The sequence below is a fragment of the Lithobates pipiens genome, unplaced genomic scaffold, assembly GCF_037356315.1.
Source record: "Lithobates pipiens isolate NorthernLeopardFrog02 unplaced genomic scaffold, aLitPip1_a1.2 Scaffold_4, whole genome shotgun sequence".
In the NCBI taxonomy this organism is placed as follows: domain Eukaryota; kingdom Metazoa; phylum Chordata; class Amphibia; order Anura; family Ranidae; genus Lithobates; species Lithobates pipiens.
The window spans coordinates 924,297-1,068,475 of NW_027507852.1; the positions used below are offsets into that span (position 1 = coordinate 924,297).

A 144,179-nucleotide genomic window follows, 5' to 3' on the forward strand; every position below is an offset into this window, starting at 1 on the left:
CATCTCTGCAGTCTCTGATCATCTCCTGTACCATGTCCCCAGTCGCTGACCATCTCCTGTATAAAAATATTTTTTAAAACAGTCACTTTCGGTATCGGTGTTGTTTCGGTTTTCGGGATCAAGGAAGATTTATTTTCGGTATCGTTTTCGACACCAAAAAACCCATTCGGTGAATCCCTAGTTACATAAAAGGAATTTATTTAATTGCTACTTTTCAAAAGCAACTCAGTGGATGCTCATTAAAAAAGTACCAGTGATGTTTGAATATTTTTTTTTGGTTTTAATGCAAGAGCTGCATTTTTTTCTATACTTGCAATATTGATTTACATTGATTTATGCAAAAAAATACTCTTCACTATTTCTAGCAAAAAAAAAAGGTAACAAAAATTCTCTTGTGTAATGTCCATTATAAATACTGATATCATGCCTATAAATAAATAAATAAATGGCCAGCTCGCTTGTAAACACAAATTTACTTTTGTTTCTGTGTCAGCAGTGGTTACTGAATATTTAGTTAGCAGGTTTAACATACAGAGTAAAACAAAACTAGTAATAGGTAGCCAAGAACTACAAAAAAACAACAGATGCAAAATATTTGGATCTTCAAATAATATATAACCCCCCCCCCCCCACATCTTCTGGGTGTGTTCCAGGGTTTCCATTCACTTTACCATACCTGAGATTATGACAGTGAAGTCCATCTAGGGCATTTGTAATGCAATATGCAAACCACCTCAGATGGTTACATTTGAATCTCTATATGCAGAAAAGTTGGAAAGGGTTGAACACCCCAAAGACGTAAATCTAGTGGAAAAAAACATTCCGCCTTAATGGAACTTTAATAGCCCTGGAGATTGAAGAGTCAATCAGGATATTCAATAAAAAAGTATGATTGGAAAAAGTTATAGAAAAAAATTATTTTATTTAATACATAAAATATAAAAAAAGAATGTATACATGTAGACAAAATAAGTGGCTGAACAACATGGAAGTCAACATGGCATAGCAATGACTATGTTATGGCAGAGTCCATGGGCCACACCCAACACTTTTCAGAATCCCTGCTTTCTTCCGGGGTGTATTTGTAGATGGAGAGTATATATATCGCTATATTGTAAATAAGTAGAATTTTTTAAAATGGTACAGAGTATACAGTATATCACATAGACGTATAGAACAACCACGCTCCTTACATGGCCCCGCGGCTGAGTGGGCACCCATGACGGCGTGCTTCCACCATAATGGGATGTTGTGCATTCCACCCGTTCCCGGGAGTGTGGCACATGGACCTGCACAGGAAAGGACGGGACGGTGTCTGTGCCATACTCCCACCGACGCATGAATGGGCGAGACCACGGCCTGAGGACCACATGCCCACAGGCTGCATGGCAGCCAAAAAGGGAGGAGATCATGGTCGGGTACATATCACCCAAGATGGAAGAAAATGCCACCCTCTGCAGCCGCATTGGGTGGCCTATGTGCACCGGGTGGGTATCATGGAGAAAAAACTGGCGAAAATGGAATGGCACCCAGGCACTGCCAAATGGAGAAAGCTGGAATGTGCAAATACATAATTAATAAACACTATTCATGACAAAAGTATGTACATATAGAGAAATTGCCATAATACAGTACACAAAATAGTTACACAGCACATATGACACAGATGTAATATTAAGGCTAGAGTCATCCTAGCAAATAGCAGTGACATAATCAACCAATTGGAACACTAATAGTTCACACAAATATCAATTATGGTTGCAGATGGTGTAGCCTGGCTAAAGAGGAAGAAAGGTATGATGGAACATGAGACATCACAGAAGTAAAAGTAAACTGGCAACAAAGAAAGTAACAAAACTAATATTATAAAATTTATTATAAAATTATTAGTGTGTTGTAGTTGCAATCATGGGATTGAATCTGAATTTTTTTTATAACTCATTTCCCCCAACCGCCCGAGGTGAAACCCTCTAGAAAAGGTTTGAAGTTGGTAGCTTCATTCATACCCGGGGGGAGATGTAGCACCCAAATGATAGATCCAATGTAATTCACATTGGAGTAGCTTCTTATTCCAGTCACCTCCTGGAGGTGTATTTTATCTAGAATAAGAAATTGAATATGAGGAAAACTGCCATTGCGTACAGCCCCCATGGCAAAACGGGATTGGAGGATTTCATGCTCAAAATTTGTCTATATGCTCATTTCCAGAATTCCTGAATCCTTTTTTCCACGTAAAAGCAACCATATTCAAAAGTCAGAAGGTACACAACACCCGCCGTTTTGCAATTAGCATAGTGGCGATGCTTGAAAGTAGTGCCATTAGGTAAGTATACTCACTTTTCCATCCGCATGAATTGGCAATAGTTGCAACCACCACAGCAGAAAGTGCCAGGGTATTTGCATGGATCCTTTCTTGCTCCCCCTTGAATTCACTATGGACCAAATGATCCCTCAGTGGTTTTGCCCTTCTATACGTAATGGCTGGTTTGTCCGAAACAAGGGAACAAATCTCAGGGTCCATGCTTAAAAGGTGCCAAGATTTGTCCATAATCCTGATCTGTGTATTATAATTTGTTACTGTGGCCAACATTCACAGATCAAAAGGATTATAATAATAATTTTCTGAAATTTTCCAGCTACATCCGTTCATGGTACAGGTATATTGATGATGTCCTGTTAGTGTGGGGTGGACCAGTTGAGACCCTCCATCGTTGCTCACAAGCAATGAACTCTAATGAATTGAATCTGTCTTTTGCAATGAATTTCAGTCCAACTTCAATATCTTTTTTGGACATTACTATGTCAAAAGGACCTGGTCGGGGGGCCTCTCGAGTAGCCTTTTCCAGAAACCTACGGCAGGAAATAATATTCTACATTTTTCCAGTTTTCACCTCAGACCTTTAGTAAAATTCCATTCCCTAGAGTCAATATCTACGGATCCATAAAAATGTCTCCTTTAAAATGTAAGTGGATATTTTACGTGATAGACTCTTCGACCTCATACACACTATAAAACTTTTGTTGTCTGATGTCCTTTAGATTTACCAAAACCATGTAGTGCAAGGGTCTGCCTGATTGCATATAAATTAAAACTCTTAAGGTTTGACCTCATATCATATGGTTATCATCTCATTTCATGTACAGAAAATTGTATAGTGTGTATCCAGCTTTAGCCAGAGGATATTCAAAAACTTGTCTCAAAAAAAAAACGTGCTACTACCCCTAACAGACTTTGCTATATGCCCCCAAAAAATCTAAAGCCAATACTACCATGCGTATTATAACTCCTTACTATAGCCAACATTTACAGAGCAGAAGAATTTTAGGCAAATATTGGCACCTTTTAAGCATGGACTCTGAGATCGGTCCTGAAAGGTTATGTTAAGCATCCATCTTGTTTCTGTCAGCCATCTTAATATTCACAAACTTCCATTTCACAATATGTACAGTTTGAACACCCCTTTAACTTCTCAGATAACTGTCTCAACATGAGATTCTTCTAACCCGTGTGTTCTCACACACTTATCTATAACCTTCACACTGTTTCTCAGCATTGCTTTAGCTACAGAAGGAATTATGTATCTTTTTCTTATATTAATTCAGCTAGCTTAGAACAAAGAACAATAGCGATTTGTCTTGACCAGCTGTAATCGTCTTGATGTCTACTGCGCATGTCTTATTCTGTATGACGTAAAATACACTATATCATTTGCTTTGTAAAATCTCAATACAATTAGTTCTCGAAGGACGCCATGGTGTGTGTGTGATTTTATTTGTCCTTTGAGAATTGATTCCAGAGCGCTCTGAATTTATACAATACATTGGATCTAAGGTCTGAGAGGTTGAAGGGACCCCCCTAGACACAGAATTAACCCTAACAGAACTGGGGGCTCGTCTCGGGATGGATGTTAACCCTTAATAGACTTGGAAAGCTACTAACGGCTCGGTAAGTGAATTCTATTCTTATTGAGTGAAATTGACTTGCCGCAGTCCAGGTGTCAGGTGTGTGACTTGGCTTCCATCCCACAGAGATTGCTGTTGGGTTATAGAACCTCTCATAAGTATACATAAGTTGACCGGTCATGACCTTGGAGGTCATATAGTGTTTTGGGGACACTTGTAAAGGTTTTGGTGACCTTAAAAGAAAAGGTTTTGGTAATCTTAGAAGAATAGGTTTTGGGGACCTAGAAAAATTTACAGAGTACTCTAGAGTTTTCGTTCTGTTCGGCACAGAACTGGTGACTGACGATCAATGTATTGTGTAAACTTTGTGTATGATTGTATAACTGCTTTGCTTTAAAAGTATCACGCTGAATGAATTGCGCTGAGTGTGTATATGTGAACTGCTATTTTGTTTCCAGAACCAAAAGGCATACTTGGTGAGTAGTATTCCTGGAGGTTAAAAAGTTACAATTTGGGTAAAGCTATTTTGTGAAAGGTAAACAGATCCATGTACATTGCAAGTTAAATTCATCTGTGGTTTAAATTTGTCTGAAACAAAACAGCAGCTCCATGAGCAAGATTGTGTGTTTATTGTATCTGAAATACTCTTGAACTTGTTCCAAATTTATTCTGTTACAGTCTTGAAGTGATTGTAGCTGTATTAGTACAAAAAAGTGTCACGGACAGTACTGATTTCTTTTTGGTAAAGGAATCTAGGTTGAGGTATTGTCTAATTGTCTGATTCACACCGTTGTCTGATTGTCTGCACCGCTAGGTGGCAGTCAAGCAAGTAAATTGTTTTGTTTTCATAGGAACACTAAATGTACGGAGCGATACCTAGTTAACTCTTAGGTGGTTCATATGGCAGGATGGACAGAAAGCCGGTTTGGGCATTCTGACAACTTTGGATCCATTATTGATCCAGACTTTCCTGAGTAATCTCAAACCCCATTTAGTGGTCCCAGTCAAACAAATGATTACTGAATGGTCAACACTTTCTAGAACTGACTTTGGCAAAGCTCTTTCACAGAAAGATGTCTCCACACAACATTTCCAAGGGAATACGAAGGGGAACTTTAGAGGCAGAGGAAATTTTAGAGGCAGATTTAGAGGCAGAAATGGAAGAGGGATGAGTCGCTCTAGAAACAATGGATGTTTCAATTGCGGTGCTGAGGACCACTGGGTAAGTCAGTGTCCTCACCCCACCCCTTCTCAGACTCCCGATTCCAGCTCTGACCCTAACCAGACACAACAACCACAGGCATCCATCCAACAAGGTCCAACATTTCCAATCAAATGGGGAAATCAACAACAATGATGGGGCCCGGAGGGTAGTGTCCCAGCTTTTCCTTTTGTCTCAGATGATTTCACTGACAGTCCAATGGTTGCTATTTCAATAAATGGGAGACTCCTCCCCTATCTTGTTGATAGCGGGGCCACTAGGAGTACTATTTGTGAAGATCATTTCAGAGGAAAATGGGAACCAGCGGAACCCTCTTTGGGAATTAATGGGATACTGACAAAAACATAGGACTCCACCCCTACCAATAGAAGATGATGAAGGGTACACCATATGCACACATTCTTTCAGGATAATACCAAGGTGTCCTGTAAATTTGTTGGGAAGAGACTTGTTTGGGCCACTAGGAATCACAATTAGAACCAACTCAGAAGGAGGTCTAGACATTTCCTCAGATAAAATCACTATAGTAGCATGCAAACCAGGTTCATTGATGCTGTCACAACAAAATAGTGAAGAAGATTTTGAGGATATAGACCCCCAGGTCTGGTCTACATCAGATCTGGATGTAGGACTTATTTCATGCACACCATACAAGGCCACTCTCAAAGAAGGTGCATTTCCTATCTATCACAAACAGTATCCACTCTCTAAAGAAAAGATGGATGGCATAGTGCCAATGGTGAAAAAGTTTCTGCAGGATGGAATCCTGGAGGAAATTATTTCTCCATACAACACACCTGTTAACCCTGTAAAGAAGCCGGATGGCTCCTTCAGATTTGTACAGGACTTGAGGGCCATAAATGACCTCATAGTCCCAATAGCACCCATTGTACCTGATGTTCCATCTCTGCTGTCCTCCATTCCAGCAACAGCCAAATGTTTTACTGTGATTGATTTAAAGAATGCTTTTTTCTCTGTCCTTGTAGACAAGGAGACAAGGCCACTCTTTGCTTTTACTGTGTCGATTGACCAACACAATCGCCAGTTTACCTGGTGTAGAATGCCCCAGGGATATATAGACTCACCTGTGGTCTATTCTATAGTACTCCAAGCCACCCTCAGGCCTTGGACTGCCCCTCATGGTTCTGTACTGTTGCAATATGTTGATGATCTTTTGATTTGTAGTTCTTCAGAGGAGGACTGCCGAGCTGATAGCCTATCCTTATTGAAATGGTTTACATACGTGTGGTCACAAAGTGTCTAAGAAAAAATTACAATGGTGTAAACAGGAGGTTGAGTACCTAGGGTTTGTGCTGTCTCCGGGAGTTAGGAAAGTCAGTCACAAAAGAACTGTTGCTATAGTGGGTCTGCCCCGCCCACTTACCAAGAAAGACCTGCTAACCTTTCTTGGAATGATTGGTTACTGCCGCCAATGGATACCTGACTGCTCTTTCTATGACAATATATTGAGACAAGCAACCCTCTCTGAAATGTCTGATATTGTAAAATGGTCTGATGAAATGTTAAATGCTTTTACCATGTTGAAAAGTGCAATGGTTACCAGCCCGAGCCTCGGCCTCCCTGATTTTAGCAAAATGTTTCACTTGTTTGCTAGGGAAAATTGCAGAACCATGGCAGGAGTACTGGCCCAGGAACATGGTGGGAGACTGCGCCCTGTAGCTTTTTTTTTCAAAGGTGGTTCCAGTACAGGTGCAAGGCATGCCTGCTTGCCTCAGAGCGTTGGCTTCTTGTTCTATGGTCGCAGAGTTGGCAGCACCATTTACTTTGGGCCATAACACTACTTTATACACCTCACACAGCGTTACCACACTCCTCAAAACTTTACATACTCAGCATATGTCAGCACAAAGATTGAGTGGGTATGAAGTCATCCTCCTGTCCAATCCAAACCTGAAAATAAAAAGTTCAAACATAAACTCTGGCCCAGCTCCAATTTTGAATGCCTTATTAGGTCTTAAAGGAGAACAGGATGACTTACCACCACCTCATGACTGTACACAATCAATACATCAGGACACTTCACCTAGAGCAGATATGCTTTCAGTACCAATTCCTACTGCACAAACAGTTTTTGTTGATGGCTCTTGCAGCAGACCGAGTGATAATGTCTATCATGCAGGATATGCTGTTGTCCAACTGCCGGATACTGTCCTCGAGGCCAATCCAATACCCTATCAGTCTGCACAAGCTGCTGAATTGATAGCATTAACCCGTGCATGCCAGCTGTTTGCAGGAAAAGAGGTAAACATTTACACTGATTCCAGGTATGCTCATGGTGTGGTTTGGGACCATGGTGTAATATGGCTTCGCAGAGGATATGTGGCAGCAGATGGAAAGAGCATCTCACACTCTGACCTAGTCACAGCATTACTAGATGCAATTCAGTTGCCTTCAAAACTAGCTATCATGCACTGTAAGGCACATACAGGCCAAATGACTGATATAGCCAAAGGTAATGCACTAGCTGACAGAATAGCTAAAGAAGCTGCATCTACACAAAAGGCAAACATTCAAATGCCCATGCTGACACCTCAGCCATGTTCCCTGAAAGAGACACATTGGCTCACGGAACTACAGGCTTTTGCCACCCCTGATGATATTGCGCAATGGAACTGTGATGGGATGATACAAAAGGATCCTAAAACAGGATTAATCTTCAAAGAGGGGAAGCCGTGTATTCCTGTTGCTAGCGCCCCCCTGTTCATTGCACAATACCATGGACTGGGTCACAAGGGATAGCATGCCACATGTGAACTTCTAGATGCAGATTTTTTCATTGCAGGATTACCTAATCTAGTCAAAGCTTTTGTAAGGAGATGTGTCACTTGCATTAGGAACAATCCAACAAACCCAAAGAAATCAAAGCATGAACATCTTGAATACCCAACAACACCGTTTACCCATTTACAGATAGACTTTACACATATGCCCAAAGAAGGAAAGAAACAACAATATCTTTTGGTTATCGTGGACATAATGTCACGCTGGCCCGAAATTTTTGTCACCAACAATGAAAACGCACAAACTGTAGTGAAGATCCTCACACAGGAAATTATTCCTAGATGGGGGTGTCCATTGCAAATAAATTCAGACAATGGCCCAGCGTTCACAGCTAAAATATGCCAAGATCTTGTAAAAGTACTAAAAATAGACTGGAAATTTCACCTCCCCTACCATCCACAGAGTTCAGGAATTGTAGAAAGAATGAATAGAACAATTAAAGACAGGATAAGGAAAGCTACAGGTGGGAATTTTGGCAAGTGGAAAAAAGTTCTCCCAGCTGTATTAGCTGAAATCAGAATGACCCCTCACAGTGTGACGGGTTATTCCCCCTTTGAGGTACTCATGGGTAGGCCATTCCCCACACCGTGGGCTAATCATCCCTTGATGGTAGAGAAAGGTGATTTGGAACAAATACAGGAGGAATATGTAAAAAAACTGATTGAAACTCTTGATATTGTCGAAAGAAGAGTTGCTCGCACCTCTCCTTCTTCTTCACAGATACCAACCCACCCGTTCCAGGTCGGTGATCAAGTTGTGGTCCAAAGGCTTCAGAAAGGTCGAAAGCCGCAAGAGGTTCCATTCGGACCAGTGACCAAAGTGGTAGCCGTCACCAGGACTGCCATCCTTACAGAGGAAAGTCCTACTTGGATCCATGCCAGCAGAGTAAAGAAGGTTGATCTAAGCCCAGGAATTCAAGAAAAGCTGAAAAGAGGTGAAGCAGGTGTTTTAAGTCCTCAAAAGACAAGCACAGACATAAAGGACAGTGATGTCACTCATTGCACCACAGACTTCTGGGAAGGCCTTTTGCCTTCTGGTGATGTTTCTACTTCTGATCTTTGTCCCAGTGTGGATAATAACTAACTGTATTTTTCATCCTGAAGACTTAGGTGCCTTGAAACTCATATGTGGTAAAAGCGAAATACACACCAACCATACTGACTTTCACCTCAGAAATCGCAGTAAAAGAGATGTCTCTAATGAATTGATCAAAGAAACAAGTTTTTCTGGAAAAATGTTACTGTTAAAATTTAAATATGCTTACGCTAGAAAGTCAGGATATGAAAAATGCTGGATTTGTAGTAAGTTGCACCCAGAAACTGCTAAAATCCCACTCTTAGCTGTCCCTCTGAACCTCAAGTCATTATTGGAAAATACTCTAGTCTTAAGTATTAAGAATGTCTCGGAAGGGTACCGCAATCAGAGTATTATGTTTTACACTTTAGGAAAGACACATGAACCTGAGTGGTGTGTTCAGTTAGGCAATACATCCAACGGAATAGGTATGTGTTCCAAGTCTGTATTTAACATTTCAAAGGGTATTCCCTTCCACACCAGTAACATTATCATAGGTCATATGTGTAGTTACAAAAATCAATCCCTTAACAACACCATTAGTGAACTTACTACATACAGGAACACAACCTCTGGGATACTTGTGAGTAAACTTGTTAGTGCTGCATTTGAGGCTGGAACTGAGCCCCAACGTAGTTCTCTAAGAAGTTTTTCATTGGGAAACAATACATACGTATGCTGTGCTAAAATTTGTTACCCATGGATCCCCGCAGGAGTGAAAGGATGGTGTTATTTAGCACAGTTGGTACAAGTCATGTCAGCCCTAGGCCAGAATCAGGAACATCACATACAAGTTACTTCAAGTCCAGTACATAGGTTAACTTATAAATACAAGAGAGAAGCCCCACCTATGTTTTCTACTTCAGATAAGTCATGGACATGGTTTCCATCCTGGACAGGATGGGGCATAACCATGATGGACAAATTAAATAACTACACTAGTTTAATAAATGATGTTATGGAAAAAAACTCCCAAGATATAGGACTACTCAATGTCGAGCTCAAAGCAATTAGAAGACAACTAGAGTTACACGAATTGGCTATTGAAAGCATGAGTGCAGCTCTGACAGGTTTATGCGAAATGACCCAAGATTATGAATGTTGTACATGGTTTCACAATACCAGCCTGGAAATCCCAGACTACTATGATGTTATTAATCAACACCGAACACAGGTAAATGAATTAATGAAACAAGCAAGGGACATAGGTAATTATGGATGGAACCCCTTTTCTAGTTTGGGTTTAGGTGGAATGTTTTCATGGTTAAAGGACATAGTGATTATGATTATCATAGTACTATTGTTAGGATTGATAGGCTACTTGATTTTCAAGCTTATTCTACTTTGTATTAGCAAGTGTACTACACCAGACCAACCTTCTCACGCATATACACAATATCTGCAGCTTTATGTAAAAGAATATAACAAACGTAGCAAGAACCGTAGATTTCAGGAGGCTGCGGATCTGTAGAAGTCATTTCATGACTTAAAGAGGGGGTTGAAAGGTTATGTTAAGCATCCATCTTGTTTCTGTCAGCCATCTTAATATTCACAAACTTCCATTTCACAATATGTACAGTTTGAACACCCCTTTAACTTCTCAGATAACTGTCTCAACATGAGATTCTTCTAACCCGTGTGTTCTCACACACTTATCTATAACCTTCACACTGTTTCTCAGCATTGCTTTAGCTACAGAAGGAATTATGTATCTTTTTCTTATATTAATTCAGCTAGCTTAGAACAAAGAACAATAGCGATTTGTCTTGACCAGCTGTAATCGTCTTGATGTCTACTGCGCATGTCTTATTCTGTATGACGTAAAATACACTATATCATTTGCTTTGTAAAATCTCAATACAATTAGTTCTCGAAGGACGCCATGGTGTGTGTGTGATTTTATTTGTCCTTTGAGAATTGATTCCAGAGCGCTCTGAATTTATACAATACATTGGATCTAAGGTCTGAGAGGTTGAAAGGACCACCCTAGACACAGGATTAACCCTAACAGGTCCCCTTGTTTTGGACAAACCGGCCATTATGTAGAGAAGGGCAAAATCACAGAGGGACCGGTTGGTCCATAGTGAATTTAAAGGGGGGAGCAAGAAAGGATCCATGCAAATACCCTGGCACTTTCCACTGTGGTGGTTGCAACTATTGCCAATTCATGCGGACAGAAAAGCGAGTATACCTACCTAATGGCACTACTTTCAAGCATTACCACTATGCTAATTGAAAAACGACGGGTGTTGTTTACCTTCTGACCCATGAATGTGGTTGCTTTTATGTGGGAAAAATGATTCAGGAATTCTGGAAACTAGCATATAGACACATTTTGAGTATGAAATCCTGCAATCTCGATTTGCCGTAGGGGCGGCATGTTAAGGCTGTACACAATGGCAGTTTTCCTTATATTCAATTTCTTATTCTAGATAGAATACACCCCCCTTCTTGGGGAGGTGGCTGGAATAAGAAGCCACTCCAATGTAAATTACGCTGGATCTATCATTTGGGTACTACATCTCCCTCAGTTATGAATGAAGCTACCAACTTCAAACCTTTCCTAGAGGGTTTCACCTTGGGCGGTTGGGAGAAATGAGTTATAAAAAATTTCTGATTAATCCCCTGATTGCAACTACAACACTGTATATAGTTTCTGTTTTGTTACTTTCTTCATTGGCAATTTACTTTTTTAAATTTTTTTAATCAAAACTATTTTTTATTGCCGACTGACCAGAATACAATACGTGCATTGGTCATATCAGTGTATACAACATTGCAAAGTCAGATTTCCAATAATACAGGTTGACACACATTGTAGAAATTCAATCAATGAGATACACATTGAGGATATCAGCATATAAAACATATCAAATAAATGCATTTTCCTTTCCTCTTCCCCCACCCCTGGGGCCAACTACGAAGAAGTTATAAGGTGGGTGAACCAGAAAGTCCACCTAAGTTTATAAGTGGGTTGTTAGGGTAACTTTCCTCAACGCACATATGCATCAAATGGTTGGCTGATGTCCTAAACTCAGGTAGCCATCTATAGTATTTCCCATTTTAGGGCTTAAAATAGCAGCAGTCTATCTCTAACCAGCTGCGTCGGGGCCAGAGAAGTATTATCCAACCAGCTCTGCCAAATAAGATCAAACTCCCTAGCCACATTGCGGTGACGATATGCTAGTTGTTTTCTGAGGAGGATGGTGATCTATTAGCCCCAACAGTCATAACAGCAGGGTAAAGGGGATAGGGAGCTGGGCTACCTTGGAAATGGTTTGGACAACCTCAGTCCAGTATCTCGCTAGATTGGGGCATCTCCAGGTCATATGAATGAAGTAACCTGTATGGACTGCACACTTTAGACACAGAAGGGAGTCTCGTCTGCCCCATGTGAACAATTTGGCTGGGGTAAGGTAGGACCTATGGAGAATAAAAAGCTGTGCGAGTTTCTGGGAGGCAGAAATCAAAATCACTGGGAGGGATTCCAATGCCATATCCCATTGGTCATCATCTATCTTCCCTATATCCGCAGCCCACGAGGACCTACTTTTAAGAAAATAGGCATTCTGGATGGTTGACATCAGCACAGAATATATGTTAGAGATCAATCGCCAGTGGGAATTGGCCTGGACGAGATCTTGTATCATTGGGGAAGAAGATATGGACAGAGGTGTCACTTGTTCCTGAGCCTGTAGGGCATGCCGAAGCTGGAGATACTGATAGAACTGGCCGTGGGAGAACATAAATTCATTACATAATTGCTCGAAAGCTTTCCTTTTCCATAGGGAGAACCACTGTAGTTAATCAATCTAGGCTCATAGGCTGATTCTGTTACATGGGGAGCTGGGCCTGGTTCCCCAATCCCATATCTATCCTAGATAGACCTCCATGTGAGGCTGAATGGCAGGATTAGCATTTTACATTAGCATTTCGTGCACGCCACACATCCTTCAGCTCCAACTCATTGACCAGAGTAAAAAAGGGTGCTGGAGAAAAGTCTTGCCAAAATTTAATAGAACAGTCAAAGTCCACTCCACCGAGCAGAAGGATATAGGCTAAACCAATGAAATTTATCAAAGATAGGTTTCTTCTCTCACATCAATCTGGTCTGCGCTCTTTGTCCAGCCATTGCATTGCAGCAGTAGGATTTTCAAAGAAGTGTGATGTTCCTTTAGCTATAACCTTTGCAGGGTACAGCATGAAAGATTTCACATCAAGTGCACGTAGCCTTTTTTAATATCCAGGAATTTTGCCCTCTGTCTCTGAATCTTCACTTTATGACACTCAGCTCTTCTGGCTTCCGATAGAATGGCATCCCTGTCTCTGAGTTAAGGAGGTGAAAAACAAAAAGGATCTAGGTGGGGCACCCTGCAGGGGCGGTCACGCAGGGACCCTATGTGCTCTTTCCACTGCAAACATATTTGAAAAAGCATCTTTGCCAAATGTGTCAGTCAGCCATGTCTCAATGAAAGCAATGGGTTCCTTGCACTCAGCTCTTTATGGGATGCCTACTGCACGGACATTATTGTGACAAAGACGGTTCTCCATATCTTCCAATCACGCAGCGGATGCAGATGCCATGGAGTGGAAGTATTTCACATCTCTTTGCAGGGGCTGCCATTCATCCTCCAATGTGCTTACCCTCCACTGTAGCCGTGTGCTCCCACAGCTTTTGCATGTCCTGTCTCATCAGAGCTATTTTCATTTTCACGCACGTTACTTCCCCTGTAAGATCAGCTATAGAGGTGTTACATTTAGTGACTGCTGCAAATATGTCTCTGAGTGTAGGCTCAGGATCTGTTCCAGCCGCCTCCATATTAGAGGGCTGGGATTGTGTGTTAAGGGTACTTACATGAGTAGAGGCCTCAGATGCTGCAAAAAAAGTGGAGTGTCATCCAAGTCTCCCCAATCCTTTGGTGGTTTGGGTTCCCACAAAAGTGAGTACACCCCTCACATTTTGGTAAATATTTTATTATATCTTTTCATGTGACAACACTGAAGAAATGACTCTTTACTACAATGTAAAGTAGTGAGTGTACAGCTTGTATTACAGTGTAAATTTGCTGTCCCTTCAAAACAACTCAACACACAGCCATTAATGTCTAAACCGCTGGCAACAAAAGTGAGTACACTCCTAAGGGAAAATGTCCAAATTGGGCCCAATTAGCCATTTTCCCTTCCTGGTGTCATGTGACTCGTTAGTGTTGCAAGGTCCCAGGTGTGAATGGGGAGCCGATATGTTAAATTGGGTGTTATTGCTCTCACTCTCTCATACTGGTCACTGGAAGCTCAACATGGCACCTCATGGTAAAGAACTCTGAGGTTATGAAAAAAAAGAATTGTTGCTCTACATAAAGATGGCCTAGGCTATAAGAAGATTGCCAAGACCCTGAAACTGAGCTGCAGCATGGTGGCCAAGACCCTACATCGGTTTAACAGGGCAGGTTCCACTCAGAACAGATCTCGCCATAGTCGACCAAAGAAGTTGAGTGCACTTGCTCAGTGTCATATCCAGAAGTTGTCTTTGGGAAATAGACGTATGAGCATTGTTGCAGAGGTTGAGGGGGTGGGGGGTCAGCCTGTCAGTGCTCAGACCATACGCCGCACACTGCATAAAATTGGTCTGCATGGCTGTCATTCCGAAAGGAAGCCTCTTCCAAAGATGAGGCACAAGAAAGCCCACAGTTTGCTGAAGACAAGCAGACTAGGGACATGGATTACTGGAACCATGTCCTGTGGTCTGATGAGACCAAGCTAAACTTATTTGGTTCAGATCGTGTCAAGCGTGTGTCGCAGCAACCAGGTGAGGAGTACAAAGACAAGTGTGTCTTGCCTACAGTCAAGCATGGTAGTGGGAGTGTCATGGTCTGGGACTGCATGAGTGCTGCCGGCACTGGGTTGCTTACATTGATTGAGGGAACCATGAATGCTAACATGTACTGTGACATACTGAAGGAGAGCATGATCCCCTCCCTTTGGAGTCTAGGCCGCAGGGCAGTGTCCCAACATGATAACGACCACAAACACACCTCCAAGATGACCACTGACTTGCTAATAAAGCTGAGGGTAAAAGTAATGGACTGACCAAGCATGTCTCCAGACCTAAACCCTATTGAGCATCTGTGGGGCATCCTCAAACGGAAGGTGAATGGTCTCTAACATCCATCTCTGTGATGTCGTCATGGAGGAGTGAAAGAGCACTCCATTGGCAACATGTGAAGCTCTGGTGAACTCCATGCCCAAGAGGCAGTGCTGGAAAATAATGGTGGCCACACAAAATATTGACACTTTGGGCCCAATTTGGACATTTTCTCTTAGGGGTGTACTCAGTTTTATTGCCAGCGGTTTAGACAATAATGGCTGCATGTTGAGTTATTTTGAGGGGGCAGCAAATTTACACTGTAATGCCGCATACACCTGATCAGAATTTTGGTCGGAAAAAGCTCTGATGGTTTTCCCAAAGGAATTCCGATGGGATTTCACTCAAGCTGTCTTGCATACACACAGTCACACCAAATTCCGACCGTCAAGAACGTGGTGACGTACAACATGTACGACGGGACTAGAAAAAGGAAGTTCAATAGCCAGTAGCTAATAGCTTCCATCTTGTAGTTGAATCTGAGCATCAGGGATGAGCTTTATGCTCGAATCGAACTCATGTTCGACTCGAACATTGGCTGTTCGCCAGTTCGCCCAACAGCCAACAATTTTGGGTGTTCGCGGCAAATTCGAAAGCCACGGAACACCCTTTAAAAGTCTATCGGAGGAATCAAAATTGCTAATTTTAAAGGCTTATATGCATGGTATCATCATAAAAAGTGTTTGTTGACCCGGGTCCTGCCCCAGGGGACATGTATCAATGCAAAAAAAAGTTTTAAAAATGGCCATTTTTTCAGCAGCAGTGATTTTAATAATGCTTAAAGTAAAACAATAAAAGTGTCTATAGTATGCCCGTAAAGGGACAGATGTTTCCCGTGTTTAGAACAGTCTGACAGCAAAATTACATTTCTAAAGGGAAAAAAAAGTCATTTAAAACTACCTGCGGCTACAATGAATTGTCAGTCCATAATACACATAAAAGTTCATTGATAAAAACGGCATGGGGATTTCCCCACAGGGGAACCCCGAACCAAAATTTAAAAAAAATATGGCGTGGGGGTCCTCCTAAATTCCATACCAGGCTGAATATTAAGGGGAATCCCACGCCAAAATAAAAAAAATGCATGGGGGTCCCCCACACCAAAATTTAAAAAGAAGAAATGGCATGGGGTCCCCCCAAAAATCCATACCGGACCCTTATCCGAGCACGCAACCTGGCAGGCCGCAGGAAAAGAGGGAGGACAAGAAAGCGCCCACCCCCCTCCTGAACCGTACCAGGCCACATGCCTTCAACATTGGGAGGGTGCTTTGAGGTAGCCCCTCAAAGCACCTTGTCCCCATGTTTATGGGGAGAAGGGCCTCATCCCTACAACCCTTGCCCGGTGGTTGTGGGGGTCTGCGGGTGGGGGGCTTATCGAAATCTGGAAGCCCCCTTTAACAAGGGGACCCCCAGATCCCACCCCCCCGTGTGAATTGGTAATGGGGTACAAATGCTCCAATGGAGCATACACATGATCGCATTTTCCGACCAAAAGCTCTCATCGGTCTACATTGTAAAAAAGTGTAATTTCTTTAGTGTTGTCACATAAAAAGATAGAATAAAATATTTACAAAAATGTGAGGAGTGTACTCACTTTTGTAAGGTACTAATATATATATATATATATATATATATACACACACACACACACACACACACACACACACACACACACACACACACACACACACACACACACACACTTCCCACACTTATACAGTCTGCTGTATTTATTTATCTACAGTTCCAATACATTATATACAATCTCTTCTTTTGCATAGTTCATAAGCCAGGCAAAATACATTCCCTCTGCCATATCCCGCCCTTATTGGGGGTGTTCCGTTACCTGGTCTTGCTGGGTTTTGTTGTGATCTTGCGGGTGCGGTAAGCGGTTTTGGTTTCAGTGACCTCTGGATGGACTTTGCTGAGTGCTTTTATGGTTTCTGTGGCTGATATTTTGGTTCTAAAAACCATTGTCAACATGTAAGTCTGTAAGATAAGCAATGGTTGTTCAGTACGTCTATGTGATATATACTCTTTACCATTTTTTAAATTCTACTTATTTACATTATAGCAATATATACTCACCATCTACAAATACACACCGAAAGAAAGAACAGCATTGGGTGTTGCCCTTGGACTCCGCCATGTTACTTGATCACAGCAATCCGGGACCTATGAGTATAACAGTCATTGCTTTCCCATGTTGACTTCTATGTTGTTCAGCCGCTTATTTTATCTAAATGTATACATTCTTTTTTATATTTTTTTTTAACATAAGATTTTATTAAATTTGTACAGTACATGTCAGAACAGTGGTACAATCTCAGCAGTGATTATCATGGCAGTTTACAGCGGTAGATCAAGAAGAGTGTTCAGAGAGAAAAGTCAAATCTGGGCTAAGCAGCATATAAACATATCAGATTACAACATACATTCAGGCAGTGTCTCTGTCAAGCCAGAATTGCATTCAGAGAGTAAGGTCCATGGATTACACATATCATCATGGGCGGGATACCATCGTCTATACCAAACACAAGTCATCTCCAGTTAACTTAAAAGGGCAGACAGATTCCCCAGCCCTCCTTACCACCGCCACCTTCCTACTTAGAGATTCTTATACCGTCTGGAGCTTAGTGACTAAGGAAGTGGTCTCTCTTTGGTCCAGGGGCCCCATATCTTATCACATTTTTTGGGACAGTTTCTCCCTAGGTACGTCAATTTATAGAGCGGTAAGGCCGCATCAATCAGGGCTCTCCATTGAGAAACCGTTGAGGGACTAGGGTCCTGCCATTTAATTAGGATAGCTTTCCTAGCATAGAAGGCTGAATAGAATACAAATTGTTTTTTAGCCTGCGATGCTGGGAGCGTATCTACAATTCCCAATAAGAGGGGTAGCGGATCACAGGGGACATCAAATTGGCCTATAGCTGATCTCCGATGCCACCCCCCTCCAGGAGGTCTGTAAGTAAACACAGGACCATGCAATATGTAAGAAAGTGCCAGAGGCCAAGCCGCATTTAGGGCACAACCCATTTCTGGGTAAATTCTGGCCAAACGATCCGGGGAGTAGTAAGCTCGGTGAATAAACCTAAGCTGGGTGTATCTGTCTCTAGAGGATATCATGAGGGGTAGATATTGTTGGACACCCTCCTCCCAATCCTCCTCCTCTAATTCTGGTATATCCCGCTGCCATCTGGAGAACAGACGGGAGACAACAGAGGTATCAATACTATTTAAAACAGCATATAGGGTCGACAGCGTTTCTTTTCATTCGAGAGGGCCAGAATGGTCTCCACAGGGGTCGCCTCCAGAGCGATAGCACATGTAAACTGCGCACGATAGGCATGCCGGAGCTGGATGTACCTAAAAAACATGGAGTTAGGCAGCTTGTGTCTATGTTTCAGTTCATCAAATGGAAGCAAGGGGAGGAGACATCCGCCAAAGTTTTGATACCACTCCGGGCCCACAACATCGGGTCCGGAATGGCTCGAAAGTGGGGCAGCCGCAGGTTCCCCCACAGCGGAGTATCAGGGGACCAACTGTGCGGTTTCCCTATCCTGACCCTGACTGCATCCCAAACCCTCAGCGTGGTCCACATCGAGGGAGTAACCCCGGGATTGGACTTAGGGCCTCTGTGGACCAAATTCCGGAGTTCGGAATAAGAGCCCAGGAGTGCCGCCTCAAGGGTAGCCGCAGGGTTTGCCGTTTCTGCCGACAACCACCACCGCACCGTTACCAAGACTGCGGCCCAGTAGTATTTAACAAAGCACGGTAAAGCTAAACCCCCTAAAGAGAGCGGAAGCTGAAGCGTGCTCTGTGCTATTCTCGGGGTGCCGCCGTTCCAGATAAAAGAAATAATAAAACTATTTGACTTCCGAAAGAAAGCCTGGGGAATATGCACTGGGGTTTGCCGAAACAAATAGGTGAACTTGGGCAGGAACGTCATCTTGATCAAGTTAACTCTGCCCACTGGCGAAAGAGGCAAAATCCTCCAACCTGAGCACTGTCGCGCCAGTGAAGACAAGACCGGGTCAAGATTAAGAAGTATGAATCGGATCAGGTCTCTGTGGATTATCAACCCCAAATATTTATTCTTTTTTATATTTGATGTATTAAATACAATTATATTTTTCTATAACTTTTTCAAATTATACTTTGTTTATCGCATATGGTGGTTGATTCTTCAGTCACTAGGGCTATTAAAGTCCTGTTAAGGTTGAATATTTTTCCAAGTTTGAATCTCTGAGCAGTGCATATCTTTATATCATTAGTAGCATAGCATTTTTGTATGTTATCGTTTTTAATTTATAAAGATTAACGGTGATGATGATTTGGTGGTCCTCTTCTCTCTATATACTGCCCGAGCTGCTTCTTTGGCCTCTATTATCACATGCAAAGATCCAATAGTTTGTCTGGGGTCTGATGCATCTATTACTGAAATAAAGACAAAATACATGTTTCAATAAAAAGTACTTTACTGGGAAAAAGCACTTTTACACCATCTGAAAACCTGACATGATCTAAATTTGTATAGAGGACTTTACGGTCACCAAAAAGACAATCTTGTGTGTAAGTAGTGAAAATGGACTCTCTTGGAGAAGTTCAAAATGAGAACACCTGAAATCAGAGAAGATCAAATTAGGATCTCATTGAAACATGGGGCCCTGCAGGTGGAATAATCCATATGACACTCTCCACAAAGGCTACAACTAAGGATTGAGGCATCATAAGTCTCTGAAATAGCACAGTCAAATCTGAGATCTGTCGCTTAATGGTACTCAAAGCCATAAACATCTCCACACCAGAACTGAGAAAAGCCAAAATGTGCCCCATATACTGTCGTGGAAGAAACTTACAAGTAGGGATGAGCCGAACACCCCCCCCCGGTTCGATTCGCACCAGAACTTTCAAACAGACCGAAAATTCGTGCAAACTTTAGAACCCCATTGAAGTCTATGGGACTCGAACGTTCGAAATAAAAAGTCCTAATTTTAATGGCTAATATGCAAGATATTGTCCTATAAAGGGTTTGGGGACCTGGCTCCTGCCCCAGGGGACATGGGTCAATGCTTAAAATGTTTTTAAAAACTGCCGTTTTTTCGGGAGCACTGATTTTAATGACGATTATAGTGGAAAAAAGTGAAATATTCCTTTAAATATCATGCCTGGGGGGTGTCTATAGTATGCCTGTGAACAGTCCCTGCACAAAATGACATTTAACAGAAAAAAAGTCATTTAAAACTGCTTGCGCTTTTAATGTAATATCTGGTTCCGGCAATATGGATGAAAATCATTGAGAAAAATGGCATAGGTAGCCCCCCCTGCCCATTACCAGCCCCTTTGGGTCTTGTGCGGATATTAAGGGGAACCCCGTACCCATATTAAAAAAAGGAAAGGCGTTGGGCCCCCAGATATACTCAGAACAGGAGTATACAGGCGGTGCAAACAAGACAGGTTTGTTGTGTTAAGTAGAATCTGTTTGTAATTTTGATCTGGTACATTTTTAAAGTTTAGCTCCAGTCAAAAAATCTATTTTTAAGCTTTTTGGAAAACATAGGGAAGGGTTATCCCCCCTGTATAATTTGTTTTGCCGTTCGTCTTTTTTCATCTCACTTCCCGTTGTCTCCTTCCGTTTGCAAGTAGGAGACATTTGTAAGTTGGATGTTTGAAAGTAGGGGCCTGCCCTATATGCAGAAATTTGCGCCTAAGGTGTTGGTGTTGCCACAACACTGTAAGCCCTTAAAGTGAATCTTGGTAGGCGCTGGAGAACCCTGCTGTGAACAATTAGATCAAGAATTGTAATAACATGCCATTGTTGAACAGTGGTAGAAAAATAGGGCCTTTGGTGGTTGTGGTGGTGGTAGTGGTGCTGGTGCCACAACACTGTAAGTCCTCACAGTTACTCTTGGTGGGAGCAGGAACGGTCCCTGCTGTGAAATAATATATCAAGAATTGTAATTACATGCCCCTGTTAAACAGGGGTTGAAAAATTGGGCCTTAGGCACTGCTTGCTGGTGCCACAAGACTGCAACCTCTCCCAGATACTCTAGTTGGAGTGCAGGAATGAGCCCTGCTGCAAAGCATTGCATCAAAAATTGTTTGTTTTTTTTGTTTTCCATGTATGTGGGTTGTATTATTTGTGGTCTTTTTTTTTTCTTTTTTTTTTGTTTACAACAATAAGTTGCTTGTTTGTGCATATACTATGTGTTCACTAATAAACAGGGGCTGAAAAATTGGGCCTATACACTGCAACCTCTACCATATACTCTAGTTGGAGTGCAGGAATGAGCCCTGCTGCCAAGCATTGCATCAAAAATTGTAATTACATGCCCCTGTTAAACAGGGGTTGAAAAATTGGGCTGGTGGCACTGGTGCTGGTGCCACGACACTGCAACCTCTCCCATATACTCTATTTGTAGTGCAGGAATGAGCCCTGCTGCAAATCATTGCATCAAAATTTGTAATTACACGCTCCTGTTAAACAGGGGCTGAAAAATTGGGCTGGTGGCACTGGTGCTGGTGCCACGACACTGCATCCTCTCCCATATACTCTATTTGTAGTGCAGGAATGAGCCCTGATGCAAAGCATTGCATCAAAAATTGTAATTTCACACCCCTGTTAAACAGGGGCTGAAGAATTGGGCTGGTGGCATCACCCAGAACCAAAAATGTTCTTCCAAGATATCAGCGGAGGAGGAAGAGGATAGACAGTCAACATAACAGGAAAGTCACTCAGCATCAGCATAGGCATCCATGAAGGGATGTGATATTTCCAAAAAAATTATTCGGTTACCTCAGCTTCAGGTGCTTGGTAGCTGGTGGCGATCCAAGACTGATTCATCTTTATGAAGGTCAGTCGATCAACCGGTGGATCAAGTCGGTGGACAGGCGCACCCTGTGATCGGTTACAAAGCCACCAGCAGCACTGAAGGTGCGTTCCGAAAGAACGCTGGATGCAGGACAGGCCAGTAGCTAAATTGCATACTGTGCAAGCTCTGGCCAGTGATCCATCCTCAAGACCCAGTAAGCCAGAGGATTTTCCGGGGGAAAGGTGTCCAAGTCTGACCTTGCCCCTAGGTATTCTTGCAAGATGTAAATCAGATGCTGCCGATGGTTGCTGGAACCGATCATACCTTGGGGCGGTGGACTAAAAAATTGTCTGAACGCATTGGTCAGACAGCCACCTTCTCCACCGCTCCTTCTGACCGATGCCTCAGCAACACGTTGTTTGTAACGCCCAGTCTCTGGGAACACGTTGCACAGACCTTTCTGCAAGGCCTCCCGAAGATGTCTCATCCTCTGCTCCCTCTGAGATGGCAAGATAAGGTCCGCAACCTTACCCTTGTACTGTGGATCAAGGAGAGTGGCCAGCCACTAATGGTCCCTCTCCTTGATCTGAAGAATACAAGGGTCCTTCCGCAGGCTTTGCAAGATCAGGGAGGCCATGCAGCGTAGGTTAGCTGAGGCATTTGGTCCGGAGTCCTCTGGGTCACTAAGGACAACATGACATAACATGTCACAGTGGCTTGTAGAACTGGAGGCAGTATGGTCTCGGGCATCAATCTGGCCATGGTTCTTATCCAGATTGTGCAGTGGGCTTCTCAAAAGGCAGGATGGTCTCATAGGTTCATGTTTATGGCTTTTGCTGGGTATTGCATCGGCAATTTGGCCTCATCTGCCAATTCTATGAAGTATCTATTAGGTGACCAGTTTTCAGGACCTACACACTCCTGTCAATCTGTCCATTTTTGCGGCTCACCCTCTCTATCCGTCAAGGGAGGGAAGTCGGGGATGTTCTCTTTGGCATGGCTACCAGTTACCGGCCAGGTTTATGTGGTGTTTCAGACTTCCTGTGTCCTTCCCTTGGCAGTTCCCAGTTAGTGCTCTAGGTAGTTTCTCTCTTACCGCTTACAACTTCCCCTTCAATGGTTTAGATGGGTAAGCTAGTGGTTTGTGGTTATATTTCTGTACCTTAGCCTTGGTGTCGGGTAAAGTAAGTTGGCCTTCTCTGCATCATTCCTTGGGTCTGCGCTTTCTCCATCCTCTCACTACAAACAGTTTGTTCTTACGTCCAGGTTACTTGCCAAACCAGGCTGGTATCCTAACCCCTTTCTGTTATTCATCGGGTTCCTGGGCAATCTTTTGTAGGTACCGCAGGGGGTCCTTTCTTTACATCAGGTTCATGGGGCGCTGGAGATCCTCCATGTTAGCAGCGACATACGTAACCCCCCTTTTCTGTAGTCAGCCGGGCATTCGTATTTTCCGGACTAAACGGTTGTTGCAGGTCTTCTTTATAGCTTTCACATCACACCTACTTTGTGTCTTTTTGCCCCCTTTTAGGCATACTGTCCAGCCAGGCCAAGGCACACCTCAGGCCTTGGCAGTTAGGGTCATCGTATTTCCGAATGAAGACTCTGACTATAAGTTGGAAGGCTGGCCGCAGGCTAGCCTGAATTTGTAGGAAGAGTCTGAGGGCTTTAAATCCCTCCTCCTCCATCAGAGCCTTCGTCGGCACATTTCTGGGTTCCCACCCACCCGTTCCCCCATTGCTTTCATCATTTCATTTACATTTCATACATCTTCATTCAGGGTATGCCCTCTTTTAGGCATACTGTCCAGCCAGGCCAAGGCACACCTCAGGCCTTGGTAGTTAGGGTCATCGTATTTCCGAATGAAGACTCTGACTACAAAGGTGTATTCTGTGGTGCAGGCACACAGACAACACCCAGTCGCCCACTAACTCCTGCAGATGGCAGATGGCTCAATTAGAGAACAGCAATGAAGGGTAGATACAGGTGTATTCTGCGGTGCAGGCCCACAGACAACACCCAGTCACCCACCAACTCCTGCAGATGGCAGATGGCTCAATTATAGAACTGCAACAAAGGGTAGATACAGGTGTATTCTGCGGTGTAGGCACACAGACAACACCCAGTTGCCCACTAACTCCTGCAGATGGCAGATGGTTCAATTAGAGAACAGCAACAATGGGTAGATACAGGTGTATTCTGCGGTGCAGGCACACAGACAACACCCAGTCGCCCACTAACTCCTGCAGATGGCAGATGGCTCAATTAGAGAACAGCAACAATGGGTAGATACAGGTGTATTCTGCGGTGCAGGCACACAGACAACACCCAGTCACCCACTAACTCCTGCAGATGGCATCTCCAGCAAATGCCAGAGAACCCCTGGTTCAGGACACAAACCTATGGTGTTTTATGTTGAGTTTGCAAGCCAAGAGATCTTCAGCTGGCATCCCCCCTGCAGACAAATCTCTGTGAACACCATTGGTATCAACTGCTGACAGCTGAGAAAAATCAATTGACAAATTTCCACTCTGGGAAAGTGCACAGTGAAAAAGGCCAGAACGTTAAGTTTTGCGCAAGGCAAGAGCAGGCCCCTTCCTGAGCAGCACAGCTTCTTCTCCCTTTATGATGCTTGGAATTGTCCAACTGCATCCTGACAAGGAGACCCTCAAGGAACACAGACCAGTGTAGGAGAGCCAGCTGAATCGCTAGAAAATCTCATACTTGTCCTGCCCCAACTTGGCCACTTCTGTCTACAACAGTTCACTGCCATCCGCCCTGGATACCTTTGCCACCCCTCACCACGCACAGAATCAGGCTCCAATCGCTACAACCCTGGCAGACAGACAATAACAGAAGCCTCCAAAAACATAGCCGCTCTAGCGTCTGTGGCGTAAGACTAATGCCACGTACACACGACCGGACTTTTCGAGGGACTAGGTCCGACAGACTTTCAACGGAGTTCTGACGGAGTTCTGACGGAGTTCTGACAGAGTTCTGATGGACTTTCCAAATGAACGGACTTGGCCACACACAATCACACCAAAGTCTGACGGATTCGAACGTGATGACGTACGACCACACTAGAATAAGGAAGTTCATAGCCAGTAGCCAATAGCTACCCTCGCGTCGGTTTTTGTCCATCGGACTAGCATACACACGATCGGATTTCTCAGTAGGAACTGGGTCCGGCGGAGTTCTGTCAGAAAAATTTGAAACATGTTCCATTTCTAAAGTCTGTCAGACTTTTGCAAATCAAAAGTCCTCTGCAGCCCACACACGATCGAATGGTCTGCCGGAATCATTCCGTCGGACTTTTGATGTTGAAAAGTCCGGTCGTGTGTACGCAGCATAAGTCACAGCAAGATTTCAGCCAATATAAATCTGCCCTCCAAAAATACCATTCCTGCCTCCACACTGCCAAACAGACCTACTTTATCACTCTCATTAACACCCTCTCACGCAGTCCCCGTTAACTCTTTTCTACCTTTACCACTCTACTTCGTCCTCCATTACCTCCACCCACTAACTTACTTGCTGCCCAGTATATTGCTAATCACTTCAAAAATAAGATTGACACAGTTCGTCTTGAGATCTCCGCTCTACAGATATCTTCCTCACTTTACACTCCTTATCCTCCTGCACAATCAATACTTCCCTCTTTTAACCCAGCTACTATAGAAGAAGTCACTAAACTTTTTTCTAACGCTCACCTAACCTCTTGCCCCCTGGACCCTGTTCCTTCTCAAATACTATGGTCACCATCTAACTCTATCCTATACTCTTTAGCTCATATCTTCAACCTCTCACTCTCTACTGGCATCTTCCCCAACTCTCTAAAACATGCACTAGTCACTCCCATACCAAAAAAGGCCTCACTAGACCCCACCAATCTTAACAACCTAAGACCCATCTCTTTACTCCCTTTTGCCTCCAAACTCCTCGTTCTACAACCGACTGAGCGACCACCTCATTGAGAATAACCTTCTTGATCCCCTTCAGTCTGGATTTCGCCCACAGCACTCCACAGAGACTGCCCTCCTAAAACTCTCAATCGACTTACTAACAGCCAAAACCAACAGTCATTATTCCGTACTCTTACTCTTGGACCTTTCCACTGCCTCTGATACAGTCGATCACCTCCTCCTCCTCAAAAAACTAAACTTGCTTGGTCTCCATGGCTGCACTTTCCGTTGGTTCGAATCTTACCTATCTCATCGCACCTTCAGTGTCACTTACAACTCTACTTCCTCCTCTCCAACTCCTCTTACTGTTGGGGTCCCCAAGGTTCTGTCCTTGGACCTCTACTATTCTCAATCTACACGTCCTCCCTGGGTCAGCTGATAGCCTCCCATGACTTCCACTACCATGTATATGCTGATGACACCTAAATCTATCTCTGTGCCCCTCAGCTCACCTCATCAATCTCCTCAGACATCACTGATTTACTAACAGACATATCAGCCTGACTGTCAAACCACTTCTTCAAACTGAATCTATCTAAAACTGAGCTCTTAATATTTCCTCTCCCAGGTGCCCCTTCCCCTGACTTCTCTGTCAAGATCAATGGCACATCTATCAGTCTGACTCCACATGCCAAGGTGCTAGGGGTAAACTTAGACTCTGAACTGTCCTTTCAGGCCCACATACAATCCCTGTCCAAATCATGCTACATTAGCCTCCGCAACATTTCCAGAATACGCCCCTTTTTAATTAATGACACCACCAAGCTTCCAATTCACTCCCTGGTTATCTCTTGCCTCAACTACTGCAACTCCCTCCTCATTGGATAACCTTTACATAGACATCCTCCCTTCAGTCCATAATGAATGTCGCTGCAAGACTCATCCACCTTACCAACCATTCTGTGTCCTCCACCCCTCTCTGCCAATCCCTCCACTGGCTTCCACTCACTTAACCAATAAAATTCAAATAAAAGTACTAACATTAATTTATAAAGCCATCCATAACTCTGTACCCAGCTACATCACTAATCTTGTCCCAAAATATCAAAAAAGCCGCTCTCTCCGGTCCTCCCAAGACCTCCTGCTCTCTAGCTCCCTTGTCACCTCATCCCATGCTCCCGTCCAGGATTTCTCCAGAGCTTCTCCTATCCTTTGGAACTCCCCACACCAAACTGTCCGACTGTCTCCTAATCTATCCATCTTTTGACAATCCCTGAAAACCCTTCTCTTTAAAGAAGTCTATCCTGCTTCTAACTAACATGGTTTTACTTCCTCCATCAGCTCATCCCCTACAGCTATTACCTTTTGTATCAATTGACCCTTCATTTTTAGATTGTGAGCTCTAATGAGCAGGGCCCTCTGATTCCTCTTGTACCAAATTGTAATGTAACTGTACTGTCTGCCTTTATTTTGTTAAGCGCTGTGCAAACTGTTGGCGCTATATATAACCTGTATAATGATAATAATAATAATAATAACAATAATAATAATAATAACTACCATAATAATATGGTAGATGGGGGAGGGAAATTCCTTTTTTTGGGGGGGGGGGGGGGAGAGGATGTGTCCTTGGAGGGGAAATTTGAGGGGTAGAGGGTTTGTGTTAGGAGGGGTGGGGATTTGTGCTGGGAGGATTTGAGCTTGGGGGGATAAGGAGGCAAAGATTTGTACTGTTCCCCATATTGCTTTTAACATTGTGATCACTATTTTTATTCCTTTTCCTATTTTTATTTTGTATGCTGGTTTTATGCCAATAAACAGCTAACTTGTTTTTTGACCTACACCATGAGAAGCTGTTGTCCCTTTTTGTTTTACATATGACCCGCTGTGAGCCTTTTTTACACCAATTGTTGACTCATTGTTTGGCGACTACTCCCTCGCCCTCAGATTCTATCGAGAGAGGACTGGAGCTCCTGATGACATCGCAGGCTGTTCCCTATTGGTTAAAGGATCATCTGTGACCCTCCGCATCGTTCCTGAAAGATCGAGGATTTATCTGTTCATGCTCGGTAGACCTGGTGTTGCCCACACGCGGGTCCATTGGCTCTGGTAAGAGTACCCATCTTCTATATATCTGTTTGATGTCACTGTCTTCAGACGCCCATCGGATCATCCTTTGTTTTTTTCCATATTATGAACCACTGTATCTGTGATTGATTCATCGATCTTTGGGACTGATTTAATCACCATCCGCATGAATTTTTGTATTTTCAGGAACTGGATGGGACCCTTAATGTCCGGAATAGGCCAAACGTCCCTGTTTGGCTTGGGAACCATTAACGGTTTGGAATTAAAGCCATGAGACCTCTTCATCAGCCTGCACAGCTGCAATGACCTCTTAAAACAGCAGTAAACTGCGAAGGCCAATGAACGCTGCCCCCCCCTCAACCCATACAAGTGGGGGCACACCTTCACTGTGAGGAGAATTTGCCTTAGGGGACTTAAGGGCTCAGTTCCTCTCATGGAACTGGGATGTAGACTTTTGCTTAGAGTTTGGGGCTGGTAGCTTACAAAAGGAATTCTTCTTGGATTCTAAAGACACTGTTTTTTGACCAGTCATCTTTGCCTTCTTCTCTAGGGGTAAGAGAGCACACTTTTACTCAGTGTTTTCTATGGGATGTAGGCACCCAAGAATTGTCCAAATAAGCATTCACCCTCAAAGGGCAGCCTCTTGGTTCTTGCAGAGAAGTTCCACCAACCAACACTTAATGTCTCATGTGGATAGGCCACTCATAAAAGCTGCCTTCAGAAGTCTTCCAATGCATCCACCTAGAAAAGCAACGTTCCCAGAAAGCCTACCAGGAGTTACAAAATGCCAGTATCTTTTGGGTCTGATTCTCTGAAATGGAACATATGCTTTGCCAAAACTTTAAGGGCCTGGCAAAATCCCACCTAGCAGAGAAAAGGACACCTTAAATAGGGCCTTTAACCTCTTATCCTTGGTGTCTTTAAATACCAGGACCTCATCCACCGAGACTGTCAGGGTCTTATTTAAGTAGGAAAAAGCAGGGTCCACCGCTGGAGAGCCTAATTTTTTTAGAATTCATCCTCAATGGGGTGCTGGTGAGCAAAATAGGCAATAAAAAGAACTTCTCCTGGGCAAGCTTAATTGGCTTACTTCTTGTAAGAGAAGGTGCACTGGGAGGAGCTTGGCAACTTTAGGCTGCTGCCATGACCCAAAACTAGTGACTTTAAGGGAAGAAATTTCCAACAGAGGTAATTTAAAGGCTAACTTCATCCATTTTTTTTTTTTTTAGAGCTGCACAATTAATTGTCAAGAATCGTTATTGCGATCTTGACTAAAGTGTTTCACAATTCGTTCTATGCAAAGAATTCTCCTTGCTCTTCTGAAGCCACAGCCTTTAAAAGAAAGGAAGAAATAAACTGGGGCAGTCTGCCAAGAATCAAAACATTCTTTATCAGTTGAACTTAAGTATAATAATTTGTCAACGAAATAGACTGCGTGTAAATTAAAAAAGTTTAACCGTTAAACACTAAACCTTTTTTCTGACATTTGTTGGTTTCAAGTTAAAATCATTTTTTTTTGCTAGAAAAATTACTTAGAACCCCCAAACATTATATATATTTTTCCTGGTGCCTCCATGGCAGCATACCTGTGATAAGCTCCGCCCCGGAGTCCTCCCCTCAGGATAGTTAAAGGGGTTGTAAAGCTTCTTTTTTTTATTTTCTAAATAGGTTCCTTTAAGCTAGTGCATTGTTGGTTCACTTACCTTTCCTTATTTCCCTTCTAAATGTTTTTTTTTCTTTGTCTGAATTTCTCACTTCCTGTTTCTCCTCAGTAAAGTTCACAACATCATCCGAGCGGTGTTTAGTCAGCCAGAACAGCTTACTGAACATCTTACTGAGGAGGAACAGGAAGTGAGAAATTCAGACAAAGAAAACAAAGAAATAAAACATTTAGAAGGGAAATCGAAGGAAAAGGTAAGTGAACCAACAATGCACTAGCTCAAAGGAACCTATATAGAAAATAAAAAAACGAACCTTTACAACCCCTTTAATACATTATAAAAGTAACAACCATACCCCCCTAGCATTTTCCTTTTTTTCCTCATACCTGATGGATAGTGTCAGTACATGTCTTTCCTCTGCCTTGTGCAGCTTCCGTCTGGGTTCAGGCCTCTCCCAGATGCAGTCCCCTGTCTTGGGCAGCTAACAGCGCTAATAAGAGGGGAGCCCCTTCTGAGGGTCTTTTGGGGCAGCAGCAGCTTCCTAAGTAGGGGCAACAGTTCTGCATTCGGGCTAATCTGACTTTCTATGGGGCAGGTAGGAGCTCTTTTCTGAGCCTTGTTTTTATATCTTTATTGTGTATGCTTGCTCTTTTTTCTCCCTTACTGTCTCTGCTTACTTCCCCCTGGGCGGCGAGCACAGAAGCACCGTGATAGGGGCGGCTTTCTTGATTCGGTCGGGTTCCGATTGGCTAGCGGTAGGTGTGGCCGTTCTGCGCATGTGCAGGTAGATGACGGCTTGGGTGCCATCTTGCTTGTGGGCAAATGCCTGGGTATGGCCGCTCTGATATCAGGGGGCAGAGTTGGGGAAGGGGCTCCCCCTTTCATATTTAAGTGTGCAAAGCTCATTTGATGGTAGGCTCTGTGGCTGGAAGGTCCTGCTTCTGCCCAAAAAAGTGAGTACTAAAAAAAAAAGGGGGGGGGGAGGAAATATAATTTTATATATATATATATATATATATATATAACTATATATATATATATACTAGGATTGGTGCTGATTTATTACTGTTTTCAAGGGGTTTCATTTTCAGCTATTTTCATGCTTTTATTTAATAAGTATATAATAAAAATATATGATATATATATATATATATATATATATATATATAAAAGCGTAGCTGGTCTGAGCGGGGGAAGTTCTTTATTTCCTATTATCTGGTTTTCCTTTTCTTGTTTGCTCTAGTATCCTATCCAGCTGCATTTCTGTCTTTGCCTGCCCCTACAGTTATAATTTAGCCGCCGTCAGACCAAGACCCTCATTTTCTTAGGTAAGGGCACGTACCTTAATAATAAAAAAAAACTTTTTGTATTTTTAAACAAAAAAGAGTGCCTTTACGCTGTTACTCTCGTTTCAGCCCTATAAGCCAAGGCATGTCTAATCAGACTTCAGTAAAACGTTCCTTTCCTGCTTGGGATCTGCCCTTTATACTGGACTGTCTGATGGCTCAGCCTTTCGTCCCGATCGAATCCACTTCCTTATGGAACCTGACATACAAAACAGTCTAATTGCAGTAACTTCGGGAAGGAGGGCCTCAGAATTACAAGCTTTAGGAGCAGAAGATGAACACGTATCTTTCTTCCCGGATAGGGTGGAACTACGGACAGTTCAGGGGTTTGTCCCAAAAGTCTCTTGTCGGTCCACTCTCTTGGAAGCCTGCACACTGCCTACCTTTGCGGACCCACTCTCGGGATCGCAGCTCTACAAGAATTAGACGTCTCCAGGGTGTTAAGATGCTACCTGCAATTCACAAGTCCCTTTAGAGCTTCAAACAAACTGTTCATACTGCCTTGGGGCAGGAATAAAGTGAAGGAAGCCATATCAAGAATGATTGCTTCCTGGATTTGTAAGCTGATCCAGAAAGTGTATAGGGTTAGAGAGATGGATCCTCCAGCAGGGAAAGCCCATTCAACGAGGGCAGTCTCTTCATTATGGGCAGCAAGGGCTAATATCTCTCTAGAAACCATTTGCAAAGTGGCCACGTGGTCATCTCCAAACACGTTCATGCGTCATTACAGAATTGATCCAGGAGCACTCACTTCAGTGGAGTTCGGGAGAAGGGCGATTCAGTCAGCTCTCACATTTCCTTAATAAAACTTTTCTTTATGAGAAATACCTACCCTGGTGTTAGCTATTTATTGTATCACAGGTATGCTGCCATGGAGGCATCAGAAAAATTGAAAATTGTTTCATACTTACCGTCATTTTCCTTTCCTGGTGCCTATCCATGGCAGCATACAGTGCCTTGCAAAAGTATTCGCCCCCCTTGAACTTTTCAACCTTTTGCCACATTTCAGGCTTCAAACATAAAGATATCACATATTATGAGTATCGCCTCTGGTCTAAATCTTTATAAGTATTGTATAATGTACCATCATCCAGAATTTGTAGTTAAAGGAAAGAGGGCTTAAATGGGAATACCGGGTAGTCGCTCACACCAACCCCATATGTAGTTCCATTCGGCCATATAATAAATTGGACTATACCGGTACTTGGTAATGGAAAAACACTAATAAAATTTAAAATCAATATAATGTTTAATAAAGATATAAAACAAAACAACACTGAAATATCACTTGAAGGAGTACAATAATATGCACATCACAGTTGAGGTATTCCTGACGGGTTCTCCATAGGGAATATTCAACCGTAGAGAGTGCACAATAAATTTCCTCGACTAGTTTCGCGGGAAAAGGCCCGCTTCTTCAGGAGGATATCTATATAAAAGTATCACAGTCATTAGACAATACACACATGTAAAGATATAAGCAATACAGTTATCATAATGTTATTGATTTTACATACACAAATTCCCTATATGTTTAAAAGAGGAGGTCAGCTCACCCTACTTCAAGGAACAGGCTGCAGGTAAGGAGATCCGCAAAGTCCCCCCACGGTGAACATGGGGGATTGGTAAACGCCGGCTCTGGATAAATAATATTATAATAATTTATCAATTAGGAGGGGTATATCTTGAATTAAGGAAGAAAGGGGAAGGGGGGGAGAGAGAAAGAAGAGGAAGAAAGACCTCGTGAGGGTGAAACCGTGATATTGGGTGGCTAGAAAAGTGAAGAGGGGGGGGGGAAAGAAGAGGGAAGGGGAAAAGGAAAGGGGAAGGAAGGGAAAAAGGGGGGGGGAGGGGAGGGGGGGGAGGGGGGGGGGGAAGGGGGTGGGAGGAGTGAGGTGAAATGCTCCAGGTGACTACATATAATTACCAGAGGTATAAGGTCAAAAGTGATTAAACCATACTATTTGATATAAATATGTGGAAATTATTAGCAAAGCAAACGTGAATAGTCAAGTGTATCCATATGGATTGAGCAGTGTAAAGGGAGGAAAAGAAGAGAAACCCTTCACCCCAATAAGGATCCTTAATTCCAGAGAGGGTTACAATAAGAACGAGTCGGCTTACCAACAAGCCAATCAAGAAATCGTATAAAGACAGGACATCAAGGTTGAGCTGGTTAAACAAGCTTGTAAGGATATTGTACCGTTCGCTGAGTATCAGATACCAGGTCCACTGTTAGATAGCTTAATGGCCATCAATACTGCAAAAGGTATATAAAACATTTGAATATAGACAAGGTAAAGGGCCGACGGGCATTATAAAGCCAAAACGTCAGAGAAAAAATTGGATAAATTCATAAGTAAGTAACATCATATAAAGTGGTTACCTGTCAGCGGGGACAATATTCGAATACAGCCCTGATGGAGTCCGTGCGAACCTGTCCATTCAGCGGTCAAACAGACCGTTAAATAGACTCCCCAACACACATAGCGTCTGACGTCCGCCGGAAATCGGCGGCGTCCGACGTCGTGTGGTCCGCCTCTCCGCACCGCGCAGGCGTACTAAACGGTCGCTACTGCGCAGGTGCGTCCGTTCGGCGGTCTGATAGAACGCCAGAACAGATTGCCTAGCAACCACTACGTCGGACGTACGTCAAATCCCGGCGGCGTCCGAACGTCATGTGGTCTGTTACCCCACACTGCGCAGGTGCAGTACTATACTGTTACTGCGCCAGTGCGCAAGGGAAACACTGACGGATCAATGATCCAGAGGTTAATCCTTGCAAGTCGGGCGAATAGTTCGTCCAGACCAGGGGGAACACATGTCCACCGGGGGGAAAAAATTAAGGACACTCCATATCACCCGCAAAACGTTGTCCCTCAACCCTAGGAGTCAAAGCACATCTCCCCACATACAAGGGAAATTATAACAAGGGAAACAAAAAACATATCCATAAAATATAACATAATATACATCATTTTTAATATACAGAGAAATATATATATATATAACCAGGGGATATAGTCCCCCAGAAAAAAGGAAGAAACGTACACCAGAGAATTACTTAGGTAACCATATTTACAGGTATAGGGAGGGGGGGAGGGGGGGAGGGAAAAAAGAAGGGAAAAAGAAAAGAAGGGGGGGGTTTTAGTTTTTTGGATGGTATGTTAAACATCATCTATTATAAAAACGGTTTGTAAGAAATTGTCTCGTTGAGACCTGGTGGTAGGGTGGCGTTGAGTCGTTCGATCCACAGAGTTTCCCTCTGTAGGATCGTTCGATCCCAATTTCCACCCCTAGGGTTTGGAGAGACTACTTCGAGGACAAAGAATTGGATCACTGTGGTGTCAAAACGATGGTAAAAGCCAATATGTCTACCGATTGTGGTAAGTTTCCCACTTTCTGAATAGTATAAGTGGTCACCAATCCTCTGTCTAAGCTCTCGGATAGTCTTTCCAACATAGAAAGCTCCACATCTACAAGTCATAAAATATATAACACCCTTCGTACTACAATCAGAGAATGTACGAGATAGAAAAACTTCTCCATTAGGTAGAGTAAATTGGTTACCCTCCAAGATCCATGGACAGCGGGAGCAGTTATTACATTTAAATGTACCTCTAGAATGATTATGCATGGAGCTAGTAGGTGTATAATGACTGTGCATTAAACGATCCCGAAGGGAACATGCTCTTCGAAAGACTAGTTCAGGAGTAGGCCGTACATATTTGGCTAGAACATGATGCTCCGTGAGTAAGTGCCAGTTTTTTGTGAGGATATTGCGAAGAGTTTTATGATGAGCAGAATATGTTGTAATGAATCTCAATGATTCATTACTTGGCGTCTTAGATCGTTTATGTAGTAATGTGTCTCTCGAATGAGACACGGCCTTATTAAAGGCTTTCCTCAAGTTAGTGGGGGAGTAACCCCTGGCTAATAGGCGATCACGTAAAGCATCAGCTTGAATTTTAAAGTCAACATCTCGGCTGCAGTTTCTGCGTAATCGCAGAAACTGTGCAAACGGAATGCTGCGCACCAGGGGTTCCGGGTGGGCACTGGTGGCAAACAATAGAGTATTGCCTGCGGTGGGTTTGCGATAGAGATCCGTATATAAAGTGCCATCAGGCTGCTTTATGATAACCAGATCCAGAAATGGAATCCGCTCGGTATCGAAAGTAAAAGTAAATTTCAAATTAAATTCATTGTCATCTAATTCTTGCATGAGTTGGAGGAATCTTTCCTTAGTTCCAGTCCATACCATAAATAAATCATCTAAATAGCGATACCATAGGAGGGCGTCTTCCAGGAATGGAGCAAGACTATCATCAGAGTGAATCTGTCTCTCCCAACCCCCCCAAAATAAATTTGCATAAGCTGGGGCACAGGAGGTCCCCATGGCAACGCCTTGAGTTTGCAAATAAAGCTGGTCATTAAAAGTAAAGTAGTTCTTTGTTAGTATAAATTCCAACAGTGCTAAAATAAATTCATTAAATGGCCATGTACTTATCTCCTGTTCATGTAGAAAGGATCCAGCCGTCTGGATGCCCTGCCCGTGGGGGATACTCGAGTAAAGAGCCTCGATATCAATCGCCACGAGCAGGGCATCCGGAGGGATCTGGATCCCCTCCAGATGTTGCAACAAGTCCGTCGTGTCCTTAATGTAAGAGGGGAGTCTTCGCACATGTGGCATTAGATAAGCGTCTACCAGTTTACTAGCATGATCTGTCAATGAATCAATCCCCGAGACAATTGGCCTACCAGGGGGTAATGGTAAATTTTTGTGCGTCTTCGGAAGGGCGTAAAAGGTAGGAACCATCGGAAATTTAGGGATCAGGAATTCTAATGTATCTCTGTCAATAAGGCCTGCCATAAATGCCTCAGTGCAGAGAAAACAGAGTTCCTGATGAAATGAAATAGGTACTGATTGGTCAATCGGACGATACCAGGTAGAGTTATTGAGAATAGTCATACACATGGTCTGGTACTGGTGGTGTGTCATAACGACAATATTCCCACCTTTGTCCGACTGTTTAATGATCAAGTCAGGATGTCTTTGTAAAGTTTTCAATGCTTGAATCTGTCGAACATCAAGGTTAGGGGTAACATCATGCCAATGCTGTCGTTTCAGATCTCTTATTGTAGTTTGGAGAAAAGTCCAGATGGTAGGACATATCATGAGGTCAGGGAATCTACCTATCTAAGTATCTATGGATACTTTAAATAAGGATTGGGGAGAATTTATGACAAATCTGAAAACTGCCTGCCTTAATGAACATAAAGTTGAGGATGATCTGAAAACCTATTTTTATAAGATTTATGGATTATTGAAACGTAAATCCCATCTACATTGGCATATCGAATACTTTAAGATATATGTTACTGATTGTATTTGTCCTATAGGTTTGCGAAACCAAATTTTTCCAACCCTAAAAGACCCTTCGCCGGATTTTAGGAAAACTTGGGAGAACATCTTGACTAATTGCAGTCTTGATCTTATGAAAACTCTGATTAACCAATATGGTTTGGATATGACTTTATTGGATAAAGAGATTGAACGACTGAATACTGATTATATGTATCTAAAGGACAACCCATCTTTTGATCCCAAATGGAAGGAATTAAGAGATCGGTTGGAAATTCTGAATAAATCTATTATCACAAAAAAACAGATCAAATTTAATAGAGATAAATCTGCCTTCACTGAAGGCTATGCATACCGTTGGTCAAATAGGAATTTGGGGAGAAAGCCTCCTCCTCGATTTAATACCTTCAGAAATCCAACAATGGAGACAGAATCTGACTCCTCTCTGACATCAACTTATTCATTACCAAGTAACCCCAGACCTTCGGTTACCCCAACAGTAAATTCTACCCGTAAAAGACTACGTTATGGTGGTAGCACTCCACCTGTGAATCCTAAAAAAGATAAAAAGGGTTCAAAACCCCCTAAACCGGCACGTACTCCTGCCACACAAATACCTATTGAGGCTACTCCCTCAATAGAGGGGACTATGGGCCATTCCACACTTCATGGTACTATTCCAAAGGTTTTGAATTCAACATTAATGACTAATAAACACACAAAAATAAATGAGGATATGATTTTTTTAGACCTAAAAAAACAACAAGGGAATCTGGATTCTTATATTCTCAAAACAGCACCAGCACCACCACATATTCCCAACCCGACACCAACCGTAATATCCTAAATCTGACCCCCTATCGGTTGTCAGACGAAGAAATGTCAGTACTTCACTTGGGCCTAGGGTTTTGCCCATTGGACAGATTAAAAGTTAATGAAACCATAAAAGATTTATATTTGTTTGCACGGAATCTCACATTTAAGTTTTTATTTGACAAAGATCGCACCAATTTGAATTTAGAACGTGAACTTACAGAGCGCACTAAACACTTTAGTATGGCGGAATTCCGGGCATTACGGGATCTCATGCTCCTCTATGACGAAGGAGCTATTGAAGACCCTATTTCACAAACCACACCTTCCAACACATCCTCACCCACCCACATAGAACATTTAGAGTCGGTTTCTAAGAAATTTAAATTACGCTCCTGTAGATTCCCTGACCTCATGATATGTCCTACCATCTGGACTTTTCTCCAAACTACAATAAGAGATCTGAAACGACAGCATTGGCATGATGTTACCCCTAACCTTGATGTTCGACAGATTCAAGCATTGAAAACTTTACAAAGACATCCTGACTTGATCATTAAACAGTCGGACAAAGGTGGGAATATTGTCGTTATGACACACCACCAGTACCAGACCATGTGTATGACTATTCTCAATAACTCTACCTGGTATCGTCCGATTGACCAATCAGTACCTATTTCATTTCATCAGGAACTCTGTTTTCTCTGCACTGAGGCATTTATGGCAGGCCTTATTGACAGAGATACATTAGAATTCCTGATCCCTAAATTTCCGATGGTTCCTACCTTTTACGCCCTTCCGAAGACGCACAAAAATTTACCATTACCCCCTGGTAGGCCAATTGTCTCGGGGATTGATTCATTGACAGATCATGCTAGTAAACTGGTAGACGCTTATCTAATGCCACATGTGCGAAGACTCCCCTCTTACATTAAGGACACGACGGACTTGTTGCAACATCTGGAGGGGATCCAGATCCCTCCGGATGCCCTGCTCGTGGCGATTGATATCGAGGCTCTTTACTCGAGTATCCCCCACGGGCAGGGCATCCGGACGGCTGGATCCTTTCTACATGAACAGGAGATAAGTACATGGCCATTTAATGAATTTATTTTAGCACTGTTGGAATTTATACTAACAAAGAACTACTTTACTTTTAATGACCAGCTTTATTTGCAAACTCAAGGCGTTGCCATGGGGACCTCCTGTGCCCCAGCTTATGCAAATTTATTTTTGGGGGGTTGGGAGAGACAGATTCACTCTGATGATAGTCTTGCTCCATTCCTGGAAGACGCCCTCCTATGGTATCGCTATTTAGATGATTTATTTATGGTATGGACTGGAACTAAGGAAAGATTCCTCCAACTCATGCAAGAATTAGATGACAATGAATTTAATTTGAAATTTACTTTTACTTTCGATACCGAGCGGATTCCATTTCTGGATCTGGTTATCATAAAGCAGCCTGATGGCACTTTATATACGGATCTCTATCGCAAACCCACCGCAGGCAATACTCTATTGTTTGCCACCAGTGCCCACCCGGAACCCCTGGTGCGCAGCATTCCGTTTGCACAGTTTCTGCGATTACGCAGAAACTGCAGCCGAGATGTTGACTTTAAAATTCAAGCTGATGCTTTACGTGATCGCCTATTAGCCAGGGGTTACTCCCCCACTAACTTGAGGAAAGCATTTAATAAGGCCGTGTCTCATTCGAGAGACACATTACTACATAAACGATCTAAGACGCCAAGTAATGAATCATTGAGATTCATTACAACATATTCTGCTCATCATAAAACTCTTCGCAATATCCTCACAAAAAACTGGCACTTACTCACGGAGCATCATGTTCTAGCCAAATATGTACGGCCTACTCCTGAACTAGTCTTTCGAAGAGCATGTTCCCTTCGGGATCGTTTAATGCACAGTCATTATACACCTACTAGCTCCATGCATAATCATTCTAGAGGTACATTTAAATGTAATAACTGCTCCCGCTGTCCATGGATCTTGGAGGGTAACCAATTTACTCTACCTAATGGAGAAGTTTTTCTATCTCGTACATTCTCTGATTGTAGTACGAAGGGTGTTATATATTTTATGACTTGTAGATGTGGAGCTTTCTATGTTGGAAAGACTATCCGAGAGCTTAGACAGAGGATTGGTGACCACTTATACTATTCAGAAAGTGGGAAACTTACCACAATCGGTAGACATATTGGCTTTTACCATCGTTTTGACACCACAGTGATCCAATTCTTTGTCCTCGAAGTAGTCTCTCCAAACCCTAGGGGTGGAAATTGGGATCGAACGATCCTACAGAGGGAAACTCTGTGGATCGAACGACTCAACGCCACCCTACCACCAGGTCTCAACGAGACAATTTCTTACAAACCGTTTTTATAATAGATGATGTTTAACATACCACCCAAAAAACTAAAACCCCCCCCTTCTTTTCTTTTTCCCTTCTTTTTCCCTCCCCCCCTCCCCCCCCCCCCTCCCTATACCTGTAAATATGGTTACCTAAGTAATTCTCTGGTGTACGTTTCTTCCTTTTTTCTGGGGGACTATATCCCCTGGTTATATATATATATATTTCTCTGTATATTAAAAATGATGTATATTATGTTATATTTTATGGATATGTTTTTTGTTTCCCTTGTTATAATTTCCCTTGTATGTGGGGAGATGTGCTTTGACTCCTAGGGTTGAGGGACAACGTTTTGCGGGTGATATGGAGTGTCCTTAATTTTTTCCCCCCGGTGGACATGTGTTCCCCCTGGTCTGGACGAACTATTCGCCCGACTTGCAAGGATTAACCTCTGGATCATTGATCCGTCAGTGTTTCCCTTGCGCACTGGCGCAGTAACAGTATAGTACTGCACCTGCGCAGTGTGGGGTAACAGACCACATGACGTTCGGACGCCGCCGGGATTTGACGTACGTCCGACGTAGTGGTTGCTAGGCAATCTGTTCTGGCGTTCTATCAGACCGCCGAACGGACGCACCTGCGCAGTAGCGACCGTTTAGTACGCCTGCGCGGTGCGGAGAGGCGGACCACACGACGTCGGACGCCGCCGATTTCCGGCGGACGTCAGACGCTATGTGTGTTGGGGAGTCTATTTAACGGTCTGTTTGACCGCTGAATGGACAGGTTCGCACGGACTCCATCAGGGCTGTATTCGAATATTGTCCCCGCTGACAGGTAACCACTTTATATGATGTTACTTACTTATGAATTTATCCAATTTTTTCTCTGACGTTTTGGCTTTATAATGCCCGTCGGCCCTTTACCTTGTCTATATTCAAATGTTTTATATACCTTTTGCAGTATTGATGGCCATTAAGCTATCTAACAGTGGACCTGGTATATGATACTCAGCGAACGGTACAATATCCTTACAAGCTTGTTTAACCAGCTCAACCTTGATGTCCTGTCTTTATACGATTTCTTGATTGGCTTGTTGGTAAGCCGACTCGTTCTTATTGTAACCCTCTCTGGAATTAAGGATCCTTATTGGGGTGAAGGGTTTCTCTTCTTTTCCTCCCTTTACACTGCTCAATCCATATGGATACACTTGACTATTCACGTTTGCTTTGCTAATAATTTCCACATATTTATATCAAATAGTATGGTTTAATCACTTTTGACCTTATACCTCTGGTAATTATATGTAGTCACCTGGAGCATTTCACCTCACTCCTCCCACCCCCTTCCCCCCCCCTTTTTCCCTTCCTTCCCCTTTCCTTTTCCCCTTCCCTCTTCTTTCCCCCCCCCCCCTCTTCACTTTTCTAGCCACCCAATATCACGGTTTCACCCTCACGAGGTCTTTCTTCCTCTTCTTTCTCTCTCCCCCCCTTCCCCTTTCTTCCTTAATTCAAGATATACCCCTCCTAATTGATAAATTATTATAATATTATTTATCCAGAGCCGGCGTTTACCAATCCCCCATGTTCACCGTGGGGGGACTTTGCGGATCTCCTTACCTGCAGCCTGTTCCTTGAAGTAGGGTGAGCTGACCTCCTCTTTTAAACATATAGGGAATTTGTGTATGTAAAATCAATAACATTATGATAACTGTATTGCTTATATCTTTACATGTGTGTATTGTCTAATGACTGTGATACTTTTATATAGATATCCTCCTGAAGAAGCGGGCCTTTTCCCGCGAAACTAGTCGAGGAAATTTATTGTGCACTCTCTACGGTTGAATGTTCCCTATGGAGAACCCGTCAGGAATACCTCAACTGTGATGTGCATATTATTGTACTCCTTCAAGTGATATTTCAGTGTTGTTTTGTTTTATATCTTTATTAAACATTATATTGATTTTAAATTTTATTAGTGTTTTTCCATTACCAAGTACCGGTATAGTCCAATTTATTATATGGCCGAATGGAACTACATATGGGGTTGGTGTGAGCGACTACCCGGTATTCCCATTTAAACATAAAGATATAAAATTTTTATTTTTTGTGAAGAATCACCAACAAGTGGGACACAATTGTGAAGTGGAACGAAATCTATTGGATTTTTGAAACTTTTTTAACTAATAAAAAAATGAAAAGTGGGGCGTGCAAAATTATTCGGCCCCCTTGCATTAATACTTTGTAGAGCCACCTTTTGCTGCGATTACAGCTGCAAGTCACTTGGGGTATGTCTCTATCAGTTTTGCACATCGAGAGACTGAAATTCTTGCCCATTCTTCCTTGCAAAACAGCTCAAGCTCAGTGAGGTTGGATGGAGAGCGTTTGTGAACAGCAGTTTTCAGCTCTTTCCACAGATTCTTGATTGGATTCAGGTCTGGACTTTGACTTGGCCATTCTAACACCTGGATACGTTTATTTGTGAACCATTCCTTTGTAGATTTTGCTGTATGTTTGGGATCATTGTCTTGTTGGAAGATAAATCTCTGTCCCAGTTTCAGGTCTTTTGCACACTCCAACAGGTTTTCATCCAGAATGGTCCTGTATTTGGCTGCATCCATCTTCCCCTCAATTTTAACCATCTTCCCTGTCCCTGCTGAAGAAAAGCAGGCCCAAACCATGATGCTGCCACCACCATGTTTGACAGTGGGGATGGTGTGTTGAGGGTGATGAGCTGTGTTGCTTTTACACCAAACATATCGTTTTGCATTGTGGGCAAAAAGTTTGATTTTGGTTTCATCTGACCAGAGCACCTTTTTCCACATGTTTGGTGTGTCTCCCAGGTGGCTTGTGGCAAACTTTAGACGAGACTTTTTATGGATATCTTTGAGAAATGGCTTTCTTCTTGCCACTCTTCCATAAAGGCCAGATTTGTGCAGTGTACGACTGATTGTTGTCCTATGGACAGACTCTCCCACCTCAGCTGTAGTTCTCTGCAGTTCATCCAGAGTGATCATGGGCCTCTTGTCTGCATCTCTGATCAGTCTTCTCCTTGTCTGAGCTGAAAGTTTAGAGGGACAGCCAGGTCTTGGTAGATTTGCAGTGGTCAGATACTCCTTCCATTTCAAAATCATCACTTGCACAGTGCTCCTTGGGATGTTTAAAGCTTGGGAAATATTTTTGTATCCAAATCTGGCTTTAAACTTCTCCACAACAGTATTAAGGAACCTGCCTGGTGTGTTCCTTGGTCTTCATGATGCTCTCTGCGCTTTCAACAGAACCCTGAGACTATCACAGAGCAGGTGCATTTATACAGAGACTTGATTACGCACAGGTGGATTCTATTTATCACCATCAGTCATTTAGGACAACATTGGATCATTCAGAGATCCTCGCTGAACTTCTGGAGTGAGTTTGCTGCACTGAAAGTAAAGGGCCCGAATAATTTTGCACGCACTTTTCAGTTTTTTATTTGCTAAAAAAGTTTAAAATATCCAATAGATTTCGTTCCACTTCACAATTGTGTCCCACTTGTTGGTGATTCTTCACAAAAAATAAAAATTTTATATCTTTATGTTTGAAGCCTGAAATGTGGCAAAAGTTTGAAAAGTTCAAGGGGGCCGAATACTTTCGCAAGGCACTGTAGTCATGTACTGTATATAAAGGTCACTGTGTCTTGTGATGTACAAGGAGCAAAAGGAAATGATAGATGATTATGCTCTCCACCAACTAAGTTATCTAAAGTTAATCATACAGTTGCTGAAATAGATCTTTACTCACTCTGCAAAGTTTCCTCTGCGGGGTCTACAGATCTTCGTAAAAGATGGCGCAGGTCCAAAAAAGCATACCCAACATCACAACAATCATCATCTTCTTCATTCACTGGATCGCTTACTACTGTAAATTTTAACCTTTGTTGTGCCCATGAAGGAAGACAAATAATAGGTAAATGTCAGTGTCTCAAATTGATTTCACAGTTAATATAAAAGGTGGCCCACATACTATATGTGCTGTAACACATTGATTTTGGTGCCACAACACTTGTTTCACATGTAGGAGAGTCTCCCCACCCTTGTTTCACATGTGGATGGGTCTCCCCACCCCTACTAGGGCTGTAACATTTTCTGGTGCATGATCTCCTCTACATTTCCTGCTAAACTGAACTACTGCTGGCTTCCAACAAGGCCTACCCAGTGACATTGTTACCCCCTGCTGCTCTGTAGTAGTCTGTTATTAACACCTTGCTGTGTAATGTTGGTGTAGCAGTCTATGGTTATCTAGTCACAGACAGCTGTTAAGCCCGCTTGCTATTCAGTGGTCTGTGAATAACCATTGTTGATAATGTCAGTCCCACTATGTACTGTGGTGCAGTGGCCTAGAAAATGGTAGTGGAGGTGTGTCTGGGGCGGTGTTGAAATGGGGGGGGGGGGGGGAGAGGTGTACAGACATGATGGTGAGAGCACAGGGGTAGCTGATGCAAAGGTGAGAGTGAAGGGATAGCAAGCACAGGCAATAAGGTGAGTGAAAAGGGGGGGGGGAGGGGTTAGGTGCCATGGTGCAATGGGGAAGGTGCAGTGTAGACCTCAGGGTTGTAATGCGGTATGTAAAGGTATGGTGGTCAGACTAGTGGAGGGGGGCATGAGAACAGGGGCAGTGGGCATGCAGGTACAGGTAAAGCCCTGTGTTAAATGGGGCAGGCTTAGTGTTGTCTGTAGGAGGCGGTGGATGATACAGGTGTTATGCTACGAATATGGGGAAAAAATGGGAGTCAAACACCATTGTTGGGTGGGCAGAGGTGCAGACTTTGTCAGAATGGGAGTGGAAGTCATCCAGGCAAGGTGGTAAGGATGAAAGGGGTGTTGTAACAGATGTGAGGTTGGAGAGAGTAGAGTAGTGGTGCATAGTGATGCTCTGGTGGTAGCAGGAGGAGAGGGGGTTGCTTACTGGCAGGATGGTGAGTACTTTTTCAAAGGGATTTCTCAACAAAATAAAGCTTAGAGACATGGATGTATGGGTGAGTTTGCTTTGAATATTAAAAATGAATTAAATAGATTTTTAGTTTGTTGTGCTCAGATACATATTAGTTCTGCTTTAATATTGCTATAAGATACATAATGTGCATACATTAGTTGTATTTAAAAATATGTTTAATGATTTTTTTAAGATGATATAACTGCATTATATTGTTCTTTAATATATCTACCTAGAGATCACCTTCAACCACTTGCCCTCCGGAAGATCTACCCCTTTTCATGACCCGGAACTGCGTTATTTTAACTGACAATTGCTCGGACGTGCAACACTGTACCCAAACAAAATGTATGTCCTTTTTTTCCCCACAAATAGAGCTTTCTTTTGGTGGTATTCATTCACCACTGCTTTTTTTGTGCTATAAACAAAAAAAGACTGACAATTTAAAAAAAAAAATTTTTTTTGTATTTTCTGCTATAAAAGACATCCAATAAAAAAAAAATTCTTTATAAGTTTAGGCCAATATGTATTCTGCTACATATTTTTTTGGTAGAAAAATCCCAATAAACGTATATTGTTTGATTTGTGCAAAAGTTATATCGTCTACAAACTATGGGATATTTTTATTTATATTTTTGTACTAGCAATGGCGGCAATCAGTGATTAATAGCGGGACTGTGAGATGGTGGCGGACAGTTGGGACACTTTTTGGGGACCAGTGATACTAATACAGGGATCAGTGCTAAAAATACGCACTGTCACTGTACTAATGACACTAGCTGCCTAACCAGTGTTTGTGTACTGTGTGGGAGGTGCTTTTACTAGGGGAAGGCATTGATCAATGTCCCTACTTTGCAGAAACACAGGATCAATGATCGAAGGAGCGGCTGGTTTTAATGGGCTTACCGTTACCTTCTTCACCTCGATTTATGTCTAGGGGTTTCCCATGGTAGATGGCCCAAGAACTATAGAGACTGACAACAGATCCGCTTAAAGGGATTTTTATTTGCAAAAAACGTAGTTAACAAACAGTCTCTCAGTATAGGATCTTATAGGTTAGGTGAAAAAGTCCAGGTACTCTTAAATGTCAAAGACAGTATAGGAGAACTCTCTTACTTTGAATAAATCCAGAGAATAGCCATTCACAGATGGATCTTCACCCTAATTGGATAGTCTCTCTCTCACCTGGCCTAGCAGCCAACAGGGTGCTTGAGTCAGGAACAAGTCTTTGCCACAGACTTTATTATAGAACACATCTAAGGAAACTTGAAAACGTGTAGAATGCTTGTGTGGTACCAGTATCTTGCAGCCGGTCCGGTGATACCCCACGAGATTGGATTCGCTTAGGTCCTTCACCTTTACCAGGCTCTTGTTGAGAAGCCAACCCTTGCGTGGCCTTCTCCTGAAGAGTCCTCCCCTGGATAACTTCGAAGTTGCTGGGCCTTTCCACAACCAGAGACGGCACCGGACCACCTCAGAATCCTTCCTTTCGTTTCTTCGCCTCAGGCTAGCCAGCCCCGAGACGTAAAGTTGGGTGGATCCGCACCCAACTGCATGCTCTTCAGGAGCCGGCGCTACATTAACATAGGCAGATCGCCGTTCTGGCTCTCTGCCTAATGATCATGGGTGCCAGCTAACATCGAGTCCATGGTACCTGCAGATCAGCTCCCGCTGTGTCTAATAACAGTGGAAGTGTGTCGCCAGCAGCGCTCATGTACGCTCCAGACCCAGAAGTAGGTAGGTGATCCTGCGCAGATCGGCCCACATGTGCATTACAGTGGTTAAAGTGTAATGTTACCCCAACATTTCACAATTCTGATATGTGTCTGTGTTACCATGGACTTGCTTTCCTAATTAAAACTGTGACAGGGCATGGAAACACATCCACCTCAATGTGGTAAATTTGCTTCCTTGCATTCTCCTTGGCAGTGCAGCCAGCCTGTACTCCAGTGTTTCTGACAAGCCCCCCGCCCATCTGGTCCCTGTGTAGTTCTGTCCTTGCATTCTGCCTGTGGTCTGTTCAAACTGCTGTTGCCAGCCCCCCAGCATCATCACAAGAAGTCCTCTCCCTCCTCTCCTTAAAGTTGTTGTATACCCCTCTTGCATATTTTTACCTACAGGTAAGCCTATAATAAGGCTTACCTGTAAGTAAAATGAATTTCTCTCCCACTGACACAGCCTCTTCTCTTAGCCATTGGGTTGTTACGCCACCTTTAGGAGAAGACTAGGCATAACATGTTATGAAAAAAACACAGAACTTTTAGTTCCGCCCAAGGGGCGGTCTCTTAGGTAACAACCCCTCAGCCTGCCATGCAGCTTCAGTTTTATTTTGCCTAGTGAAGAAGAAGGAGCTAGGAACCCTGTGGGCCCATCGGTCCATGTTTTTTCTGCAGAAGCTTTGCTTTTTGCGCAAGATGAAAGATCCTGTGATCTGCTATCAACAACCGGCTGGGTGACAGGCTGGATACCCTTATCCTTGTAGTCTCCCCAGCCTGGCCAGTAAGCGTGTGCAGGTCAGAGCTACGCGCTGGGCCGACCACGACATACCTCAGCTCCAGAGGTGGTCGTGAGCTTTTATGCTCCCGGCGCACATATGACTGGGCTACTGATGTCTGCGTTACAGTGTGCCGAGGCCAGCAGCCACCCCGTACTGATCGGAGAGTGGGTCTGTGATGGAATGTCTCCCAGCTCTTCAGGACTGGTAAGTACAGCTCTCCCTGCCTCAGTAGGGCTGAGCAGCTGGGCATTCCCTGCGAGGTCGATTCGGGGGTCCCTCACCTCAATCTCTTCTTTCCCTGTCCCTATCTTCCCTCCCCCCCTCCCTGTGGGGGATGCTGCATGTGGCTGCTGAGCAGTGTGTATGTCATGTACAGGGGCTCTCCGGGGGGGGGGGGGGCTCTCACTTTGGGGCTGTGCTGGCTGGCTGTACCCTGAGGTGTGTTTTTTCTCCCCCTGGGGGTGTCTGTTGAGGCTGTGTCTGTAATCCCTGCAGTGCTGATCACCGCCATTTTCTGCCATTGTTCCTCATGGTTTTCAGTGTTCAGCGGCCATCTTAGGTGAGGGCAAGGAACAGCATGCTCTCCTGTAACTGATGGCCATTTTCCCTGTGATTTTGTCCTTTATACTGGACGCCGATGACCATTTTCTTGAAGCATGAGCACGTTTTTCATCAGTCTCTAGGAGCTGCATGCTTTCCTGTAGTCCGGCGACCAGTTTCCCGGTGCTTGATGTCCTTATCCTGGACACTTGGCGGAAATTTTCTTTGAGCCTGGGCACATTGCAGATCGGTTTCAGCTCCATAAGCAGCAGCTTTGGATGACACAGTGGAAATTCCTCTGCACCTGGGAGCTGACAGAGAACTCAGGCACTACTTGCTGGACAGCGCAGAACCAGTCAGGGTGGTGAGCCCTGCGGGAAAGAGCCCCTCAGCCAGCAGCAGTTAGGAGGGTGGGACCATCACTGTCCTAAGTTCCCTTCAGGTGGCAAACAGGGTAGGGTTAGCATGGCTTCAGATACTGGTGTTTCTTCCCCGAAATCCAGGCAATTGCAACCGGTTCGCCTGTGGAATGCGCAGTGCCCCTGGACGCTTTGCCGGTGGACCTCAATTCATTCATGGCCAAGATGGAGGCGGTGCATGGGCACAAAGGTGCTATAAAGCAGCCCCTGCCCCCTCGTCCTCTAGAGAGAGCTCTGACGCAGACTCAGGCCCTGCTGAGGCTGGTGACCCCTGCTCTGTCGTTTCAGATGACACTGACCAGGACCGTTCAGACAGTGAGGATGAGTCCTCGTCCGGGTCCGTGCGTGATAAAGCACTTGTTGGAGCACTTATCACAGCTGTGCATGATTCAGGGGCCAGCAGAGCCCTTTTGGGTCCTGTAAGCCAGCCTGTTCACCTAAGGTGTTCCCGTATCTGACTTATTTTGACAAGTTAATTTACAAGGAATGGGGTCGACCACAACTGACCTTTTTGGTCCCTAAATACTTGGCGGTACGTAACCCCTTTGAGGAGAGCCTTCTCAAGAAGCGGTCAGCTCCTCTTGTCATGGACCCCCCAGTATCCAGTATCAAAAATGTCCAATGTGTCCGCCATAATGTCGCAGTCACAATAAAAATCGCTGATCGCCGCCATTACTAGTAAAAAAAAAATATTATTAAAAATGCCATAAAACTATCCCTTATTTTGTAAACGCTATAACTTTTGCGCAAACCAATCAATAATTGCAATTTTTTTTTTACCAAAAATATGTAGAAGAATACGTATCGGCCTAAACTGAGGGAAAAAAATGTTTTTTTAGATATTTTTGGGGGATATTTATTATAACAAAAAGTAAAAAAATAATGCGTTTTTTTCAAAATTGTCGCTCTATTTTTGTTTATAGCGCAAAAAATAAAGACTGCAGGGGTGATCAAATACCACCAAAAGAAAGCTCTATTTGTGGGAAAAAAAGGACGTCAATTTTGTTTGGGAGCCACGTCGCACGACCGCGCAATTGTCAATTAAACCGATGCAGTGCCGAATCGCAAAAAGTGGTCTGGTCTTAAGCCAGCAAAATGGTCCAGTCTGAAAGTGGTTAAGTTAATGCACTGTTGCATTTTTACCGCAGTTTTGGTGCGGTTTGAAGGTAGGGTCTCCCTGTTGAGGTGCACCCTGTTTTTTTGTGGTATTTCTGCCATACACTATCGTTTTGTGGGTAAAGTTCATACTAGTTCTACTAGTTCCCAGTTGTCATGCTGGCTGAAGTTTGTTATGCTGTTTTCCCACCCCTCGTTTTGGCACTGCTTGGGGGACGTCCCAATGGCTAAGAGAGGAGCTGTGTCTGTCGGGGAATATAGAGAAAAATAGGATTTTTTGTACTCACCGTCCGTAAAATGCTTTTCTCTGTAATTCACCGACTGGATTTTACGGTGAGTACAAAAAATCCTATTATCTACCTTGCATGCAGCCGCTGATGTGAGCGGCGCATGCGCTCTGAAGGTCCGGCGGATGCTACAGGACTTTGCCAGAAAGCGGTCTCCCGCGCACATGCATGGCAGCGACGTCTTTGCGACTTCGGCCACTAGTATGCTGTGCATACTAGCTCATTATGCCTTTGGTTTTCTTTTCTTTTTTTTCAGGGCATACAACCGTTTTAAGCCTCTTATGCAGCTGAGGACAGATGCTATGTGATCACTTGTATTAAAATAAAAAAAAGGTATTTATAATGTTTTCTTTGCCTTGCATTTCTGTTTTAAACTGAATGGGTTGTCTTAGGCCGCGTACACACGGGCGGACTGTATGGCCTACTTAGTAAGTCATACAATCCGACGGACAGTCCGTCATACTTTCGAATGAACGGACTTGACCACACACGGATGCACAAACAGTCCGTCGAAAGCTTGCGCGATGATGTGTACAGCACGTACGACGGGACTAGAAATAGGAAGTCCAATACACAGCAATGCACCTTTCCGCCGTGTAAATCCTTTCTGAGCATGCGCCATTCTTAGTCCGTCGAACTAGCCTACTCACGAGCGGATTGTCCGCTGAAACCAAAGTATGACGGACAGAATTACGGAATTTCCGAAATACTTAGTACGCCAGACTGCACGCTGAAAAAGTCAGCTGAAGCCCACACACGAGCGGACTGTCCGCTGAAATGTGTTTCGACGGACTAAGTAGGCCATACAGTCCGTCCGTGTGTACGCGGCCTTACAAGGTAAGGGTTCACATATACTTTAAATCCAAGTTAATTACATACAGAACTCTATATATAACAGAAGAAAGTAGATTTCATTAGAAATTCTTAAGTTCTGACTTTGACAAAAACTGAAATTAGATTTTTGCTATTGGTAATTGGATAGCATATATTTAATTAAACAAACCTGAGGTTTTTAATCCAGTAATGTTTTCTATATTCTCCGGATTCAGTAACACACACCAAGTAAATTGAACATTTTACCGTGTTTATATGTTTGAACTACACAAAGTCAACAGCATTTCTGTTATTGCCCTCTTTTATTAGGCCCCTTTCACACTGTTGGACCGTTCAGGTCCACCTGTCAGTTTTGACGGCAGACTTGAACGGGCACTCCATGCTGGTCTATGGAGCGACGGATGGTGACATGTCCGCTGACATCTGACCCGGTCCGATCCACCGAAAGCAGACGGATGGCCCTACATCCAGATCCGTTGATGGCGGATCGGATCGGGTGAGATAATATGAAAACGAACATGCTGTCTGTTTTCATCCGATCTCTCCATAGAATCCAGCGGCGCTCGACAAGCCCCTCCCCACTCAGTGAGCAGAGAGGGACCTGTCATCTGCCAGCTCTGCGGAGATCAATGGAGAGATCTCACTCTGAGCTAGCGAACAGAGGTGCACTCTGAGGCAGCGGATACGCCTCGTAGGAATGAAGCCTTAGGTATAAAGATTAATAAATTGTAAACAGATTATATAATGTTTGCTTTAACTTTCAAAATAAATATTACAAAATTATAGAAAATTTTAACCATACAATATTTTACAAGGTAAAACAAGGCATTTCAGGATAGCAAAGTTTCTTTTAAGGTTCACTGGGGACACAAGACCTCTGGGGTATTGCCCAGCTATAGGACTTTGAACTGTGGCGGCTGGTGCTCAAAATTTTTTGGGGGGCGCAAACAAACTGAAAAATTAAACTGTTAGTAATGTGGGACTGTAAATGCCCATTTATCAGGTGATTTTGTATCATTACTGCTAGATAAAACTGTGCCCATCATATGCAGCCTCACTGTGCCCATCAAATTCAGCCTCACTGTGCCTGTCACAGTAGGTCAATCACATCCATATTTCAAGTAAAGGAAAATAAAACCACTTAACCTAAGGTGTCCTCATCAGAGCATCAGAGCCTCCTTTTACATCAGGTATCGCAATCAGATCCCCTTTACAACAGGTGTCCCCATCAGCATCCTTCTATACATCAGGTGTCCTCATCAGAGTACCCCTATACATTAGATATCAGCATCAGAGTCCCAATTTACATTAGATATCACCATCAGAGTCCCCTTTAGATTAGATGCCACCATCTGAGTCCTCCTTTACATTAGATGTCACCATCTGAGTCCCCCTTTACAGTAGATGCCACCATCAGAGTCCTCCTTTACATTAGATGTCACCATCAGAGCCCCCCTTTACATTAAATGTCACCATCAGATCAGAGTCCTCCTTTACATTAGATGTCACCATCAGAACATAGTCCTCCTTTACATTAGATGTCACCATCAGATCAGAGCCCCCCCTTTACATTAGAAGTCCCCCCTCGTACTCACAGCTCTCACACAAGTGTCCTGCCATCCACCTTTGGAGCTATAGGAATGAGTCAGAGAAACCGGAAGTGAAGGCACAGGACCCGCCAATCACATACACCACAGCCGCGAACAATGATAAAGGGAGTGTTCTGGGTGCCGAACTCAGCCCTCTGAGGACTTTCTAAAGGAAGCCAATAGAGCTTCACATGATTGCAAAGAGGTCATGCTTCCCATAGCAGTTGTGTGTCGGGTGCCCTGTACACACTTAAAGGGACATAATTATTTATTTATTTTTTTTGGTGATTGCAGCACGTCATGCTTCCCATACCCCCGTGTGTCCGACATCCCACACATACTTAAAGGGCCAGTATTTTTTTTATTTGTTTTATATGATGAGTAGCAAATAAGGAGGTCAACCTCCTGTATGTGATTTGACCCTCTCCCATAAATTGCACCCCTTATTTTTCCCCTTCTTGATTTTCTCTTTTACTCTTTTCCATTTCTCAGTTTTTCCAAATTTGAAGTTTAGATTTTCCAATGTTGTTGGTGCTTTTTGTAGGTGACACTTTTTTCAATCTTATTCCTAATTTTTTATATTGTCCTGTAATGCCGCGTACACACGAGCGGACTGTATGGCGTACTTAGTCCGTCATACAATCCGACGGACAGTCCGTCATACTTTCGACTGAACGGACTTGACCACACACGGATGCACAAACAGTCCGTCGAAAGCTTGCGCGATGACGTGTACAGCACGTACGACGGGACTAGAAATAGGAAGTCCAATACACAGCAAAGCACCCTTCCGCCGTGTAAATCCTTTCTGGGCATGCGCCATTCTTAGTCCGTCTTAGTCAGTCTTAGCCTACTGACGAGCGGATTGTCCGCTGAAACCAAAGTACGACGGACAGAATTTCGAAAAATCCGAAATACTTAGTACGCCAGACTGCACGCTGAAAAAGTCCGCTGAAGCCCACACACGAGCGGACTGTCTGCTGAAATGTGTTTCGACGGACTAAGTACGCCATACAGTCCGCCCGTGTGTACGCGGCATTAGAAATGTTAAAGTTATTTTGGATCACATAGGAGTTGTTGAATTTTTGTAGGCCTACATTTTTTTCAGATGTTTCTAACACGATTGACATTTCTACAGTCTGCCCCCCTATTGGCATCTCTTAAACCCTGAATATGCTGCACCTTTTTGGGCGCAATACTTGCCTCTAGATTGTTTGTCAGTGCTGATATTTTTCAGCCAAAGTAAGAAAGCTGAAGCTGTTTAGTCCAGACAACAGGTGATGGTCTTTGCATTGCCATCTTTTCTTCTCTATGAGGATGATGAGAACTAGGGATGAGCTGAACACCCCCCGGTTCGGTTCGCAGCAGAACATGCGAACAGGCAAAAAATGTGTACAAACACGCGAAAACCATTAAAGTCTATAGGACACGAACGTGAAGCATCAAAAGTGCTCAATGTAAAGTCTTAGATGCAAGTTATTGCCATAAAAAGTGTATAGGACCCGGGTACTGCCCCATGGGACATGTATCAATGCAAAAAAAAAAAGTTTTAAAAACAGTTGTTTTTTCAGGAGTAGTGATTTTAATAATGCTAAAAGTGAAACAATAAAAATGAAATATTACTTTAAATATCATGCCAGGGGGTCTCCTTAATCTGCCTGTAAAGTAGTGCATCTTTCCCATGTTCATAAGAGTACCACAGCAGAATAACATTTCTAAAGGAAAAAATGTGATTTAAAACTGCTTGCGGTTGTAATGTATTGTCGGATCCTGGCAGTAACCATAAAAATCATTGAAAAAAACAGCACCAAAATAAAAAATGAAAATGGGGTGTGGGTTTCCCCCATTTAAAACCAATACCAGGCCCTTCAAGTCTGGTATGGATATTAAGGGGAACCCCTTGCCAAAATAAAAAAATGGCGTGGGAGTTCCCCCAAAATCCATACCAGGCCCTTCAGGTCTGGTATGGATTTTAAGGGGAACCCCGTGCCATAATTGGAAAAAAAATGGTGTCGGGGTCCCCTCTAAAATCCATACCAGACCCTTACCTGAGCACACAACCTTGCAGGCTGCAGGAAAAGGGAGGGGGCACATGCCCTTAACATGGGGAGGGTGCTTTGGGGTCTTCAATCACAGCGCTGACAACCAGAAAAAAAACAAAACTGAAAAACTCTCGATTGATGGGAGGCATCCCTGTGACTGCGGCCTTTTCACTATGACAGCTGTTACATAACTTATGGCGAGGCCACCCCCCCCCCCCAGCTATATAACAGCTGTCATCGTAAAAAGGCTGCAATCGGAGGGATGCCTCCCACGGAGGTGGAGTTTTTCCCTTTTCTTTTTCTCTGGACCATCAGCATACCCATTCACATAGGGCCGGGATCTGGGGGCCTCCTTCTTAAAGGAGGCTTCCAGATTCCGATAAACCCCCTGCCCACAGACCCCCAAAACCACTGGGCAACCACTGGGCAAGGGTTGTGGGGAAGAGGCCCATGTCCCCATAAACATGGGGAGAAGGTGTCTCACCAGATATGCGGCCTGGTAACGTTCAGGAGGGGGGGGGGTGCTCTCTTGTCCCCCCCTTTTCATGCTCGGATAAGGGTCTGGTATGTATTTTGGGGGGATCCCCATGCCATTTTTTTTTTCATTTTGGTGCGGGTTCCCCTAATATTCATACCAGACCTGAAGGGCCTGGTAATGAACTGGGGAGGAACTGACGCCAGTATGTATATTGCCGGAATTCGACAATACATTACAGCCGCGAGCAGTTTAGAAATGTCATTTTGCTGCTCTCATTCATTACACTATGTACGGATGCTATGTAAGCAGCCTTACATAGCGTGCGGCATAGACTTGGCCCCTTGAGCCATGATGGGCCAAAGGCACCCTGCCTTTGAACTGAACAAGAAAATATCCTTTGTTTGCACTTAAATGATGCATCAAAAACTTTATGTTACCTTACTCTTTCTTCCTCTGTGTCTGATCCCTCCAAAAGCATGTAGAGGAAATGTCTGCGATCTACATGTTCTTTGCTATCGAGGTGTATTACTGTATGGGATCAGGAAAATAATCTACTGGAACATCGGGCTCATCCCTAATGAGAGCCCTGATTTATTGCTACATATATAATTCCTCCATTTGCCCAGTCTACAATTACATTCTCCAGGCAGTCTGTCTACCATTGTCAACTATTTTTTTCTCTTCATAATATATTTAAACTCTCCAAATACTTGCCTTATATTTGGAGATTCTAGACACAAAGTCAAGTTACTTTATTGAGTCTACTTAGCTGAGTACTTTTGAAGAGGTGGCAAAGGGGTGTTCTTGTATTTTATGGGCTCCATACTTGGTCGCTGTAATATTACAGTGTTGCTTGATCTTCATTATTGTACTTTTGGATATCCTCTTTGGGTCTCAGGCAGGCTTACTTAGATAGTCTAGGACTCTTCACTATGTATTCCTAGACCATGCTTATAGTATATTTTCATCTGGAATACTCAAGGCTACATTATCCTTCTTCTTTTATTGGGATTATCTTCCTTCTGCAAGGTGAAAATGGACATCTGACTGGGGTTTGAGATCTCCTGGGTATAGTTGCCATTCCGATGAAGGATTGGCTTTCGCTTTCAACTTTTAGACTTTACTCCTATTGGCCTTAATTTATTAATTTATATATTTGCTGTTCTCAGACTTGGTCACTGTTTTGCTATGGAAGGGAGATATAGTGCCTGTAAAAGGGTATTGTCCATAGTGAAGCAGCTTAGTGCCTAATCTCTTATGGATAAGGCTAATACCACAGAGGTCTCCTTGTTCCCCAATGAACCAAACAAGAAAATATCCTTTGTCTGCGCTTAAAGGATGCATCAGAAACCTTATGTTACCTTACTCTTTCTTCTTCTGTGTCTGATCCCTCCAAAAGCATGTAGAGGAAATGTCTGCGATCTGCATGTTCTTTGCCATCGAGGTGTATTACTGCATGGGATCAGGAAAATAATTAATGTGTGAACTGTGTTAAAGTAACATTTTAGAGAGAAAAAAATGTATTTACATAAAGGGACAATGAGTTTTTAAAAATCCATCTTGTGACATTTTTCATACCTTTGCTGAAGTGGTAGTATATTTCCTCTCCTTGACTAGGTTTGCGAAGTGACAAAGGAGTCTCTGTTTCCTCAGCGGGAACTCCTGCAAATTGAAACTCCACAAACACTCTTTCCACTGATTCATTAGCCACTACCTCTGAACATGGATCAAGTGTCAGAGAGGCGATTTCTACACGAATCCTGGATGATGGCTAAGTAGATAGAGAAAAAAAATAGCTGCATACAGATAAGATTTAAGCAGGGGGCCTTATTTTTTCTAATGCATGTCATTGAAATAGTAAGGACTACCTTTGTTAGACAAATCATTTTTTTTGGTAAGCTTCTGTTGTCTTTTTTGTCAAAATCTTTTATTGTTTATCTGTTTTATTCCAGATAGTTCTTCAATTCACAGCAAAATAATTTTCAAATAATAGGTTGTTCATAAATTGTTTATAATTATATCTCATTACCTAAAAACTAGTGCTGTGGTCTGCTATAGGGTGCCAGTAAAGAATTGTTTCCAAATTTTGAGCAGTGTACCACTGGTGTGTTACAGCTCTTTTTTGAAGAAGAAAGTGCCCTAATTAGATGCAATTAGTGTAGGCCGGTTGGGCATGTAGTTGTTTGTATAAAGTAAAGGTGGCATTTTAAAAATATAAGTATACAGAAGCTCTCTCAAGTTTAACAAGGTGTGGTAAATATGGCTTTTGGCAACATTGGATAACTAAAGAGGCTCCGTACTGAAGAGTCTAGTGCGTGTGGGGTCTGCTACTATAGACTATACTGTGTCAGTTTCCCTCGGAGATAAACTATTTGTTCCTGCACAACTTTGCTCTGACACGTTTTCTCATTACTTCGTAGTTTTCATAGACTCTGGTGGCGCTAGTAACTTCATTGATAGGGGCCTAGCACACCGTCTACAGATTCCTGTGACTAAGGCCGCGTACACACGGGCGGACTGTCTGACGGTCTTGGTCCGCTGAAACGTGTTTCAGCAGACAATCCGCTCGTGTGTGGGCTTCAGCGGACTTTTTCAGCGGACAGTCTGGCGGACTAAGTCTTTCGGAATTTCCGTAACATTGTCCGTCCAAACTTGGTTTCAGCGGACAGTCCGCTCGTGAGTAGGCAAGTTGGACGGACTAAGTATGGCGCATGCTCAGAAAGGATTTACACGGCCGAAGGTTGCATTGCAGTGTATTGGACGTCGTATTTCTAGTCCCGTCGTACGTGCTGTACACGTCATCGCGCAAGCTTTCAGCGGACTGTCTGTTCGTCGTGTGTGGTCAAGTCCATTCATTCAAAAGTAGGACGGACTGTCTGTCGGATTGTCTGACGGACTTAGTTGGACGGATAGTCCGCCCGTGTGTACGCGGCCTAAGGTGCACAGACCCTTTCCAGTCTTAGCTGTTGATAACTATCCCTTGTCCATGGGCCTGATCACCTTGTGCATGGTACCTATTACTCTTACTATTTGGGAATTTCATAGGGAGACAATCAGCTTTTACTTGATCTCATCTCCTGCTTATCCCCTTACCTTAGGGTATCCCTGGCTTAAACTTCATAACCCGCACATAGGCTGGGCTACAGAGGAGATTAGGTCCTGGTCCCAGACCTGCATCCAGAACTGCATTAAAACTGCTGAACAGTCGCTCATTTATAACTCTTGTGTGGTCAGTACCAGTCATGTACCTTTATTACAGTCCTATTCAGATCTTGATCATGACAATTTTTCCAAGTGTGACTCCAGTTTGCATAACCATTTGCCTTTATATGACTCTGGTAAAGCAAAATACACTGACAAGTTTATTTAATTCGCTACAGGCCACCTATCCAGCCAATTGCCAAAGTCTGAATCTTTTCCTCCTAGAAGCCAAACTTACCCGCTGTCTCGTAGCCTTGAGCCCTGTTTGGAAACTTCTTCTAAGTCCCCAGAAGTGAAGCCCCCTGGATTACCTCTACCTTTGCCTGTCCCTAAACTCCCTTGGATGCACAGCCAGGCTAACTTGTCCACAAGTTCCACTGTCGCTACACCTGGCAATGCGATTCAGGTTGTTGCTACCCATGGTTATGCGATTCAGGTAGTCATTACTCCTGGCGATGCAATTTTGTCATTAGCTGAACCTGGCGATGCGATTCAATCGGCCTCTGCACTAGTTATGGCAGTCCAGCTCAAGCCCATTGAGTCTCCTGCTTCTTCTTATTCGGGACTTTCTGTAACCTGGTAGCACCCTACTTCTACTACATCCATTTAAACCTGTCTAAGAAGTTCAATTTAGCCTTTGGATAGACTGCCTCATTCGACCAGGTGGGGTGTTCAACTTTTTTCAGGGCTCTCTGCATTCTGCTTATGTTTCAGCTATGCGGCTTGACACCTGTGACACGTCACCTGCTAATCAACTTGACCTTGCAGATTCACTGAGCTCTGCCCAGTCTGATGGTCCTGTGCTGGATGTCCAGCTCATCTTTTAGGTGTCCGGGGGCCCTTCCTCAGAGAGTGAATAATGTCAGGAGCATCTAGCGCTCCTGCTCCTCATTCCAGAATCTGGGTTTTGGCCATGGCATTCTCCCTGTCTTTGTCCACCTGCAGGCTGATTGATGCGGTCATTCTCTGGGTGGAAACTAAAACCTGTTATAAGTCAGGTAAACCCTCATTTGGGTGCTTGTAATTGACAGTGATATGTCTGTTGTTCCTGATCAAGCTCACTGGACTGTCATAGAACCACGCTATCTGTCTGCTAACCGCAAGTATCTGTTTGTTTTGCTCAGTTCACGTCTTCCCTGGTGTGGTGGCCAGGAACTATAGCATTGTGTATAAGTCCTGGGGGCAACCAAGTACCGGTAGGGCTGATTGCCTTATGGAAAAGGGGGCTGCTATAGGTGAAGAAATAAGTAGCCAGCTATAGTGACTTACCACCTGTGTTGGGGTAGACGTGTCAAGAGCTTAACCACTTGCCGACCAGCTCACGCAGATTTAATGCGATAGGTCCGCTCTTCTGCATGAACCAACGTACCTGTACGTTGGTCCGTGTATGTATCGTGGCCACGGGAGCGTACCTGTGTGTCTGGCGGACTCGATGTCCGCCGGCCACCTATGATCGCTATGCACAGAGGCAGAACGGAGATCTGCATTTGTAAATAAGACGATTCCCCATTCTGCCAGGTGACATAACAGAGAGAGATCTACTGTTCCCAGTGATCGGAAATAGTGATCTCTGTCATGTCCCAGTAAAGCCATCTCCCATACAGTTAGAACATGCTGAGGGAACCCAGTTGATCGCCCCCTAGTATTAACCCCTTCCCTGCCAGTGTAATTTATACATTGATCAGTGCATTTTTATAGCACTGATCAATGTACTAATGTCACTGGTCCCCAAAAAGTGTAATTTGGGGTCAGATTTGTCTGCCGAAAAATAGCAGTCCCGCTAAAAGAAAATCGCAGATCACCACCATTAACAGTGAAAAATACACTGAGCAAAATTATAAATGCAACACTTTTGTATTTGCCCCTATTTATCATGAGCTAAACTTAAAGATCTACAACCTTTTCTATGTATATAAAAGGCCTATTTCTCTTAAATAGTGTTCACAAATCTGTCTAAATCTGTGTTAGTGAGCACTTCTCCTTTGCCAAGATAATCCATTCAGCTCACAGGTGTGGCATATCAAGATGCTGATTAGACAGCATGATGATTGCACAGGTGTGGCTTAGGCTGGCCACAATAAAAGGCCACTTTAAAATGTGCAGTTTTATCATACAGCACAATGCCACAGATGTTGCAAGTTTTGAGGGAGCGTGCAATTGGCATGCTGACTGCAGGAATGTCCACCAGAGCTGTTGCCCTTAAATTGAATGTTAATTTCTCTACCATAAGCCATCTCCAAAGAAGTTTCAGAAAATTTGGCAGAACATCCAACTGGTCTCACAACCGCAGACCATGTGTAGCTACACCAGCCCAGGACCTCCATATCCAGCATCTTCACCTCCAAGATCGTCTGAAACCAGCCACCCAGACAGCTGCTGCAACAATCGGTTTGCACAACCAAAGAATTTCTGCACAAACTGTCAGAAACTGTCTCAGAGAAGCTCATGTGCATGCTCGTCATCCTCATCGGGGGCTCGACCTGGCTGCAGGTTGTCGTCATAACTGACTTGAGTGGGCAAATGCTCACATTCGATGGAATCTGGCACTTGAGAGGTGTTCTCTTCACTGATTAATCCTGGTTTTCGCTGTACAGGGCAGATGGCAGACAGCGGATATGACGTAGTGTGGGTGACCGGTTTACTGATGTCAACATTGTGGATCGAGTGGCCCATGGTGGCGGTGGGGTTATGGTATGGGCAGGCGTATGCTAAGGACAATGAACACAGGTGCATTTTATTGATGCCATTTTGAATGCACAGAGATACCGTGACGAGATACTGAGGCCCATTGTCGTGACTTTCATCTATGACCATCACCCCATGTTGCAGCATGATAATGCATGGCCCCATGTTGCAAGGGACTGTACACAATTCCTGGAAGCGGAAAACATCCCAGTTCTTGCATACTCACAGGATATGTCACACATTGAGCATGTTTGGGATGCTCTGGATCGGTGTATACCACAGTGTGTTCCAGTTCCTGACAATATCCAGCAACTTTGCACAACCATTGAAGAGGAACGGACCAACATTCCACAGGCCACAGTCAACAACCTGATCAACTCTATGTGAAGGAGATGTTCTGCACTGTGTGAGACAAATGGTGGTCACACCAGATACTGACTGGTTTTTGGACCCCCTGTACCCCCTAATAAATTAAAACTGCACATTTTAGAGTGGCCTTTTATTGTGCCCAGCCTGATGCCGCGTACACACGATCAAACAATCCGGTGGAAAAGTCCGGCAAACTCAAGTCCGCCGGACAATCCCCACGTGTGTAGCCTCCGGCGGACTTTTTTTGCCCAAAAGTACGGCGGACTTAGAAAGTAGTTTTGCACTCCAATCTTACCGCCGGACTCGTATTTCGGCGTACAATCCGGCCGTGCGTATACGCCAGTCCGCCGTACTTTTGAAATGAACGGACTTTTCCCGCCCGGAGAAAAGTCCGCTCATTTTGAGCGCGTCTCCAGGTAGGCGGGGCCCGTGAAGGAGGCGTCGCTGGCCAGCCACCTGGCATGGACTTAAAGGGGAACCTCAACGCCGAAAAAATCGGCGTGGGGGTCCCCCCAGGTCCACATCAGACCCTTGTCCGAGCACGCTACCCGGCCGGCCAGAAAAGGGGGGGACAAGCGAGCGGCCCCCCTCCTGAGCCGTACCAGGCCGCGTGCCCTCAACATGGGGGGTGCCTTGGGGAAGGGGGGCCGCGCGGCCCCCCCACCCCAAAGCACCTTGTCCCCATGTTGATGAGGACAAGGGCCTCTTACCGACAACCCTAGCCGTTGGTTGTCGGGGTCTGCGGGCGGGGGGCTTATCGGAATCCGGCCCCCCACCCTATGTGAATGAGTATGGGGTACAATATACCCCTACCCATTCACCTGTGGAAAAAAGTAAAAATAAAACATAACACACAAGGGTTAAAATAGTTTATTGCACAGTTCCGGGGGTCTTCCGTCTTCCGTCTTCAGGGGTCTTCTCGCCGGACTCCTCCGCTATCTTCTGCTAGCTCTTTTGCTAGCGGAGGAGCCCGGCTTTCTTCTTCGCTGCCGCCGCCCTCTTCTTCCGACTTCGGGGGTCTTGTCCCCCTCTTCGGTTCTTCTTGCCGGGCCACCGCGCCTTCTTCTATCTCTTTTACAGGCGATGGCCCGGTCTTCTGTCGCCGCTGTCGCCACCTTCTGTTCTTCTCTTCTTCTCTTCAGATGTTGCCTCGTCGCTCTCTCTGCTCACAATGACGGGGACAAAGTGTGCGGCGACTTATATAGGGACATCACCGGATGATGTCCCCGCCTATTATGATGTCACAGTCCTAGAGGATGCTGGGACTGTGACATCCCCCCATGTTGAGGGCACGCGGCCTGGTATGGCTCAGGGGGGGGGCGCTCACTCATCCCCCCCCTTTCCTGGCCGGCCGGGTAGCGTGCTCGGACAAGGGTCTGATGTGGACATGGGGGGGACCCCCCACGCCGATGTTTTCTGCTTTGGGGTTCCCCTTTAAGTCCATGCCAGGTGGCGGGGCCAGCAACGCCTCCTTCGCGGGCCCCGCCTACCTGGAGACGCGCTCAAAATGAGCGGACTTTCCTCAGCGTGTGTGGGCGAGTCTGTTCATTTCAAAAGTACGGCGGATAGTCCGGCGGACTTAGTACGCCGTAGTAGTCCGCTGAAAAAGTGCCATGTGTGGGCAAGTAGCCCGTTCGGAAAGTCCGGCGTACAGTCCGGCGGGAAGTCCGCCGGATAGTCTGCTACGTGTGTATACGCGGCATGAGGCACACTTGTGCAATAATCATGATCTCTAATCAGCATCTTGATATGCCACACCTGTGAGGTGAAAGGATTATCTTAGCAAAGGAGAAGCTCACTAACACTGACACTCACTAACATTGATTTAGACAGATTTGTGAACAATATTTGAGAGAAATATGCCTTTTGTGTACATAGAAAAAGTCATAGATCTTTAAGTTCAGCTCATGATAAATACGGTAGGGACAAACACAAAAGTGTTGCATTTATAATTTTGCTCAGTGTAAATAAAAGTCCATAAATCTATCCCATAGTTTTTAGACACGATAAATTTTGCGCAAAGCAATCAATATACAGTTAATCTGTTGTTGTTTTTTACCAAAAATATGTAGAAAAATATATATTGGCCTAAATTTATGAAATTCGTTTTTTTTCAATTTTTTTTGGATATGCATTATAGCAAAAAGTAAAAAATATTGTTTTTTTTTTTCCCCAAAATTGTCACTTTTTTTGTTTATAGCACAAAAAATAAAAACCGCAATGGTGATCATACCACCAAAAGAAAGCTCTATTTGTGGAAAAAAAATTACATACATTTTGTTTGGGTGCAACATCGCATGACCACAGGGTGTCTCTTTCTCCATCACACAGACTGACTCAGATTTGTATTCTCCATAGGGTCTATAGAACTCTGCAGTTTCTCTGTGCAATTGGACTGAAATCTAAGTCAGCCTGTGCTAGATGCGGTAACACAGGTACATTAATACATCTTTTGTGGCGATGTCCAAAACTTCAAAGATACTGGGTGGAGGAGATTGGTACCTTAAATAGGGTATTGGATATTAATATTCTGGTTGAACCACTTATATGTATATTGGGTTACTGTGACACCTGTATCTACACCTCCCCTACTGATAATACTATAAGGCACGCACTTTTTGTTGCCCGTAGACAGATTGCTCTTAAGCGGACCTTTCCACATCCACTGACTGTGTCCGATTGGATTGTAGATCTCAATAAGATCATTATTTTTGAAAAGCATACATATTCCCTAAGGAACTCCCTGAATAAGTTGACTGGCTTGATGGCTTCAGTCTTTGAATTAGGTATTATGTCAACCAATGTGTACTGTGTACTTTGTACTGCTGGATATTGTTATTCCTTTTTTTTGTGTGTCATATATACTCCGAGTGAGGAGGGGGGGGGGGTTGTTGGCGGGGCCTGGGTTTTTTTTTTCTTGGGGGGGGGGTTTGGTTTGGTGTGATTTCTATTTTTGTGGTTTTGTCTGTATTGTGTCAATGTCGTTTTCAAATAAAATAAAATAAAGGATTTGATTAAAAAGAAATCAAGGTCCCAGAGTCAGGAGGAAGAGTGGAGAAACACAGAATCCAAGTTGCATGAGGTAAAGTGTAAAGTTTCCACAGTCACTGATCATTTGGGGAACCATGTCATCTGCTGGTGTTGGTCCACTGTGTTTTATTAAGTACAATTCAGCACAGCCCCAGGAAATTCTAGAGCACTCAGCTCCTTGCACAGATAGAAAGGGCTGCAAGGGCTGGTACAGTGATAATAATGGGGGATTTTAACTACCCAGAAATTGACTGGGGTAATGGCACTGCTGGGACAGTTAAAGGGCAAAAATGTATAAACCTATTACAGGACAATTTTATGGTTCAGTTTATTGAGGCCCCAACTAGGAATGATGCTCTGTTGGACCTGGTAATCTCAACATTTGATGTTAGCTGTAAGCAAAAATCGCATACGGGAAAGATAAAAACACTTAATTTCAAGAGAGCAAATTTTCCAAGGATGAGGACTGCTCTCCAGGACCTAGACTGCGAGAGAATATTGGCATCAATGGGCACAGAACAGAAATGGAAATTCTTCAAAAAGACTGTTTGTGATCTCACGGCAAAGTATATTCCCATGGGCAATAAGTTTAAAAGGCTAAAAATAAAACCGATGTGGCTCATGGCCAAATTTAAAAAAGCTATAAACTATAAAAAAATATAAAAATGAAGGAACGCTAGTGTCATTTAAATGTTACAAAGAATATAACAGAATATGTAAAAAGGAAATCAAGGATGCAAAAATTCAAAATGAAAGACAGATTGCAAAAGATAGTAGGACAAACCCCAAAAAATTGGAGTGGGTGACTGGGGACAAAGAGAATGCTAACTTATTAAATACTTTCTTCAGCTCTGTGTACACAAAGGAGCATGGGGGAGCTCATGTCCACAATAGGGGTGGTAGTGACGCAGCCCCAAATCCACAATGGCTCAAAAGTGATATGGTCCAGAAATATTTGGACAGAATAAAGGTGGATAAAGCACCTGGATCTGATGGCATCCACCCACGGATCCTAAAAGAATTGAGCTCTGTAATTTCGAAGCCATTGTATCTAATTTTTAGGGACTCATTAATGGCAGGAATAGTACCACTGGATTGGCGCAGGGCCAATGTGGTGCCTATATTTAAAAAGGGAACAAAGTCTTTACCAAGTAATTATAGACCCGTTAGTTTAACTTCTATAGTTGGGAAGATACTGGAGGGATTAATAAAAGACCACATAGACCAGTTCTTGCAGGAAAAAAATATTTTAAGCAACAGACAGCATGGATTCATGAAAGACAGAAGTTGTCAGACAAACCTGATTTCTTTTTATGAGGTGGTAAGTAAAACCTTGGACAGAGGGGTGGCGGTGGACATGGTATACTTTGATTTTGCAAATCGATACAGTTCCGCACACGCGGCTTATGTGTAAGGTAAAGTCTATAGGACTGGAAATATCAGTTTGTAAATGGATAGAAAACTGGCTAAAATACAGAATTCAGAGAGTAGTGGTTAATGATTCTTAAGCCCTGTACACACTATCAGATTGTCTGCTGAGTTTTTCCTTCAGATTTACCAAAACCATGTAGTAGAAGGGACTGCCTGATTGCATACACATTGAAACTCCTAAGGTTTGACCTCATATTACATGGTTTTGGTAAATCTGAAGGAAAAACTCAGCAGACAATCTGATAGTGTGTATGGGGCTTTACTCTGAATGGTCTAAGGTTATCAGTGGTGTACCCCAAGGTTCAGTGCTGGGACCCTTACTTTTTAATATCTTCATAAATGATATTGAGTCTGGGATCAAAAGTAACATTTCTGTCTTTGCAGATGACACCAAGCTATGCAGTGGAATAACGTCCTTACAGGATGTCTCCAATTTACAAGCCGACCTCAATGCTCTGTCTAATTGGGCGACTATGTGGCAGATGAGGTTTAATGTTGAGAAATGTACTTAGGGGCTAAGAATATGTATGCATCATACATGCTAGGGGGAGTACAACTGGGGGAATCCATAGTGGAGAAGGATCTGGGGGTTTTGGTAGATCATAAGCTCAATAATAGCATGCAATGCCAAGCTGCGGTTTCCAAAGCGAGCAAAGTCCTTTCCTGTATTAAGAGAGGTATGGACTCCAGAGAGAGAGATATCATTTTGCCCCTGTTCAAATCATTAGTAAGACCTCATCTGGAATATGCAGTTCAGTTTTGGGCACCAGTTCTCAAAAAGGATATCGGAAAACTGGAGAAAGTGCAGAGAAGGGCAACCAAACTGATAAGAGGCATGGAGGAACTCGGCTATGAGGAAAGCTTAGAGGAACTGAATTTATTCACTCTTGATAAGAGGAGATTAAGGGGGGATATGATCAACATGTACAAATATATAAGGGGTCCATATAGTGAACTTGGTGTCGAGTTATTCACTTTACAGTCAACAAAGAGGACAAATGGGGCACTCTTTACGTCTAGAGGAGAAGAGATTTCATCTCCAAATATGGAAAGGTTTCTTCACAGTAAGAGCTGTGAAAGTGTGGAATAGACTCCCTGCAGAGGTGGTTCTGGCCAGCTCAGTGGATTGCTTTAAGAAAGACCTGGATTATTTCCTAAGTGTACATAATATAACTGGGTACTAACATTTATAGGTAAAGTTGATCCGGGGAAAATACGATTGCCTCAGGAAGGAATTTTTTCCCCTGCTTTAGCAAATTGGATCATGCTCTGCTGGGGGTTTTTTGCCTTCCTCTGGATCAACTGTGGGTATAGAATTGGGTATATGGGATTGTATGATATTATTATTATTATTATTATTTTTTTTGTGGTTGAACTGGATGGACTTGTGTTTTTCAACCTGACTAACTATGTAACTATGTACCCTCTACTGACCAGCTTTACGGAGATGCTGATTTCACCTTGGCACCTGCCCACACTGCCAAAAGTACCAATACCTGGTTTATGATCATGGTATTACTGTGTTTGATTGGCCAGCAAACTCGCCTGACCTAAACCCCATAGAGAATCTGTGCGGTATTGTCAGTATTGATGAGCTGAAGGCCATTATGAAAGCAACCTGGGCTTCCATAATATGTCAGCAGTGCCACAGGCTGATCACCTCCATGCCATGCCACATTGATACAGTAATTCATGAAAATGGAGCCCTGACCAAGTATTGAGTGCATACTATAATATACATGGACATACTTGTCAGTAAGCAAACATTTCTGTAGTAAAGATCCTTTTTTGTTATTGGTCTTATGTAATATTCTAATTTTCTGAGATACTGAATTTTTGGTTTTCACTAGCTGTAAGCCATAATTGTCAAAATTAAATAAAATAAATGCTTGAAATGCATCACTCTGTGTGTAATGCATCTATATAAAATATACAGTGCCTTGCGAAAGTATTCGGCCCCCTTGAACTTTTCAACCTTTTGCCACATTTCAGGCTTCAAACATAAAGATATAACATTTTTATTTTTTGTGAAGAATCACCAACAAGTGGGACACAATTGTGAAGTGGAACGAAATCTATTGGATTTTTGAAACTTTTTTAACTAATAAAAAAATGAAAAGTGGGGCGTGCAAAATGATTCGGCCCCCTTGCATTAATACTTTGTAGAGCCACCTTTTGCTGCGATTACAGCTGCAAGTCGCTTGGGGTATGTCTCTATCAGTTTTGCACATCAAGAGACTGAAATTCTTGCCCATTCTTCCTTGCAAAACAGCTCGAGCTCAGTGAGGTTGGATGGAGAGCGTTTGTGAACAGCAGTTTTCAGCTCTTTCCACAGATTTTCGATTGGATTCAGGTCTGGACTTTGACTTGGCCATTCTAACACCTGGATACGTTTATTTGTGAACCATTCCTTTGTAGATTTTGCTGTATGTTTGGGATCATTGTCTTGTTGGAAGATAAATCTCCGTCCCAGTTTCAGGTGTTTTGCAGACTCCAACAGGTTTTCATTCAGAATGGTCCTGTATTTGGCTGCATCCATCTTCCCCTCAATTTTAACCATCTTCCCTGTCCCTGCTGAAGAAAAGCAGGCCCAAACCATGATGCTGCCACCACCATGTTTGACAGTGGGGATGGTGTGTTGAGGGTGATGAGCTGTGTTGCTTTTACGCCAAACATATCGTTTTGCATTGTGGGCAAAAAGTTTGATTTTGGTTTCATCTGACCAGAGCACCTTCTTCCACATGTTTGGTGTGTCTCCCAGGTGGCTTGTGGCAAACTTTAGACGAGACTTTTTATGGATATCTTTGAGAAATGGCTTTCTTCTTGCCACTCTTCCATAAAGGCCAGATTTGTGCAGTGTACGACTGATTGTTGTCCTATGGACAGACTCCCCCACCTCAGCTGTAGTTCTCTGCAGTTCATCCAGAGTGATCATGGGCCTCTTGGCTGCATCTCTGATCAGTCTTCTCCTTGTCTGAGCTGAAATTTTAGAGGGACGGCCAGGTCTTGGTAGATTTGCAGTGGTCTGATACTCCTTCCATTTCAAAATGATCGCTTGCACAGTGCTCCTTGGGATGTTTAAAGCTTGGGAAATCTTTTTGTATCCAAATCCGGCTTTAAACTTCTCCACAACAGTATTACGGACCTGCCTGGTGTGTTCCTTGGTCTTCATGATGCTCTCTGCGCTTTCAACAGAACCCTGAGACTATCACAGAGCAGGTGCATTTATACAGAGACTTGATTACACACAGGTGGATTCTATTTATCACCATCAGTCATTTAGGACAACATTGGATCATTCAGAGATCCTCGCTGAACTTCTGGAGTGAGTTTGCTGCACTGAAAGTAAAGGGGCTGAATAATTTTGCACGCGCCACTTTTCAGTTTTTTATTTGCTAAAAAAGTTTAAAATATCCAATAGATTTCGTTCCACTTCACAATTGTGTCCCACTTGTTGGTGATTCTTCACAAAAAAAATAACATTTTATATCTTTATGTTTGAAGCCTGAAATGTGGCAAAAGGTTAATACGTTCAAGGGGGCCGAATACTTTCGCAAGGCACTGTATGAGTTTCACTTTTTAAATAGAAGTAAATTAACTTTTTGATGATATTCAAATTTTTGGAGATGCACATGTATAAGATCCTCAAAATGACAGATTTAATACATTTTGATGGTTACAAACACTTTAATGAATATGATGCAATTTCTCTTTGCAAAGAATACCCAATTACATGCAAGGAAAAAAAACTGCATTTTTCCTTGCACATGACTGGATGATGGAAGTCAGCAAAGCTTCACCTCATTTACTAAGCTCTGGTTAAATTCCCTTGTAAAGTGCAACTTAATTTGCACAATGAGCAGTCTTTGTATTTAGTAAAGCGATCCCATTGTTGAAATATGCGCTAAAAAGAGTCTGTTTTGGGCCCCTTTTTTTAAAAAGCTAGCAGATATCTGTTTTTGTTCCCTGACTAGCTTACAAGTCTGTTGTAACTTCCTGATACATAACCTACAGCTTCTGCTCATCAGCTATCCTTCCTCCTTTCCCAACATCAGTCTTTTTGGTCCAGGTAAGTTTTTCCTATTTATGCAATTTAGCCATATGCTGGGTCAGGCAGGTAAAAAATAAAAAAACAAAATGTTTGCCCATCAGGAGCAGGGCGCTACTTATCCCCCCCGCATTAGACGATGTCCCCATCATCTGGAAAAAATAAAGACTTTCAATCCTGAAAGTCTGGTACCTGAACTCATAACTTGGACAGGGAAGGTAAAACACTCATATTTGAATAATTTTACATGCAAACAGGTTACATAACACATAACTCCCATTTTCTAAAGCACCCACTCTCCAGCAGCTTGATAGAAGATTTCGCTGCTTTCCTGAAATAAAACACACAAGCAGAAAAACAGAAGCATACAATATTTGTGACTATAGGAAGCAAAGCCCCATTCCAAAAGAATGACACTTTCTTTCCAATATATTTACTGTGTGTCTAAGTGCAAAAAGTCCAACCTGTTGTGCAAACCTCCACCATCTAGTGGCGAAAGCGTTGAAGAACAAGTCCTTTATACAAGTACTGTGGCCGGTAGATAGTCTTGACCCAAAGTCTCTTTCCAAGAACCCTAGCGCTATCTAGCTAATCCCAAAGTCCTTGCATTTTAAAATAAAGAGAGTTCCTTCATAAGAACTGCCACTTGAAGAAAAAGGTCAAGGTGATAGATCACCAATAGAAACGGGGATCTGGCAAAGTTATAGCTTTCCCCTTGGCATCCACAGTTGTTATGAAGTAAATGACGTTGTCCTTTGCCAGCCGGCAAATAATTATTTTGTCCGCATGAATGTGTCTCCCATAACTCCAGTTTTGAAGACACCCGGTGAAACGATCATCCATAGTTGGGAAACATCCTGGCTTCCTAAAAGGTTTTGGAACTTTCAAATAGTCCCAAACATCATCTGCATACAACGTTCTCTATGATGTTCAATCTCTTGCATTATTTCCTTAGGTACGTAGGGAAATTTCAGCCCATACTCGGTAGCTACCCATATACTCAGCAGCCTCTGTGACCAGGCGAGTCTAGGCAGGGATCGAGCGCTTCCCAATCCAGGAGGCACACATGAGTTAGGCGACTTCTGTACCATGGCATAGGCAGGCAATTATTTTGACCTGACTAAAGTATTATCTTTGGACACAGTTTCACTGATGGGGACTGGGGTTCCCGCCCGAGGCGATGCACTCCCCGAATTCAAGGTTAGCCAACCAGACACATTACACGTTGCGGCAACATCGTCTGCATTTGCCCACAACATCTCTTGGGAATCGTTTCAAACAGGTCATTGTCCCCAGATATGTCTGACAAAGAGTCTACCTCAGAGTCCCATAACTCTTCTGCTGGTAGATATCTACAAACAGTCCCACTAGGTACATTTTCCCCAGAGTTCTCACCTGTTCCTGTAGTGAATTTCTCAGGAGTGATCACTTTCTCCGGATCCAGTCCAGGCAATTTCTGAGGTAGGCCTGGACCACGGCCACGGGAGGCTTTCACGTATCCCACCTTCCTCTGAGTAGATGCAGGAAGGTGAGTGGTGATGGAAGGAGCAGCTTCCACAATATCCATGGTTGTTCCTATTGGCTATTGGCACGAGGTAGTGTCCCGCAATTAGCCCCTTGTGAAGAAAATATGGCACAGTCTAGAACCTTCTATTGTGTAGACTTCAAAACAGTTTCCTCGAATTGCAAGAGTAATGGCAAATCCCAGACACACGAGCCCCCACATGTAGCACTAACCCCCAAAGGAGCTGCTGGTTTTATTTGGTCTTACTTTTACCTCACCTGCTTGCCTCTTCGTCTTAGGAGGTCCCGTTGGAAAGTAGCCCGAATGATGATAAGTCCAACACGTAATCCTTTTTGAAGATTTATTTAGGGATAACACCAAAGAAAGACAAAGACACAGTCCTTCAATAGAGGGTTAGAGGATAAAGGGGATTTCAGGCACCTAGTAATTGAGGGTTAGAGGTATTAGTCAGATCCAGAGGACAAACAGCTCCACAGACTGGATCCAGCAGTCACCAGATAGGCCCCTCTCACTTGACCTAGCAGCCGATGAGATGCTCAACAAAGTCTCTGCCACAGACATTTAAATTGAACTTATAGATTTTGAGAGTTTTAGGAAGAACTACCATACAGTGACAGATTCTTTCAGCCGACCCGGCGATACTGTAAGGATATTGATCCGGGTTGCGTCCTTCAACTGAGTTTCTAGGCTCCTCCAGGGACACCAGCCTTGCGCTCGGTCCTCCACCTGAGAAGTCCTCCCCTTGATCCTCCAGTTTTCTTGGCTTCTCCCCGCAGGCGAGACAGCACAGGACCACCCCTAGATCAGTAGGCCCCAAGACATTCCTGGGCCTACACTTAGTTGCGAAGCCTTGAGCCAGCCGACCCCAAGGCGCAGATCCATGCGGTACAGGTCCCAGGCCAGGAGGGCCATGTGGTAGGGATAGCGGACCCCAAGACAGGGACCCAGAAACAGACCCAGAAAAATGGTGTCGGTACCTTAAATACCATCTCCCAGAATGCACAGCAGGGAAACCACACCCACGGAACTATTTCCGAGCAAGAGGTGGCATTCAAAGCCTCCAGCCTGCTGCTGTTCCACACCCACCGATGGTGACAGCGACACCTACGGTCAAGTGGAAATCAGTGCAGCCCAGCTGGACTGGTACAAAACTAGAACTTTTAGAGAAATTAGTCTGAGCCAAACTACAGCTTGAGACAATTAAATTTGAAAAAAAACAAACAATTGCGTCTGCTCATCAGGAGCAGGGCGCTACATAAGTATTACACTTATAACAACGTATTAAAACATGTCTCTGGTGTTTAGATATTATCCTGTGATTTATTTAGCTTAAAAAAAAACTTTGTTACTTCTGTGGGGATTTCCCATCACTTCCTGTCTTTGGGGCAAACTTTTTATCAAACATTAACTGACAGAACCTCCCCAATTGCAGTAAAAATTACACAAGTTCCAATTCTTTCTTCACTTGATATTAACCTCCCTGGCGGTGATCTTGAGTCTGGCTCGGGTTGGGATTTTAGTTCCACGAGCGGTAACCCCGAGCCAGACTCGGGATCGCATCGCTGGATACAGGGAGGACACAGGGAGAGTTACTTACCTTGTCCCCTGGATCCAGCGATGTCCTCCGCGCTGTGTGATCGAGCTGTCCTCCGTTCGATTCACACAGTGCCTGAATGCCACCGATCTCCGTTCCCTGCGACGTTACGGCGCACGGGAGTGGAGATCGGCGCCAAATTCAAAAAAGTAAAAACACACAAAACACACACAGTACTGTAATCTTACAGATTACAGTACTGTATAAAAAATTTACACCCCCCCTTTGTCCCTAGTGGTCTGTGCAGTGCCCTGCATGCACTTTTATATTATAAATACTGTTTTTTCTGCCTGGAATTTGGAGATTGTCCATAGCAACCAGAAAGTGTCCCTTTTTCAGTGTTTTAGGATTTGATTACATTATTGAATAATTTTTATTATTATTTATTATATTATAAACGTTATCATACCCGGGATGTCTGCTAGACTCTGGTTTGGACAGATTTAAGAGAGTTATTCCTAAGAATTACAGGACTACAATATAAAACGCCAAATTTCCATGCAAAATAATTGTACCGCTTTCAGCACCAAAAACCAGAACTAATCATACCGCCAGGGAGGTTAAGCTAAAAAAAAAGAAAAAGAAAAAAGGTTTTGGCTATAAATATACTCTAGGCTTTAGGATTTCTGCACTTACCAGCTTATATGGAACTAGAGGTTTTGCCACTACAATCGTGTCATCATCATCATCATCATCACTGCCACTGTTTTCAAACTGTGGTTCACTGAAGTTATTCTCATCTTCAAAAAAAGAAAGAGTTTTACTATTTAATGTTTTGATCACTATGGGTTTCAAATCAATTGCCACTGCTTTACCTTTTTTCTTTAGGAACTTATCAGAATGCATTGACCTCGTTTCATGATCTGACTCATTTACTTCTTGATATATCAATTGATCGATCTGTCCTTGTGGTTCTTCTTGCCCTACTGCAATATCCTAGAACAAACATATTTCAAAAGGTTGTTTTGCTGGAAATGAAATAATATGACTGTTTTAACTAGACAATAGGTGTATTATTGGATATGCAGCAGCAGATGCCATTACCAGTAGCAATTGTAGCTAATGCGATCATGTACAGTATATAGTATACAGAGGACCTCAGATTTGGTTGTGGGACTATATTTAGAGCCCAGTCACACCTGTGAGTTTTAACATATGTATACAGGTAAGCCAATGGAGTTGATTTACTAAAGGAAAATAGACTGTTGTCTGCACTCCTTTTTTCTTAGTAAATGTCAGTGTGGTAAAGTTGCACTTTTTGCTTGCAAATGATTGGATGGTGGCAGGGCCGTCTTTAAGGCAGGGCAAAAGGGGCAGCTGCCCTGGGCCCTGTCATTGTTGGGGGGCCCAAAACAGCTGCCTCATACTTGCCAACTATCCAGGTTTAAATTCCCTTGTCCCTTGAAGTTTTATTCCTGTGCTGTGTCCCAATATCTCAGTGTGAAGTTCTGGTACTAATGCTGCCCAGCTCTGCCTTATTGTTGTGTGCAGATAACTCTCCTGCAGACCCTGTGTTTACATGTAAATAACTGGAATTCGTATGTAAATAGTGGCAACAATACTAAGTAAATAGCTGCGGCCGGCGGCATTGATATGTAAATAAAGGCGGCATTCCTATGTATATCATGCTCCCCTGCTGTGAGGAGGTGATGTGCTGTAACCTCTAGCAACTAATCAGTGATCCATAATGTGTGCTGTAACCTCTAGCAACTAGTCAGTAAGCAGTAATGACATGCTGTAACTGCTGGCAACCAATCGCAATTGCTGCCTGATCTGATACAGAAAACTGATTTTAAGTCTAGCTGCTATTTATTTTATGTCTCAGAGTAGGTGGAGAGGGAAATTGCATGGGGGGGGGGGCAAGAAAAATTTTGCCCAGGGTCCAATCTATATTAAAGACGGCCCTGGATGGTGGAAATCAGCAGAGATTTACAACATTTACTGGAAAAAATTCGTGCAACTTTACATGCAAATTGCACAGCCTTTTTTCCTTTAGTAAATGAACTCTATTGCTTTACGTGGTGCTAGTTCACATCTGTGCGATGCATTTATGTGCATTTAATGTTTTTAGATGCATGGATGCATGCATGTTACATGAAAATGCACGATTACTGATAATGCACATAAAAATGCACAAGCCAATCTGTGGCATAAATGATATTAAATTCCTGCATACCCACCTGTACAGTCATGTCCATCTCATCACTTTGGTGTTCAGATAGATTAAAGTCCTGTTTTATGTGTTTCTGATGTACATCAGTTATGTGACCATCTCTTCTTCCCCTTTTATTAGAGCAAACATCTCTATGCAGATCTTCTTCAGCTTTACGGGATTTGGATGGCCTTGATCTGCTTAGGTCCTCTTTAGGCAATTGCTTGCCGTGCGATTTTCCCTGATAAGTGATATTTGTGTTATATATATTTATGTAAATCTTTTAAAATCACACAAGAAATTACATGCTATAATTGCAATCTCTAGGAATAACCCATTGCTAGCCTTGCAATTTTCCTTGTTGCACAGTACAGGACACTGGATGTTTGGTCTTTAACCACTGGTTGTATGTGACTACCTCCAGGCGATTGGAGACAGGCAAAAAGAAAGCTGCAGGGACATACCCTATATAACCTCTTCTACTCCCAGCAAGTCTGTTTTTTTGCTAGTGTCCTTAGGTGATGGATGTCTTTATCCTAATAAGAAAAGTTTATTTTATCAAGGTCTTCTGGCTTTCTTAGTACAGAGAGGGGTGAACAGCCATTGGGCATAGCTGTTTACCGCGTATCAGCCGCGATTACATCACAGCTGATCACAAATGGTACTCCCTTAGAGGCTGCGACACCTAAACAAGAGGCACCACTAACCAAACACTGCAATCAAGACCAAGGAACTCTCCAAACAAGTAAGGGACAACGATCCTGATATCACCACTTCCAGACGAGGCCACTTTATCAACTTGATAACCGGTCGCAGGCCACAGTGGGATGGCAGGTCTGTGTCCACTCTGCATATTTAGAGTAGACACGGATGCAACCCGCTCTACCTTGAGGGGCCCTCCAATCCGCCCAGGTAGAAGGGGACAGATCCACCTCTGTTTTTTTTTAGGGAGATCGGATTGCAGATAGGCAGGTGTAAACGGACACAAGTCCGTTTACATCTGCCACTCTATAGAGGTGAATGGAGAGTCCATTTGAGTCCACCTGAAAAACAGACAGGCGGACCCGATCGGACCGATTATGTGAAAGGGGTCTAAGGCTGCTTTCACACTGATGCACAGCGGTTTACCTGCTCCTCAACTGACCTCAATCTTCACTTCTTCCTCAGGATTCCTGCAGCTGTCTGGTACTGCCGGTGGGTACTGCTGACAGGTGCTGGTACTGCTGGCGAGTACTGTTGGCTGGTACAGGTACTGCTGACTAGTACTGCTGGCTAGTACTGCTGGCTGGTACTGGTACTGCTGGTGGGTACTGCTGGTGGGTACTGGTACTGATGACTGGTACTGCTGGCGGGTACTGGTACTGCTGGCTGGTACTGGTACTGCTGGCAGGTACTGCTGGCTGGTACTGGTACTGCTGGTTTATACTGCTGGCTGGTACTGATGACTGGTTCGGATTGTGTGTACTGGTACTGCTGGCGGGTACTTCTGGCTGGTACTGATACTGCTGGTTTATACTGCTGGCTGGTACTGATGACTGGTATGGATGGTGGGTACTGGTATTGCTGGTGGGTACTTCTGGCAGGTACTGGTACTGATGACTGGTACTACTGGCTAGTACTGCAGTCCTCAGGATTCCTTCAGCTGGCTGGTACTGCCGGTGTGTACTGCTGACAGGTGCTGGTACTGCTGGTGGGTACTGTTGGCTGGTACTGGTACTGCTGACTGGTACTGCTGGCTAGTACTGCTGGTGGGTACTAGTACTGCTGGTTTATACTTCTAACTGGTACTGATGACTGGTACGGATGGTGGGTACTGGTACTGCTGGCGGGTACTTCTGGTTGGTACTGGTACTGTTGGTTGGTACAGCTGGCTGGTACTGATACTGGTGGCTGGTACTGGTGGCTGCTGTCCCAGATCGCAGGTTCCTGTGTCCCGACCCGCCACTCCTGAGCATAATTGTGACAAAAGCATGCAGCTGCAGTAGAGAGCAGAGCCGATGCTTCCTGTCACAGGCGGAGTACTTTTGGTATCACTCCGCCTGTGAAGGAGCCGGCGATGTACAGTAAGGCATTGGCTCTGCTTCCTCTATTGGCAGCTGCATTCTCCGTGCTAATGCTCTGAGAAATAGCGGGTCGGGAACCCGCAATTTGGGCTTGCCGATCCGCCATCTCAGACCAAGACATGGCGGGTCACATCGGAGGGTGCTGTGGGCCAGCGGTTGGGCACCCCTGGTATACAGTATATACTTATGTCAGTCAGTCTATGCAGACACCATTAAATGTGTGGTCAATCAGCCACAGCTCAAGGAACCCTTAGCAAACACTGGATGAACCCAAGAGTTCCATGGAACCCTGGTTGAGAATGGCTGATCTGGAACCTATTCAAACTAAAAATGAAATCTCTGGCTGAGGTGTCATATCTATTGACTACATACATAAAAAATCTTAAACTGTATATATTGATATTGTACATTGATTCTCTTACCTCTGAAAATGGAACCTCTTGAATTTTTTTCTGAATCATTTGAACACCAGCGACTGAATCCAAAAGACTCTTTCCTGGAGCATGATAAGGAAATTTCCATTCCATACTTAACTGTACTGTCCCTGCACATTTACCATATGGGTTTATAAGTGCAAAATCACCTTTAAAAAAGGAATAGGCCAGAAATAGAGCATGTTAATGTTTGAAAGCTTTGTTTGCATAAATGCTGATCATATTAACAAGCAATGCCATTGGGCGGGGTGGGATATGATCATATAAATTCATAAGTGGTCCATATAGTGAACTTGGTGTTGAGGTATTCACTTTCAGGTCATTACAGAGGACAAGGGGGTACTCTTCATGTCTGATTTAGCCTCCACATACGGAAAGTCTTCTACACAGTGAGAGCTGTGAAAATGTGTAATGCCGCGTACACACGATGGGCAATTCAGCCAGCAAAAGACAGATGAGAGCTTTTCGTCTGAAAATGTGATCATGTGTATGCTCCTTCGGAAATTTTTGAGAGTTTGAGAGTATGTTTTCAATTTTTCTGACGGAAAAAGTTTTGATCGGAGTTTCCGATCGTCTGTAGCAATTCCAACGCGCAAAATTCCTACGCATGCTCGGAAACAATTTGACGCATGCTCGGAAGCATTGAACTTAATTTTCTTGTCTCGTCTTAGTGTCACCGCGTTCTTGACGGTCGAAAATTTAGCAAACTTTTGTGTGACCGTGTGTATGCAAGCCAAGTTTGAGTGGAATTCCGTCGGCAAAAAAAAACATAATAGCTTTTTCCCACGAGAATTCCTATCATGTGCACGCGGCATTATAGATTCTCTCAAGAATTAGTTCTGGCCAGGACAGCAGATTGTTTTAAAAAAAGTGCTGATGCATTCATAAAAGCACAACATATAATTGGATACTAACATTTATAGGTAATAACAACAGGGGTAATTGACCCAGGGAATGTGTCTCAGGAAGAAATAGTTTTAACCCATTGGAGAGAATTACCGGTATATCATAGTTTATTGTGTTTTCTTTGCCCTCAGCTGTGGGTATAGGATTTTTAATATGGAGTTTTTTGTTTGTTTTTTTGTTTTCTATTGGTGTAACTAGATTGACTTGTGTCTTTTTTTCAACCAAATTATGTAACTTAGAACTTCTTACCTTGAATACTGGCACCTTGTGCCAGGCTGTGCAGAGACACTTCTGCCTTTCCCAGGTAACCTCCTGGCTGGGTCTCTTCATCATCAAACACATAAATATAGAGACACTCTTTCTGCAGATAGCACTCTAGGTCATTTGTTAAGTGAACAGGGTAGACAGCTTCATTCCCAAACTGGGGGTTATTGCTACAGGGTATGATATTGCTGGAGTGGTCTGGGTAATGATAAAAGCGATATACTATATATGGACTTGGCTGATGCCCCAGAGTGCTTGTTTTTAGACTTCTGCAGCCCCAGATATGGATGATCAATGCATTCTGATTTCCACTGTTTAACTGAGGTGCCCAAGCCTGGAAAATAGAGAATAACAAAAGTATAAGTCATTTATGTCAGTGCTAATTAACTGCAGGCAACAATAATCAATATTTTTAGTTTATTTTTATCAGTTTACCATGTTTCTCTTTGTCACTATTGTGATTCTCACCTTTCTTAGCCCAGTGTTTCTGTGAGAAGATAAGTAAACCTTAGCTTTACTTCTTTGCTTTTGCAGACACTGAGCCTGCGACATGGGTCCATGCAGCCGCAACCAGTAGTCAAGCTCTCCCATATTTTCCCCGTTGGCATCTAGGGAAAGCAATATTGTTCATAATCTTTTAACAGTTTTTTTTTCAGGTTTGGCTTCAACAGTATTTTTATGTACTTTTTCTTCTTCTTATTGTACAGTGATAACAATTACTTACCCTCCGTTGTAAGTCCAATAAAGAAACAATTGTGTTTTTAACACATACTAAGAGTAAAAAAAAATGAGGGGAACCAGACAGTTCATACATCTGCAATATGCCTTAGTTGTAGAATTTATTATAGCATTTTATAATTTATTCTGTGCATAGTTGTGAATGTTTCTAATTTTTTGATATTTTTATTTATGGAAATGGGGTCCATACACTGGAAACAGTATACAGCCTCCTGGTGAAGGAGGTCTACAGTATTAAGAACAATCCCACAGTATAGTGCACAATATTGGATACAACCGATCCCTCAAATATAAAAGGAAAACAGCAGAACAAAGCCCTATAGTGTTTCAGGAGTTCTTAGATTTGGACAACAGCCATGAAATGCTGAATTCCCCAAGCAGGGATATATTGCCAGGGTTTGTTTTTTGGATTTTTTTTATTACCATTGTAGTAAGGGTACAAAAACCTCAAAGCGTACATATCAAAAGATCTTATAATATCATATTAAAACAGTCTAAAAGAAAAGAAAAAAATAGGAAATGTATTATTAGGTTAATGCAAACATTTGGGGAAACAAAAAAAAAATCACCAAACCTATAGAAAGAACAGACAGCTGACAACAGAAACGTTAACCTTTCACTGCTGGAGCCATGTGTTAGTGTTTCTAAAGCAGGGGTCTCAAAATCAAATTACCTGAGGGCCACAGGACAAGTTTTCATATCTCATGGGGGCCACATGCAAACTTTTAAGCTTCAAAAACAACATTAAACTAGTATATACTGTGGTAGTTACTGCTTGTTACCAGTTACTGCTTACTGCCAGATGCATGGCAGTGTTTGCTCTGCAGAAGCCAGCAGGACCCACAGGTCAGCGGCCAGCTTGTGGGTCCTGCTGGGAGCTGACTGTGGACCTGTGGGTCCTGCTGGCCACTGACCTATGGGTCCTGCTGGCCTGTAGGCCATGGCCAGCAGGACCCACAGGTCATTGGACAGGGGCCAGTAGGATCCCACAGGTCAGCGGCCAGCAGAAGCCAGAGGTGCGTAGCCAGCTCCCAGCAGGATTCACCTGTGGCTTCTGCTAGGAGCTGGCTGCAGACGTGTGGGTCCTGCTGGGAGCTGGCTGCGGACCTGTGGGTCCTGCTGGCCACTGACCTGGGGGTCCTGCTGTGGGACCCCACAGGTCAGCGACCAGCATGACCCCACAAGTCAGCGGCCATCAGGACCCCACAGGTCTGCGGCCATCAGGACCCCACAGGTCTGTGGCCATCAGGACCCCACAGGTCAGCGGCCAGCAGGACCCCACAGGTCAGCGGCCAGCAAGATCCACAGGTCCACAGCCAGCTCCCAGCAGGATTCACAGGCCATGGGCACTTGGGCTGCTCCCAGTGTTGGGGGCTATTTTGAGGTTACTGGATGGGCACTGGGGCAGGATAAATGAGGTGTATAGGGGGGGAGATAGATGGGAAGATCATGTGGGGGTCAGCTGGGGGTGTCAGACAAGGAGGGAATGTGAAAGCCTAAAGATAGACCATCTGAGATAAGGTGGACAATCTGCTTCTCTGGTACGATTTGGTGGCTTTATCAACTTCCAGAGAACAGAGACCTAAGGATATGAGGAGACCTCGGAATTATCTTCTCTACATTAAACAGTTCTTATTGGCCACCGTGTCAATGCTTCCAGTGAGGTTGTGCATCAAGGTTCTACTTGTCTCGTCAGGTCCTGACTGCACATCTTTGTTTCATTTCACCAGGCTGGCTGCACTCAGTGCTCTCCAGACTCCACCCACCGGTTGCAGAGAGCTTGAGTGTGTACTACAACTCCCAGAAGCAACAGCGGTGGACATCATGTGACGTTGCTGAAGTCAGCTAGCCCTGACTTTTTCCGAGTCCACCAGGAAGAAAAAAAAACATCATAAGTAGGCGGCTGTGGCGGCTGTTATATAAGTATAATGGCTTACCAGGAAATGTATCAGTATCCTGGTGGACCAGTCCTGCAGGCCAATTGTAACCGCTCAGGCTGGTACTTTGAGACCCCTGTTCTAAAGGCTTAAAGTTTTTTGACCTTGATGCATTTTCTGCATCTCCCCCAGCCCCCCTTATACTTACCTGAGCCGATCTCGATCCAGTGCTGTGCCCAAGAGCAGCAGCTCTCTCTGCTCTCTTTCTCCTCACAGGACAGAGAATCAGCAGCAGGAGCCATTGGCTATAGGAAATAAAATATGGGACAGGAGTACTAATTCTCTATGTTGTATGTTTATGCCATGCTTGCTGTGCTACCCCTTCACAGCACCTACCCTCTGTTGTTGAGTTGCTATATGCTTTCATTTGCTCTCATTGTGTTATTTGTATATTAATATTATATTAACCACTTGAAGACCAGGCTTTTTCCAGACATTTTTGTTCACATCTAACAATCATTTTTTTGGCTAGAAAATAACTTACCCCCAAACATTATATATTTACTTTAAAGCAGAATCCCTAAAGAATAAATTGGTAGATTTTACAATTTTAATGCAAACAATACACAATAAATAACCCAATCTTTTTGTAAAATATAAAAGATGTTACGCCAAGTAAATAGATACCAAACATGTCACCTATTAAAATTGCACACGCCCGTGCATGTAAATTTTACTATCCATAAGCAATGCTTTAAAAGCCTTTACAGGTTACCACTTTAGATTTACAGAGAAGTGCTAGAATTGGTGCCCATGGGGCTCTATCCACGCTTGCAGGTTACCTTAGATGTGCAGCATCCAGGAGTCACCCCTCTCCCTTTGATCTCTCCACTTCCTGGTGGGGAGGATTAGAAATGGTCCTTATACCAATAGTAAAATTACCTAGACACAATTGACATCTAAGCAGGCCTGTGCATTTCCCATGGGGTATAGAAGCCTCAAGCTATGCATAGTCACCACTGTACTGTTTGAGAGGGCTCCGGACCATGCTTCAGGAACAAATGTTAAGGTAAGAGGCATTTACAGACAATTTATGCTGTCAGCTGTCTAGTCCTGCCACTAGAACAATATTCTTGATTATCCCCACTATGGCTTCATGCATATGCCTGTACAGGGGCCATACAGCATGCAGAACCTGCATAATGACATTCCCAGGACGGACCCGATGCCGCTGCGTACAACCGCCCACTGAGATGCATTAGAAGAGGTCTTTGTGGTTGTGTGCTGGGGTTTGCATACAACACCCTAACTGTGAAGGACATGTCAGTGTGGAAGCCAGTGTTTTTTGGAATCCTTTGAAACACATCCCTGTACAACTGCCTCTTCTAATGCATATCAATGGATGCATGCAACCAACAGGTCCTGAGATTGTCATTATGCAGGCTTTGTACACTGTTCGACCCCAGTGCAGCCTGTATGCATGAATCCTAAAGCATTTGAGGGACTGTAGATATATATTGATAAATATATGGAAAACATATGGCCTCAGAAATCATGAACAGCTAAATAGGTAACTACCATGAAAAGTAAAAAAAACATACTGCTTTTGGCAGCCAAGGCAGTAGAAAACAGATTGTACTACAATGCATAAATATTTTACCTGTCATAATTATGGTGCCATGGACTCTGTCTGTACTCTGTAGAGCTGTGTCCAACCTTAGTCGTCCTCTTGCCAACTCATTGTGCTCCCCACCTATGACTTGATAAAGCTCCACTGTCACGGTACCCACCCTTAAGTAGCACAGAAATTCTGGATCTGGGGTTACAGCATAGCGAGAGGTAAAGTTAAATTGTGGCTGGATTCCAGTCACAACAGGGGTTGCATGTGTCTCAAAGTCATAGAGGGAATAGATACAGAAGGTGACGGGCTGAGGGTCATCTACAACCCTCATTCCAAGCGGTGAGAAACAAATCCCTCCAATATGAATCTCAAACAGTGTTTCTCCACGTTGTAGAGAGGGAGGTGGGGAAGTATCAACTTCAGCAGAGGTGGAATCTTCAACATTAAGTCTGTAGGGAATTGTGCCATATGCAATGTCCTTTAGCTGAGCTGAAAAAGAACAATGTATCAGAGGCATACAAAATGAGGGACTTATTTATGAATTCAACTATCTACAGTATGGCCACTTTGAAGAGCTAATCAGGTTTATCGGCAATGAACACAGGTGAGATGATATGGACAAGATTTATGCACACTCCAGAAAAAAAATGCTAAATTGACAGTTGAAATAAATAAATGTAAGTGTTCAATCAATCTTGACATTAACATAGGCCTGCCAGACAGACCAGCTAGGCTGTTGACCTGACTTTTCTCTCTGCCTCTAGGTCCCTTCTCTGCTCCCAACCTATGATTGCACAGTGAAGGAACAGCAACTAACTGATTGATCATCAGATCTCTCTTTGTGTGAGCCTGTTTCTTTAAAAAAAAATGCAGGACACCTGATTGACTCAGAGTACTGTCCCTCCCTCTCCAAGTCAGTTCTGCTCTATATGGGATTGCTGGAGGCCCTTATAAAATATTTTTTATATGTGTCTTTTTCCTTTACTCATAAATGGTAGGGTGTGGGTCTTTGGGGCCTACCCTGAAGTCTATTGGGAGGCCATCAGGTTCTGTCCTCCCCTGCTTTGGGGAGTCTCTCTTCGAGAGAGCCAACCACCCAGTACTTGTTGATCAGCTTCAGCTGATCATGAGGAGCAGGGTCCACCAAGCCATTTGGCTAGGTGGACCAGAGTATGACTTGCCCCTGCAGAAGTCTTGTGCCCCAGGGGGCCAGGGAGGGGTCATTATTCTTTAGAAGTGGATCAAAGACACACCCTTGTGCACTTTATGTCTGTGTTCACATGCAATATTTTGGTTCACTTTGGTGATTTGTTTTCACGCAGCGCACCAAAGGCTTGAAAAAAAAAGGAAAAAAAGGGATAGCTGGAGGCCGATCCCAAGTCCAATTCAAATAATTGTATTCATTGCATTTAGAAATACATTTGATATGCTTTACAGAATACATCAGGCTTGCAGATTTACATCCATTAAGAATACATAGCATGCCTTTAAAGGGTCTACCCATAACCAATTGCGATCGTAAAAGGCATTTAGGACCACAAAGTGACTTTTCAGAGACCTCTGCCCAATTCAAAACTGAACAAATTCATACACAATTCATAAAATCATAAGGAACATGACACATTAATAATACCCCAATCTGTCCGACGGTCCCCTAATCTATCCATCTTTAGATGATCCCTAAAAACCCTTCTCTTCAAAGAAGCCTATCCTGCTTCTAACTAACACTGTTTTACTTCCTCCATCAGCTCATCCCCCCACAGCTATTACTTTTTGTATCAATTGACCCTTCTTTTTTGGATTGTAAGCTCTAATGAGCAGATTCCTCTTGTACCAAATTGTAATGTAACTGTAATGTCTGCCCTCATGTTGTAAAGCGCTGCGCAAACTGTTGGTGCTATATAAAACCTGTATAATAATAATAATAATAAGTATATACTGGATTTATTGGCATATAACACGCACATTTTTTCCCCCTGAAAATCAGGGGGAACATGTGTGTGCCTGTTATACGCCGATCCTTGCTGCCTCGGAGTGGAAGGAGGGGACGAGCGCCGCTGGATTACACACAGCCGCAATCTCCTGTCTATCCGGCACCCAGTCACACACAGTCCCACCCCCCTGGCCCGGCATTGGACCACTGTTCTGTCCATCATGTGAGCCGGGCGGGACTGTGAGTGACTGAGCGTTGGATACACAGGAGATCGAGGATCTGTGTTATCCAGCACTGGCGCGGCTGCAGATGGGCATGTTAGAGGTTGCAGATGGGCACTAAACAGGCTGCAATAATGGGTAAGTTAGAGGCTGCCGATGGGCACGTTAGAGGCTGCAGATGGGCACTAAACAGGCTGCAATCATGGGCACATTAGAGGCTGCAGATGGGCACTAAACAGGCTGCAATCATGGGCATATTAGAGGCTGCAGATAGCCATAGATCAGGCTGCATTGATGGGCACTGGTGAGGATGCAGAGCACTGACCCTTATTTTAATTTTTTTTTCCCTGAAACTTCCCTCTTAACGTTAAGGTGTGTGTTATACGCCGATGCATGTTACACGCCGATAAATACGGTATTTGAATGGGGAATATGGCACTGAACAAATCAAGGTCATACACGACTAAGCTAGCACCTACAGAAGGGAAGATAGCAGTCAGATACCTCCTGGGTGACAAGTTTATCTGATTTACCCTGTGCTTAGTATCCCTGGACATGAAATGAAATGCTTAATTGGTCAGATAGCCTTTGTCAACTTTGATCCCAGAAAAAATGGAAATGCCAAGACCATTGACAGTTCTCATGTACCATCAAAGCAGGAACATTTCTCAAGTTTGAAAACTGATAATACCTGGCTCATCGACTGAACTCTAATAAAACCAAGGACACTGCAATTGTTCTTCCTTCTCAACCTTTCTTTCTCTGTTGCTGTATTATTTCTTTATTTCTTTGTAACATCCATTTTTCTGTGATCATTTTATTTGCACCATTTGACCTTTTTAATATTAATCACTTAACTACTTGCCGACCACTGTCGGCATATATACGTCGGCAGAATTGCAAGGCTGGACAAAGTAACGTGCCCATATGTTACTTTGAAATTCCTGCCGCGTGCTCCGTGACCGTGCCTGCGGGACCCGCAGACTAGATAGGCGCGGATCGTGTCATGGAGCTCAAGAACGGGGAGATGCCGATGTAAACAGCATCTCCCCATTCTGCCTAATGACAGGACACTGATCGTCTGCTCCCTGTCATCGGGAGCAGAGATCAGTGTCACGTCACACACAGCCCATCCCCCAGACAGTTAGAAACACTCCCCTAGGACACACTTAACCCCTCCCTGCCCCCTAGTGGTTAATCCCTTCACTGCCAGTGACATTTTTACAGTAATCAATGCAATTTTATAGCATTGATCGCTGTATTAATGCCAATGGTACCAAAAATGTATCAAAATTGTCCGATGTGCCTGCCATAATGTCGCAGTCATGAAAAAGATCGCTGATCACCGCCATTACTAGTAAAAAAAGAAAATATTAATAAAAATGCTATAAAGCTATCCCCTATTTTGTAGATGCTATAACTTTTGCGCAAACCAGTCAATAAACGCTTATTGCGATTTTTTTAACAAAAATATGTAGAAGAATACGTATCGGCCTAAACTGAGCAAAAAAAAAGTTTTTTTTATATATTTATGGGGTATATTTATTATAGCATAAAGTAAAAAATACAGTTACTATTCCAGAGCACATAACATGTACTCTCGTTTAGATTTCTTTCTAGTGGACCAGTTCTACTTGGAAAGGATCAGATAATGGACAATAGAGTCGATAACAATCTCAGATCACGCTCCCATAACTATGACCATAAACTCAGTTTCAAAAGACCACCTAGAGCGAACATGGCGGTTAAATTAGAATTTGCTGGACGACAGCCATATAATCGAAGTGATAACAATTAAAATGAAAACATATTTTGAACTGAATGTCCCCAGAGAAACCTCTGAACAGGTGGTGTGGGAAGCCCACAAATCGGTGAGTAGAGGAGACCTGATAGCTTTATGGTCCAGGATTAAAAAAGAAAAACAGAAAGAAATCACAGATTTGTTGGAAGAAATTAATAATTTAGAGATAAAACATAAAAGATCTCTAGATTCAGTAGATGTTGAAAGATTGACAATTTTACGAGAAAGATTGACAAAACATATGGACCGTAAAATTCAGAATAAGGCCAGATTTTATGCGCATCGGTTCTATGAGCAGGGTAATAAGGGTGGACGCCTGTTAGCTAGACAGCTTAAAAAACAACAGGAATCCAGGCACGTTCACAACTTAATAATACAAAATAGGAAAATTATGGAAACCCAAGCCATAGCGACAGAGTTTCAAAGATTTTATGAATCTCTGTACAATATTCAGTCTAGCATACCGAGCACCCTCGAGGAACAACGAGCGAGTGAGATTAAAGATTACATCACGTCTTCAGGACTACCATCGCTATCGATGGAAATAACCGAGGAAATAAATATGCCAATTACGGTTGAAGAGGTGAATGGAGTAATAGCGAACTTGGCAATGGGAAAAAGCCCAGGGCCAGATGGTTTTACAAACTTATATTATAAGAGATTTGCGTCGGTCGTGTGTGCTCCAATGTGTAATTATTTTATCGCAATTAACCTATCAAATCCATTACCCTCCGAAGCATTATTGGCCTATATTACAATGCTCCCAAAAGCTGGGAAAGACCCTCAATATTGTTCCAATTATAGACCAATATCCCTTTTGAACTCAGATACCAAAGTACTAGCAAAGATCTTGGCACAGAGGCTACAAGACCATGTCGTAGGACTAGTCCACCCTGATCAAACAGGCTTCATGAAGGGCCAGGAGGCCAGAGACAATACTATAAGGGCCTTAAATATACTTTCATGGATGGAAAACGGACCGGATAAGACATCTAAAGTAATAATTTCAATGGACGCCGAAAAGGCATTTGACAAGGTGAACTGAGGTTTATGACTGAAGTCTTGACATTAATGAGGGTGGGGGAGCGTATGATGGGCTGGATATTGGCATTATATTCAGCCCTAAGTGCCAGAGTCAAAGTAAACGGTACCTTGTCAAAACACTTTCAGATACATAATGGAACGAGACAAAGGTGTCCCCTGTCCCCACTACTGTTTGATATAATATTAGAACCCTTCTTATGTAAAATAAGAAGGAATGCAGACATAAGAGGGACATTTATAGGGACACAAGAACATAAGGCATCGGCATATGTGGATGACTTATTGTTCTATCTGTCTTCACCACAGACCTCTTTCACAGCATTAATGGTAGAAGTTTGGAGCAATATCCAATTTTAAGATTAACTTTGAAAAGTGGTTATCTTGCCAAGTCGCGTGCCCCCTTATATGACCAGGATTTTGCAAAACTCTTACCCCTTTGTATGGAACAAAAAATCTTTGAAGTATTTGGGAATACATATTTCAGCAGACCTTAAGCTCTTGTATGATTTGAACTATAAAAACTTAATGGAAGGGGTAATAGAGGAACTGAATAGATGGAAAGGACAGCTTCTAATCTGGTTCAGAAGGGTGAATGCAATAAAAATGAACATACTTCCCAAAATAATTTATACTTTATATACAGTGCCAATTCAACTTCCACAGAGTTTTTTTTTAAAATATAAAGAGGGCATTTGTTTCTTTCGTTTGGAATAATAAACAACCAAGACTTGTATATCAAATTATATGCACAGGGAGGTCGGAAGGTGGTATGGGACTACCGGATGTTAGGTCATACTACAGGGGAATGGCCCTAGTTCATATTCTAAACTGGCATCATGACCAACACAATAAAATTTGGATAAGATTAGAACAAAAAATGTCAGGAAGGAAACTGACAGGACTACCCTGGATTCCGAAGTTAAATCGAGGGCTCTCAAAATGGACGTCACAATTAACCCAAAATACATTAAAAATCTGGGACAAACTTAATCAATTAGGAGAATATGCCCCATGGGTATCCCCCCTGGCCCAGTTGGAAGGGTTCCTATGGTTTATACCGGGGGAAGATGAGGGATCAATGGGCCCATGGGGGAAGGATGGAGATACATCCTGGGGCAATTTTGCACCTTATGGTACATTATTGCCACTAGAAGTACTAGTACAGAAGTTAGGACCAAGACCAAGGCCGAATGGAGGTATCACCAAATGGTAGTTTTTTATAATAAAATTAAAGCTATGATAAGGTCTACAAACACGCTGACTATATTCGAATCAAGATGTGTGAAGATAGTCAGGGCCGGCCATTTATTATCACAAATGCATACACTAGTACTCGGGACTAAGAAAAACATATTATATTAGAGAATGGGAACAGGAACTAAATTGCAGTTTCACACCAAACCAAGCTAGGAATCTTATTGAATCTACATATAAGACATCTATAAGGGCACAAATTCAAGAAATGTCCTATAAATTTCCGACTAGGTGGTATCGAACTCCAGTGAAAATGGCACAAATCTATCCAACAGTAGTCGCTAATTGCTGGAGAGGGTGTGGGCAGAGGGGCACCCCTCTACATATATGGTGGTCATGCCCTTTGATCAAGGGCTTCTGGCAGTAAATCGCCCCGTGGGTAGAGAAGGTAACCCCTGGTAGAATTGAACCAACACCCCTAAACTTTCTATTCCATGGGACAATGACATCAGTTAGAATATACAAAGAGGGTATAAGACCCCACCTATTAAATGCGGCAAAACTATTAATAGCGAGACTATGGAGAAAGACTAAACGACCAACCTTGACAGAATGGAAAAAAGAAGTGGATAGGATAAAGGAGGCTAAAAGATGGAAATATATGGTACAAAATAGAAAGGAGGAGTTTATGGAAAAATTGATAAAATGGGAGCTCCATGTATCAGAGATTGAATAAGTGAGGATTTTTTTTGGGGGTAGGGGGGAAGATAAGAGATGTTATATACAAATGAGAAGATGGAAATGATATATTGTTTTCGATCTTTTTGTTTGTTATAAAAATCAATAAAAACTTGGATTATAAAAAAAAAGTAAAAAATAATGTGTTTTTTTCAAAATTGTCGCTCTTTTTTTGTTTATAGTGCAAAAAATAAAAACCGCAGGGGTGAACAAATACCACCAAAAGAATGCTCTATTTGTGGAAAAAAAGGACGTCAATTTTGTTTGGAAGCCACGTTGCACGACCGCGTAATTGTCAGTTAAAGCGACGTAGTGCCAAATCACAAAAAGTGCTCTGGTCAGGAAGGGGGTAAATCCTTCCGGGGCTGAAGTGGTTAAGGACTGCAAGGATTTGCCCCCTTAATGACCTTTCTTTTTGTGGTAATTAATCACCTCTGCATTTTTATTGTTAAATAATATAAACCCAAAAAGACCAACAATTTAAAAAAAAAAAACAATATTTTTTACTTTTTGCTATAATACATATGCAATTTTTTATTTATTTTTTTTAAACACATTTTTGTCATCAGTTTAGGCCAATATGTATTCTACATATTTTTGGTAAAAAAAAAAAATGCAATAAGTGTATATTGATTGGTTTGTGCAAAAAAATTTCTACAAAATAGGCAATATAGTTCTGGCATTTTTATTATTCATTTTTATTTTACTAGTAATGGTGATGATCAGCGATTTTTAGCAGGACTGCGACATTGTGGGCAGGACAGATCGAACACTTTTGCCAATTTTTTGGGACCATTGACATCTATACAGCGATCAGAGCTAAAAATAGCCATGATTACTGTATAAATGTCACTGGTGGGGAAAGGGTTAATACTAGGGGCGATCAAGGGGTTAAGTGTGTTCCCTGGCAGGTATTTCTTACTGTATGGGGGATGGTCTGTCTGGGAGTAGAGTGAGACCGCTGTTCCTAATCACTAGAAACAACAGATCACTCTCTACTTGCTTGTCAGAACAGAGATCTGTCTGTTTACATTGACAGATCCCCGTTCTGGCTCTCTGAGGAGCGATTGCAGGTGGCCAGCATAGAGCTACCGCAATTCGCTCAGGAGCGCCAACCTGCTGCCGTATTATGACGACAGCTGGCCGTCAAGTAGTTAAACCATAATTTGAACAAGTGTTAACCTTGTCCTGAAGCTTTTAATGCAAGCTAAACGAATCCCTGTCTCTTGAAGAGTGCTATGGTATACAATAAATCGCAGAACACACCTGTCTGTGGTGACAGTGTGTGTTACAGATGTTTATTCTAAAATCATAATTGGTATTGCTAAGATTATGTGTCTCTGCCTCTCTGTTATAAAGCAGTGGTGGTAGCTAAAGGGTTAATTGTTTTATTAACATAGCCTAGTGAAAATCACTCTGAGGGTGCTGGCACTTAGATTGTGGTCCCGCAAGTTGGAAAATCTTTGTGCAGGGTGCAGCTGAGAGTGGCATTGTTACGCAAGTGACAGTGCAGTGTGAGAATGGCCAGTTCTTTGTCATGAGTTGGTGAGAAGGGCAGGGGTCTGGCACCCGCTTCTGTCACACTATTAACAGAAACAGGAGTTAAATAATGAAAATAATGAAAGAAATAATGAGAACAAAATAGAAGTTGTAGCACATGGCAGCCAATTAGAATTTGTATTTTATTTTTCCTTAAATAAAAAAGTGAAACCCCATTGGTTACTATGAACAAAAACTCAGTTTTAGTTCTAATTTTTGTTTCCTAAATTGAGTCAACTCATAGAAATGAAAAAATTTAATTTGGATTCAATACCTTCCAGCATCTGGATTCTGGAGTTGCGTTTAAGCAGTCTGGCCTCATAGTGGTGCTCACGTTCTTCTCTTTCACGACTTTCACATTCTGTTCTAAGTTTCACTGACTTCAGCTCTTCCTGATAATTGGTGGAAAAATCATACGGTGATATAGAAGAAAACAACAGAAAAACAACTTTATATTTATTGATCTCAAACTTGTTCTTTAATCTCACCATGAAAGAGCATGAAAGCACAGCTAAAGAGTCAAAAGAAAACTTTTTTGTAGTTTTTACTTGTATGTATGAACATGCCTCATTTGAAAGCATTGCTGTCTACATTTTCATGCAGTGTATAGGGATGAGCTTCGAGTTCGATTCGAACATTGCCTGTTTGCCTGTTCAGAAAACAGTGAACAATTTGGGGTGTTTGTGGCAAATTCGAAAAGCCGCAGAACACCCTGTACATGTCTATGGGAGAAATCTAAAGTGCTAATTTTAAAGGCTAATATGCAAGTTATTGTCCTAAAAAGTGTTTGGGGACCTGGGTCCTGCCCCAGGAGACATGTATCAATGCAAAAAAAAGTTTTAAAAACTTCAGTTTTTTCGGGAGCAGTGATTTTAATAATGCTTAAAGTGAAACAATAAAAGTGTAATATTCCTTTAAATTTCGTACCTGGGAGGTGTCTATAGTATGCCTGTAAAGGGGCGCATGTTTCCCATGCTTAAAACTGTCCCTGCACAAAGTGTAATTTCTGCAGGAGAAAAAGTAATTTAAAATCACCCACGGCTATAATGAATTGTCGGCTCCTCATAATACAGAGAACAGTCATTGAAAGTGATTGATAAAAAATTTAGGGGGAACTCCACGTCATTTAAAAAAAAAAATTGACGCAGGGTTCCCCTTAATATCCATACCAGACCTGAAGGGCCTGGTAATTGAATTTGGGGGAACCCCTCGCTTTGTTTTCTGTATTACGGGGAGCCGACAATTCATTATAGCTGCGAGTGATTTTAAATTACTTTTTTTCCTGCAGAAATTATAGCATATAGTATCAGATCAGATTTCGTTAAGTGTGTGTGTGTGTGTGTTAAATCTTCACTCTCTTGAAGAGCTCCAGATCAAACGGCTATCAGAAACTTCAAGGTGTATTGGACAGCGTGTCTCCCTCAGGGTGCCATGGTCATGATCCCTGTTGCTGACCCCTACATCACTATTGTGTCCTCCAGTGACCTGGGGCACATGAAAGACATGCACATGGTGGAAGCTATGGCTTGCAAGTGGACCCTTGTATTCACTAAGATTGTTACTATGCACTAGATCAGAGGTCTCCGAACTGTGGCCCGTAGGCAGAATGTGGCCCTTTGCCTGCCTTTATCTGGCCTTTAGGGCACTATTCAATAGAGTAGTATTCCTCCCACTGACACCAGAAATGAGGAACTAATTTTCCCACTGACACCAGTGATGGGGCACTATTCCTCACTCTGACACCATTGCTGCCACTGACCAACAAGCCTATGGTATTGTTTACTCCCACTGATGCCAGGGTATTTTCAACTCCTACAACTTCTCACAGTCCTGCCCTCCTAAAGTTCGGAGGGCAGTAATCCGGCCCTTTGATTCCAAAGTTTGGAGAATCCTGCACTAAATGAAAGGTATAGAATCATGGCATGTGATGATGTTGGTAAACTGAAGGACATAATGGTGATTATGAACATAAATATTTTTAGATTACAAACAATCTTGAGGTTTAGATGTTGGTGTAATGGTCAGGAACGTTTCCTGATAAAAACAACTTGCTTAGCATATGTTTTAATACCCTGATACTGCTGTCAGGTATATGTTACTATTAGGCCTAGTTTACACTTGTGTTTGATGGGTCGTAAAATCGTACTTCTGATTCTTCTTTTCACAGAGGTATACAATGCCACATGCGTGATGCAGGACCCCCCCCCCCCCCCCCAATCTGCAAAAGCAGCCACACAGAGATATATAATGCTACCTGTAGATCCACTGGTGGCTTAAAAAACAAACCAAAAAAAAAACAGGCATTCAGGAGGCAACAATATTGCCTCCTGAGCACCTATCAGTCGCATCTGTACTTCTTTGTGAAAAGCAATCCGCTGCAGAAGTGAAAGGAAGTTTTAAGTGAACAGGAGTTTTAAAGTTTATTTAAAGTCTTACTTGAGGCGATTGTCCCACGACCCCCAATATTGGCTTTCAGACAAACACCCAACCTCAGACACAAACTAATCAGCAGGAAACTTCACTCTGATTTTGTTGTCACAAATAATGGAAGCAAACCCTGCAATAAAAAAAGGCTGCAAACTGTGCAACTAGATCTATCCACCACAAATGGGACCTTCAATATCATGGGAACCTACAGCTGTACCTCCAGTAATGTTGAGTACCTCATCCAATGCAAAAGGTGCAGCAAAGGATCTTATGTTGGTGAAACAGGACAGAAGTTGCAAACGAGGATGAATTTTCACAGACATACCATCAAGGAACATAAAGACAGTTTCTGCACAACTGTGGGACATCACTTCTCACAAGCAGACCACACTATAGAAGACATCAATGTCTTAGTTCTTAAAGGGAATTTCAGAACTATCCAGGAAAGGAAAACATTTGAACTAAGAATGATACTTCTTTTTAACACAAAAAATAACAGCCTAAATCTAGATATTGGTTTCTTTACCCATTATATTACAGTTTTACTACCCCCTCTGTGACTGTCCACCCCCAGTCTATAGCTCTCCCTCTTATCTCTCTAACTCTGCTGCTAGCTTTATTACCATTGCCATATACATTGATTTGTAAGTGTTTGCTTTTCTTTTTTTCCTTTCTCTCAGATTGTGTTTTTTTTTTTTGTTTTAACATTCTGCTAAAACTTTTGTGAATCAGTACTGCTTGGATCTTAAAGAAGAGGACATACCCTGAAAGCTTGTCCTGAAAAATTGTATGTTAGTGGAAGAAAAAAAAGTATCACAGACAGTACTCAATTTTTCTTTTTAAAGTCTTAGAAATTTAGCATTTTGCCAACCAGTGTTTAATGAGAGGCAATGTTATAGTGTATTTATTTTAAAATGTCTCAGATTTTCCACTTACCTGATAATCTTTATTAATCTGATGCTGCAAAATGAGCATTTCCTGAGTTTTCTCAAGTTCTAAAATAGTCTCAGCATGAGCAGCATCCATCTCCAGGAGTTTCCTCTGTGTCTCTTGTTCTGGCTTTCTTCTCTCCTCTTCCTGCACCTCCATTCTGAGATCTCTGCATCTTCTGCTTTCCCCCATCGCAGTTTGTATTTGGCTCCTATCCTCTTCTTCTGCCTGTCTCTTTCCCTCTCTGTATGTATTCCACAAATCCTCTTTTTCACTGAACATTTTCTTTAATATCCAATAGTCTTCTGGTATGTGAGTCTAGATCAGGTGAATATGCAGTCAGGATTTCGCTATTACTTCAAGAATATGTAATGATCGTACAACATAGGTCACATTACAGTGAAGTTTCACAAGGGGTGATCAAATAATTAAAATCTGCTAATATACTTTGTCAAGAGGTTGCTCAAGCCACTTCCAAGCTCCTGCTTGCTGGGTTCATATTAACTAAAACATTTTTATTTTTTTATTTGAATCATCTTTTTTAGTGTGTGGAAAAGCCTTGGAAAAGGCATTACCACTCTTTACCCTGAAAGACACCAACTCTGTGCAACAATTCACCTTTGTTCCTCCAAGAAGGAGATGTAAGAAAGTAGAAGGGGATTCATTTGCTAATTCCATCTTTTGAAATATTGGTTAATTTCAAGAAATCAAAAAATTAGGCTGTTAGTATACATAACCCAAGATTTCACTAGGTGAGAGTGCTAACCACTACACCACTGTGCCGCCCTTAGCCACTACTTATGTCACAGCCTGGACTATACAGGCATCATTGTGTAAGATATCACTGGATAGTAGAATGACCTTTCAGCACATGCCACTCTATAATCAGCATTCCCTAATTTCTGGCTACAGCCCTGAATGCTGGGCCTTCTCGTTGCAGAAGCCAGTTTACAGCAACTAATGAGCCCTAACTGTCTTGTAGGCCCAATATTTGGGCATTGCTATTTTAGAGTGTACCTATAGATAAACCCAGCCACATAATGTAATAACTTTGCTACAGAGTAGGTTATATTACCTCAGGTCATAATTTAACTTTTGAATCTGCCCCTCTAGCTTAGCTCAGAGTCTTCTAGTGTCAAAGCAGATACCAACAATCTCATTGTGGATATTTGCATAAGCTCATGTATGCTTTCCCCTTTCTGCATCCTGTGTGACAATGCCAAGGCATGCTGATCAATTGCTCAAGCACAGGGCAATGCATTTTGGGATGCTAGTGGAGGGGCCTGTGTATTCTCTAATATGTAACTGAGTATTGCCAATAGCACAAATGACTAAGGCTAGTCATACACAGACTTTTTTTCATTCAGCCCAGTGGCCACAGAATTAACAGATTCCTCCATCTAGACATACAAGGTGGATGGAGGAAATCTTCCTCTGCCGGGAAATTGGATTCTGACAGCAGCACCCATTGGTATCAGAATAAACTGATTATTGGAAAATTTCCAACATATCTCTTTTACATGTAGCACTAACCCCCCGAAGGAGCTGCTGGTTATTTTTGGGCTTACCGTTACCTTTCGTTCTCCTTGTTTCATGTCTAGGGGATTTCCCGAGGTAGATGGCCCAGTAACTTGTGACTGACAATAGATCCACTTGAATGGATTTTATTTGCAAAAACTCAAACCATTGAACAGTCTTTCAACTTGGGATGAGAAGGTTGGAAAGGGAAGGTTCAGGTACTCTCAATGTCAAAGTCCAAAAATGTTAAAGAACTTGCTTACTTTGACTGCATCCAGAGAATAGCCATTTGCAGCTGGATGAACACTCAGATTGGACAGTCCCTCTCTCACAAGGCCTAGCAACCAACCAGGTGTTTACTCAGGAACAAAGTCTTTATCACTGACGTTGTTGCAGAACACGTAGGGAAACTAAGCTGTAGAACACTTGTAGGATACCTGGATCTTTTAGCCTGCTTGGCAATATCCACAAGACTGGATTCTCTCAGTTACTTCAGCCCTTCCAGGCTCTTGTTAAGAAAACCAACCCGTACGTGGTGTTCTTCTAAAGAGTCCTCCCCTGGAATGCTCAAAGTTCAATGGGTCTCTCCCGAACTGGAGACAGCACCCATCACCTTGTAATCCTTCCTTAGTTCCCTAGCCTTGGGCTAGCCAGCCCCGAGGCATCAAAGTCGGGTGGAACCGCACCCCAGGCCATAGCCTTCCTGGGGGCTGGTCAGGAGGACCAGGACCATGTAATCAGCACATCATACTGGACCGGAACTCCGAACCACGTGACGTCTGCATCTTAAATACCCTCTCCCAGAAGGCACAGCGAGAGGGCCAATCCCACTGCCCTAACTCCGAGAGAGAGTAAATTAAACGCCCAACCAGACCATAGTTCCATTCCTGCCACCAGAGACAGCGCCCCCCCTGTGGCCAGGCTGAACATCTCACAGTCCAGTCAGACTGACACAGAAGTCAAATTTAGGCAAATAGACCCAAACCAAACTGTAGTTTGGGTAAAGTTACATTTTGAAAACACATAGCGCGTGCTCTTCAGGAGCCCGCCACTACCTACAGAAGTCCATTAAATAATCTTCTTTCAAGCAGAGGAAGTCACACACTGATCGAAATTTGGCCAGTCCAGCATTTCGATCAACGTATGGGCAGCCTAATTCAAAGGTATGTAGTATGACATAGCGGCATCTACTATCTGCTCTCTGGTAACACTAGAAGTTTATATGGTTGGAGTTTTTAGAAGAGTGAGGCCTATGCTGTTTCTCTAATTCCTTCCTTCTGAAAAACAATTTATTTTGCTGACAGCCACATGAGTTATCAATATATCAGGAACCTATATACCTGGTGTGCCAGACTGATATCTCTAGTCAGTAGCACTTTTTTATTAAGGCTAAAAAGAATACTTTTTCAAAACTGGCAGATCCATCCAGTGGATTTACTGGTGCAATAAGCACTATTTGCTGATTTCCCTAAGTCGGCCCACTCTGACTCAGAACTTAATCTATGCTCTTCATTCATTTTTACCTGTGGTTTCTGCAGTGTCATATCCTGCTCACAAGATGCTTCTCTGGCAGTAGATGAAGATGAAAGGACTGATATTTTATCCTGAAAATTGTGGATTTCTTGCATTTTTTCTAACAGCTGGCACTGTAGCCTGGAAATGTCTTGTTTAAGCTGCTCGCTTTGGTCTGACAAATGAAAAGAAAAAAATTAAATAATAACACACAGTTGCTAGTGTAGTTAGCATTTACTATATTTTATAAAAAAGTTTGAATTGACTGTTACTTTAATGGCCCTGTAATCTATTTTTCATGAAATTATTTCCTACTCTGTTTTTCTACATTCTTGTAACATTCTCCATGAGCTCACAAACTTCTCCCTCTCTCTTCCATTTGTTTGCAACAAGCAGTGTACATTACTTGCGATAATACGCACTGCTCTATGCACACTATACATCCTATAGTCCATCTTGGAAGTGAGCAAGAGAGGGTGGCTATGTTCCTACATACAGTGGATGCATGGAGAACAAACCTAGCCACCCTTGAACAAAAAGTCAGATCACAAAAGGAATTTGGAAATTTTAATTTAAAGGAGGCTATAGATTTTTTTTTGTCACTTTAATAAAACTTGCCTCTTGCATGCTGTAATTGTTCCTTGCTGTTTGTCAGGTCAGATTCGTAGCATTTAATTTGTGCCTCCAGTTTTGTAATAAGTCCTTTTAACTCTTCTTCTGCCACTTTCGAGGAGTTCACCCGCTCTAAGTCCAGAGAACTGTAAATAAATGAAAGCAGCTGGTTACTGATTTTTATTTCTTCCCATGTTTCCTCATTCTGCTTAGCCCTGGTTCACGTTGCAGCGATTTGGCATGCGATTTGACATGTCAAATTGCATGCCAAATTGACTAGTATTGCCAGCAATGGCACCGTCCATATTGGTGCAATGCCACATTTGCGGCGGCTCACCGATTCCCAAAAGTAGTTTCTGTACTACTCTTGGAGACTTCGGAGTGCAATTTCAATAGACATCTGTGCAGAAACCCGCACAGATGTCTCTGAAATCACCCCCGAAGTCGGGACTTACATGCAGGAATGAAATTGTGGGAGTTCAGCCGAACTCGCACAATTTCATTCCCGCTGTCAGTGTACCTCGGCTTACAAGGATTTCTCTTCTCACCTTTTTAGAAGGTTTTCATAGTGTTCCTTAAGAAGGTCTTTCTCTCTTTCCAGTTCAATTGCCCTCTCTTGATACTGAAAGAGAGCCAATATAGCATTAACACTCAAATATGGCAGTGTTTCACAGCTTTATACAAAGAATGTGCTTTTTTGTGTTAAAGTTACAGTAAATGTGCTGTATTTTGGTAAATCTTTATAACTAGCACACAGTGTATAGGGTTCAAATGTAGCATACAGTCCAATTGTCTACCCTTCAAAAAATGAACATTCTTCTCTAGAAAAATAAATCTAATATTTGTCTTATAAATATAAAGAAAACCATTTAATGCATTATTAATTTGACACTAAGTCAATATCTTTATTTTCCAAAAATAATGCATAAACATCCACTAGTTAATGGCCCTGTAATGTATTTTTCATAAAATTGTTTCTTACTGTGTTTTTCTGCCTCCTTGTAACTTTTTCTATCTCACATCCATTTATTTGGAATGAACAGTGCACATTAGCTGTGGTTATATGTACTGCTATATGGACACTACAAATTACATAGTCCATTAAGCCCCATACACACTATCAGATTTTCTGCTGAGTTTTTCCTTCAGATTTACCAAAACCATATAATATGAGGTCAAACCTTAGGAGTTTCAATTTGTATGCAATTAGGCAGACCCTTCTACTACATGGTTTTGGTAAATCTGAAGGAAAAACTCAGCAGAAAATCTGATAGTGTGTATGGGGCTTAAGCCATCCTATAAGCTAGCAAGAGAGGGTGACTACACTTTTACAAACAATGGGACCACGAGGAAGAACATAGCCACCATCAAACAGGAAATCATATCACAGCAGAAAAAAAAAAAAGACAATTTGGAGATTTGGAGGAGGCAGAGAGCAGTAGAAGGTACTTTTTTTTTTTTAGTTAGGAGTACATGCTTGGCAGTACTACGGGCTGTGAGCATACCACAACACCTACTGCAGATGATAATGGTTCTCTATTCGTCTCCCGCATGCCAAACTCAGGATTAACGGTCATCTGTCGAGCGCCTTCTCCATCTCCAACGGAACTCGTCAGGGATGTCCTCTATCGCCCTTGATCTTCTTACTCACCATGGAACCCCTTCTCCGCAAGCTCAGGGACAACCCGGATATAAAAGGTCTTCACATAACCCAACAAAACATATAAAGTTGCAGCATATGCTGACGATGTCTTGCTCTTCTCTCAGACCCCATTACCTCTATTCCTAAGACTTCTCACTTTTTCATACGCTATCAAATTTGAAAATACATTTTTACAAATCAAAAGCCCTAAACGTTTCTCTCCCACATACATTGGTATCGCATTGTAAACAAAACTTCCCATTCTGCTTGGAACCCGAATCTATAAAATATCTTGGTATTCAAATCCCCACCAGTTTGAAAGATTTATACACCAAAAAATTCCAACCTATCCTTCATACTGTTCAAAATGACCTACACAAGTGGCTTACGGGACCTTTCTCATGGTTTGGCAGAATGGCTATCTCTATTTGCTTCAAGCCATTCCTTTCAATCTCCCACCGTTGTTTTTCCTCTCTTACAAACGTATGTGCAGGCACTTCATATGGATGTCCAAAACACCCAGACTCAGTTGGGAACGATTGACACTCCCTAAACCACTAGGGGGTCTGGGAGTACCGGACAATCAGAAATACCATCTGGCATGCCATTTGACTAGAATAGTTGATTGCCACTCTCATGAACTTAATAAAGATTGGATCCAACTTGAACAAGCATTCATTCAGATTCCACTGGCACACTTGCCGTGGATACATAAGTCACACACTTCACGAGACACGCAAACGCATCCGTTCATACACGCCACACTGCAACGATTTAGGGAAGCATGTAAATACCTAAAACTGAACCCTACCTCCGGTCCCATGACCCCACTAGATAATAACCCAGAATTTCCACCGGGCCTACCCCTGCGCACACCGCAGACACTACCACAAGGACCTAAGCCAAGAGCGCATAGCTTTTTTCAAAACGGAAAACACTTATCACACCAAACTTTGTCCTCTTCACTTCCGAACTACCACATTCCCTTTTTCAAGTATTTACAACTTAGGCACTTCTTCCAAGACTCCAAACCCAATACAAATTGGAACAGAGATCGCAGCCCTTTTGAATCAATATGCAATAGTAATTAACCCCAAAGACACGTCATATCAACGGTCTATGCACTCCTCTTTTCAACATACGACGTCAAGCGAGATAAACTAGTCCAATGCTGGGAATCTGACCTTCATTTAGACCTATCCACCGAGGAATGGGAATGTATATATCATCATATCCACAAAGGCTCCATAAACATCACCACTCAGGAAAGTAGATACAAGATATTTTCTAGCTGGTATAGGACCCCCGACAAAATTCACAAATTTTACCCAAGCATTCCCCCAACGTGCTTGCTGGAGATGCAAAAATGCATTAGGAACTCTAATCCACATTTGGTGGGAATGCCCGCTCCTACAACCTTTTTGAGAAATTCATCGCCTTATCTCCCAAATTACAACGTATACCCCGGATTTTACTCCTGCTCAATTCCTACTTCACCACACCTCCACTCCCAAATGAGCCTACACTAAATCCCTTACCATGCAACTCATCAATGCGGCCAATCAGTGTATTCCTGTACACTGGAGGAGCTCCTCAATTCCCACACTGACAGAATTGGTGACACGGGTAGACAAAATAGCGCATATGGAAAGCCTCATACATCAGGCTACAGACAACCCAACTAAGTATGGGAAAACATGGGCATGCTGGAAAAACTTCAAAGAATCCACAACGTCTGTAGACTCAGGAAATATTCCAACACCAAGCTCACAGAACACTCTATAAAAACCGCCTACAATGCTACCATGCAACTTTGCCTTCCCCCTAATACATCCCATATATTCCCACTTCTTTACCAATGCCCAGCGACTCAGTTAGATAAACACCTTTGAATAATCACCCCAGAATCAGTTATACCCCTCGATTTACCAACAACTTCTGCCCTCAAAGGGCTCTTTCTGCTTACCTTTTGCCTTTGCAAATTAGCTGGTAAATGCCTAGCAACTGAAGACTTAGAAAAGGTGCCCACTCGCATACAGGGCTATACCGACCCTTCTCAATTCTATGAAGCCTCATTACACCCACCCTCTGGTCACAGTTAGATCCCTATAGGGGTGTACGGTGGTGGGAGAGTGACTGTCAGTATTCTGCTGTATTTCACACTGACCCGGTTCATGTGCACACTCAGATTTAGTGATATATACATATGCAGAAGAGTCTCGTTCCACCACTACCTGGAACATCCTCACATATATAGGCCTATAGCCGATTCATTAAGATACACTGCTTATATTCTTTATATCTGAAGAAACATACATGTCTATACATATACTGTCATATACTTGGTTTCCGTTTTCTTGATTCTAACTGAAGACTTTGTGATATATTGACTGTATCTTTTGCCTTTATTGTAAACTTGCAAAACCTTAATAAAATTTATTTTAAAAAAAGTACATCCTTGAATTATTATTTTTTAAACAAAATAACTTTAAGTTAATTTCATATTTGGATGAAATTGGTTTAGAATATTCTTAATATTTATTTAAAACAGGAAGGCTGGCAACTCGGATGCCCTTGAATAAAAGTACTTTATTGGTTACATGGGTACAGGCTATACGCTGATGCGTTTTGGCTAAGAAGTCTTCATCAAAGCATTTTCAATATTTATCACTTGTTTTTTTATCGCACATCATTTCTATACAATCTGCTTTTAAGATTTTAGATTACCTTGTTGTCCTTGCATTTCCCAACCTGGCAAATTGTACTGATTACCTCAATAAGTGATCTCTGAAGATTAGCCATGTTCTGCTGATCCACCTCCAGTGCCACAACTTTACTCCTCTCTTCTTTCAGCTGTGTGCTGAGATCTTCCAGCTGCATCAACACAGCCTTATGACTTAATGTCAGTGATTTTTGTTTCTATCACAGTGAAAAACAGCACATTTAATATCTAGTTACATCTAAAAACATTAGGTACATTTTTCAATATCCATCATACCAATTGGTAAGGAGATTTGATATGTAACATACCTCTTGTAGTTCTGTCTCATAAGACTGAAAATAAAATGAAGAATGGTGTGAGAAGAGACAACAAATAACCACTACACACAAGGTTAGATTTGCAGTTAGATACAAAGGTCCTCTGTCTATAGACAGCAGTGGCAAAAAGGCAGCTTTTTTTCCCATCAGAAGAAATACAGCCATCTTAAATATAGTATATACATTGTATGGGCAAGGGTTTGTGTACACCTAACTATCAAACCTATGCGAGCTTGTTGGGCATTCCAAAACTAAGGGCATTAAGTTTTCAATATTATATATATATATATTTTTTACAATATTTTGATGGATGTTGGTAGGAATTTGCAAATACAGCAAAAACAACCTGTGTGAGTTCAGGTACCGATGCTGTACAAAAAACCTGGCTCTCAACTGCCATTCCATTTTATCCCAAAGGTGTTTAGTAGTGCTTAGCCAGGGCTTTGTGCAGGGCACTCAAGTTCCTCTACACCAAACTCATTAAACCATATGTAGCAAGCCTTTATCCTTGCTCAGATGAGGACTACCAGGGGGCTCATTGAGCTATTGCGGAGTGAAAGAAATTGAGTGCCAGTTACTTTGGTACATTTAATAAAATGTATTAAGCTCAATAAACTCTGGATAAAGAGTTAAGGCACATAATGCCCAAAAATAGGCAACAAATGGTTCTAGACTTCTCTTTTAGCAACAGTCAATACAGTCAATACAAGCAATGGGCATTTAAGCAGAGACCTGCAATTTGTATCAGTAGATCTATTAAATACAACCAGACATCACAACCAGACATTGGACGAGCAAACAAAACTTCCTGCAATATGAACTTAGGAAAATCCCAATAAATTCAAAAACAATACCAACTTTAAAGAGGAAGTAAACCCTGATGAGTTTACTTCCTCTTTCATTCCCTCCAAAGGTAAAGCATAATGGACTACTATGCATCGCATAGTAGTCCATTATGTGTCACTTACCTGACACAGGAGCCAGCGATGTCACCGCTGTCCCCTGTAGTCCGGCGCATCCATCTTCTTGGTGGGTCTCGATGCTCCGCCGCTGTCATTCGAAGAAGCCGCGATGACGTTACTTCCGCACATGCGCACGGGAGCCGCCACGCGCGGCATATCGCCGTTGATGGGTGCCGCGCTCAGTGCGCCTGCGCGCCGCTGTCTGCGGTGCCTGTCTTTCGGCAAATATCACCTAAACCATGTAGGTTTAGGAGATATTTCTTGGACCTACAGGTAAGCCTTAATCTAGGCTTACCTGTAGGTCAAAGTGTGCTGTAAGGCTTTACAAACACTTTAACTCAGGTGGACTACAGTCCATCTTCCCACAAATTTTTGGCCCAAAGTTAGAAACACGCAGTCGTCTAAATGTTCTTGTATTGTACAGCTATAACTGTATCACCACTAACAGGTTGAGTGAATAGGATTGATTATCTCAATATAACATACAAGTAGCACCGCACACTGTATTCAATGCCGATGTGAAGTAAAGGGACCTTTATGATTAAGCCCAATGTGGGTGGAACATGTCAGAGGGGCAAGACCGAAGGGCAGGCACTTGAACCCTGTCTTTCATTTACTTTAAATCAGAGTTGAATACAGTGTGCATTGGTACTTATATGCTATATTGCATCTTGGGGCGAGATGTGCTTTGTCTTTGCCAGCACCTGAATACAGAATATAAACACTGGGAGACTGATACCGTGGGTTTGGGAAGTCATTGATCTGTTATAACATTGATTATCTCAAAATCAGTTGGATATATTAGACAGCAAATAAACATGTTGTCCTTGAAGTTAATGTGTTGAAAGCAGAAACAATGGGCACAGCAGTGTGTTGTATATGGAGCTGCAGAGCTGCAGATGGGTTAGGGAGCCCAAACTGACCTGTGTCCACAGCCAAAAGCTCTTACAATGGGCTTGTGTGCATCAGAACTGGATCTCGCCACAATGGAAGAAGGTAGCCTGGTCTAATGATTGGGTTTTCTTTTACATCATGTGGATGGTCGGATGTGAGCATGTTGCTTACCTGGGGAAGAGATGGCATCAGGATGCACTATGGGAAGAAGGCAAGCCTGCAGAGGCAGTGCGATGCTTTGAGCCATGTTCTGCAGGTAACATTCCTGCCATTCATGTGGATGGACAAGTACACCCCTTAATGGAAGCAGTATTCCCTGATGGGAGTGCCTCTTTCAGCAGAAGATCTAATCAATCCTCTGTGGGATGTGCTGGAAAAAAAATCTGATCCATGGAGGCCTCACCTCACAACTTACACGACTTAAATGATCTGCTACTGACTGCTTGGTGCCAGATACCACAGCCAACTTTCAATGCAACAGAGCTGTTTTTGTGACAAAAGTGGATGGACATAAAGTTATGGCTGATTGGTGTATCTTGTCTTTCACAGGAAACACCCAAACTTAATCATTTCTAGGTGTGCCCACAAATTTTTAGCTATGCAGAGTGTGTTTATTTTAATATTTAAGGGATCTGGAAGTAAAAACAACTTCACCTCTTTGAGCTGTTGAAATTGCTCTCTGAGGGCACAGAGACTTGTGTTCTTCTCTCTGAGCTCCTTTTTAAGACGAATATTCATGACGTTATCTTGGATGATTTTTCTGAAAAAAAGAGCATGCATTAAAGAGGTGTCCCTCTTGTCTGTAACTGTGGATCTTCAACTCGGACCTTCTGCTATTAGATGAAATGAGCAGAAATCTGAATTTTTAAAGGGTAAGGTCACCTTTTCACGAAAGAATAAAAACATGAACTAACTTTAAATATTTTGGTCAACCCTTTGGACCTGGCTGTACATAGCAGCCATGATCCCCCATGCTGCCAGTGTAGTGGCCCTTACGCTGACCAATAAGAAGGTGTCCCAGAAGAAAGGAGCGCTTCTCATTAAGAAAAACAGTTTAAGGCTCCATCAGAAAATAAATATCTCTTTATCACTAAATTAAAGTGTTGATATTTTTTGATGAACTGATAAAGTGTTTTAAGACTTCTGTCCCACAAGACTACAGAACATTGTAAGTCAAATTTGGTAATTGCTTAGACCAGTGATTCTCAACCAGGGTTCCATGGAACCCTAGGGTTCCTCCAGATGTTGCTAGGGGTTCCTTCAGCATTGGGCAATTTCTGCCTCTCAGATAAGTTCCCACAGACACCATTCATCTTTTTAACTATCTGTAAGGAGGTAATTCTTCCCAATGACCACAAGTGTAAGGACCATTCTTCCCACTGACCATCACACTAATGTATAATGAGCTGTAGATTTCTAATTTTTAGCAGGGGTTCCCTGAGACCTGAGAACTATTTCAGGGGTTCCTCTGTGTTGAAAAGGTTGAGAAAGGCTGGCTTAGACTATCATACAGAAGCCTTTTGTTGTACTTTAAATCATTCTTAAAGGATGTTTTAGAGATTGCAATACTTTCCAGGCTCATAACTGTCCATATAACTGTCTAACAATACACAACATTCTTTTTTATTATTTCAATTTGTTTAAAAAACTGTGATTTCAGCTGCAATTGTTATTTGTATTTCTATGGAAAACATGATGCTAATATAAGACTAGACACATTAGCTAATTTGAGTACTACTAATCTATGCTTAAAATACACAAGAAACACAATACAGACAGAGACCTCTAGCAATTTATTTCAGACTTTATGACAGCCAGTCAGTTGAAATCCAGTTCCATACTTACCGCTGGTCCTCAGCCTGCTGCACATGCTGCAGAGAAAGCAGGATTTCAGTGTCCAGATCCTTAGGCTTGATAGCAGCCATGTGCTTCAATATGACTGCAGCTTTTTCATCCATATTGCAGTTTTGCCTGTTGATAATTTTAAATCTGGAAGGTAAAATGTTAATTTTATGTAATTTATCAATTGCTGCCCATGGGGCAATTTCTGTTGCAAAGATATTAATATGATGTAAGAAAATAACAATAAAAAACATACAGTATAACATACAGTATCTCACAAAAGTGAGTACACCCCTCATTCTATTATATCCCTCAATTCTATTATATCTTTTCATGTGATAACACTGAAGAAATTACAAGAAATCTACAACGACAGGCTGACCCCCCCCCCCCCTTCAACCGCTGCAGCAATGCTGGCAGCACTCATACATCTATTTCCCAAAGACAACTGAGATATGACGCTGAGCACATGCACTCCACTTCTTTGGTTGACCATGGAGAGGCTTGTTGAACCTGTCCTGTTAAACCACTGTATGGTCTTGGCCACCTTGCTGTAGCTCTATTTCAGGGGCTTGGTAATCATCTTATAGCCTAGGCCATCTTTATGTAGAGCAACAATTCTTTTTCAGATCCTCCGAGATTTCTTTGCCATGAGGTGCCATGTTGAACATCCAGTGACCAGTATGAGAGAGTGAGAGCGATAACACCAAATTTAACACATTAGGGAGGGAAATGGCTAATTGGGCCCAATTTGGACATTTCCACTTAGGGGTGTACTCACTTTTGTTGACATTTAGACATTAATGGCTGTCTGTTGAGTTATTTTGAGGGGACAGCAAATTTACACTGTTATACAAGCTGTACACTCACTACTTTACATAGTAGCAAAGTGTCATTTCTTCAGTGTTGTCACATGAAAAGTTATAATAAAATATTTACAAAAATGTGAGGGGTGTAGTCACTTTTGTGAGATAATGTCTTTATCACCTGTATTGGTCATTAACATAATGTATAAAAAATAATTGTGTTAAATATTAGAAATTAAGAATGTAAATTAGCGAATGTGGTGGTAATGAAATGTTTTGTAAAGAAGGGGTTTTGGTAGTAACGTTTCCTTAAAGTGTATGTAAAGGCCATATTTTTTAGTTTTGCACGAAGTATGGAAGGATTTAAGTTATCATCAGAGCAAGAGGTGAGAGAAAATCTTTAAAAGGAACATATGTTCACTTTGAGCAGATTTCCTCTAATTTTATTTTACATCTGTATGATAGCAAGTGAAGAGAAATCTCCCCAGCGGGACACAAAGTAAAAAATAACTTGATATCAGTTTTAAAAATGTACTTCTGTATCTAAAACAAAAGTTCTAAACTGAATGGATGCTTCTATCCCAGGATATAGGCCAGGTCCTGGTTTGGGTGCAGTCAGGTCTCCAAAAGCTCAGTAATTTAACATTTTTAAATGATACTTACAGTCTATCAATTTCTGCTCTGGCTTCATCACTGAGACTTTCCCCATAGCAATCAGCAGCTACTCGTGTCGGACCTGTGTCTGGACCTTGCAGACGTAAACCTAGAATCATAAAGGAAAGCTAATGAGTACTGTTTGTAGCCACCACTAGCACATAATCTAGGACTTAAGAAAAAAAGTGTACTTGTGGATTTAGAATGAACGAAAGAATGAATGAACATTGGGATAATTCATATTTTTCACACACTTTGCTGCTGAATGCACTAACATTCTCTTTAGTGTCTTTTACCTACCCTTCTTATATTTTTCTGGCAATGTTGTGTTTTTTTTAATACCGGAATTTATGCGTGCTGATATTGCGCCATAGGGACAATGTCTGCAACCATCCTGCAGCTGAAGGCGCTGCTTATATGTAGTCAGTCTTTGCCTTAAGGCTTCATTTCTGCGTTCCAGGTCTCTCACGCGATCTTGTAAGTTCTCCATAGTGTCCTCAGCCTCCAAATCTCGGCCATCTTTTCTGGCTTTCTTTAATTCATGCTGCCTGTGATCCGATGTTAGACGGAGCAGTTTAGTTGACATTCTGTAAAGGAAAATGGTAATTTTACCTTCCTTAAAATAACCTGCATTTGTTGGCTTTATTATCCTTACTATTTTTAGAATATAGGGCCTACTCCTGCTTTCATGGGCAAAGGAAACCTGTCTTAAGCAAATAAGTAGGATGCCATTTTTAACTCCTTTCTGAAAATGCTCGTTGCTTGGTTGTTTTGGACTTCAATCCTTTTCAAGCCACTGACTGAGAGCAAATATGTAACCAGTGTTATTACAGTGGAGTTGGATATCCTGACCTAATACTTCCAAGTCAGTGTCACAAAGTATCCAAACCAGTGAAGTGGCAAGACAGCCAGGTAACTAGCTATTTTATTTGTGACGTACATTTTTATTTTTAACTTTTTTTACATTTTATGTGTTCAATTTTCCATATTTCAGTAAATGTATTACATTTGTACATACTGTACTTAGATAATTCCTCTAGGGACCAGTGGCGGCTGGTGCTCAATATTTGGGGGGGGGGGGGGCAAACAATCCTGCCCCCTCTATCACGCACAATCACCAGCACAACCCCCTCTCCCCACAGGAGACAGATAGGTAGGTGGCGATTAGACAGGAAGGTGGCGATCAGTCTGGCCTTACCTTAGGAGGCTGCTCCTCGCTCCAGGCTATGTATATACATACATATGCATGTATATATATATATATATATATATATATGTGTAACGCTGGCTCCTGACGAGCAGGCGCTATGTTTTTTTTCTAAAGTTAATTTGCCTGAAACCATAGTTGGTTGTTGGGGCTATTTATCTAAATTTCTGGTTTCAGTACCAGTCCAGCTGGGTTGCACTAGGTACTCCTTGACCGCAGGTGTCGCAGGTGTCGCTGTCACCGCCAGTAAGAGTAGAAACGCAGTTTAGCTGGGTGTATTGAATGGGAGTGGGAGTTTTCTCCTGCTGTGCATTCTGGGGGGTGGTATTTAAGGTACCGACGCCATGTGGTGGGGGTTCCATCATTGATTTTCTGTCTGTTCGGTTCTGGTGGTCCTCCTGACCCAGCCCATGGGCCACCTGGCCCAGGGCGTAGAACCATGCATTCCGATTCGGGGCCTATTGATCCAAGGGTGGTCCGGTGCCCTCTCATCTGAAGGGAGAGACCCAGCAACTGAAGCACCCTAGGGGAGGACTCTTCAGGAGAAGGCCGTGCACAAGGCTGGCTTCTCTGATGGAGCCTGGAGGCTTAGTTGAAGGACGCAACCAGGATTCACACTCATACGGTATCGCGGGATCGGCTGTTAGAACCTGGAACCCTATGATAGCTCTTTAAATTTATCTATGTCCCTCAGTAACGCTCAAATGTACATCACAAGTCTGTGGCAGAGACTTTGTCAAACACCCTACCGGCTGCTAGGCCTAGTGAGAGGAGGTCTATGCGGGGGTTGTAAAATCCAGTTGTGAAACGGTCTTTATTCTCTGGATTTTCTATAAGGACTTCCTTTATTTTTTTGCAACCTAAGTACCTGAACTTACTCCTAACCCTCTACCCTTTATTGAAAAATACAGTGTCAGTTCCACATTCTTTGGCATATCTATCAAGGGAATGTGCAAAAAAATCCAAAATCAAGAAACCAAAAGCTACATAAACATGGGCACATGTTTGGTGGTTCCAGCTGCCTCGTTGCCAGGATCAGAGGGCCAAGGGCTCTTTGACACCAGTCTCTCTTACTTGGAGATCTACTTGCAGGATTAAATAATAGCAAAACTATGATATGGGGGGATTGAGCAAAAAAATTAAAAAAAAAATTGTAGTTGTCATTTTTTATTTTGCCAATAGTTAATAGCCAATTTTTTCATATGTATATTTGAAAACAGTCAAAAAGCCATAGTAAAGGATATCACATTAATTTAATCTAGATTTTACTTTTGTCATACATGTTGCAGCAGTTCTGTTGTCAGGGCCCTGCATTGTTAGTGGTCCAAGTTACAGACATTCTGACAGTGATGGCATCTATGGACAGTGACTACTGCACATAAGTCATACTATATGAAAGACATTTAATTTTCTTATTCAATATACTGTATACCTCTTAATTTTGTCCTCCTGCTTCCTGGCATATTCTTTAAGTAGCAGATTCTCTTCATGAAGCCGTAGAAACTTGTCCTCCAGTTCTTCACGGGATATCAAAGCTACTCTGCGTCTGGTCTTCACATCTTTTTCTGTGTATAAAGTTTCATATTCAGGTGTGAACAACATGCCAAGTTCTGTAATAAGCAGGCATCTGAACTTTTCAGTTAGACAAAACCAATAAGAAAATGCGATAAGCTCCAACAGAAATCCTTTTTCACTGAATTGTCTTCAGTAAACTGAGATGTGATTGATTGCTGTACAAAACTGTACTGCACTTATTGCAATTAATTTGAAGTTTAATTCCAGCTATACACCTAACTAGCCTTAAAACTGTCCCCTACCCTTCCTAAAACATATGCCTGTGTAAGAAAGCTGTACATATTTACTTAGTTTCAGCCTACACCAATCCGGTTACATGATCCCCTGTGCCAGACAATGTAAAGCCTGCACTGGTGATGTCACCCATAGGTTTCAGTGGCCCATACTTTGTAAGTGATCCCTCCTCTCCCCTGCAGTGGCACTGGCTGACACAGGAGAGCCAGATCACATGACTGAACCAGATCAGTCAGAAAATAGGCAATTATTGTGACACGTTGAGGTTTCTTAGCTCAATGGTAGTGCCAAAATAGTGACCTTACTCCACACCAGATATAGTTTTCAAGGCTTTCCTGCCCATTTTTATATTAAAAAACCTCAAAACTTTACACAGGTATGTCTGTCTTCATATGCAGGCACCATCGCTGCAAAGCATAACATTCAGCCTTCTGGCTCTCGTGGCAGCTTTAATGATCCAAGTACCTCTTAACGGTGTCTTGAACCTCAGTATCTTTTCAGTCCTCTTGATCATGAAACACGTCCCAGTGTTTATGCACAGACGCTGAACCTCAGCTTTGCATCTTCCTTACAGATTCCTAGCTGTTTGTGTCCCTCTTGGACTATCTCTGTATGGCTCCCTAGCTGCTCTTCTGTCCCACATTGACTCACTCTTGTCCCTCATTGACTTTCTCTGAGGCTCGGGCCTTCCTCTGTCCTGACCTGGACACCTTGATGCATGGCAGCATCTCCCCTGACACACTCTGACCTCCTTTAGGAGAGTGGGGCTGTGAGCTCTATCTTTGGTTCTCATATGAAGCCAGCACACACCTGTGCCTCCAGTTTGCTTGCCTCCCACAAAGTTTTGCATAAACCACCAATTTATGGTTACCCTGCTACAGTATATACATCTTTTTTTAGGTTAGTTAGCATAGGTATTAGAAGACGAAGGGGACAGTTTTAAGGCTATTTAGGTATAAAGCTTAAAATCCACTTTATTGATGATTATTCATATATGACATATAAGGCATTGTTTTCCCTAGATTGCATCCTTTCATATCATGTCTCTGTATCTGAGCGATATTGACAGACAAAATACATATTCTTTAAGCAATGGCTGTATATATTAATTGGTACAGTAGACCTGTTACTTCTGTTCTACTGGAAGGGTGCCTGTTGCTACAAGAAACTAGGCTAGGGTTTCAGTCGTGTGTCTGCTGCATTGCAACAAAGTGTTTTAGTTATTTGCTCACCATGGTGAGCATTGTGGTCAAATGGGTTGTCTTCAACTTGCTCTATCTATGAACTTTTTGTTAACTGAAAGTGATTTTTTTTTTTTTTGTGAATTATAGACAAGGTTTAAAGTAGAACTCCATTCAAAAATAACACAATAAAAATGAAGAGCTCTATAAAAGATAAAATAAAAACATATTTAGCAAATTTTGTTTCAATCTGGAAAATCCTGAACTGTCTGGTTACTCATGCTGTTATTCTCACAATCCAGCTATGGTCTACAGCAGAGATCTTCAAACTACGGCCCTCCAGCTGTTGCAGAACTACAAGTCCCATGAGGCCTTGTAAAACTCTGACATTCACAGACATGACTAGGCATGATGGAAATTTTAGTTCCTGAACAACTGGAGGGCCATAATTTGAGGACCCCTGGTCTACAAGGACTTCTTGAGACTCATACCAAGTCAAAGTCAGGTTCCGCCTTTAGGCATTGGGTTTTCTTGACTACGATGGGATTAGAAGGCTGTCTGCATCAGAGCATCTGACACTGGACAGTTTACACGGGTCTGCTGTACACCACAGCCTTGACTGGAAGGGCAGGGCACTTAGGGGATTTGTGACTTCCTGTGACTGGACAGTGAGGCAGCAGAATGATAAGCTCATCTCTCTGTCACTCTGTTCTCTCCTTCCATAAGCATGTTCCTTGTTAGCTTCTGAATACTGCAGCAAAGCTGATTCCTGTGCTACTTCTTTTTCATTTATATCTTCCTGGAGTTCAACTTTAGCATACAAAACAAAGGAGGTAGCTTTTAAACTGAGCTCTAAGCAAACATGAGAGTTGTTTTACCCACCAAGCTGGAAGGCAGCAAAGCCAGTTTGGTGACATCACAAATCTGTACTGGAATTATGGTTGAACTCCAGCCCAAAATGTATTACTTGTTTTGTATAGAACATGTAATGATCAGAACCTCAAGTTTTTTTTTTTTTTTGCTGTTTGTTTAGTCACTGGGGAGATTCGCTGTCTTTTCCTGTCCTGATAGCCACTGTCATTGTGGCAGAAAGGGATGAAAAAAATTACAGTTGTCACAGGAATAGAGGAATAGGAGGTGAGGGGAGATCTTCCAAAGGGCACACATTCTTCAATTAAAACTGTTACAGAAGAGAATACTCCTGCTTCAGGAAAATCTCTACCTACTTCCTAGTGTGCCCTTGGCACAGGAAATAACTGGATCTCACAAATGCTGAAACAGGCAGCAATAAGAACACAGCTTCTAACTAAACAAAACAAAATAAAAAAGTTTCTGGATGGAGATCCACTTTATGCCAAACTGCTTGGTGTCTACCCTGTCCCTTGTCTGTGATTGGACAAGGAAGGAGCAGCAGCTCACTATATATCACTCAGCATGTTCCTTATAAGTACATGTGCAAGAAGCAGAGCCTCAGCAGATTGCCATTGCCTTAGAGCAGTGGTCTCCAAACTGCAGCCCATGGGCTGGATGTGGCTCTTTGTTAGACTTTAACCAGGCCCTGGGATACTATTCCTCCTACTGATACATGGCACTATTATGCCAACTGACATCAACAGTGGGGGATCATTTCTGCCACTGACGTTAATGGTGGGGCACTATTCCTCCCACTGACGCCCATGATGGGGCACTATTCCTCCCACTGACACCCATTATGGGGCACTATTCCGCCCACTGATACTAATTATGGGGCACTATTCCTCCCACTGATACTAATTATGGGGCACTATTCCTCCCACTGACATCAATGATTGGGCATTCTTCCCACCACTGATACCAATGATGGGGCACTATTCCTCTCATTGATATCAATGATGGAGACTAGTCCTCCTCCTATTGACCACAGCTGCTATGTAATTTATTTTTCTAACGTAAACACAGCAGCGTTAAAGGACCACTATTGCGAGAAATACAATATTATGAGCTATATTCTAAGCCAATGTGTTAATGCATGCAGCGATAGTGTTCTATATTTAGATTTTTCTTTTTCATTTATGTGCATTTATGTGTGTTTTTCCCCCTTACTCGCAGACCAAAAGTGACAGTTATTGATCAGGACAAAAATTACCCACCAGAGTATTTTTTAAAATTACATTGTGAATAAAGGGTACCCATCTTAAAGCGGACCTTCAGTCATTTTTTCATCTTTCCATCTATTAAATCTTCTGCCCTTGTTTATTTAACTTTGGATAGTAAAACATTTTTTTTTTCTGCTAGTAAATACCTTATACAGCCCAATTCCTGTTTATTGTCTGGTCATTAGCCTAGGCTTATGACATCACGCACAGGTCTCTGTCTCGCTCTTGTGAGAGTTTGCCAGGAAGGGAGGGGGGATGAGTCATAGGAGAGACAATCAGAGCTGCAGAGCTGGGCAGGTGCCTTTGTGTGTCTGTGTAAATCCAGGAAGTGAACAGACAGCAGCTTCAGCTGCCCACAGTTAAAATGGTTGCAGCCAGACTCAGTGGATGGAGATTTCTGGAGCATATTTGGCAAATACAGAATCACAGTATATATAAAATAATATGCAAAGTGGTTGGACGGAAGCTTCAGAATGGCAAAGATGTTTTATTACAAATTATGTGAGCAGACTGTTTAAGAACCCTTGACAGTATTACAGTTTGCCCAAACCCATTACTGTCATTTGATCTGGACAGCTTGGTCTACATGTAAATGTGAAGACAAAATATAGACATATGAAATAAAAAAGGTATTCATATATTTAATACTATTGTTGTAAGCATTACCAATATATAACTATGAGCATACAATTTTTTGCAGTATTGTGCATTTCTATGATGGATTTAATTAGTAGGTGGAGTTCAGCTTTACTGACAGGTTTGTGAGATCAGGTGTGCCGGCTTTCTGTTATAATCATGTACTGCAGTGATTCTCAACCAGGGTTCCATGGAACCCTAGGGTTCCTCCAGAGGTTGCTAGGGGTTCCTTCAGCATTGGGCAATTTCTGCATCTCAGATAAGTTCCCACTGACACCATTGATCTTTTTAGCTATCCGTAAGAAGGTAATTCCTTCCCAATGACCACAAGTGTAAGGACCATTCTTCCCACTGACTATCACACTAATGTATCATGAGTTTTAGCAGGGGTTGCCTGAGACCAGAGAACTATTTCAGGGATTTCTCTGTGTTGAAAAGGTTGAGAAAGAATGATGGACTGTACGTTGACCTTGTATTGTGGTTACATTGTTACATCCAGGGCTTTTTTTCTCATACAATAGGAACTGGAACTCAACCACGACCCCCCGAAACCCCTCCACCCACACACACCCTCCAAATCACATCAAATAGTGGGTGTGGTCAGTCAAATTTCACGGAACAGTAAGAGGGTCCTAAAGGCGCATTAATTATCCGGATTGCATTACATAGAGAGTGCAGAGTTCAAGGGGGTTACACACAGAGTGCAGAGCTATCTCTTGTAAACACAGAAACCGGACTTCTGTGTTTACAAGTGATTGTGGTCAGCCCCCCCCCCCAAGGGTCTGAGCCAGAGAGCCAGAGGTAGTGGGACTGAATTCCACCAAGTTCCCCCTGAAAAAAAGCCCTGGCTACATCTAATCAAATTAATGATATAAATGGATATTGTGTACTGGTGTTTGTACTCAGAAACAGAACACTATGTACTGTGTATACCCAAATATCACAACAGAGTCATGGTGTATGTGAGATTATCAAATAATGTACATTAGGGCAAGGCAATACATAAGGCAATGACAAAAGCCTCCTTGAGTTGTCAATTTACCTTTCATTTTGGGAGATTTCTGCATCAACATCATTTGCTGGTTGGATCCTGTTGTTACATCTGGAAAAAAGGCATAAATAAATGTACAGTAACCGAGAAAGTGAAAGTAAACTGACTAAAGTTGAAGAATATTCAAACAAACTAGTGAAAAACACATAAAAAATACAAATAAAGAATAAAATGTAATGACCCTAATACCTTGTATAGCCCTCAATATCGTCGGTCTGCAGTCCGTGTCCTTTACTGGAAGGTCTGAGGCTGTCTCATCCATCAAGGACATAGTCACGTCTTTCCAGCTAATGAAAAATACAATACATGTATATTGAAAAAGTGTCTAACAGCATAAGGTTAGAATAATGGTTGTTAATATATTTATCGTATATATTGCTCTTACATGGTTATTGATATGGTGTAAGCTATTCGTTCAACTCCTCACCAATTATTTTCATATTGTGTTCTCTCTGTATAATTATAATAATGTGTCCTGAGTATTACCTCGGTCAGATCCTCAGCTGCGTCTCCTTCATTCTGCAACTTCTTCCTCTGGATTAGAATGCTACTAATCTCAGCCCCATCTGCTACTCATGGCAGATATGTTGTCCAATCCAGAGCAAGGGTTAGTCAGACTAGCTGTTGAGCCAAATCCTCACAGGAGACCAAAGCGTAATTAGACAAAATAAAAAATACATTGTTAACTACCGAACCCCCTCTATTCTTTGGAAAAATGCTCTTTTTACTGAAGATGCGTACACTTATTTCCTCACAATAAATACCTGTACACTATAATTAAATCCTAAAATATGAAAAACAAAAACTATGAGTAAGTACCAAAATTGATAAATAAAATTAGCATAAATGTTCCAAATTGTAAAGGTAATCTAATATGTAGGAATGTAACCTTACATAAGATATTTTTAATATAGCGTTAGTTCTTTTAGTAACATTAAATTAAAGAAACAGATAAGTGATATTAAGCTCCATGTTTTCACAATGATCATTATTTTTTTTTTACCGTTTTATAGGAAATCATCTGAAATTGTTCATGTGTGATGTAGTATAAAATGGCATAGCTGTTTAATACAGATATACATTATGTATAAACTGTACGGTATACATGTCACATGTCAAACAGTCTATTTGACTGGATGTGCATTTGAATGCTAGCAGAAAGGAAAACGATTCAGAGGTCTATTAACAGTACACACACACTGGTACACCTGTGCAATTGTTTGATAACACAAATTGCTAATCTGCCAATCACATGGCAGCAACTCAACACATTAAGGCATCTAGATGTGGCAAAGACGACTTGCTGTTCAAACCGAGCATCAGAATGGATAAGGAAGGGGATCTAAGTTACTTTGAATGTGGTTGTTGGTGCCAGATGGGTTGGCCTGAGTAATTCAAAAACTGCTGATCTAATGGGATTTTCACGCACAACCATCTCTAGGGTTTACAGAGAATGGTCTAAAAAAGAGAAAATATCCAGTGAGTGACAGTTGTGTGGATGAAAATGCCTTGTTGATGTCACAAGTCAGAGGAGAATGGCCAGACTGATTCTAGATGATAGAAAGGCAACAGTACTTGAAATAACAGCAAACTACACCAGGTGCCACTCCTGTTAGCTAAGAACAGGAAACTGAGGATACAATTCGCACAGGCTCACCAAAATTGGACAATGGAAGATTGAAATTACATTGCCTGGTCTGATGAGTCTCGATTTCAGTTGTGACATTCAGATGGTGGGTTACAATTTGGTGTAAACAACATGAAAGCATGGATCAATTCTGCCGCGTATCAACGGTTTAGGCTGGTGGTGTAATGGTGTGGGAGATATTTTCTTGTCACTCTTTGGGCTCCTTAGTACCAATTGAGCATTATTTAAATGCCACAACCTACCTGAGTATTGTTGCTGACCATGTCCATCCCTTTATGACTACAGTGTATCCATCTCATTTTTTGATGGCTCCTTCCAGCAGGATAATGCACCATGTCACAAAGCTCAAATCATCTCATCACTGGTTTCTTGAAAAGGACAATGGCCTCTACAGTCGCCAGATCTCAATCCAATAGACCACCTTTGGGATGTGGTGGAACAAGAGATTTGCATCATGGATGTGCAGCCGACAAATCTGCAGCAACTGTGTGATGCTGTCATGTCAATATGGACCAAAATCTCTGAGGAATGTTTCCAACACCTTGTTGAATCTTTGCCACAAAGAATTAAGGCAGTTCTGAAGGCAAAACAGGGTCAAACCTGCTACTAGCAAGGTGTACCTAATAAATTGGCCAGTGAGTGTATGTCATTGCTATGCCTGGATACTTGTAGCATAGAGTTGTGTTGCACATGGAGGAATATTACCAGGCAAATCATTTTTGTAACAATATTTTAAAGGAAATAATGTATAGGTGGCCTGCTGTGATCTGGTGTCAGCTCCCATAGGCTGCTCAGCCAATGTACAGTAAACCCAATGTAGACGTTTAATATTGTAAGAGTATATAACTAAGAGCATGCACCATTTTAATTTGATTTTACAGAGAAGGGCCAAATACCATGACATGCTATAAGCCAGCCATAGATGGATCGAAATTTGACAAGCTGGCAGACTTGGCAGAAGACAGGCAGGGGTGCACCACTGGAAGCTGGAGCTTCAAGCAGGCTGGGCGGAAAGGAGCAGGGTCAGACAAGTTGGGTTGACAACAGACAGGCAGATCAGGCAGAGGCATCAGGCAGGAGCGTAGTCGGGTCAAAGGCAGGCTTGGCTTTGGCAAAAGATGCTAGGTAACAGGAACTGGAGACAGAGATCAGTCCATGGGAAGCCAGAGATCAGGGCAGGAGGCAAGCAGAGGTAGTCAGGAGTAAGCCGGATCGGTATCAGAAGTCACACACATTCATGAACGCTGTAGACCAAGCAGCAACTTGTCAATCTTGAAGCTCAGTTTAAATAGACTAACTGGCGCCAGTTCTGATGATAGGTGTGCACACGCGCGTGCGGACACGCAATTGCGCATGTTCAAAAAAGTGCCAGTGGCCGTTCTGGGCAATCTTGGTTGGCACCTGTGCACAGGTATGTGCCTGGAGATGGCAGCTGTAGTCTGCAGATGTCTTCCCTGACATTGCTCCCCCTCCCTTACGGGCAGCCTCTGGATGCCCAGTTGGTTCTTCTTCTGAGGGTGACTGCAGAAGAAAGCATGTACCAGGTCCATAGCATGTAAATTCTGCTCAGGTTCCCAGGAATTCTCCTCTGGCCCATAGCCCTTCCCTTCCATTTAACTAGGTATTGCAGCCAACCCCTTCTCCTCCTGCAGTCTACAATTGCCTCCACCTCAAACTCCTTGTCCATGTTGATGATCACTGGTTCAGGCGGTTTAGTCTTTCGATTAGGAAAAGGATCCGGCACTGTGGGCTTTAATAAGGACGCATGGAACACTTGATGTATTCTGAAGGAATCTGGCAGAGACAGTTCATAGGAAACGTTGTTAACCTTCCTTTTTACAGGAAATGGTCTCAGAAATTTTGGAGCAAGCTTCTTCGGTGGGCAAGCCAATCTCAGATTAGTTGTGGCCAGCAAGACCCGATCTCCTGGCTGTAAGTTCAGCTCCCCCTCCTATTTCTGTCGAAGGCCCTCTTGTTATCCTCCTGTGCTTTGGTTACAGCCTCTTGCAAGAATTTATTGTTGTGATTGAAGTCCAATGTATTCTGGATGGCTGGCATTGAGGACTCAGGAACAAGGTCAGGCAAGAAGGTAGGATGGAAGCCATAGTTTGCGAAGAACGGAGACTGTTTAGTAGCTGAATGACATGAGTTGTTATAAGCAAACTTGGGTAATGGTAGGAGAGATACCCAGTCATCCTGGACAAATGACGTGAAGCAATGGATATATTGTTCTAACGTCTGATTAGTGTGTTCGGTTTGTCCGTTGGACTGTGGGTGGTATGTGGATGACATTGAGAGTTTGATCTTCAGGGTTTTGCAGAGTGATTTCCAGAACCTGGACATAAATTGGACCCCTCAGTTTGAGACAATATCAACAGGTACCCCATGGAGTCTAACGATTTCCCTGATGTACTCGGGCAGTCTCTGCAGCAGAAGGTATACCCTTCAAGGGTAAAAAGTGAGCCATCTTGGACAGATGATCAATGATAACAATCTTCAGAAGGTGGTAACTCTATTATAAAGTCCATAGAGATCATGGACCAAGGCCTGTCAGGCACAGGCAGAGGTCTGGGCAAACCCCATGCCCTGTTTCGGGTGCTTTTACTCTGGATACAGGTGGTGAATGCATCCACGTAGCTCTAAGCCCTTGTACACACGGTCGGAGATTCCAACAACCAAATCCGTCGGAGTAATTCCGACGGATTAATTCCGGAAGAGGTCCGGAAGTGATGTTGCATACACACGGTTGGACTGAGGCCGCGTACACACGGGTGGACTGTCTGCCCAACTAAGTCCGTCAGACAGTCCGTCCTACTTTCGAATGAACGAACTTGATCACACACGATGAACAGACAGTCCGCCGAAAGCTTGCGCGATGACGTGTACAGCACGTACGACGGGACTAGAAATACGACGTCCAATACACTGCAATGCAACCTTTCGCCGTGTAAATCCTTTCTGAGCATGCGCCATACTTAGTCCGTCGAACTAGCCTACTCACGAGCGGACTGTCCTCTGAAACCAAGTTTGGACGGACAATATTACGGAAATTCCGAAAGACTTAGTCTGCCAGACTGTCCGCCGAAAAAGTCCGCTGAAGCCCACACACGAGCGGATTGTCCGCTGAAACGTGTTTCAGATCGTGTTACAATCCGTCAGACAGTCCGTCAGACAGTCCGCCCGTGTGTACGCGGCCTAAGTTGTCGGAAAATCCGATTGTACATAACGTGATGACGTTATTTCGTTACGATGGGACTACGTTCAGGCTAGTAGCCAATAGCTTTGGTCTAGAAATTTGATCTGAGCATGCATGGTACTATATCCGTCGGAGTAGGCTACACATGATCGGACTATGTCCGATCGGAGCATTTTGTCGGAAAATTTTACGGCAAGTTGGAAAAGTTGGTCCGTCGGATATTCCGATGGAAACAGTCCGATGCAGACCACACACAGTCGGAACGATAGGACACATTCCGTCAGAATCTCCGACCGTGTGTACAAGGGCTTACAGTCCGTTTCAATATTAGGCCACCAGAAAGTGCGTTGCACCAGCTCCATAGTTTTGTGAACCCCAAAGTGCCCCACTAAGGGATGGTCATGGCAGAAACCCAAAACTGGCATCCGAACTTCCTCTGGAATGAAAACTTGGTCCCCTTTCCAAAGAAGACCTTCCCTTGCCTCGAAGGTATCCCCGATAGGGTCAGGAATGGCTGTAGATGCCTGTTTCAGTTGTGACACAAGATCAGTCTGTAGTAACAGGAAGTTCCCCGCTGGCAGGATAGTGTCTGACACTGGTAAGTCTTTAGGGTCCTCAAAAATGCGTGACAGCATGTCAGGCTTGACATTCTTAGACCCAGGTCTGTAGGTGATGTGGAATAGGAACCTCAAGAAGAACAGTGCCCATCGGGATTGGCGAGGTTTCAGCCGCTTAGCAGTCCGTAAGTACTCAAGGTTCTTATGATCTGTGTAGATCAATATTGGGTGTGCTGCTCCCTCTAGCAAATACCTCCATTCCTCAAGGGCGGCTTTTATGGCAAGAAGTTCACCATCACCGACATCGTATTTCCTCTCAGTGGGGGGGAGCTTCAGAGAGAAAAAGGCTATTGGGTGAATCAAGTTCTTGAGACCCTGATGCGTGGACAGAACCCCATGACTACACTCTCGGAAGCGCTTACCTTCAGGATGTAAGGTAGCACTGGGTCAGGATGGCTTAGTACAGGAGCAGAAGAAAACAGTCTTTTAAGAGTCTTAAAGGCAACTTGGGCTTTAGGGGACCAGTGGAAACGAACACCCTGCTTGATGAGTTGTGTAATGGGTGTATTGATAGTCGAGAAGTTCTTGATGAATCTGTGGTAAAAATTAGCAAACCCCACAAACCGCTGGATCCCCTTCTTATCAGATTGAGCTGGCCAGAACAGAATTGCTGAGACTTCTGAGGATCCATTTCAATTCCACCGGGAGAAATGATAAATCCCAAGAACTGGATACTTCTCTGCTCAAACTCACACTTCTCTGGTTTGGCATAGAGTCCATGTATGGTGACGGTAAAGAACACTCTTGACATGTTTACGATGATTCTCAAGGGTAGTGGAGACCACAAGTATGTCATCTAAGTAGATGATAACAAAAATGTCTAAATAATCCTTAAAAACGTCATTAATGAAGTGCTGAAAAGTAGCTGGCGCATTGCACAGACCAAAGGCCATGTTGAGGTACACGTAATGGCCAAAACGGGTACGAAAGACGGTCTTCCACTTATCTCCCTTTTGTATACAGATGAGCAAAAAATAGGAGGATTTGCCTGGATCACCGAGTAAATAGTGTTAATTGCACTAAAAAATTAAGCAATTGCTAGTTTGAAAATCAATCTCATCCACATGGATAACCATGGGACACAGTTCTAATCGCCCTATTGACATACAGAACAAAAAATAAGATAGTAAGATTCTCTTAAGAGGGCAAAATTAGACCACTAAATTAGATACAAACAAGCTTTATTAAATAGAAATAATCACAATAAAATATTAAGAAAAAGAGAAGCAGATTGATCGTGTACACACAGATTGAATTAAAAAAAGACAACGTTGTCAAGTAATTAAAAACAGGGGGAACCGCAGCTGCGCATATCACATACACACCCCAATCAGCACTTTCAAGCATTAATGTTGTTTAGGCATATTTGTTTAGCAACAGAGTCAAACTTAAGCCGCGTACACACGGGCGGACTGTCTGTCCAACTTAGTCCGCCGAAACACATTTCAGCGGACAGTCCGCTCGTGTGTGGGCTTCAGCGGACTTTTTCAGCGTGCAGTCTGGCGGACTAAGTATTTCGGAATTTCCGTAATATTGTCCGTCCAACTTTGGTTTCAGCGGACAGTCCGCTCGTGAGTAGGCTAGTTGGATGGACTAAGTATGGCGCATGCTCAGAAAGGATTTACACGGCGGAAGGTTGCATTGCTGTGTATTGGACGTCCTATTTCTAGTCCCGTCGTACGTGCTGTACACGTCATCGCGCAAGCTTTCAACGGACTGTTTGTTCATCGTGTGTGGTCAAGTCCGTTCATTCGAAAGTAGGTCGGATTGTCTGACGGACTTAGTTGGCCAGACAGTCCGCCCGTGTGTACGCGGCTTTAAGATATCTGTAGGGGACTCCTGTTGATAGGTATGCTCAGTCAAATGGCAAACATGGAATATACTGGGTGTATGTAGAGGTGTATGTAGAGGTGAATTGCAGTCCTGTTCTAGCAGAGGGTATTAAATTAAGGATTGGAAGTCCATAAATTAGATAGTAAAGAAAACCCTCCGAATGTCCAGTTAATAGCCAGAAAGGATTGCACTAAACAAACGGCTTGTGGAATCCTGTGCAGTTCACTCAGTGGTCGGGATGAGGCTCCACGTTCGCAAGGTCACTGCCACACCGAAGGGACTGGTACCGGTTGGAAATAACGAACGTCTCGTGAAATCCAGAGAAATTCACACAAACAGCTAACAAACGGTTCCCCATTGACGTACTGATGTCACGCTGACACGTTTCACCAGCCAATGGACGCTGATTTATTCAGAGCAAGGAGGAGTAGGATGAGTTAACTTAAGTAGTCACATATTCTTGTAATTACTATCTTGTACCAGTAGGTGTCATACAAATCACCTCTCATAGCAGACATTCAGCAAAGAGTATTTTTGTGAGTGCTTTGGCAATTGTAACAGCATAACAATGAGATCGTTTTTCACACGGGATAGCAACAACAGAAATTTACTGAGTAAAGTAAAAATAGAAAAGGTTTTATTCACACTGATTACATAAGTAGAGACTAATATATTAGGAAGTCAATGAATATTTGCTCAAAGACTATAGACACTGTTTGCAGTGTCTATGATCTGGAAACGTTCGTATCATATTTCATTACATTGTTTGTGTTTAGTGCAATCCTTTCTGGCTATTAACTGTACATTCTGAGGGTTTTCTTTACTATCTAATTCATGGACTTCCAGTCCTTAATTTAATACCCTCAGCTAGACTAGGACTGCAATTCACCTCTACATCCACCCTGTATATTCCACGTTTGCCATTTGACTGTCAACAGGAGCCCCCTACAGATATCTTAAGTCTGTCTCTGACTCTGTTGCTAAACAAATATACCTAAACAACATTAATGCTTGAAAGTAGTGATTGGGGTGTGTATGTGATATGCGCAGCTACGGTTCCCCCTGTTTTTAATTACTTGACAACGTTGTCTTTTTTAAATTCAATCCGTGTGTACAAAAATAATCTGCTTCTCTTTTTCTTAATATTTTGTTGTGATTATTTCTATTTAATAAAGCTTGTTTATATCATATTTAGTGGTCTAATTTTGCCCTCTTAAGAGAATCTTACGCTCTTATTTTTTGTTCTGTATATGGATGAGGTTGTAAGCTAGCTTGTGAAGATAGAAGCAGAGCAAAGTCTTTGGAAGAGTTCTGGAACTAAGGGAAGAGGGTAACGATTCTTCACTGTGCTCTTATTTAGTTTGCGGTAATCTATGCAGAATATTCCTACCCTGGCAGGTGAAGTAGAAGGGCGGATGAACCCTTTTCGAAAACTCTCGTCAATCTAATCCTTCAGAGCACCTAGTCCCTTTTCAGATAGCGGGAAGATTCGGCCAAACGGAATTGCAGCCCCCGACAGGAGCTCGATGGGGCAGTCATAGGCTCTGTGTGGAGGTAAAGTGCCTGCTCCCCGTTTACTAAAAACGTCCAAGAATTCATGATAATGAAAGGAAAAAGTACATACAGGTAAGGCCTCATGTACACTGCTGCTGGTAAACTGACGCTTAGGGGCACTTTTCTCAGCTGCCTCTGAACTCTCCTCTGTGTTATCTTATCAGTACATCTACTCAGGGTTATTTATAGTTGTTTCTAGGCAGTTGAGTTTAGAAGAATTTTTTGGAACGCAAAAAATGGGTTCAGGCAGAGGTTCAGAGGCATTTGTAACCAGGGATGAGCCGAACACCTGGTTCACAGCAGAACATGCGAACGGACCAAAAGTTTGCGCGAACATTCGAACACTGTTAAAGTCTATGGGACCCAAACGTGAAAAATCAAAAGTGCAAATTTTGAAGGCTAATATGCAAGTTATTATCCTAAAAAAGTGTTTGGGGACCCAGGTCCTGCTCCAATGGACATGTATCAATGCAAAAAAGTTTTTAAAAATGTCTGTTTTTTTGGGAGCAGTGATTTTAATAATGTTTAAAGTGAAAAAATAAAAGTGAAATATTCCTTTAAATATCATACCGGGGGGGGGTGACTATAATATGCCTGTAAAGTGGTGCGTGTTTTCCTTGTTTAGAACAGTCCCTGCACAAAATGACTAAAGGAATAAAAGTCATTTAAAACTGCTGTAATGTAATGTCAGGTCCCGGCAATATGGATGAAAATTATTGAGAAAAACGGCATGGGTACCCCCCCCCCCAGCCCATTGCCAGACCCTTTGGGTCTTGTATGGATGTTAAGGGGAACCCCGCACCCAAATTAAAAAAAGAAAAGGCGTCGATCCCCCAGGCCCTATGTACTCTGAACAGCAGTATACAGGTGGTCCAAACAAGACAAGGACAATAGGTTTGTTCTTTAGTATAATCTGTTTGTAATTTGGAACAGTTACATTTTGTAAGTGTAGCTCCAGCCAAAAAATTAATTTTTAAGCTTTTTGGATAACATAGGGAAGGGTTATCACCCCTGTAACATTTGTTTTGCTGTCTGTGCCCCTGTTCAGAAGATTTCACCTCACTTTCTGTCACAATGACAATTGGATTTAGAAAATTTGGGGTTATTAGTCACCTTTTCCCCAAATGAACTCTTACAGGAGAGAATTTCCCTTCCCAGGGGTAGATTTCCTCTCACTTCCTGTTGTCTCCCTCCGTTTGTAAGTAGGAGTCGTTTGTAAGTCGGATATTTGAAAGTAGGGGACCGCCTGTATATACTATATGGCCTGCCCTATATACTATGCAGAAAATTGGGCCTTAGGTGTTGGTGGTAGCAGAACACTGTAAGCCCTCAGTTACTCTTGGTGGGGGGTGCAGAAACGGGCCCTGCTGTGAAATATTAGATCAAAAATTGTAATTACACGCCCCTGTTGAACGGGGCAGAAACATTGGGCCTTAGGCACTGGTGGTGGTGCCACAACACTGCAACCCCTCACAGATACTCTATTTGAAAGCAGGAACGAGCCCTGCTGTGAAATATTACAGCAAAAATTGTAATTACACGCCCCCGTTAAACAGGGGCAGAAAAATTGGGCCTTAGGCACTGGTGGTGATGCCACAACACTGCAACCCCTCACAGATAATCTAGTTGAGTGCAAGAACGAGCCCTGCTGTGAAATATTACAGCAAAAGTTGTAATTACATGCCCCTGTTAAACAGGGGCAGAAAAATTGGGCCTTAGGCACTGGTGGTGATGCCACAACACTGCAACCCCTCACAGATACTCTAGTTGAGTGCAGGAACAAGCCCTGCTGCGAAATATTAGAGCAAAAATTACAATTATGCTCCCCTGTTAAAACAAAACAAAAATGTTCTTAGAAGCTATCAACATGAACATTGAGGAGGAATAGGATAGTCACTCAGCATAGGCAGTCTTCAAGGGATCTCATTCATTCATAGGAAAATTTATTGGTAACATCAGCATCAGGTGCTTGGTAGCTGGTGATCCAGGACTGATTCATTCTTATGAAGGTGAGCTGATAAACTGAGTCTGTGGACAGGCACACTCTGTGATCGGTTACAAAGCCTCCAGCAGCACTGAATGTGCGTTCAGAAAGAATGCTGGATGCAGGAAAGGCCAGTAGCTCAATTGCATATTGTGCAAGCTCTGGCCAGTGATCCATCCCCAACACCCAGTAACCCAGTGGATTTTCGGTTGGAAAGGTCTCCAAGTCTGATCTTGCCCCTAGGTATTCCTGCACCATGTAAATCAGACGCTGGCGATGGTTGCTGGAACCGATCAGACCTTGGGGCTGTGGAATAAAGAATTGTCTGAACGCATCGGTCAGACGGCCACCTTCTCCACCGCTCCTTCTGTGACTAACCAAAGCCTCAGCAACACATTGTCCAGGAGGACCGGGAAATTGTAACCTCCCAGGCTCTGGAAACGCATTGCACAGACCTTTCTGCAAGGCCTCCTGAAGATGTTTCATCCTCTGCGAAGGCTGGATAAGTTCTGCAACCTTACCCTTGTAATGTGGATCAAGACGGGTAATGATCCCTCTCCTTGATAGCATGAATCCGAGGGTCCTTTCGCAGGCTTTGCAGGATCAGGGAGACCATGCAGCAAAGGTTTGCTGAGGCATTAGATCCGGAGTCCTCTGGGTCACTAAGGATGACATGATCCACAGCCACCTCCTCCCAGCCATGTACAAGTCCATGGGTTTCTGGGAACTGAAAACGATCCCTTGAAGCCTGTTGCTGATGCTGAGTGCCGGGCTCCACCTCCATGCTGCGACAATCCTCCTCCTCCTCCTCTTCCTGTGTGATCGGTGGGCTGCAGGAATACTGTCTGGATAAAGGGGGCCTTCAGAGGTAAGGAAGTCCTCCTCTTCTTCCCTCTGTTCTGCCTCAAGTGCCCTGTCCATTATGCTCCATACACACGGTTGAATTTTCTGGTGGAAAATGTGCAATCGGTTCATGTTGTTGGAAAATCCGATTGTGTGTGGGCTTCATCTGACTTTTTCTGTCAGATTTTCTGACGCACAAAGTTTGAGAGCAGGATCTAAAATTTTCCGACAACAAAATCCGATTGCACATTTTCTGGCGGAAAATCCAACCGTGTGTATGGGGCATAATTCCAACGGACAAAGTGCCACGCATGCTCAAAATAAACTAAGAGGCGAAAGCTATTGGCTACTGGCCTCTTTATAGTCCCGTTTTATGTGTTATACGTCACCGCGTTCTGAACGATTGGATTTTCCGACAACTTTGTGTGACCGTGTGTATGCAAGACAAGTTTGAGCCAACATCCGTCTGAAAAAATTCCAAGGATTTTGTTGTCGAAATGTCTGACCGTGTGTATGGGGCATTATTCAACAAAACGTGTGCTCCAACAGGAAGACAAGAGGGAAAGTATCACTGACGCATGCACTGTCACTCTTCACCATCCTCGTGGCCTCCTCAAATGGTGACAGAACAGTGCATGCATCCTTGATCAGTAGCCACTGGCGTGGCAAAATAAAAGCCAAGCTCCCCTGACCCTGTCCTGGTGCCATACTCACACAGGTACTCATTGATGGCCCTCTGCTGCATGTGCAGCATTGCCAACATTGAGTTCCACCTGGTGGGCATGTCACAAATAAGGCGGTTCTTGGGCAGGTTGCATGCATTTTGAAGGTCAGCCAGCTGAGCACTAGCATCATATGACCAGCAGAAATGCCCACAGGCTTTCCTGGCCTGCCTCAGGAGATCCTGTAAGCCAGAGTACCTGCACAAGAACCGCTGCACCACTAAATTAAGGATGCGAGCCATGTGACCCATGTTTCCGTAAACAGGGAACGTGGGTCAAGTGTCCCTGTCGGAGGGCGGAGAGGAGGTTGGTGCCATTGTCGCAAACCACCATTCCTGCCCGAAGCTGGCATGGTGTCAACCACCTCTGAGTCTGCCCCTGCAGAGCTGACAGAATGTCTGCCCCAGAGTGGCTCCTGTCCCCTAAGCAGACCAACTCAAGCACTGCATGGCATCTTTTTGCCTGTGTGCTTGCATAGCCCCTTGAACGCCTACAGAGCGCTGCTGGTTCCGAGGACAAATCTGCAGAGGAAGAGGCCATAGAGGAAGAAGAGGAGGGGGTGGAGGAGAGAGGTGTAGCAGAATCACCACTACTAGCATTTTGGAGGCATGGTGGCGGAACAAGCTCCAACAATACTGCATCATGTCCTGCATCCTTCCCAACTGCCAGCAGATTTACCCAGAGCGCTGTGAAAGAAAGGTATCATCCCTGTTCATGCCTGCTGGACCATGAGTCAGCGGGAATATGCACCTTGCCACTGACCGCCCTGTCCAACGAGGCCAAGACATTGCCTTTCGCATGCCGGTAGAGAGCTGGAATGGCCTTCCGTGAAAAGAAATGGTGTTTGGGAACGTGCCACCGAGGTACCGCACATTCCACAAATTCACGAAAGGCGGCAGAGTGTACCAGCTGAAAAGGCAGCAGTTGGAGTGCTAGCAAATTAGCCAAGCTAGCATTCAGCCGCTGAACATGTGGATGGCTGGGACTACATTTCTTTCTACAGTTTAGCAACTGGGGTAGGGAAATTTGCCTGCTACAATTGAATGTTGGTGTAGCGATAGCAGATTGCCCGCAGGTACTTGGCACACCTAATTCTACACCTTCACTCCTCTCAGTGCAGGTTTCTGAGAGGACTGAAGGTATAGTTGGGTTGGAGATCCCAGCTGATGAGGAGCAAGGAGAGGTCCACCTTGTTCTTTGGTGTAGGCCTTTTAAGTACTGTTGCCAACGGACTGCATGGGAGGTCGACATATGTCTGGTCAAGCATGTGGTGCCCAAATGGCTGCTGTTTTGGCCACGCTTCATACGCTTCAGACATATGTTGCTGAAAAAAGGACAAGTGTTCCCCATGGCCACGTGCTGAGGATGCACCGTGTCCACGACCAGCACTGTTGGCTGTAGACATAGAGCCTGCTTGCCCTCTTTTAATGCCTCTCTTTGGTGGCCTTCCAGACATGCTGTAAAATTTTATTAGCAAAACACTGCCTGAAGTTTACTAGAAAAACTACACCAGGAATGGCCTGCAGTCAGATATAGGCTTGGCTAGACTAGAATGCAGTGGATATATATATATATATATATATATATATATATATATATATATATATATATATATATATATATATATATATATATATATATATATATGAGACTGTATATATATTTAATGCACTGCAGATCACTCAATCACCTGCCTGCCTGAAAGTGTATTTGAAAACGTACACCAGGAATGGCCTGCAGTCAGATATAGGCTTGGCTAGACTATAATGCAGTGGATATATATATATATATATGTAGGAGACTGTATATATATTTTATGCACTGCAGATCACTGAATTTCCTGCCTGCCTGAAAGTGTATTTGAAAACGAACACCAGGAATGGCCTGCAGTCAAATATAGGCTTGGCTAGACTAGAATGCAGTGGATATATATATAGGTATGCGATTGAATATATATTTAATGCACTGCATCACTAAATCACTTGCCTGCCTGCCTGAAAGTATATTTGAAAACGTACAACAGCAATGGCCTGCAGTCAGATATAGGCTTGGCTAGACTAGAATGCAGTGGATATATATGTAGGAGACTGTATATATATATTTTATGCACTGCAGCTCACTGAATCATCTGCCTGCTTGAGGAACGGACTGTAGTCAGATCTAGCTAAACTGGATACAGTGGATATATATATATATATATATATACAAGACTTATTGTGTATATATATATATATATATATATATATATATATATATATATATAAAAATACACTGTGGCTAACTGAATCACTTGCCTACCTGAAGTATATTAGAAAGAGTACACCAGGAACGGACTGCAGTGAGATATAGCTAAACTGGATACAGTGGATATATATATATATATATATATATATATACACGAGGCTGACTGTATATATGTATTAAATACACTGCAACTAACTATCACCAGCCTGCCTGAAGTATATTAGAAAGAGCACATCAGGAATGAACTGCAGTGAGATATAGCTAAACTGGATACAGTGGATATATATATATATATATATATATATATATATATATATATATATATATATATATATATATATATATATATATATATATATACACGAGACTGACTGTATATATATATATATATATATATATATATATATATATTAAACACACTGCAGCTAACTGAATCACCTGCCTGCCTGAAGTATATTAGAAAGAGTACACCAGGAATGGACTGCAGTGAGATATAGCTAAACTGGATACAGAGGATATATATATATATATATATATATATATACACATACAAGCCTGGCACCCTGCCTTTGGCCAATTATGGCTCTCTTTGCTGACGGCGCTGTGATTGGCTAAAGAATGCAGGTCATAGTGCATGCTTGGCCAATCATCAAACAGCAGCAATGCACTGCGTTCCCACAGTGCATTATTGGCCGTTATGCTCCGCTCAAATTTGGCGGGAATGGCCCATATTGCTAATTTTCAACGAACGGGCGAACAGCCAATGTTCGAGTCAAACTCATGTTCGACGCGAACAGAAAGCTCATCCCTATTTGTAGGGCCAAATGCCTGTAACAGCTTGTAAAATCTGCTAAACGCGGTAACTCGCGTTTAGCAGCGTTTTGTTTACAGACATTTTTAATTTTTTTTTTTTTTTTTTTACAAATGCTTCTAAGCGCAAACGCGGCTAAATGCGGCATGTAAACATGGTTAATTGTAAGTTTTTAGACGCCGGGTTTCTAGCTGTCAAGTTAAGTCATTCAGGAGAGGTTAAACAACGTCCCGTGTACATGAAGCCTAGCACAAACTGCAGCCTGGATTCAAAATGTTTTTTGTGTATTAATCCTTGCCTAATTTTGTTACAATTAGTGAATTTTTTTTCTTTTTTTTCCATATATATTGCCGGGAGTCAGCAATACATTACAGCTGGGAGCAAGTTTAAATGATATTTTTTGCTTTATAAATGTCATTATTGTTGCAGAACTGTTCTACACATCGCACAGATGAACCACTTTACAGGCAAACTAAAGCCGCGTACACACGGGCGGACTGTCTGGCCAACTTAGTCCGTCGAAACACATTTCAGCGGACAGTCCGCTCGTGTGTGAGCTTCAGCGGACTTTTTCAGCGTGCAGTCTGGCGGACTAAGTATTTCGGAATTTCCGTAATATTGTCCGTCATACTTTGGTTTCAGCGGACAATCCGCTTGTGAGTAGGCTAGTTCGACGGACTAAGTATGGCGCATGCTCAGAAAGGATTTACACGGCGAAAGGTTGCATTGCTGTGTATTGGACTTCCTATTTCTAGTCCCGTCATACGTGCTGTACACGTCATCGCGCAAGCTTTCGATGGACTGTTTGTGCATCCGTGTGTGGTCAAGTCCGTTCATTCGAAAGCAGGACGGACTGTCCGTCGGATTGTCTGACGGACTAAGTTGGCCATACAGTCCGCCCGTGTGTACGCGGCTTAAGAGATCCCCCAGGCATGATATTTAAAGGAATCTTTCACTTTTATTGTTTCACTTTAAGCATCATTAAAATCACTGCTCCTGAAAAAACAATCATTTTAAAAACGTATTTTTTCCAATGATAGGACAGTACCCGGGTCCCCATACACTTTTTATGGCAATAACTTACATGTAAGCCTTTAAAATTAGGACTTTTGATTTGCCATGTTTGTGTCCCATAGACTTTAATAGTGTTCGCATGTTCGCTAGAACTTTTTGCCTGTTTGAGGTGTTCTGGTGCATCTCTAGTTACAGTGTATTGTTCTTAATTTATCATATTGGATTGCTATAACTGTTATGTTTTATACTCCTATGTGTGGCTGTGCATGATTTGTTGTATACAAATTATAACTAGATTGTTTAAAAAATGTTTAGCAATCTGCACAATTCTTTAACAAACATAATACTTTTTGCATTTAATGTTGAACAATAATTTCCTTATTTTATACCACTGTGTATTATGACCCCAAAGGTTTTTCGTCTTTTGCATAACAGACTTTCTGTGAAAAACCACACACATGCTTTTAGTAAAATAGAAACAGAAAAGTGACGGCAGAAAAAGACTGAGTAGTCCATCAAGTGTGCTCATTTTTTTATTTTATTTTTTGTTCTTTTCGTTAACTTATTTTGTCTAAGTATAGATCTATGTTATTCCAAGCATATTTGAAGCCATTTACTGGTGACTGTCTCACTACCTCTGCTGGTAGTTTATTCCAAGCACCAACTACCCTTTCAGTAAAATACTACTTTCTGCTTTTTCTACTGTTAAAGAATAAAAGTAATCATATTAACTAAATGACAGGATATGTAAGGTTTAAATAAACATGAGTCTCTAGTGTTCTTACAGGAAAAACACTTAAGGGCAACACATACGTGTCTCCCAACAGTTTGATGTTGAAGGACTGTTTTCCTGCTGAAAAAGGACTATCTGCACAGTAAATGATTATCTGTCACAGCATCTAAACTTCAATTATCTCTATCCATTAAGGGGTTACTCAACAACCTGGAAAGGAGTTTGGACATTACCTAGCAGGTTCTGGCAGAGCCACTGTAGAAGAGGTTAGAGACATAGAGGCACAGGAGCCAGAGGTAGGTAGCTAGGTGACAGATAGAAGGAGGTGTACAGGGAAGAGCGCTGGGGAGGCCAGTCCTGAGTTGGTACACCCCAACAAATATGCCAAGTTGCATGATGTTGGGGATATCAGCTTAGGGCTGGCAGTGCTGGAGCAGGCACCTTCACCTAGCTGCCAGGGGAGCAACTACACTGGTAAGAGAGGGCCAGGGATACAGGAAAGGTTAGACAGGTACTTGAAATAGGGGACTTAATTATTAGGACAAAGAGGGAAACCTGTCAGAAAGACCGAGGTCACTGAACGGTATGTTGTTTACCGGGCGCTCGGGTTCAGCACATTGCGGATTGGGTGGACAGATTATTGGGTGAGGCTGGGGAGTCACGTTGGCACTAATGAAAAAGTAAGAGGAAGATAGAGAATCCTAAAAAATTATTTCAGGGACTTAGGAAATCGATTGAAGAGCAGGAGCTTAGGTAACTGAACAAGTGGCTGAGGAACTGGTGTAAGAAGGACGGGTGTTGGGTTGCTGGATAACTGGGCTGACTTCTCAGTCGGTTATCGGCTCTTTAGTAAGGACGGGCTGCACCTTAATTGGGATGGTGCAGCTTTATTGGGAAGAAAGATGGCCACAAAGTTTTAAACTAGTTGTTGGGGAGAAAGGTTCAGAGGAAATGACAGCCGGCAGTGAGCAAAGGACAGAGGGTAATAGTGGAGTCAGTAGTGATAATATAGCCTTAACAGCCAATCCTGGGGTGAATGAGTGGACAAACCAAGAAAAAAGCCTGAGAAAACATAAGGAGAAATGAATATGCACTCATACAATACTGAGAGGCAAATACACAAATGCCAAGAGCATAGCTAACAAAATGGAGGAACTGGAACTGCTATTAAACAAGGAGGACGTAGACTTTGTGGGACTAAAAGAAGCTTGGCTTGACAGCCCACACGACTGTGTCAAATATTCAGGGGTATTCCTTTGTATTGGAAGGACAGTGAAGGTACAAGAGGGGGAGGAGTCTACATATCAAAAATTATGTAAGGGTGGTAAAGAGGAATGACATTGTGAATGGGACAAGGGGGAGGTGGAATCCATGTGAGTAGAACTCTAAAGAGAAGAAGTAGTAAAATAATAGTAGGGGTATGTTATAGGCCACCCAACCTGAAGGAGAAGGAGGTACTGGACCTACTATCACAGTTAGAAATGGCAGCGAGGTATAGAAATGTCAGCTCACTCAATAAAGGCCCGTCATTTCATGAATGTCTTACAGGACAACTTAATTTCTCAATTGGTGGATTCCCTGACTAGAAAGAATGCATTGCTAGATTTATTAATTACAAATGATCCCGGTCTGATATCAGATGTGGCAATACGGGACAGCTTGGTATCTAGCGATCACAGGATTAGCATACTTAGCATAAATCATAGGAAAATGAGGCACGAGGGTAGCACATGAACTCAAAATTTCAAACGAGCAAACTTTTCTGAACTGTTTTTTTTTTTAGATATATTAACTGTAAAAAAGCGAGATCAGAGCACATTGCCCACATAAAACACGATGATGGGAGGATAGTTACAGATGACACAGAGGAGGCAACTGTACTAAATGCTTTCTTTTCCTCAGGCTTTACAAAGGAGGGGTATACTGACCAGGACAGTATTGTTAATAACACGTCACAGGATGTACTCTTGTGACTAAAAGGGGCCTGAGTCAAGGAAAGACTAGCTAAACTTAAAGTGGTTGTAAACCCTGTATTACCACTTTTACCTACAGGTAAACCTATGTAGCAACGTCCCGGGCCTCTTCTGGCCTAATAGTTACCTCCAGCGTTAGGGAGAGCTGACATCCTTCAGTGTAGAGTGGGTTAAAAGGCACGGTGGGTGTAATGCAAGATGAGCAGGTAGGCGCCAGACCCTTTTTTGAATGCAAAGAGATTTATTGTTTCTTAAACAGAACTGTGGGAGACAGCTATACAGGTGAAGGCCTCCAGCCGGACACCACTTCTGTATAGGTAGGACCGCTGTCTCCTATGGCAACAATCTTGTAGCTGTTACTAATGGTAAAGGTATTCAACTATCTGCAACACAAACAGTTCTCTTTTCCCCACACTCACTCACTGTGGGTCTTCACTCAACAAGCTCCCAGTCTCTCTCACTAGACTTCAGATCCACTAGACACTGGATCTCCTGATCTCTTTCACTGTAGCAACCAGTATCTTCCTGTCAGGGCTGGGCTCAGCCCTTCCTTCACTGAGCTGGCCGCTCAGCTGTCGGCTAATTGCCAGCTCCTATCGCTCCACAGTTACTCAGCTGTTGATGATATCCTGCCTACTTAAGCCATTCAGTCCAGAGGAGCTCTGCCTTTGCCTTGGTCAACATCACAGAAACTATCACCTGTGATCCGTTTCAATACTTGCTGTGTTGACATCCCTTCTGGCTCCAGATGGAGCTTGCTGTTCCACTACATTGATCTCTGACTTCTGGCTTGGCTGACTTCCCGTTCCTGAACTTTGGCTATGTTTTGACTACGTTTGTTCTTTTTACTTTTATTAAACAAGTGTGATTTAACTGTATTTCTGCCTCTGCCCGATTTCATTGTTTCTGACAGTAGGCAAAGGCCATGAATTCAGAAGATGAAGTCAATCCGCTTGTTAGTAATAATTTTTCCAGATTGAATGAACTGGATCACCACATGGATCAGTTTGCCATGGTATTACAAACGCTCCTAAGTTGCACGGCTTGCCTGGAATCTCCCACTGTGGCCACCCCGGTACAAGCAGGCCAACCCAGCTGCTACTTCAGTCTCTGTGCAGGTACCTGCCTCGAGTATTACCTTTATAAGAGGCATGTCTGGTTCCGCTCCACTTCCCCAGCGATTTGGGGGCAATCCAGTCCAATGCAGAGGATTTCTTAACCAGGTTGAGATATACTTTGAGATACTGCGCCAGACGTTTCCCATGGACAGAAGCAAAGTAGGTTTTGTGATATCTTTGCTTTCAGAGAGAGCCTTAGCCTGGGCAAACCTGATGGGAGACACAAAAACCTGTCGTCTTGAGCTACCCTGAGTTTGTAGCTTTGTTTAAAAGGGTATTTGACGTTCCCACATGCTCTGCTTCTGCTGCCAAGTGTCTCATGTCCATCGAACAGAGTACGAGAACTGTTGCCAACTACGCCATTGAATTCCGTACTCTGGCAGCAGAGGTTGCGTGGAACAATGAGGCCCTCGTGACTGCTTTTTCTCATGGTCTCTTTAATACCATCAAGGATGAGATAGCAGCCCGAGATATACCCTGAGCAGGAGAAGTTGATCACGTTTGCCATCCTCATTGACTCCAGACTCAGAGAAAGACTCTATTTTAAGGAGCTCTTGTGGAAGCTTCCTGTACGCTTGTCTCCGAGCTTTGCAGTCCCACCCATGCCTCCCTCACCTCCCATGCATCCTGTTACCAAGTTTATCAGTGAAGGTGAACCCTTGCACTTGGGTTTCACGCGTCTCTCTGCGGATGAGAGAGCCTTTAGGAGGAGGCAGAGATTGTGCCTTTACTGCGACCAGGCAGATCACTTTTTGAAGTCTTATCCCACCCATCCAGGGAATGCCGAACCTTGAGGTCCTGTCACAGAAAGACCTTAGGTGGAGTTGTTTCATTAGCAAATCCTCGTCTCCTGCTGGTGCTGGTTTCTTCTTTGTGAAGAAGAAGAGTGGTGAACTGAGACCTCGTATTGATTATAGGGGTCTCAATCTTTTCACAATTATGAATGCCTATCTGATTCCTATGATTGCGGAATTATTTGACCACCTCAAGGGAGCAACGGTTTTCACAAAGCTTGATTTGAGAAGGGCATACAATCTCGTGAGGATTAAGGAGGGCAACGAGTGGAAAACTGCGTTTAACACCAGAACAGGCCATTATGAGTACCTCATAATGTCTTTTGGCTTTTGTAACGCCCTGCAGTTTTCCAAGAATTTATTAATGATGTCCTCCGAGATTTGTTGCAGTTATATGTGGTGGTTTATCTCGATGATATCCTCATATTTTCCAAGTCCCGGGAGAGCTACCACACAGATGTCTGTCATGTGGTTCAGAAACTAATGGCGCGTACACACGACTGGTTTTCCAGTCGTAACAAGCTTTGAAGGTTTTTCCGGAGTTGCGACAGAGTTCTGCTGAAACTGTCATGCTTATAGACGATCACACCAAAGTCCAATCGTTAAGAGCGCGGTGACGTACAGCATCTACGAAGGGACTAGAAAAAGGAAGTTCAATACCCAGTGCGCCACCCTTTGGGCTCCTTCTGCTGTTCTCATGTTAGTAGTAGTTTGGTTAGAGACGATTCACGCTTTTCAGACTCCAGCTTTTTTCCGATAGTTTTACTGCTGTTCAGTTTGTGCTTGTGTGTTTGTATCTGGTTTTCAGTGAGTGTAGTCAGTTCGTATCTGTTTTTCAGTGAGTTCTGGTCCACTCGTTACTGATTTTCAGCTCGCTCTTCAGAGGCCTTGCTGTTCTTCAGTGTGTTCTGTTAAGTTCGTTCTGACCAGCCGACCGTTTTGAAACCATGGTGTGGGTACGTACTCATTGTAGAGTTTGTGCTGTGTGGGGGCTTGGTGTTGGGGTTCATACTTTGACCTGAGCCCAGTCTATGAACAGGGTGAAGGTGCGCCAGACTAAGTGCAGTATAAACGATAAAGTATTTATTAAAATAAAAAACATACGGCCAAATGGCTACTCACAAAGGTCAGAGTGATTTAGGCATGTAAATTAGATAGGGATGTATCCATGTCTCAATCCGGTCCACTGGGTTTGCAGAGCTGATGGAGTATAAAAGCAGACAGGGGGGACGACAATAGGCTTGCCTCTGTGTTCCAAAAGCTGATTTGGAGCAGCACCTCTGTATTTCTAATAGTTTTCATCGGTTTCCAGCTTTGTTAAGCGTCCGGATGGTCAGATGGCCGGAACCGGAAGTGCGTTCCAGCGTGGAACGCAAGCTCTGGGATCCGGAAGTGACGCGTCTCCGGCAGAAAGATTCCAACGCCTCTGCAAACAAGAAACATACTGGATATACTCTTTAAATACTTTGACACCACATGGATTAAACGAAGAGATTGAAGTTCATACGGTTCTCTAATACCTTCCCCTCATAGTGTTTCCCAATTCCCAAACGGATCAGACTACACACAGACTCCTTCCTTTTCATACTTTATAATATAGTACATTATATTTTATACTTCCAACTACCCACGGCCTCTCTCTGGAGTTCCAGTCTTACCTCTGTTGTACTAGTATATCTATCCCATATCTATGCAAACCCCGTGGACCGGATTGAGACATGGATACATCCCTATCTAATTTACATGCCTAAATCACTCTGACCTTTGTGAGTAGCCATTTGGCCGTATGTTTTTTATTTTAATAAATACTTTATCGTTTATACTGCACTTAGTCTGGCGCACCTTCTCCCTGTTTTTTGTGTTTTCGAATTCTTTAGAGAGCCCTGCTTCTCCTCTCAAGACTGTTGCTGCCGACGGTGCTTCTCCTATATTATTACAAATGCTATTGTTATTGACATTTTAAAATGCTCATACTCAAATAGAGACTATACAGTGACTGATTCTTTGCACCACCTGATCCCAAATATCTCTCTATGAACAGAGTGAGGAGGTGTTCATGGACCAAGAATTGGTTACTCCAGCGTGACCAATTCTTGCACATGCCTCTGCTTCATGAGATCCAGGAGAATAATCCTGATGATTTCAGAAATTTTCTCAGGATGACGGACCCTGTTTTTCACCGTCGGTTGGCTTTGCTCACCCCTTATATCAGCAGGCAGGATACCTGCATTAGGCAAGCCATCACTCCAGAGCAGAGGCTAGTCACCACGTTGCGGTACTTGGTGACTGGGAGAAGTCTGCAGGACCTCAAGTTCTCAACAGGCATCTCCCCCCAGTCTCTGGGGATCATTATTCCAGAGACCTGTTTTGCCATCATTCAGGTACTGCAGAAGGACTATATTAAGGTAAGTTTTCTCCTTTAACATCACATTATATGTATTTAATGTTTGCTAATGTATTGTATTTATTTCATCATTCCCTAATTACTATGATTGGAATATGCTGTGAATGTCCCCTTTATCCTCATGCATGCTGGAAGCTTTTAATGCTCCTTTTTTGGCCTACTTCACTAACCTCCCCAGCATGCTATCCCGGGCCCATACACCTATAGCCTAGTCCCTTAAACAATGTATATTGTCAGCTCCATTGTACTGCTTTCCCCGAAACACACCCTAAAATGTGTCCAAATGTTACGTGTGTCCTTAAATTAATTTATGACCCTCCCCCACCCTCTAAAATGTGTCCAAATGTTATGTGTGTCCTTAAATTCAGACAGAGTGCTGGAGGCTTTTTTTTTGGCTCCCAAAGTCACCTCAAACCCTCCCCGCCCCCATACAATTTTATCAATGGGCCATCAGAGGGGGTGAGGAATCTGATAAGTGGGCCTTATATTTTTGTCTTTTTAAATACTCCTTAAAATAAATGTTATACTGATGTTATGCAAGAATGTTTTTGTTTACTGGAAAGGAGGAAGCAAGGAGGAGGGCTAGCTGCGCCGAATTTTAGGAGATACTATCAGGCAGTGGTTATTTCGCGCATAAAAGGATGGGTACACGATAAGGGAGATAAAGGGTGGGTTAACATTAAGAAAGCACAAAGTAGAGTAGATTTAGGGAAAAGGATTTGGATTCCACGGGCACATCGTGAATTAGCAGGTAGCACAAATCCACTAACAATAAATGTGTTTAAAATTTGGGATGAAGTGGGAAAATCAAATGACTGGCAATTTAATTCACCATTAATTTCTTTATTAGACACGAGTTATTTCAAACCTGGGAAGGATGAAAGTGGTTGTAAACCCTTACAACACACTTTGACCTACAGGTAAGCCTAGATTAAAGTTTACCTGTAGTTCCAAGAAATATCTCCTAAATCTACACGGTTTAGGAGATATTTGCCGAAAGACAGGCACCGCTGTCTATGGCGCATGCGCCGTAGACAGCGGCGCGCAGTCGCACTGAGCGCGGCACCCGTCAACGGCGATATGCCGCGCGTGGCGGCTCCCGTGCGCATGCGCGGGAGTGACGTCATCGCGGCTTCGCCGAATGACAGCGGTGGAGCGGCAAGACCCACGAGAAGATGGATGCGCCGGACTACAAGGGACAGCGGTGACTTCGCTGGCTCCTGTGTCAGGTAAGTGACACATAATGGTCCATTATGCTTTACCTTTGCAGGGAATGAAAGAGGAAGTAAACCCATTAGGGTTTACTTCCTCTTGAATACATATATTTTACTAGGTGTGCAAAGAAAAATTATATTATGTTGAAAGAAGTGATGAGTGGAAATAGAATTTGCACGTTAGGAGAAATAAGACAAAAATGGGGAAATAGGCAATTAGATAGTTGGAGATACGCACAAATACAGCACTTTATACAGGTACTCCCACGCCCACTCCAAGGGGAAGAGGATTTAAGACCTATGGAGAGATTGCTCTCCTCCTCGAGTTGTCTGAGACAGAGCATGTCCAAAATATATAAAATTTTAAGGGAGGGAATGGAATTAAGGGACCCCCCATATCTGAAGAAATGGGAGGAAGAGTTGGGAACCCTGCGGGATAAGGAGCACAGAAGTAGGATTCTGAGAATAGCATGCACAACCTCCAAGGATAATAGGACAGTGGAGATGTCTTACAAATTACTGGTGAGATGGTATATCGTTCCACAGAGAGCGCAGAGAATCAGAGCAGACATATCACCATTGTGTTGGAGGGGTTGTAACACTTTGGGAACCTTTGTGCATTTATGGTGGGATTGTGGAAAGATCCAGACATACTGGGAGAGTATAATAGATAATATATTCCAGATAACAGGAGTACAAGTAAGGAAGGAACCGTGGGCGTGTTTATTTCACGACACGGGCAAAACATTAACGGTTGTGGCAGCACGCAGGTAAAGTCACCTGGTTGTATCCAGGATGGGAAATATGTGTGCCCTAGATTCAGGCTTTATGCAGACCTTTACAATTAGAGGGGAAGAGTTAATGAGCCCAGCTGAAGTAAGTGGGCTCATTAAGACCTCTACAAAAAACCCCAGCATGCTTAGGGAGATGCTCCATCCTGGAACCAGTTTTGTGTTGTATAGACTGGGGAGTGTGATATCTGTTCTGTGCGGTGAGTTAACGCCTGTGTGGCAAACCTCTACAACAGAGACAGGGACTGGTGCAGCACAAGGCTGCACTCAGTTGTTAGACAGGGAATCTAAGTGTGTAGTTAGAGGTCAAGCTGACCAGGATTTATTTTCATGTTTTATTTTTGTTTGGCTGTTATATGTATCACTGCATGTAGCATAAATAAACCGCATCTTTTGTTTTTTGCACCTACAACGCTGTCTGCTGTACCTGATTTTGTGTTGTGAACCCATCCAGGGGGTCACACACACCCGCTGCCGAGCTAACCACTCACAGTTGGTGGAGAATTTTGGCAGTTTTTTTTCAATTTTTTTTAAAGGCCAGCATGGAGGAGATACTGAGACAGCTGGCTCTAGCAAATGCAAACCAGCAGCAAACAAATGCAAATCAGCAGCAAACAAATGCGGCTTTACAAAAGAGCCTTGCAGCCCAGCAGAAAGCTCACCTGCAGAGTTTGGAAGCTCAGCAACAAGCCCAGCAGCAATCTGAAGCCTGCTTCATAGACCTGTTGCAGAAGCAAGAGCAGAATTTTCAACAGAAAATAGAGACATTGATACAGCAACGTCCGCAGACCAATGAAGCAAGTGGTTACAATAATACCGCATCCTTTGGTGTGAGCCGTTTACTGACAAAAATGACTGGAGAGGATGATCCGGAGGTGTTTTTGACCACATTTGAAAGGACTGCTGAAAGGGAAAAGTGGCCTAAGGAGCAATGGGCTGGACTGGTGGCCCCTCTGTTAACTGGGGAATCGCAGAAAGCTTATTATGACCTAGAACCTGACCAAGCAAAAGACTATGTGGTGCTAAAAACAGAAATATTGGCACGGCTGGGTGTCACCCTGGCCGTCCGGGCTCAGCGTGTGCATAATTGGACTTTTCAGGTTGGAAAACCCCCCAGGTCTCAAATGTATGATCTCATTCACCTGAGCAGGAAGTGGCTGCAGCCAGAGACTTTGACCGCACCAAACATTGTGGAACGTGTTGTTATGGATCGTTTCCTGAGAGCTCTTCCTACTGCAATCCAAAAATGGGTAAGCCATGGAGACCCAGAAAATGCAGATAAACTTGTGGATCTGGTTGAGAGGTACTTGGCTACAGAGAACCTGACCACCTCTTCCAGGGACTCACGGACTTTCCACCCTAAGACCAGATCATTCCCAGTGGTGGGTAAGATGACTCCAAGGGGTGAGGGTGGAGAGAGTGAGAGGGTGGGAGTTCTACCTAAGGTCTGGCGGGAGCAGCCCAGGAAGCCCATGCTGCAAGAGGCAGCGGAAAAGAGAATTTGCTACCGCTGCCGGCAAGAGGGAAATATTGCAGCCAATTGCCCAGTTGTGGATGAGCCTATGCAATGTGACTTTATAAGGGAGAGACGTCAGTTGCTGTTTGCGACAGTTGCATGCACTGCCATTCGGGGACCTGAGAAACATTTATGTAAAATGTGTATTAATGGTAGAAATGTTGATGTGTTGCTGGATTCAGGTAGCCTGGTAACATTGATAAAAGCTGAATTAGTTACTACAGAGGTCTCTGGGAAGAACAGGGTGGCTGTTATTTGTGTGCATGGGGACACCCGAGAGTATCCTGTAACTTCAGTGTTTTTTGAGACCCCCAAAGGTAACCTCTCTCATCAGGTGGGGTTAGTGTCTCACTTACCACATGATGCTATTGTGGGAAGGGATTTTCCAAAATTCTGGGAACTCTGGGATTGTCCTGAGCCCCCCACTGGTGCCCCTATAAACCAGGAAGATGATCAGAATTCCTCTGGGAGTGGTGAGGACTCTCCTGAATTTCCCTTGTCGGTATTGGCGGGGGAAACTCGAGAAACTGGGGGGAGCCAACATCCTCAGATGAAAACATGCCGTCTGTGGAGTTTTCGGATCTTGAGGTTCACAGGGAAAATTTTGCCATAGAACAGTTAAAAGACCCCACCCTAATAAAGGCACGGGAAAATGTGGTGAAAATAGATGGCGAGTTAGTGAACCCAGATAAGACTTTCCCTTATCCTTACTTCACTATGGAAAGGGACCTGCTGTATCGAGTGCCTCAAAGGGCAGAAGAAACCATTGAGCAACTTGTAGTGCCCAAACCTTACAGGAAGTTGGTGTTAGAATTGGCTCATGGGCACATTCTGGGAAGTCATCTGTGGACAGAGAAAACCAGAGAGAGGGTATTGCAGAGATTCTATTGGCCTGGGGTCATGAAGGACATAGAAAATTATTGTTCCTCCTGCCCTGTGTGTCAGAAGTCGGCACCTATGCCACATTTCCGTAACCCGCTGGTACCTCTTCCTATCATTGAGGTCCCCTTTGAAAGGATCGCAATGGATTTGATAGGTCCGATAATGAAGTCCGCCAGGGGGCATAAGTACATTTTGGTTATATTGGACTTTGCCACCCGTTATCCGGAAGCAATTCCTCTCCGAAATACCTCGGCCAAAACCATAGCCAAAGAGCTATCTCTTGTTTTTAGCCGTGTGGGTATTTGTAAGGAACTGCTTACAGACCAAGGTACACCCTTTATGTCCCGGGTTATGAAAGAATTATGCAAGTTGTACAAAGTGACGCAATTGCGTACATCTGTGTATCACCCCCAAACAGATGGGTTGGTTGAAAGATTCAACAAAACCCTTAAACAAATGTTAAAGAAGGTGGTGGATAGAGATGGAAAGAATTGGGACTGTCTGATACCCTATCTAATGTTTGCCATTAGGGAAGTACCCCAATCCTCTACGGGTTTCTCACCCTTCGAGTTGCTCTATGGGAGACACCCAAGAGGGCTGCTGGATATCGCCAAGGAAACTTGGGAAAATGAGAGTTCTCCTCACAGGAGCGTGATTGAGCATGTCGCCCTGATGCAAGATAGAATTGCACAGGTAATGCCAATTGTAAAGGAACATTTAACCCAAGCGCAGTTAGCACAGCAGAGAGTG

The 144,179-nt window shown here is 42.9% G+C and overlaps 1 protein-coding gene across 1 annotated transcript; it reads right to left on the reverse strand.

Moving 5' to 3' along the window:
* Positions 1-17,413: 17,413 nt before the first annotated feature.
* Positions 17,414-115,957, reverse strand: RPGRIP1 (RPGR interacting protein 1). The gene is made up of 26 exons (XM_077466874.1): positions 115,924-115,957; positions 115,728-115,825; positions 115,530-115,589; positions 110,159-110,291; positions 107,820-108,106; positions 107,529-107,628; positions 106,063-106,206; positions 104,872-104,977; positions 102,353-102,376; positions 102,095-102,241; positions 98,229-98,302; positions 97,687-97,826; positions 97,080-97,243; positions 94,045-94,356; positions 90,956-91,073; positions 82,251-82,700; positions 78,444-78,583; positions 77,961-78,309; positions 76,794-76,954; positions 74,337-74,549; positions 72,972-73,092; positions 72,793-72,896; positions 55,852-56,044; positions 55,635-55,725; positions 43,281-43,411; positions 17,414-19,580 (listed from the first exon to the last, which is right to left on the reverse strand). The coding sequence occupies exons 2-26, from the start codon at positions 115,807-115,809 to the stop codon at positions 19,447-19,449; spliced, it is 3,978 nt and encodes a 1,325-aa protein (XP_077323000.1). The 5' UTR covers positions 115,810-115,825; positions 115,924-115,957; the 3' UTR covers positions 17,414-19,446.
* Between the last annotated feature and the right edge of the window lie 28,222 nt (positions 115,958-144,179).

Bases quoted from the DNA above. Each gene is read 5' to 3' on its own strand.
- RPGRIP1 (XM_077466874.1), bottom strand. From the start codon at position 115,809: ATGTCCTTGATGGATGAGACAGCCTCAGACCTTCCAGTAAAGGACACG. The intron at 108,107-110,158 runs GTATACAGTATA...TTTCCTTTACAG, and splicing joins CAGGAGGACAAAATTAAGAG to AATGTCAACTAAACTGCTCC. The intron at 82,701-90,955 runs GTATTGAATCCA...GTTCTTTTTCAG, and splicing joins CAGAATCCAGATGCTGGAAG to CTCAGCTAAAGGACATTGCA.